The 144,179-nt window shown below is 46.0% G+C and overlaps 2 protein-coding genes across 2 annotated transcripts; both read right to left on the bottom strand.

Annotated features, from left to right (window-relative positions):
- Positions 1–2,242: 2,242 nt before the first annotated feature.
- Positions 2,243–14,197, bottom strand: LOC144167065 (uncharacterized). The gene is made up of 5 exons (XM_077696456.1): positions 14,107–14,197; positions 10,225–10,376; positions 8,581–8,648; positions 5,496–5,582; positions 2,243–2,492 (listed from the first exon to the last, which is right to left on the bottom strand). The coding sequence occupies exons 2-5, from the start codon at positions 10,371–10,373 to the stop codon at positions 2,377–2,379; spliced, it is 420 nt and encodes a 139-aa protein (XP_077552582.1). The 5' UTR covers positions 10,374–10,376; positions 14,107–14,197; the 3' UTR covers positions 2,243–2,376.
- A 56,710-nt stretch (positions 14,198–70,907) lies between these two features.
- Positions 70,908–109,759, bottom strand: LOC144167064 (uncharacterized). Its single transcript, XM_077696455.1, has 5 exons — positions 109,525–109,759; positions 91,065–91,216; positions 83,914–83,981; positions 82,175–82,261; positions 70,908–71,128 (listed from the first exon to the last, which is right to left on the bottom strand). The coding sequence occupies exons 1-5, from the start codon at positions 109,639–109,641 to the stop codon at positions 71,004–71,006; spliced, it is 549 nt and encodes a 182-aa protein (XP_077552581.1). The 5' UTR covers positions 109,642–109,759; the 3' UTR covers positions 70,908–71,003.
- Between the last annotated feature and the right edge of the window lie 34,420 nt (positions 109,760–144,179).

The raw sequence follows: 144,179 nt of genomic DNA, 5'->3' as shown, positions 1-144,179 counted from the left end.
AACTGACGGCTGTACCACGCTGCGAGGGCACTCAAGGGTGAGTGAGTCTCTGTAAAATGCGCATCCAAGTACCGTACTTAACCGATTATAACGCGCAATTTTTTTACGGGAAAAATAGGTCGAAAAATTGCATGCGCGTTAAAATCGGATACGAAACCGAAACCGAAACAGCGGAAATTTCGTCCCACCCATCGCCATCACCATGTCAAGATGGCGCTCAAGCTTTTAGCAACGATTTTTCGGACGCAGGAATCATAGGCGCCTAGGCTTTTCTATCGGCGTTCACGCAAATCGTCAAATCGTTCCACTTGCGCGCTTGATAACAGCAATGGCAGCAGCGGCTCTCAGGCGTTCAAAACGAGCGGTCGGCTGAAGCGTGCGCCTCTGGAGAAGCTCGCGGGATGGGCGTGTGAGGCGTGGGCCACGATCCCATCGACCATGGTTGAACGTTAGTTCAGAAGTGTGGCATCGCGAACGTGCTTGGCGGCACCGAGGGCTAGATGTTCCGGTCAGCGCAGAGCGACGAGGAGAGAGATGAATGAGATTAATTCGGGGTATAAATCACCCGTTTCTCTCGCATTCGTTTTTCTTGCTCACACAGTTGCGAGCGCGTTACAATCGGAGGTGCAAGTTTTTTCGGCTTTTTGTCAGGAAAATCTGGTGCGCGTTAGAATCGGATAATTACGGTATACTCTTTTGTGTCCTCGCACAAAGTCTTTATCAGTTCGGTGGTAAAAAACAAGAAAAAAAATCCAGCGCTCTCGACAAGCGTCGCACCTGAACGCTGCAGCGCTAATCTGACACGAGCGCCAGGTTATCTTGAAGGTGATAGCGCGATATGGCGAGGTGCATTTGGCAAAATATCCTGGCCGTACGTTGTCGAGACCCTAAACACAAAATCAAAACCGCAGTCGTCAGATAAGAAGCACGTTTTATTTATAAATACAGCGCGGAGTTACAACGAAATTACCTGCCAGCGCTTGTTGAAGTGCGAGGCACCTGAACCGGAGCTTCGTCGTCCTAACTAAAATCTGAAGATCCCACATCATTGCTTGACCCCTCACTGCTGCTGGAATCAGAAAAATCGACAGCAGGAGCTCCCGAAGTGCTTGCTACAGCAGTCCGACTGTGCGGAGCGCGGCGCGAATCCGACGCCATTTTTCCTCCTCCTCCCCTCCCCCTTCGGTTCAAATTTCTCTTGCTACGCCACCACCACACGACAAACATAAACAAACGAAACCGAAATTGAAAGAGAAGTTGCCAATGAACACACCAGATGGCGATAGTTGTCTGTGGAGCGCGGGTTTCAGATTTTGCGGGAGATTTAAAATCATCGGACGCCGGCTTCCGATGGCCTATGGCGCCGTCGTGAAAGAGTTAACCCTAAGCTGCTTCGCACTATCGTGCGCGGACCTGCAGGTGTTTCCATTTGTTGTGCAATCCCAGAGAAGAGAGTAGCTTAAGAAAAGAGAGGAGGAATTCCGAAAAGGAGAGGAGCGTCAGAGAGAAGAGGAGGAATGCCTCGCATAACGCTCAGGGTTCCCTTACGGGAAGATGACGACGGTGGTTGAACGCGAAGCTATCTAGTGATGAATTCTGTGGTTGGCCAATTCCTAGGGACACCCTGCCACAATCATCACAATCGGTGCCCGAAAAGGCATGCGCAGTGGGGGTGTGGTATTCAGGGTTCCTCTACGGGAAGATGACGACGGTGGTTGAGCGCGAAGCTATCTCGTAATGGATTCTTTGGTTGGCCAATCACTAGGGGCATCCTTCCACAATCATCATCAGCGGTACCTGGCCAGGCACTCGCAGTGAGGGTGAGGACGCCGCGCAACGGCACCCACACAACGGCGGACGGAACAGCCTCGACCATAAGATGCTTCGCATCTGAAAGTGGTTACTCTGTCGTGGCGGAGTGTCTATGTTAAAAGACCTCGCCCTCAGAATCTTATTTATGAATTAGAAAAGCGGATAATGCAGGAGGTTTCGTAAATCATGCTTTCGCTGCGTAAAATTACATGGATTCTTCTTTTAATGGTATTGTGTTCTCTATTACAAAGCAACTTTTGTGATACCCTTGTACAAGTGTCCTGAAAAGAAAAACAATGATACACACTCCACTAGAATTACGAACGAACACGTACTATATCGTTTGACTACAACCGCCGCATGATCGAAAAGTTCATGTTTATCAAAGGCACTTTTATTTAAAACACTTTCATGCAATAGCAACTGCCGCACAAAAAAAAATTTTCTGAAGTTACATCTGATAAACACAACAATTCAAGGTACTACACCCAAAAGAACTGAAAGCTGCACTGGAGCTATGGTTTGGTGCTGTGTCTCCAGCGGTTAAATTTTGTGCCAGGTCGCCTAGCAGAGCTCCTTGGAGAAGTCGGGATATCCTTCGCCGCATGTTACACGAAAGGCGTCCATGCAGCGCTTAGGAATGTTTTCCACCGCCCACGTCGCCACCCACAGCATACACACTGCAATATAACATAAAGACAGGATTATCGCTCCGCAAGAAATACCATTTATTGAATGATAGTTCATCTTTTTTGTGCTTTTCAGGGTAAGGGCAACAATCACACCCAACTCAATGTTTTATATACATCTGACAGTGGAACAAAAAATTTATTATGAGTCATTTCAATCTGTGAGGTTGGAGGGCAAGCAAATCTGGAATCCCGGTAAAAAACGCGGTTAGCCTGTTATGACGATAAAAGAGAAGTGAAATTCAAAATGGATGACGGCAATTTGCCTTGACTTAGGGGCTGCCTTCCCGAGAGGCCGCAATCATCTAGACATGAAACCACACTGAAGGCCGGCAAGAAAGGGCGGTGCCACCGTACACCACCGCCCCGAATTTTAAAAGGAAACTGGACACGCTTGCGCTCGCGTGCCGACAAAGCGAGGTCAGTGCACCCTGAGGTTGGAGCACGTTCGCACCGAGGGGAATTCATTAGAATCCTCTATTACATAACCGACCATACTCACATTCAATATTGAACCTCAGCTCCTTTTGTTTAATAGCTAATGTATTTGACCCACGTTGTGCGAAGCCACAACACAACAGACACTCCACTTTTCCCCGCCATCTTTTAGATGCGACTGCATCTCATTCACTCGCCTTGTCCCTTCATACAGCGTGGTTGTCGTCCGTCCACACCCCTCCCCCATTCTCCTCGCCGCGCGAGCTGCGCTCTCCGCCACTCAGCCCCTCTCCTCTCCGATACCGAACACTCTCTCGCGAGGGGCATTGGATTGGATTAGATTGGATTGGCTTGGCTTGGCTTGGATTGGATTTGATTGGATTTGGATTGGATTGCATTAAAGTGGATTGTGTTGGGTTGTGTTGCGTCATAGCCGCGCCACGTTGCGTCATAGCCGCGGCATGGGGTTCGCGGCACGTTTCACGCGATGGGAGAATCAACCTAACAGAAACAACAACGGAACCCCCTATGCGTCGCATCTACACAGGGGTTCCCGCGAGGGGAGGTGGCAGTAATTTTTTTCAGGCAATCCGGGAGCTAATGGAGGTAAATTACCATCACTGGTCGTATTTTTCAGATTGCTCACTTTTGTCAGAAAGATTTATCCCGCTTTTATTTCAGGAACAAGGATCTCCGCCGAACTCAATGGTTTCCCCGGCAAAACCTCCTCTTTCAGCGGGGACTGGTGTCGTGGCGCTAGGGCCGAAATGCACTTCACGCGACTTATCTATAGAGCAAGCTACACGCACTGTTGTGCTATTCTAATTTTTATAATTTTGGGCGGGCCAAATTTAACCCCCAAATGTTCTTTTATGTGATCGCAGAATATACCTCCAGCATGCGTTTCATGTATATGCACATGTCAAGGTACTGCCGACAGCAATTTTCTTGCATTTCGTGCATGAACCGAAGTCCTTGAGCACTGATTCTAAAAACTTAAAGAAGACAGTCGAGAGCACGGGGTCTTTCGTAAGCTTCCACTCTTTTTATAATAACAAGATAATCATCGACATATCGAACCATGGTGGCAACTGTTGCTGCCTCCAGGCACGAGGCAATATGTTAACAAAATGCGTTAAAGCCTGTTCAGTTAACTTCGCTGCCATACGCAAACTAATACAAGTTCTATCTCTCTGAACAACGTACTCTTCACTAAAATGCACCACAGAGGAGTAAAGATAAATCCTGAGCAATTGTAAAAAATTCTCAACAGACGCTTTGCAGAATTGCGGGAGGCCAGCGGACTCAACGCGTCTATGGAACTCGTCGCACTTCGCAATTACAATGTGCACCACGGACTTGCAGTTGAGTAAACGTTCCCGTGGAGGACAGAATCCTGACCGAATTACTCCAACAGCTTCCTTCATTAAAATTGCTGTATGAAAATCAGTAAAATTACACCCTATCAGGGAGTTTGACGAGAACCAGCCCAAAGTAGCATAAAAACATTATCTCCAGATCAACTCCCCCAAAACTAAAGCCGTTCCACTTAATGTGAAAGCTCTCTGAAGTGCAGAGCAGTGATTCGCCATAATGAGCCGCCGCGCCGTTGTCCGCTAACTGCTGCCGCTCACAGCATTTCAAATTTTCCGCCTTCGCAGTGCTGCCTCGCCCCTTGTCTGAAGCTGCGCCAGCGGGAGTTGTGTTCTCCTCGTGCTTTTCTCCCCGCTCGTGCGGGAGTTGCACTGCCACATATTACGTTTACTATCGTAAAAACCAACCAAACGGGCGTCCTTACTTAAAGGAACGCGAGCGCTTCCAGTTAATTGCGGATATATTTTTTAAATGTGTCTATGGTTTGTTTTACGCTAAACAACGGGGAGATGTATGACAAGCGCCAGCGTTTCACGAGTTTCGAACGCACATCTCTATATACCGCTTGGCTTTCGAAGCCTCTGGAGTACGCCGCGAACACCAGCTTTACCCCGGGACGCCGCATTTGTGCTCTATATACTTGGGTCGAAGGAGCGAGCTAGGACGGCAAGGCAAGCGCTTTAAGTGCTCTGCACTTACTATTAACGCAACTGGTGCATATGGAACATGGTTATATCCTATTTGGGACACATGTCAGGGAAAATAAATACGTTTCAAAGAAATAGCCTGACATCCCCAAAGGAGGAAAGGTTACGCGTGTCTAGTGATTGTGTAGCCTGAAACACGGTTGTCTATATCTAATTTGCCCTCGAAATCATTCAATGGGGGAAGGGCACAATAAAACTCAGTAAGATTTGTCATAAAAAGATGCGATTTAGAACAAAATTTGCTGCAAAATAGAACAAAGAATTCTTGTGTAAACGAGTTAAAGTTTGATTTTACTACGCACAAACAATGCACAAGTGAGCTACAACATTCCATATCCTGTCCCTATAATCTTTTACCTTCCCCTGAATAACTCGTGTCTACAAGGTGTTCACCGATATAATTACGTCCCACTTTATTGCAATAAGCAGCCGATTGCTGATATGATTGACCACGTTCAAGGAGCACTGCCCTTACTGTTGTCCTGGTAGTACGGAGATATGGTAACCAAGCATGTCTGGTAGTCGCTGTACATCATGTAAGCAGTGTAGTTGCGACAGGAATCTGAAAAAAGACAGTTTTTAACAGGTGTGTTTTCGAGATGTCAGTGTAACGTGTCTTTCATACTGTAAGCCACTGCTTTATTTCCGCAGATTAGTAGAGTGGTAAGGATGCAGGAATTGGATTGTTCATCTGCATGTTCCATAGCTGTGGATATATCTAGTATTTGCATTGTTGAATACACGCATGTTTTAAGCACATTGGTAATGGGTTCCTTACGTACATGAACAAAGCGTTGTAATGTTGTCTGAAAAATATAGGATAAGGCATCCGCGCTGGTAATTGCATGCCTGATCTGCATACCGTTGTAAATGGGGACTTTGCAGTCCATCTGCAATGATTAATGTGCCAAGTAGCCCTATGCTACACAGCCACCGCATCCTTATCGTCTGCCTTGTACAGGGATGCCAGGTGGTAAGGCGTGCATGAGGTGGCATTTAGAACAGCGCCTTAAAAATGGCACTGATGGCCACCTCCCATAAAAAAGCTTTAATTAGGCCTCTCAAGCTGCCTAATACAGGCAATAGAGCCTGTTGATGCAGGATGGTTAGTTAACAACGGTATCCACGTACTTTACAAGGGTATGACTTTTATTTTTATTTTATAATAAACTAACGAATTTAGATTTGCACGTAAATAATCTATTATGGGGGGGGGTGTAAATTTTCCTTTTTTGCGTCCTGATGCAAGCGTACAGTGTGCTATCAACTTCTCATTTTGGCTTCTGTTTGCTCCTGTCGCCTTTTCAAAGGTCTCATTTGGTTTGGTCAAATTATTAGCGTGGTCGACTTTTAGGCACATTTTCAATGTCACTTCGGGTCAGCATTGCGGCCAGTCGGCAGCCTTTCCTTGCCAACGTTGATGGTCACAATATGAGGCCCAAAGCTTATAATCATCATCATCAGGGATATGAACATAATAGTGTGTGTACTGCTTGATTGGTCATTTACTGCTAATCTCCTTCCCTGCTTCATGTATTCTTCAAACATTTTATATCCTGTCCCTTCATAGAGCTGTGTCTTCCTGTAGTCCGAGCGCTTTCTTTCGGTGTCCTTGTGTTACAGCGATGGCCTACTGGTACCATTTTGTTACAGCGATGGCTGACTCCGCATGACATACCTCTCCCCAACCGCCTCCCCAGTGATAGGAGGCTGGTCTTTAATTTTTCTAAAATATCTCAACGTCACGGCTATCATTCTGAATTTTATGACCCTTCGGTGAGTCCTAAGTGCTCTACAGGTGTTTGGTTATTGTTCAAACTGATGTGTTTCAGTAAATACCGGTAGTACAAACGATGATTCATTTGATTCTTTTATTCGATCTTCCGCTGTAGGCATCTCTTAACTATATGAAGGCGATGACCGAATGCGCACCCGCTGAGAAACATTTTGTGCCCTACTTTTTCCTCGCGGTTAAGATCGCCATTCCGAATTGTCAGTGTTAATACCGCAATTTTTTTAGAAAGAAAGAAAGACAGAAATAATTTATTTGTCCTGAGTCTTTAGAGGGACGGGAGCTGTAAAGCTGTAATTCTGACGTCGAACTCCATATACAATTCTAAATTACTGCTCTTGAATTTGATCGTCTGTCACAAGGTCTTAATAAGTAAATAAATCACTAGTATTACCGTCAATGTCCTAAATTTTGGTGTCCTATTTTTTAGCGGGAATGCAAAATCTGTTTAAAGTTTTCTTCATTTTAACAAGTCGGAACGAACCACACTAACCCGTCACCTAAATCCTTTGACATAAGAATACAAAATTTGAAACACCGATGCTATATACTGCCATTTAGGAAAATAATGATGTGGAGCAACTCCATCTTTAGTAATTTCGTCTCGGTGAAAAACTCGTGTAGAGGGGGGAAAGTAAGGAAGGTATGAACTTCCTTAAATATTTTGCTTCTTTTCTGCACTGTAATCATTTTATTAAAACACAACATTACCTCGCCAAACTGTTTCGTTGATGAGTTTGGCCTTGCGTATTGCAGTAAACACATATAAGTAAGGAACCAATCAAAATATTCAAGCAATAATCCCGGCGAAATGTATACATTTCTTAAGGTCACTTCTACAGACGCATCGCAGTACCCTTCTGAACGTCAAGGTGGATTACGAACGCGGGTTTGTTTGGTGGCCTTGTTGTAGTGCACTTCTTGTTGCTCGTACGCCGAAGCTCTTCCGTGGGATGACAAAGATCTCAGCCAAAGCGAGGTTGTTATGGCACTTGAGGTTTTCTGCGGTGTCCACGCAGCTGTACGAAAATATTCGGAGAATCTGCTGCTGAAAAAATATACTTGGCCTGAAGTATTGAACACGTTGCCAACGCTGAGAAGGTTGTTTGTGTCGACAACGTGCATACGCCGACACTAAAAATTTGAAAGAATACAAAACACAACTCCCAATTGAAACAATTCGACCTTAGGCACCGCCAGCCATCCGTGTTTGGAAGTACCAAGTAAATAACTAAAAAAAAAAAGGTTTGGTATGCCTAAGCACTTCTTATGTATAATTTTTAAAACATGAATGTTCATTTACAGAACACCACGTGTTTTCCCTTTATTTTGATCATACTCTAGCTCTCTCTATCTTCTTTTGGTTATGACGACACAGCACACCGATGCATCCGCGTCGCCAAGAAAAGATGGCATATGGGAAGATGGACTTGTCTTGGAAATCCCTGGTTGTTAAGGTGTTTTTATACTATTACAGCTCGAACGTTTATCACTGTGTTATCCCTTCCTGCTAGTATGCTATAATTGTTGTTGTAGTAGTCATTTATTTCTAAAGGGAAGGACATGCGGCAAACTTATGAGAGGGTAAAAGAGAGAATGGAGGTGTAGCACAGTTTCAAAAATAATGTGTTCATGAAGCCCACACATGAGTTCTTTTGAAGCAGTGGAGTCCAGGCTAAGGTAGATCATATCCTATTTATAGAAGCATTTTCTTTTACAATACGCATCAGCAAAAAGAGTTTTGTGGATGTATGGAACTTAAACTTACCACCATCGATGTAAAACCATGTCTGGTCTATCGTCCTTCCGTAATGTATGTCAAACAACGAGCTTCTTCTGCATGAAAGAAAGGAGTATTTGTATTGAGATGGCACAAAAAGGCAGCTTGCACTTGAAAAATGACAGGACGTGGCCCAGCTATAGTTTTCGATCTAAATCTTCCAACATGAGCAAGGCACACAACGCAGCACGTAAATAGAAGTGTTTGAACAGTAAGTTTCAGATATTACCAATTCACAGGCACCTTTTCAAGGGTGTTACAATCAAATGTAAGTAATCTGCGTTTATTTAGGCAAACAGCCACATACGGAGATCGCAAACAAAGGGGGTCATGTGTTTCTCATATTTATGAGTTCAGTCTTTTTATGAGCATGTTTTTATTTTGGGAGTGAAGCAGAAGGGAAGTATTTTTATTTGATGTATGTTATTGCGCTCTCTGAAATAATTTATCGTTATTGTAATATGTATCAACGTGATTTGATTGATTGATTGTAGGGTTTAACGCGCCGACGCAACGCAGGCGATGAGGCGCGCCGTAGTGGAGGGCTCCGGATTAATTTTGACCACCTGGGGATAATATGTCTCACCGTACTGCAGGTGATTTACGTTTGACGCGTGGCCTACTTATCTGTCTGTGAAGCCTCCCCGGGCATTGCATTTACTAAGTTGATCCTGCACCACCAGTGCCGCCACCACCCTACCCGACGTGATCGCTTCAGGTGTACTTCGCGCAATAACTCGCCGTTAGCACCCTGATGCGAAACTTTTTCACTCCCTTCGATGCACCGTTCCCACAGACATCGTCAATGCATACTAGAGTGCAGGTACGCCATCTTAAAAGCCAGAAAAAATCCTCCCGTTTTAACTCCTCTCCAACCTCGTTTTTTTGCGCATGAACTTGCTTTGTGTCGGAGAAGTTTTCCTCGTACACGGAAACGCGGGAATTCCCTTCAGTTAGTCGTACAAAGCTGCGCTTTACTGCATCCATATTTTACCCAGCTGTCAAATGTTTGAAAGTAGATTTTATGAAACTGAATCCAAAAACCAAATGTTTGTACGATGGGTCCCTGACGCATGTGCAATTTACCTCCTTAGCCAGACCCAAAATATGCACCCGAAATATTACAAAGGTAGGCGAAGGTTTCTATTTTGATGTTTTTTGCGTGGAGTTACTCTTCAACACGATAATTTTCGGCGGTACCAAAAGCATTCTTTTTCTTAATCGATAACTATACGATTCTACAAGACAATCGCTACCACAATCGAAATGCCGCAGGAGCTATGAGTGTGTAGGGCAGTCTTAATTAACATCCAGAATAACTAAATAGTCATGGTTTCTTGACCACTGCGCGAACTTTACTGCATTCTTCTAGTGCCTTCCCTCGAGGTACTTAGCAGCCACCAAGAAATAAAATTCTTATATATTGGAGTAGCTGGTGGAGATCAATGAACCCAAAGCTTGTTACCCGCCGTCTATGTACCGGGCCGGTAGTGTCTTTAGCTGCGCCACCATTCGACCCGCTCCTTTTTGTACGTAAGCAGGGTTGTTCCAGGCTCTTAAAAAATATAGTACCTGGGGCCCAACAGCTCCACACACTAAATGCTTTAAACGGCAACGTGTTTATTGACTCACGTCATTGTGCTGTTGGGACCCACGAAGTTCCACATGTAAGACACTTCTCTAGTCTCCTCATCGTACCGAGTTCGCGTAGCATTGAGACACATATATGACGGACAGTCGCTCGACGTGTAGGCCGCTACAGCCTCTGGAAGCCTGCCCATTGCCTGCGTGGAAATAATTAAGTACTTTTTGTGCATAAATTGTATAGACGCAATAACTATGCTTCTTATTTATTTTCAGTAAAAATATGGGACACGAAATTTTAGCGCAGTCAGGTCGTGCAAAATATCTACGAAGACACCGAAGCGGTCCTTATGCACTGATTGCGAAAGCACGAACGTTCAATTGGAGAACTCTAAGTGTCTTCTGGTTAGTTTTCATCACCACTTACATCTCTTTATTCTTTGAATTTGGGCAACACAACACACATATGCATTCGTATCTCAAAGAAAATAGGGCATTCACAAATGTACTTGGCCTTGAAAGCACTGTCTACGGGGGGGGGGGGTCCTATACAATCTAAAACTAATATTTTATCTCTGGCTTATCTCCTTTTCCTTAAGTACTGCAACAAATTATTTTGAAATACGCATTAGTGAAACTTGCTTCGTGCCGGCGTTTTTAAATCATAAAATCTTGATTTGAATTGCACTCGTGAATAACAGAAACGGATATAGAACTTGCAAAAGTAAAAACTGTGCGGTGGCCTAATATTTACGAAATAACAAACGCCAAAATAACTAATGCCACTGTGTACAACAGTGCCAACTAATCGGGCATCTTGCGGGTAAATACCCAGCGATCGAGTGAGCCCTTTTTGATACACAAAACGTTTACCACTCTATTGTACGGGTCAGGTAGAGAAATACGTTTTCTCTCACAGCAGAAAAGTTTAGCACGAGTGGGGGCACACATCCACTCGCTTTGTACAACCAGGAAAATTTGTATACGTACGAGTTTTTGGTCAATCTCTGCTGTGTTAAACGCATACTGAAGCAGCACCCCATCTGCGGCACGTAGATCTTCCCACAACACAGGGAACTTCGGTACACAATATAAATTCTCGCGTGGCAGCACAGTTGCTGAGGGTGGTCGGCCTTTGCCGGCAGTTGTTTTTTGCTGGCGGTTGTCTGTGCCGGCAGTTATCTGTATGTTTAAGAAATTTAAGCTGACTTTCGTATAAGAATTGAAGTCGAAGGGTTCCGGCTTGTTCGTAATTCATAGGGCTATCGCACGGAGAAAAAAAATAGGCCAAACTCTAAAGGGGAACCCTTTTCCCGGTCAAACAGAACACAAGATATGTTGAATGTGCTGAAGGGGTAATATAGAAGATTTTTCTGTCGGGTGTTGAGAACTGCGTAGGGCAAACGGGCCGCTGGTTTAACAGCAGGTTGCGGGAACGCGACACTAATTTGAGAGTGGTCTGGAAAGGCTTCTAAGCTTGCATTGTCGGACATGCGCCTATAAGGGCTGCCACCTTTTATTTAAGAAGTGTGTCATGATTTTCACTCATAATTATGAAATAATACACGATACCATCCAGTCAGCTGAAATAGCAAAGCAAGAGGAAGAATAGACAAAGTCGCCTTTCGTTGTACTAAAACAAGAAAAGACAAGTTATTTAGGATCTCCTATATTCTGAGCTCACTAAATACGTGCCGCGTGTCTGCCATTCCCATAACTGTTTTGTTTGGTTCAAGCAATTTTAACCAAAGGTTTGTGAAATGACGATAGGTGATTTGACATGACTTATCCTTTTTTTATGAATGCATATTAGGGTGCGTCTCGTTCTAATTGCAGGTAGTTGGAGTCAGTGCTTTTGTGGGTCTCTTTTTTTGTCGGTTATCGGTTTATGCGCTTTTTAGCGGTGTGACCTCTGCAGCAAGCTCTCTGGTGATATTTATTCTAGTTTTGGTATTTTAAAACGTCTCCACGGCAGCTTAAACGTTCTATGGCAGTTCATTACGTGGTAGGACAAACAAGTGATCATCCAAGTATCTTCCAACACCGAATACTTCTCCTGCAAGTATTTTTTGTGGTCATATTTTGAAGTTTTCTACCGAAACGCCGCTGAGAACAAGTGCGAATCTGAAGCCACCATAGCAGATAGCCGGGTATTGTCAAAGCACTTTTTGCTTCCAGATGAAACAAGAGCTGAATAGACATAAGATAATAATATATACCTCGCCTGCAAGTAATTTTTGGTGTCTAACTTTGAATTGTTCTACCGAAAGGTCGCTAAGTAAAAGTGGGAATCTAGAGCCTTAGCAGACGGCCGGGTATTGTCACAGCACGTTTTGCTTCCAGATAAAAAAAAGCTGGCGGACATAAAACAATTATTGCCCATGAACAATGCTACTCCCAAACTGTAGTCTTTTAAGAAATTTAACTTGTTTTTGTTGTCTTTAAACCAGTCTATGCACACCCCGTTAACGCCAGATGTGAAACAGAATAAAATATGTCAACAGAAATGACGTGGTCTACATCAGGAAGGCGAAATCGTGCCTTCTGGCGGCTCTGTATTCAGCCACACTTTTGAATTCAGAAAGCTGCTAATACGGTTTCCTTTTGTAGCCTACGAAAAACACAATCCCTAAAATTATATCCTCACACCAGCCATTTATATTCTACAATGTTTTTGTGTTCCGCAATACAACGAAAACTACTTCGCGTCAGTTTGTGTGCGGCTCTGTATCAGGGATCACAATCAGAAATCATATACACAAGCTGTTATTAACGGCTTTTAAAAATGTATTTTCTATGCGGCGCTGTTTAGCGCCCTGTATTTCGAAATGATGTAAAGTGAAGTTTCTCATGAAGTTGCTCGTTGTTTTAGCTATGCTAAGACGAGCACAATTTTTAAAACAGACCCAACGTCCTGAGGAGCTAGAATGAAAAGTTTCTGTAACTGCTCAATCGTTGAAGAATTTCAACTTTCCTGTAGGGTATTTCCCCAGTCACTTTGGCTTTGCAGTACCAATATATAGTTTTCAAATGTACTTCACCTCCTGGGTGGCATAATTTTATGTTGATTCTGGGCTAGAGGAGACACTCTGTTGAGCAAGCGACTTCCAAAAAGATACTTGCAGCAATTCCTAAACATTATTATGTTGATTGTTTTGCTTCCACCCCCAAAAATCTTGGCTTCAGTTACAATTTCACATTAAAGGTTTGTATATTTATGAGTCCCGTCTACTGAGGTACCCGAATTGCTTGGCCCTTAACACGGTCCTTTGTAATTTAAATTCGAAGACAAGCGCCTAATGTTCGCAATTATTTGCGCAATAGAACAAACGATATGTCCGGTGGTACGTTCTTTACTTGCAGTTCGAGTAAGTAGTTTTTTTACTCTATACAATGCAGTCCCATCAACAACCTTGTAGTCGGTAACTCTTCGCACTATGTCAGACTTTTCTGCGGTGTGTAAAAATTGAAGGGGTGGCAGACAGGATATTAAGAGCTCTTTAACATACGAAATATAGTTTACCGTCGAACAAAAGCGGAAACCATGTTGAACAGTGCAGTCTCTTCCAAGAAAAAGCCCTTATGTCTTTCGTCTTCCCTTACGAAGCGCAGGGACAAAGTACACTAAAAATATTCGACCGGGGAGTGTTATCATGGTTTCATGAAACTTTCGCATCTGGGCGAAAGTTTGAATCCGTCAACAGGTACGTGGTAGTAATCAGGAACTGGAATAACAGGAGGGGTTCTCACGCAGAAGGATAGCCATGGTATTACGTAGCAAACTGCGCTAACTACAAATATCATGATTAACGAAGCGCTGATGGCACTCAAACTTTTAAAAGACTGCAGGCTGGGCTCCTCAGAAACAAACAGCAAACACTGGCTGATCACTGTAGGGTATGTACAACCGGCATAAATGAACTTACCAACCTTTTTTCTCACACCAGGCGCGGATATAACCGGAACATTATCGTTGCTTCAAATTCTGGGGAATAACTACGCTCCGGATGTATTTGCGGCCTCTCTACTGACGTACAGAACACAGATATTACCTTCCAATTGGTCTTGCTGGACGTGGAAACGGTAATGGTGATTGCAGTGCACACTTTCGTTGCCATAACAGAAATTGGAGGCCTTTGTAACACATACTCTTTTCAACAACGCGTAGACATAGTCAGAGAGTAGACGAGGATACATGTGCCTCTGAAATCATTTTTATATTTTCCTTGCAAGATGTGGAACACGTATTCAACGATGAGTACTATCTTTAATAGCAAGTACGTGTGGAATAAATCTAAATAATTTACCACTTCAGCTTTCCGACAAGAAAACGACACAACCTGAAGTATACCTAATGCATATATAACTGTATTGATTTTTAAAAAAAAATCACAGCACCGCGTGTGCTTGGCGGTGCTTTGTATTTTTAAAAGTCCCTATTGAATTTTCTGTCACCGTCTGCCCCTAAGGCCAGCGGGAAACATACATTTAATAGCAATAAATAAAGGAAAAGAGGTAAGAAACATTGCGGGAGACAAATTCTAGCTTTTAAAGGATTTCGGGAAATTCAAGAGCTTTGAGATAATATCAATGTACTCAGGGTCGGAGTACGGTAATAAATTGTTATGACCAATATCCGATGCAAACTGAAGGATAGTTACCTTTGAAATAATTAGGATGGAGAATTACGAATAGCAGAGGCGAGCGAACCAGCGAAACGTCCAAACACATACCATAGTCTTGTTCCCTGATATCCCTTGCATGCTTTCAAGCGCCCGTCATAACAACTTAAATGCTAAAACGTGGTACTGTAACCACCCGCAGCCAAATACGCATAGCCACGGAACAGACATATTTCAAGTCTGACACCAAGGCCTGGGAAACACATCTTAGTTATGGCTGGTATTGTGACCTAGTTGCGTAGATGCGAAGAAAGTAGAATGATCAAGGCATCATCTTCTGCACTTTTTATTTGGCATTTCAGTATATTTACCGCGCCGTGTTACAGAACACCCGCGCTGTTGTAAGGGCGCTTCCGAAATTACAGGTCATATACAACACAACGTGCTACGCCTTGATCCAACACTAACTCAATGTTCTCTACCTTGAATTTTTAGGGAAACCGCCCGCCTTCTCCATCACAAGAGTGCGGAAAATTTGTACCTTGAAGCAGACCTACCCTGGGTTCACAGACGAGTTTGCATATCTGAGTTTGCACTGAAGGCGCTCTGGATGGTGGACACCATATAATAAAGAGCCGTCAAATGCCACACCATCCCATAGAGCGACGTCGGTGTGACTCACAACCCATTCCATGTGTCCCCTGTGAAGACGTCTGTGTAACAAAGATGCGCCGGCTATCGCCGCAGATAAATTGTGAATCTTGTCCAACACAGTAGGGACTGATGAGCCAGAGCGCCCGGCTCAAATTCGTTGCATGAGGTGACGCGCCGACAGCGGAGCCAATTCGCGCCTCGACCAAACCAGAACAAACCGCCCGCGGCCGACAGGCCCAAACTTGCATCAACGCAGAGTTACCTATCGTTTTCCGTCGTGGCGGCTCGGCCGAATCATGGACCGGGTGAACGACCGGCAAATAACATGCTGCTACTTGCTTGGAGGCGGCTTCACTGAGACGGCGGCAGCGTGGCCTTTCCATTCCCCATCGGGGCGGCGCGGCTGAAGCAACCGCTTCTTATCCATTCGTCGGACTTCAAACGCGGGACAGCGAGAGTCCTCATTGGCGCGATTCAAACTTCTCGTGGCCGCAACGGACTTCCGGGGGTATCAAAACCAGCCCGGAGGCCCTTATCGGCGGCACTCTTCGGGGGCACCGAGTGCAGAGGTGCTGTTGCCTTTGTGCCAGCCATGTAACGTTGTTGTTATCCTTGGGTATATTGTAAAGAAATCTTTCTTGAACGTTTTGTCGGCTAGAGAACTTCATCTCTCTGATCTGCGCCGCGTCGATAGCGGACGGAGCACGGCAACGGCGCTACACCGGTGACTGCGCTGGGATGGCCAGTGGGAACAGTAGTGGCTGCGGTGAGATTGCCCAGTCCCAACAGTGGTGACAGCGTCGGGATGGCTGTTTCCCAACATCGGTGAAACTGCTGGGATTACTGATTCCCAACAGGGACGGAAGCGCCGGGATAGACCGGCAACGGCTGCTACCAAGTGTGGTAAGCGCTCAACGTTTTTTCTCAGTTCACCAGACTGCACAGGTTATGGTAGTTTAGAGAAGAGCTGTGTGAAGCACTGTGAAAGCTTTGGTTGTTTCAAGCCTAGGGAAAGTGTGTTGACGCAAGAGCTGGTGCCTAGGGTAAAAACAAAGCAGCGTAGGAAATTACATGTGGGTACCTTAATAGTATAGCTAGATAGTATAAGAACCGCAAGAGAATTCTAACGGGGGCTAGCCGCAAGAGGCTAGTGCAAACAATGGAGGACCTTAAAGTAAAGGAACTCACCGAAATTTGCAAGGAGCTAGGCCTTGACTTCGGCGATGCGAAACGGAAGCATGCGATCTTTGAGATCAAGACAAAGGAGAAAGTTACATTTGAGGAAGTCAATGAGGCCATGGATGAAATCAAAGAGTGCCGTCAGCACGATGAGGCCTGGAAAAGAGAACAACGTGACTGCGAAGAGGCCGAAAGGCAGAAACGGAGGAGAAGCCGAAAAGAAAGAGCGCTGTCCGTGCGAAGAAGCGGAAACAAAAGAGCACCGTGAGCGCGAGGAAGCCCAAAGGCAGAAACGGAGAGAGCAAGCCGAAAAGAAGCAACTGAGAGAGCAAGCCGAAAGGGAGCTCGAGTTGATGGGGCTACAGATGAGGCTCCGGCGGTGCTCCGTGGCGTCCAACATGACTTCTCCAACGGTTCAGGCGAGCGGTCAAGAAGCCGGGACCAACGGCTGCCATTCGTTGTTGAGAGGTCAGGGGCGGAAGACGGAGCGTACCAAGGCAAACGCGTAGCGATCGCACTCGTATTCGTGAACAGAGAAACGAGCCAGAAAAAGAAGAAGGGCGCAGGGGCAGACAACCAGCATCGAAATAAAGATTTCGATACGCGCAAACAGTCCGCCAGTAGCGGCCAGTGCATGAGACTCGCGAGTTCACAACCGGGAAAGTTCTCGCAGAAATTTGGCTCTTCCAAAGCGAGACACGAAAGCACGCCGAGCAGCGTAGCCCGAACTACTCTCGTGGTAGCCTAGTCGCGACGCCAGCGGCTGAAGCGGTTTGCGTGCAACGCTTCGGTGGAGAAACGCGGCGGATGCAGCCGGGCGACACAAAGAGTACGTTGGCCCTAGCGTACGATCAGCGGTTCCGCGGAAACGAGTCCAAGGTAGAAACGCTGCCGAGAGAGAAATCCAAGGAGCTCGTAGCTAACGACGTTTACAGGGAGAGTACTGTCGTCTCGGAGACCAAAGGCGTACCTGGACGAGATAAAGCACTTGCCGAGACGTTCGATAGAGGGCCGTACGAGTCCCCTGATAGCGGTAATATGTCAGCCTCGGTTTCAACGACCTCGTCAGAATGCTCAGAATCGGGGGAGACCTTTTGATACTGCTTCAAACCGGGGCGCGCACAGTGCGCGTGATAACGAGATTTCGCGAAGGAGTGTAATCTGTGATGCTAACCAGACGAAGCCGCGCGAGCCCCCGCAAACAGATGCTCCTTCGGGTAGGAGCTTTAACTCAGGCGATGTGGTGGCAAAGCCGGCGAACCGGGCACAAAAGGTGCTTGAGCAACGAAGTGGAGTGGCACGCCATACTACCCATTGAGGGAATTCGGCTTGCTGACGCGAACTATGCCATCGCGGCGAAGACTTTAACTTAGCGGTTCGGCCTACGAGACTTGCTCATCAACGAGCACATTGACCAACTCATGGCATCGAAGCAGATACTAAGCTCAATGGATATCGAGAGGCTCCGCCAATTTTACGACAAGGTGCAATTCCGTGTCAGCGCCCTTGAAGCTCTGTGAGTTCCATGAGATCTATACGCCGTATTCCTGAACCGTGTGCTCCTATGATGCCTGCCGGATGACCTCACTCTAATGTACCGGCAGATGGTTATAGAGACGGACCAAGGGCTAACGTATGAATCCGCGAGGCAGCAGCAAGGAGCTAGCCAGCTGAAAGAACTGATGGAATTCCTCAGGATTCAAATCGAAATTCGCGAGAAAGGAAGACGCGGACAGCCTTCATCGAACGCAGCTCGTCGATCCGTCCAATATTCCGACTTAATCCCCCCAGGACAATCAGAGACACCCGTAACCTCAGCGTTGGCATTTGCCGAGTAGACCGAGTCCCCAGCCACATCGACAGTGTCCCTTGTGTGACTGCCGTGGTCACAAGCTGGCGGACTGTCCCGTCAACCGGTTCGGCGGCCGGGAAGAGGACGCGATTGCGCAATGCTCGCTTCTACTTCGGATGTGGCCGCCGCAACCATGTTTCTCGTCAGTGCAGAGCGTCGCGCAACCTGACCTGCAGTACCTGCAATGGCCGCCACCTCACCGTGCTGTGTGACGTGCTCCGCCACGCCCACATCAAAGCCGCAGCTACAGCCTGCACAAGGTGCACCGGCAACTGTGGTAACGGCTTCGACCATGCACTCCAGACATACCTCAGTACTACTGCAGACGGCCCGAGCCTAAGCAGAGGGTGCTCGGCGACGTTTAGTGCGAGTACTTCAGATACCAGACGCCAGTGAACGTTCATTCGTCAGGCCCTGTCTAAAGCCCTCAAAGGACTGTTCTCGACACAGAAGAGCTAGCGTTGGTAATGTTCGGCAGGACAAAGGCTCACAAGATATTACGCTGCCGGCGAGTCGAGGTAACGCTACGCGGATAAGCTTGCGGACAGCCAATCACGTTGAAAGCCTTGGAGGTCCCTAAGAATTTCTTGGTCACAAGTCCACAACTCGACAGCGCCAAAGTTAATATCCTGAGTGAAAGGCGGTACGACCTCGCCGATGCCTTCCAGCCTAATACGTGGAAGGAGGATGAAATCGGCATACAGTTTGGTTAGGACGCCTACTGGAATGTGGCCATGGGTAAAATAGACATGATCATTAACGATATGACAGCTGTAGAAACTGTTCTAGGTTGGACGGTTCAGAGAATGCTCGAATCTGCGGAGTGCAGGTTAGCTAGCGTCATGTGTCTGTCGGATGGCACACGGAGTCATTTAGACTTGGAAGCATCTACTGTATGGCGGCGGAAGAGCTGCTGTTGCTCATCGCTGGAAATCGAAAAACCTAAGGCCCGTCCGAGCACTCGTAAAAAGACATGCGCCAAGCAAGAAGTTTAAGACGCAATGACCATCGAAGAGACGCAGGTGACTTGTAGTGCTAGCCAGCTGACATCCGAGGGCGCAGATACCCAGAAGACAATCAACTCGAAGGTCTCATCATGGAAACGGGAATTCACCGATATCGCCACTGAAAACGCAGCGTGGGGACGTCAACCCAAGCTGGGAAGTTCAAGAATAGGTGACCCGCCTAAGACAATTCAGACAGGTACCGGCACTAAGGAGCCACTGGAAGAATGGTAGACAGAGACGCCGATCCGTTGAACAAAGTCCAAGAAATTATGAACTTGACGATACTACGCCGAATCGAAGCGCAGCATCAAAAGTGACCACCGCAAACGGGCAATGGAATTCGGTTAGTTCTGGGCGTCCACCCAAGTGGGAGCCGCAGACCCAACATGTGCCCGTTGGTCAACGGTACGAGAAGGAATACAGAGGTTTACACGGAACCACATTCTGGCAGCAAAGAATATGACTGGCTTACCGAGAGGACCGTATTGTCTGCCTCAAGCTCCAAGAGAAGCCAAGAGAGAGCGAGGAATTTGCATCAATAAACAAGTGGAAACGTCTGTCTACAAGTGGTTCAACTGCGAGCCGAATGCCGCTTGCGACAGATAGACAATGCTCCCACCATTGACCACAAGGAAGGAAAAATGAAGATGGACGACATCGCAATCGTGATCCTGAGCGACAATGCACTGCAATCGCAATGGGACTTTGCCAAGTCTCACTGCCGCATACGACAAGTTTCATGTGCAATCGTCCAGTGCAAAAACTGCACCCTTTTGAACTCGCCGCCTCACCATCTCGGGCCCGCAGGAATATGTTGAAAATGAAGAAGATGGGAAAGCGGGCAAGGGCACGCGGCACATTATCATAATTGGGAGAGTGGTTCGAGCACATCTAATAAAGAAGCACTGGTCGCTCTCTCTAGGGCTCAGGGTCCTTGAGTCGCACTAGCGTACGCGATAGCCCATGCGGCGAGCGGACTGAAAGCTCCGGCGGTAGCCTTAGACAAGCCGCCAACGGCCGAAGCGGGTGACGTCATCCCCATAGGCACAGAAACCCAACTGGCCGCACGTTGCGAGGCAAACTCGATGTTGTCCCCTGTTCTCGATGGCTTGCTTGAAATCATGTTGGGGCATTTTCACCCGAAGTGTAGCCCAGTGGAGCGAAGGCACTCAGTGTGAAAGCGAAAGTTGAAAGCTCTCTGCTCTGAGCGACGACCCGATTGGGAGGCATGCGTGCCTGCCGCAATATTGGGCTTGTATAAGACGTGTTGCTGGGCGAGTTGGTTCATATTACAGAAATAAGACTTAGCGCAGCGAAAGACACGGACCGTGAAAAGGACGGGACGGGAGTTTACTCGCAACTGGATGTTTATGCAGTTTTACATATGCAGTATCTATGCAGTTTTGCATGCATATATACATTCGGCGTAATCTCACACGTGTGTTAAAAAAACTAACTGGCTTCCAGTCAAGGCACACATCAACAAACATCGGAACAGAACAGAACAAAGTAGTTTATTTCATCAAAAAACATCAAAAAACCTGTTGATGAGGCACCTGGATTTATAGCCTGTACGGTACTATTGGATCCATTGCAGAAATCTTTTCAAAAATATAATTCTGGCAAAATGATTGATTGTCGCACACAAATAAAAATATTTGGCCGGAAGTTACATTGTTTAGTGTTTGTACAGTAGTGTTCCTTACATTCAAGTTAGCGCTTCTGGTTTATTGTACTTGAATTCTGAAGCCATGTTTTAAAGACGGCAACAATTTTGGTATTGTATTGATGGAGTTTGGTATGTAATTGCATATTTTTGCTCCCATGAAGGACAAGAGGCGCTTAACCTATACATTATATTTTATTGGCATGTTAAGACTTTTGTGATCAGCGTGCCTTGTATCTCGCTTGTGTATAATTTGCGTTAGCGAGTAGTACGCATTGTTTGTGGTAAGTATTTTGTGGATAATTACAGCAGTTGTATATTCCCTGACTCAATAAAACAGCAATTTGCGAAATTCGGCGCAGAACATCGCTGGTGGCTGATTCCTCGGCACTACGGCCAATATTCTAAAGGCTCGTTTTTGGATTACACTGAGTGATTTGTAGTAAGACGCGTACGTGAACCCCCATGACTCAATGCAATAGGTCATTAGGCTGTGAAACACGGCAAATTAAATGAGGCGTAAAACTTGCGGCGAAAATTGTTTGCGTGCGTTCATCAGTGTGAAACAGCCACATGATAATTTTTTTGTTAATTATTCTACATGAGGGGTCCACTGTAACGACAAATCTAATGTTATACCTAAGTATTTATGGGTGGTAACCTGTTCTATTGTTGTTTCTCCGAGGTTCAAGCTGCATAGGCGGGTCTGTTCGTTTCCGTTCGACGCGAATACTACAAACTTGGGTTTTTAAGGGTTGAATTCGAGCTTATTAGCTTTAAACAGCTTAAGGTGTTTCGGAGTTCCTGCTTAGCAAGCGACCCTGCTTCTTGATAGGATTGACAAGAGATCATAAGATCTGTATCGCCCGCTTACAAATCAGCATTGCCGTGTTTTAACAGGCGTGCAAGGTCATTATGTAAAGAGGAAAAAAATGGGGCCTAATACAGAGCCTTGATGCACACCCATTATGACATCTTTGAGTGAAGATTTACTAGATGCTATTTGGACAAATTGTTTCCTGTCGGAGACATAACTTCGGGAAACGTTAATAGCTGAACCTCGAAAACCGTAGCGTTGTAGTTTTTTTAGTAGTATGGTATGGTTCACGGACTCGAACGCTTTTCTGTTATCCAGAAATATACCAAATACCATGTTATTACCGTAAAGGGCCTGGTTTACGTTTTCTGTAACTGCTTTAACAGTGGTACTACCTGAGTATTTATTCCTGAAACCGTGACGGTGTTCCTTTATTATGCTAAAAGTTTCTAGAAAGTTCATTACACGCTACGCTATTAGTTTCTCAAAAAGATTGCTGATGCAGTAAGAAAAAGCTATGCGATGGTAATTTGCCAGGTCATTAGGGTCATCTCCTTTATAAATGGGCACGACCTTTCCAATTTTCAACTGTGATGGGTAAGTTCCAGAAAGAAATGCCTGATTAAACATCGCTGCTAACGCTGGCGCAAGGATTTCAATGTTGTCTTTGATAATTTTAACAGTAATTGCGTCATGTCCAATGGCCTTACTTGGTTTCATCGGTCTTGCCTTGCTTATAATTTGCATTAATAAAAGTCTCACTAAATACAAATGAATTGGGTTACGGTAGAGGTAAGATAGGATCGTTTTCACCACACTTACTGCTAGGGGGGTGCTTTGCTAGGTTAATATAGAAATCGTTAAAAATTTCCGCGGCACCATCCAGACTGCTGTTTAATATCCGGAAATCTGGCAGACTATTGCATTTTTGGGGCGATTATGTTACAGAATTGATTATACGCTAGATGTCTTTGGAATTGCCTTTGCTTTATTGACCAGGTTTTTGTAGTACTCTTTTTTTCTTTTGCGCATGAGGGCAAGTGATAAGTTTCGCGCCGAGCGACATTGTGCTTAATGGTAAGGGTTGTCGTTGTTTTCTTTCATCTTATTCCTCCAGTGCTTTTTGCGCTTGATAGCACTGATAATGCTTTCCGTCATCGAGGGAAAACTTGGAACCTAAAAGTATGTCGCACGGCGGAAATACATGGTAAAATTTAAACAGGCTGATAAAAGCAGTTTTGAGAATCTATTGTAAGCTATGTTTCCACTTGCTTCACAAAGCGACGAGAAGTCTTGATCTTTTACATTATGGCTTGTTTTTTTATAATCCCATCATTCCACCAATTGCGTATCTTGATTTTTTATTTTGCGATTGTCAAGAATTGCCAACAAAAATGTCGGATAGTGATCGGTAATATCTTCTGTTATTACTCCTGCCTGGACACACTTCTCGTCGTAATTTGATAGCATGTGGTCAATTATGGAAGACGTATATGCAGATACTCTCGTTGGGTTTACTATATGCGTTTTGAAGAAACTTGAAGAAACTATATGGTTTTCGAAGAAAGTTTTCGAAGATAACTCAAGAATGTTATCAAGAAAGTTATCAAGAAACGCACATTCTTTTACGTAGATTAGCAGCGATGGCATACTCCCGCAGTTATCATCCTTTCGCTTGATGTAGAACGCTTCCGCTACTTCACGTGCCGTGACGTCCCGACTTCGTCTCAGAATTTTTGTTTTATCGAAGTCTGGTACACCGTAACATTCTTTGCAGTAGGTGGCAAGTGTGATCCGGTCCCGTTTTTCATGAAAAGAGCGTGCTCTCCTACTCGCTCATTCGCGCATCGACCAGTTTGGCCGATGTGTACTTTGCCACAATCCAATAGTATCTCGTACGCATCACCTTCACTGCAGTTTACAAAAGGTTTAGCATGCTTCTTATCGCATGTTTTGGGCTGTTTCTATGTAGGGTCGGTTCACCCGCATAGTGTGCCAAGGTTAGGCGGTGCTCAAAACACAACCGGGACGTTATACCTTGCGCAGGCCTTCTTTATATTATGTGCGACTCGGAGCACGTAAGCTATATCTTCAGGGCGTGTTTTCTCTTTGTGCAAAGGCTCTGTATGAGATTTTTTCAAACCGGTTTTTCTTTTGCGAAGCAAAGCCTTGGCCACGAAAGTAAGCATTGAGCGTGTGAAACCTGTGGTTTCTAGTCTGGTCATCTGATGCCCAAAACGATTTTCTATAGCATACGCGCATACGCGCAATTATAAGGAAGCAGTTCCTTGGCAGTCGTGGTGAATATTCCCAACTAACGCGGTCGTCTAAAAAGTTAAAGTGAAAATCTAAAAACTGGAGACTCCTGTAAAGGGTTACCTCGTAAGTAAAAGTTAAACCCTTCCCATCCAGAATAAAAAGGTCTAAAATTTTAGTCACAGTGTTCGGGTAGGTGGCTTTGCTTGTTTCTTCATGAGGACCAGAAAATCGTAAACGTACCTAAAAACCTTGTCAGAGCTAAATGAGCAACTTAGGTCACGGTCGAAACTCACTAGGAAATTGTTGAACAGAACTGGCGCTACACACGAACCGGCGCTACACACCGGCGCTATTGGCGCTACTGGCGCTACTGGCGCTACACACTGGCGCTACAACCGGCGTTACTGGCGCTACAAACGAACACACAGTTTCTTTTGAATGAAAAGCTTCTCGTCAAAGGAGATGCACGTTTTACTTAGGTAGAATTCAAGTAGAACTATGAAGTCAGTGATAGAAATACCTGTTGCATTTGGAAGGCTATGTCACCATTTGCCTTAATGCATTCTACAACCGCGCGAAAACGTTCACTGTACGGTACGGAATAAAACAAATCTTCTACATCAATCGAAAAGGCGTAGCCGATCTCCGTGTTGCCCCGCATTCCACTGATTACCATCGTAGAGTACCTGGTATCAAATGGGTCGTTTATTAACAAACCGCTAAGCTGCTTCAGACGGTAGCGACTAATAATTGCTTTCCAAGAATCTTTCTGGATCCCAATGGTCCTGAAGGACATCGCAACTTTATGTGTTTTGGAAGCGAAGAAAACCGACAGGCAGGTTTTATTACTAAAAAAAGTTTCTGTGTTTTTGCAGCCGCCTCTTTCCATAGGGGCGATTTCCCGTGCAAGCCGGGTGAACTTCCCAAGCGTTGTAGTCCCACACAAGGGCCGAGCTCCAGGCCGGGGAGTCGCTTGTACCTATTTTACCAGTAGGTGCCCGGCGCCACCAAGGAACACGAATTCACTTGGTGCCTTCCACAGGCACGATGGACGCCCAACTCGCAACCGACAGTGGCAGGACATGCCGCCAGACTCTTTCACCCCCGGCAATGGCGCAACGCGGCATGATGGTCAGGGGCCCCGCCAGATGGACAAGGGTCAGGGGCCCCTCGATAGGGTAAAGGCAGCTTTCCAGGCGTGGATCCCCCTTTCAAGGGTCCGCACTCGACGAGGGACCCATTAAAGAAACCGGTGGCTGCCCGGCGGTACCAGGATTCGTACCCAGTACCTCCCGCATACGAGGCGAGTGCCTCTGAGCCATCGCTGCGGTTCAAAAAGTTACGACCCCTTCCACCGGGGCATTTCCCGACAAAGTTGGGTAACTTCCCAAGCACTAGATGCCCTGGGCAGGGTGTGCTTGTACCAATTTTTACTGGTTGGTGCCCAGCGGTACCGAAGTACCTCCCACATTCTCGTACCCCATGGTACAAACCGATGTGGTGGAACGGTTTACAGTACACTGGATAACCCGTACAGGGGGCGCCTGTCCCCATTTTTATTCTAGTGGGTCACCAGCGGCTCCAGAGGAACCTACCACGTCAGCCGCAGTGGTAGTGCGTGTCGAAGCCCTTCATCACCCGCCGAGACCGGGGGCGCTTGTACCCTTTTAACTGGTGGGTGCCCAGAGATCCCAGACCCCGCCCGAAGGGGTTAGAGGGATCTTCTACATGGCCTACCATGGCTGCTTGTGGTCAAGCTCCAAGCGTTTGTTCCACCGTCGAGACCAGCTACGGTACGGGGACGCTTGTACCCTTTAAAGAAACCGGTGGTTATCCGGCGGCCCAGGATGTTAGATGCCCTTAGAAAGTTTAGTAAAATCACGATTCTTACAAAAGGCTACAGCGTTTTTCTTCCCCTTGGCGGCACTCACGTTCGTCGGAATACAGTTCCTGTGGACGGCCAGGCTGCCTTTCTCATTGGACACTCCGGAGGTCACCACCAGAAATCCTCCTTCCTTGTCTCCTCTGCAGAAGCCTCAGGTCATTGCCATTGAGATGGGTGGCTGCGTCGTCCAACTAGTGGTGATGGGGTGTTGCTGAAGAGACGCTACTAAGTAGACTGTCCACGCCATCCAGAAGGCACCTCTCCCTGTCGTCTTCTTGGGCTTTCTTGGCTACCCGCTTATTCAAGGTAAGCAGCCCGTGGGCTGGCATCCTCTTTTCCACACTGTATTTGGGTCCCTTCTGGAGAAGGCCGGCTATTTCCCCTAAAACATGGCCATCCCCGATGACCTTCAGAGTTCCGGCGGAACTCACTTTGCCACCAGTGGCCTTGGTTACATGAACCACAATGGTTCTCCACCAAAATTCTGTCGCTTCACCAAGAAGTTGTCTGTAGAAGTGGAGGTTCCTTTGGCCGATCTATTAGGGTGCCGTGCACTAGCGCCCTTCCCGTCCTTTCCACCATCCGTGTCTTTCGCTTCGGTATATCTTATTTCTGTTTTTGGCCTTCAAGTTAGCTCCGCACGATATTACGGGCGTCAGCCCTGCGAAGCTTGTATATGACCGGGAAAAGAGAACGCGTTTCAAATGACGATTGGTTTTAACGCGCCAACGAATGACGAAGACATGCCAACAAATGGCGAACAAATGACAAATGACGTTTCAAATGACGAAGGGTTTAACGCGCCAACGCAACGCAGGCGATGAGGCACGCCGTAGTGGAAGGCTCCGAATCAATTTTGACCACCTGGGAATCTTTACGTGCAGCAAAATCTCGTACACACGGGTGTTTTCGCTTTTCGCCTCCGTCAGAAAAGCAGCTGCCGTTGCCGGTAATCGAACCCGCGACCTCGTGCTCAGTTTCAAATGACGGAAGGAGCCCGGGGAAAAGAGCTAGTTCTAACGTTTCCCAGTGCGGAACAGTACGTCCCGTAATGTTGAGCTTCAGTCTCAAAAACGCGCCGTATTTCCTCTCAAAACTTACGGATTGTGTGTTTCGTAGCCTGTCTGAGAATGCGCTCCTTTGCTTCAAAGATGCCGCCAGCTTTTCTAGCACATGGGAGGAGCACGTGAGCACTTACGAGTCGGGCTGAGCAGGCTCAAATAAGCAGGCCTCTCAGTCCAACCGTTGAACGGCTACATAGGATAGACCGAAGTGACGCATCTAATGCAGGTGGTGGCAGCGCGGCCGACGCCGACCGTCGGAAAACAAATTACCCCAGGCAGCACAGAAAGCATGGCCAGCCTTTGGCTTATTTTTGGCCGATGCTTGGCCTGTTTGGCCATTGGCAAAGTTTGGACTGCCAGAGAACATATGTTCTTTGGCATGCATTTGGTCACGGAATACTTGTTGTCTGTTCGGCCAGCCGAGGTCTTTACACCAAAGGCAAGCATCTGGCCACAGAGAACATGTTTTTTCATTGGTCACCATACGTCCGACGACGAGCAGCACGCGCCCGGCCACAGATTACTTGTTTCCTTTTTGGCCAGGTGAGGTCCGAAGACGAACTGCAAGCGTCTGGCCACGGGGGCCGCGTTGTCTGTTTGGCCAGTCAAGGTCCCCAGATGAACGGCAAGCATCTGCCCATGGAGTACACGCTTTCTCCATGGCCACCATACGTCTGATGACGAAAAAAGAGCGTCTGGTCACGCAGTAATCGTTTCCCATTTGGCCAGCGGAAGGCGGAACACGAACGGCAACAGTCTGGCCACGAATTACTTCTTTCCTGTTTGGCCAACAAAGGTCCGAAGACGAACGACAAGCATCTGGCCGCGGAATATTCGTTTTCTCTGCGGCCACCCATGTAGAAAAGATCTCCGGACAGAGAATTGCGCGTGTGTGCGTGGCGACCTCTGAAAGGAGGGGTCGCGGTGGGCAGGAAATACAATGGTGCTGGGGACGAGCCGCTTGTCCGCGGGGACTCTATGGCATGCAGTACCATGATATGTAGCTTCGCGAGCGCCTGGCGGTGGCAGTGACCTCTACCGCGATTCTCCCTTTCTGTGAGTCAGCTAATGATGGCCATTATAGGCAGAAAGATCTCTCCTTCAGTTTATAAGCTCTGATAAAGCAGGTACGGCTGCTGACATGAGACTTGCTTTAACTGAAATATTAGTGTGTGGGATGCTAAATCCTACTTCAAACATTTTTTTCGCGCCGAAGCTGGCTCAAACAAAAAGGCACACCTAAATGCTACATTTACATCCCACGAGGATATTACGTTAGCGCCGCAAAGGCGACGTAAGGGCATTCTTAGAAAAAAACAAAAAAAACGGCAGCTGTTGCAATGGATCTAACTAGCATTCGTGTCGTGTTTGGAAGCACCGCGCCACTCTGGTTACTTTACGCGTGATACCCATGAATAAAAGCAAAAACAGGCAATGAACATGTAGATAAGTCATTTAATTTTCTTTTTACCAGCCTACCAAGCACATGCATATGCTCCTAGCATACAGCTAAGTCCCCGTGATACACGTGGCGCTACTGAGCCTTTCATTTGAGACATGTGTTGTGTTAATAAATATTATTAAATTTGCGTTGTAATAACAACATACCCCTTAGACCTGCATTGCATTACTGCATACTTCCCTGTGCCACAATGTCTCGTGACCCAGCTGCTTCGCCGAAAACACGATGTTTCGTCTTTTGTGAGTGGAACATCCTTGACACTTCATTTCGGTTATATTTCCTATAGAATTTAGTACCTGGATAAAAAGAAGAACCCTTCGAGGATTCGAAATATGGAATTTACGATAGCTACAGGCCATGTAAGGTTTTACGCTCTAATGTATACTTATATGAAACGCGAATGCTCTGAAACGACGTGAGTTATTCATCAAAAGGGGTGGGAATCACGCAAGTTGCGAAGCCCTATATTTCTGGCAGCCAGGCCATAAGAACTCTCCTGACATGCACAGAGGATAATATAAGGGTTACGAGGTTGCACGCAGGTTGTTGAATCCAAGCTATACATACGACAATTGTGAATACCTTAATAGTACGAAATCACGTGCTGGGCGCGTCCTGAATTTGAAAATAATGTATTCCGTGGGTGTGATGAAACGCGTAGGCGTGTTGTAACATCATACCCAGCTTTCTCGCTCAAAATTACAACCTCTCGGCAACCTAGAAAAACCACTTTAGGAAAATAAAATTTGGCATAATGCTAGAAGTCAACGTAAAGATTAAAACGCTAAAAGAACATTTCAGGTTTCTGAATATGTTTTTGTATATTTCGCTGTCAAATCTAACTCCTCATGCATTTCTATGGGATAGTTCCCATGGCTCAGGAACCCAGTCGCGCAACGTGCGCGACTTGAAACTGTGCACAAAGCAAGTATTCACCCTCAAATATTAGTTGTGCAAACGAACATTTTAATTTCGCTAAAAAATTGCAGAGTAATCACTGTTGAAAGCACTGCCATGAGCGGGAAAGCTGCACATGGGAGATTTAAAGGAACGTTACGCGGTGTTTCCCTGCAACGGAATATCATGCTTTCAATTATCGCTTTAATAATCTTCTCCGTGTCGTTACCACAAACATATTCTCACCCAGGCAACGCATGTATCACAGCTTTTTTTCTTTCAAAGTAGCGAATCTAGTGCATTTGAACGCTTTCTTCACGATTTTGACTGCCGCCATTTTTACGCAGCCGAGGTGATCAATCTGTCTACAAAATGAATTATTACGAGAGCATTACGAATAGTTACTTCCGTACAATGTCCTTGTGAGGCTATCAGTTGGCCAAGTACTTCAATAGAATATTCGATATCGTCAGTAAAAAGCCATCTATAAAGTTAACGAAAAACCAATGGAGGTTACTGGTGACACTGCTGAAGGAAGATCCGGCATGAGGTCGCGTCTTGCCTGAACACAAAAATGTTTGCCCCTACGCCTCCGTCATCCGGTTTCTCCCACATGCGCGCTACTCTTGCACCGGTCGCTTCCTATTTTTTCACGAACATTTCCGGCCAAGCGGAGCTTTGTGGTTACTAAAACGCTTTTGAGCTACTTCTGTGGATTTTTCCTCACTCGAAAGATAGAAACAAGAAGCATCGGTTCTGTGCGGGACTATATGCTTGTTTAAAACTTAGGGCAGGAAGTGAAAGTGTACTGTCACCCGCCGCGATGGCTCGGTGGCTAAGGCGTTGCGCTGCTGAGCACGCGGTCGCGGGTTCGATTCCCGGGCACGGCGGTCGCTTTTCTGATGGGGGCGAAAAGCAAAAATGCCCGTGTGTACGTGATTTCGGCGCACGTTAAAGATCCCCAGGTGGTCTAAATTAATCCGGAGCCCTCCACTACGGCGTGCCTCATCGCGTGCGTTGCGTCGGGACGTTAAACCCTGCAATCAATCAAATGAAAGTCTACTGTCGGCTCAAACGTCGGGCTGAGTGTTACTGAGGGAACAGGAGGGGTAGGAGAGGGAGAATAAGGGCTCTTAGCGAAAAGTAATACGTTTGAAATACCTACGAGTATGCTTGAAGTGCACTTCAAATATGCTTTGTATATGTACATGTATTTCAAGTGCATTAAAAATTGTACTTTCTCAATTTTTAGTAAATATTGAAAATACATTATAAAAATGCGGAAAAAATACAGTGCTTTTAAGTACCCTACAAATAGATTAAGAGTGTACTGAACCTCACGAATGCGCGCTTAAGCATTCAGAATATATTGAAAATGAATTTCTTCCCGCCAAACGATCACGGTGTAAATCCACTCTATATATTATAAAAATACGCTTACATAACTACATTTAGAGCCGCACTCTGAGTATACTTAAAAAGTGTGCTGAAGCATTGAAATATACTCCGAATATATTCGAAATATAATTCAAATGCATTTTACGTTTGTGGAACGAACATGGTAGAGATACACTCTCAATGCAGAAAAAATATTTATTGAAAATACATTCTGAATGTATTAAAAAAGCTTTGCCGAAATACACTTCGAGTACACTACAGGCGCTACTTCAGTTGCTGAATCGTAAGATTCACGTAAAGCATATCTTAAGTGCCGGATAAAATACATCTGAAATGAATAAACGTACTGAGCATTTCTCCTCGATGTTTGCTTATAATAAAAGAAACTGAGGGAGATACTTTCACTTACTGCACTGCCTAAGGCAGGCATACATATAAGGTCTCCGTATTAGGGAGAAACTCTGCGTACAAATATGTAAGCGGCGGTGTTCCAACGCAATCGGCAAAGCAAAAACATCTAATTCAACAAGTATATATATGTATGAAAACACTAGCACTTTGCCAGCGTTGTGACGACAGTATCACTGTGGAGGCTTTTAAAATTTTCTTTTTCTGAAAAAGGCTGGTCTTAGATGGACAACGCTGGCTATGCTTGCGAGGGCGAGCAGCTTGGCGCCTCTCAGTGCCGCTCACTACCTCCTCCTCTGTGCCCCGTACCTGTGGTGAGTGGCGCACCCCTCCTGCACGTTTTGTCTGCCCTCGCTGCGTTTCTTTTGGCTGTCTTGTGGTGTTACAAGTTTTCGGACTCCTCAACGCGTGGTCGTCGTGCGGACGGATTCTCTGCTTGGACGGCGCGTTGCAGCGGCGTTTTTATCAGGATTGCCGTCTGGCCAAGGTAAGCACGATTTACCGGCTATTTGCGCGTACGGTGTCGCACAACAATTAATCGATGTATGTTTGCCTTGCAATAAAAGTGTGTTAACGCCTTTTATGAAATCCGCACGTGGTTGTTAAGCTAACCTCCACCTGCGAGCAAGATTTCTGACCGTCACTACTCCTTGCAAGGGAATATACCCATAAATCAACAACCACAAGAAGATGTTAAAAAACGGGTTTTAGTGCTTTCCTTATTGCGCGTAATTTTTAGCTGGGGTCCTGCTGAGTGGCCGGGGGACTGTTGCTACGAGTTTTCTTGAAGATCGAGTTATTCCGTTCTGAGTTTATTGATGACTAACACTTGCAGTAAACACATAACAGCCAGGAACGTTGTTAGCACGGCCTGATCACAGAAAGTCCGCCGTCCATGTTTACACGCTTGAGAAATTTGCGAAGTGTATTCATGCTGAGCACGAGGTCGCGGGTTCGATTCAGAAGCGCCCGTGTGTATGAGATTTCGACGCACGTTACAGTCCCTTAGGTGGTCGAAATTAATCCGGAGCCTTCCACTACGGCGCGCCTCATCGCCTGTGTAGCTTCGGCGCGTTAAACCCTACAGAGTGTGAGAGGGAAAAAGGTTCCCCGCCTGCACTACATAAGTATCGCACCCTACAAACAATCAAATCAGTGTATTCTGGGACGCAGCTTTTTTTTTTCTGTTCCCAGCAGCCGCTCACAGCTGCGCATGTTCACAGCAGCCGCCGTACGGGTCAGGAACGAAGTTTGTGGCATACATGCATCCCACTAATGCGCATGCCCGCGCCATACGGCGAGAAGCTGAGTAGCCTTAGCGATTTTTGTCTGTCGCATGTCACCATTCTGTCAACTAAAGCATTGAAAGAGTTTTCGCCGTCTGTTTGGAAGTGACCAAGTGTTTCAAGCCACCCACGTAACTTCGGTGCAAGTGGCTTAGCAACACTAAGTGTTTCATGCCTAGGGACTTAAAATGATTTGTCCATCTAAGACAAACTGTATGAGAGTCGCCGCTAAGTTACAATCAGTTTCCGTTCCCAGAACCAAGAACCAGCAAAAGAAGGACCGTGAAGGAAGGAGGGCTGCGAGGGGGGAAACCAGTTCCCCCGCACGACACCCCTCGGTTCGCGGAACGGGTCCCCCAGCCGGGTTTGTCTCTTTTTGTTCCTTGGATCGCTCCCCCTAACAATTCGTAAAACTTCAGGATGTTCCACCCTTCCTCTTTTGTGTTTCCTAGCAACTTTTCCCCTCCTTGCTGTATTAATTTTGTAGCGCATTCACGAACACGTGTGCGCGTTCTGAGGGACCCTTAGGCCGCTCATGGTCGAGTGGGAATTTCAAAAATGTGCGTGTGGGCTGCTTGGCGGTTGTGTGTGTTTAGCAGCCGTAACTGCTCATTTGCGTCTAAAGGGTGTACTTAAACGAGTTTCTTTTAGGTGTCTCGAGTATTTATGAAGCCACTACTTTTTACTTGATGGTCCCTGACTCTAACAGGCGTGTATCTGTTTTTTGTATGTTAACGACGCGAACATTTACAAATATTTTCCGCGTTGCTCCCCAAATAAATTATTACGTTGTCTGTGTACAGCAAAAAGTATAAAATTACCGGTGACGTGCGTTGGCGAGCAAAAAAATTACATATGTGTGTCAGCAAAATTACACTTTTTCTTGCTTAGCTTGTTTTAATCGCCTCGGTTAGGTGCCTACAATATCAGAGCTCGTAATTTTAAGAACGGCTTGAAAGTTTATTTTTTTCGAAATAAACTTACTTTGCCCTTCCTTTGAAGGCATTGTTGAGTGGTTACGCCAATCTAATGACTTTTATGTAAGCTTTCTACTACAATCCTGCCCATGCATTTTTAAACTGTTTCGCTGCGCAGTATTTTTTTAGCAGGCAATCTCCGATGAAGTTGACGCCGAAATACGGAACACATAACAATAATTATAGTTAATAAGTTTACTACTTATTTTATTAGCGTCCTGTGAGGTCACATAACAGTTTTTTCCTAGTTAGTTGAAAAACTAGAATGGCGACCATTTGAAGTTAGCTCAAGCCCCTAAGAAAGAGAAGTAGCGTAACGCTAAGAACTCTGTTGCATGTTTGCTAACGTTGTTATCTTAGCTGTGTCTGTTTTTTTCTCGTAATTTTCGCTAATTTTTATTCCAGACAATGTCCAAACATAAGCGTACCCCCCAACCACCATCCTTTCTTTATAATGGTCTTGAAGATCCAATGTCGCTGCTGCATGACAATATAAACTATACTTAACATTGCATACATTTTCTGACGTCCTTCAAAGGGGCATTGTTTTCATGAGTTTTTTTTTTCTTTGAAAGGGAAGCTAAAAAATCCTTGCTCTCGAGGAACGTTGGCCCGGCTATAGAAACGGCCTGATTGATTTGACATTGATTTGCTTGCAAAAAAGAAGTGTTTCCCTAGTGTTTTCCCCGTTTTCTTTTCTTTTCACTGCAGGTGCTGGTGAAATTTCCCGCGTGGAGAATCCGAAGTACGAGGACTCTGAGGCGCAACGCTTCATCTGCGCTGGCTACATAGGTGACTGCAAGGCATTCATTCCTGCAGCTTAGTAATGGTGAAATTGACCACTTTGCTGAGGTGTACAATAAACAACTTTCAAACAGCCAATCTGTGCGCATACATGCAGTTCTTTTCAGTCATTTGCTGGCCCGCAATCAGAGCATGACCGGTTTACATTTTCACAATGGATCATATTTTTAGGATAGAGCCTATTAAACTTTTCGAAACCACAAAATGAAATTTTCTAGTTGAACGTGAATAATTCCCCCTAAGACACATTGCAAGGCATCTCTCAATGTATTTAGGGTTTTATTTAGTATACACTAGTAACACATATTGAGTATATTTGAAGCAGTATTTTCTGTGCATTTAAAATGCATTACGATTGCATTTTGTACCTATTTAAAATTACATTGTCTGAGCCTTTTTAATGCAATTGAAATGCATTAAAAATATATTTTCAAAGTTATTCCAAGATTAAAGGCCTGCTGTAGGGCATGCATGGCAGCAACCTTGGGCGGGCTTCCTCTGGCCTGCATAGAATAATCTGAATCAGGCCAATGGTAGGCCATACATAATTGGCCAATGGTAGGCCATACATACTTGGCCAATGGTAGGCCTACATGCTTGGCCAATGGTAGGCCATATATGCTGGGCCAATAGTAGGCCATACTTCTTTGGCCAATCGTAGGCCATGCGTATTAGGCCAATGGTCGGTAATGGTATTACCGGCCATAGCAGATTGGCCAATGAATGACAGCCAAGCTCCAGCCTTACACGGCCAAGGACCATTTTGGACTAAGGCCCGAACACTTTGGCCGAAGATTGGCGGGGAGGAAAGGGGCTGGCCAATCTTCTTTGGGCAAAGATTGGCCGCACATGCTCGTGCTGCCTGGGACCCGCATTCGTGAACTATCGCCTACCAACCACTAAGTCAGAGATAAGGGCTTTTTTTGGGGTTGCTGGGTATTACCGGCACAACGTGATAGACTACTCTACACTGGCTAGTCCTTTAGCTGACGCTCTCTGAAAGACGGAGACAGTAAAGGTGGAATGGGACACAAAGAAAGAGGACGCGTTTCGAACTCTGCAAAGAGCCTTGAGCGAGGAGCCAGTTTTAATGGCCCCAGACTTTGCAAAGGGCTTTGTGATTCAGTGCGATGCCAGCGATTGTGGCATGGGAGCTGTAGTATGCCAGTAGGGTGGCAACTGCTAGGAACGACTACTTTTGTGCTTAGGCCGTAAGCTAACTTGCACTGAAGAGGCATACAGTACGTCCTAAAAGGAATGTGGCTGCGTCGTGTGGGCAGTACAGAAGTTTGCGTGCTATTTAGCCTGTTCCAAGTTTGTTGCAGAAACTGATCATTTCCCGCTATCCCGGTTAAATAACATGTCATCCAAAAGTGGTCGTTTGCTTAGGTAGAGTACGTTACTGAACCAGCACAATGTATTCGTTCGCTTTAGGAAAGTAAAGTTGAACGCTAACGCAGACGCACTAAGCCGCGCGTTCTACGTAATGCTGCCTTCGTCTTCCGCGTGTCTTTCGTTTCGCCTTTTGGAGAACAGCTTTTGACTGACAGGTATATGGCAGAAAAATTATTGCCCTTATTTGCTGTCTCAGTTGATTATTTCGCACCGCGTGACTTCAAGTAATCAATCTTAGTTATGATCATTTCATGACGTGTGTTATCTTCGACACATAGTTTGAGTTCTCATTTAGGAGTCTTGCATCCCGCATTGGTCGCTTGTTGTAGAGGGTACAAATTTGGGATAGACACTTAGCTAGGAGAGTTTATTATGTTTTGGAGTCATGTGATCTGACGGAGGACACAGGGTTATTGCTTGCGCTGGGTGTTGCCTGTTGGAAGTTCGTTTTTTGAAAGCTACAGAACGATGGGCAGCCGGTGCTTAGAAACAATACTGGGACAGCCGGGCAAAGCTGGTTAAGACACCTGGGCAGCACGGCGATGTACCTTCGATCACGACCTAGCAGGTGGTACCTGTTCGTTGAAAGGAGCGTTGTGGAGCCGCTGTTTCCGGGAGCACTTAGGTGAACCTGAAAGAGCCTGGCCAACGAGCACGCCCGGAATCCGAGCCACGTGAAGGCAGCTCGTTTTCCTGACGCATTTTCTGGTGGAGGGGGTGCTATTGTATCAGAGCGCCCAGCCCAAATTCGTTATAGGGGGCGACACGCCGCCAGCGGGGCTGATTCACGCCTCGACCAAACCAGACCTAACCGTCCGCGGCCGACAGACCCTAACTTGCAACGCCGCAGAGTTGCCTCTCCTTTTCCAGTCATGGCGGCTCGGCCGAATCACGGATCCGGCGAACGACCGGCAAACAACATGCTGCTACTTGCTTAGAATTGGTTTCGCTGAGATGGCGACGGCGTCGTTTTCCCTTCCTTCGTCGGTGCGGCTCGGCTGACGCAACCGCTTCGCATCCATTCGTCGAAATTCACACTTTGGCCAGCGAGAGTCCTGACTGGAGCGATTAAAACTTCTCGTGGCTGCTACAGAGCTCCGGGGGCATAAAAACCAGCCCGGAGGCACTTATCGGCGGCACTCTTCGGGTGGAGAGGCGCTATCACGTTTGTGCGAGCCATGCAACGCTGTTGTTACCCTTGTAAATACTGTATATAAATGTTGCCTGAACTTTTCGCCTGCTCAAGAACTTCATCTGTCTTCTCTGCGCCATGTCGATAGCGGACGGAGCGAGGCAACGTCGCTACACCGGTGACTGCGCCCGGATGGCCAGTAGCAACAGGGGCGGCTGCGGTGAGATTGCCCAGTCTCAATAGTGGTGACAGAACGGGATGGCTGATTCCCAACATCGGTGACAGCGCTGGGATCGCTGATTCCCAACAGGACGCATGCTCATGTGGCCCTCTATGATTCACAGATGTTCACTGTTTGCATTCAAGCCTCGTGGGACGTCAATACTGCAGAGGTTGTATTGGGAACTGAAGCCAACCACCTCAGTAAACAAACAGATTGCTTTTTACTCCAAAGCAGTATGCGTCTAACCCCAGTTTTTATTCTGGGGAAGCCTATATCCTCGGCGTCGCGGCGGCGCTCCTTTTAACCACCGCCGACACCACTTTCACAACTGTTATCCTCCTTGCCCCCGCTCTCGCCCCCGCCCCCCCCCTTCCGATGCCTGTTTCACAAGCTGCGAAATCTACTGAGTACTTCGGAGGCTCACTTATCAGGTGCAAACAGAGCAACTTGCCCGCTTTAAATACCGGCGTCAGCCCATAATTCTTTTTCAGCTATAAAGGCTCTAGGCAATATTTTCGCCACTGTAGTTAACCCTAAGCAGTGCCCAGCTTTGGTTGCCAGTTTATGAGTTTATGCGTGCACTGTTTGGAGGTGAGACTAGGAGGTGTGCATGCACAGGTAGACTTCATGCTATTTCCGAAGACGTGCGCGTTGTGCTAGCGGAAAATTTAACAGTGGAAGACTCGCAATTCATTGCGACTTCCGAGCTCTCCTCAGTGGTCGAGTGGTTTGGGTTCAGGATGGTGTGCTACGCTGAGAAGATGCCTACGACGCGGGACGGAAGGGGACAGCCACATGTGTCTCCACTACAATAAATTTCCTGTCTTTCTCACCTTTAACTCCCTTTGGACAGACACATAGCGTTCGCTCGGGAGAAGAACAGCTGGTATCGAAGGAGCGTCTTCCGGAACTGAAACGTGAACGGGTGCGAAAACTCCACAAAGCCATAGCCACCGTCGTTTCGACCACACGTTCCTGCTCGCCGAGTAGCTGAGAATTTCTCCGGGATCAATCGCAATGTCGACGTGGGAATGTATTTTTTGTTGGGCTTGAAGGGCTTTCAGAGCGAAACTTTTGGTGGTGCCTTTCACTTCTAAGCTCGCGCACTTGAGCCACGAGTTTCGAGTGGAGGAAACGGGGGCGGCGTGAACATATGTATGTAGGTTTTTTTCTCTCAATGACGACATGTCTATGGTGCTGGCGGCAGGAATAAACGTGTAAGTCCACCGCCCCAATCAGAACTTTCCGGTGGCCTCAGTGGTCGGGTGGATTAGGCTGATATGTTACGCAGACAGTGAGATGACTACGAAGCGCGATGAAAACCGAAAGCTTCATGTTTGTCAGTACCATAAATATGTCGTCCGTAAAAGTTTGATTGGGCTAAGTGATAATTGGTGGATAGTAAATTAGAAACAACCGTGTTTTGTTTCGTGCATTTCGTGTATTGCGCGCAGCTCCACAGGTCGTCCATCTTCACAGAGTGGAACAGCAATAATTGTTTCTATCTTAAGCTGACCCTCGGTAAAACGGGCGTCTAGTAGTGGAAAGTTGGGAGGACACATAATGTTCGGGTGTACAAATTAGATGTTCGGGTGTAGAAATGTTCGGGCGTAGAAATTTTCGGGTGTACAACTGCCCTCCTGATCTGACGAGAGATAGGGGCGAATTCAGCCTTTTTTTTCTGCAGCAACCGTGTTTGTCCACCAATTTTTAAGAGCCCCAAACTCGACGTCACCGGTTCGATATTTTCGCGTGGTAGGCATTCTGGTTGCATGCAGTCACAAAAGTAGCTGGCTAGGCTTCCTCATCCTATAAGCCCGAGGCACGGGGCCGCGCAAGCAAGGGTCCCTATTCTGATCCAGACGAGCAGTGCAGTCACTGAAGACAGTCCTCCCTAGATTTCCAGCCTGTGCGGTATAAAATTTTTTACATGATAACATATGGAAATCTTTCACCTACAAATTATTGTTTTCTTACTAAAAGTTGGGGCTAGAAAATTAGACTCAGAAGCAATATCGCCTCGAAAGATCCAAGAAAACGCAGCGACCTTAGTAGGGTATGGCGCAGTTATATGCGATTTTAGTAATACCGGACGAGTTTTAATGTCTGTTGATTGATTAAGGAGTGACACCGGTGGGAAATATACGTTGCCGTTCCATGGAAGAATACTATTGGAAGACATGCACTCATTCAGCAACAATCCTGTATCAAGTAATTTAACAAAACTTGCAGGGGGGGCTACTTGGTTCATGATTGTTAAATATGTTTTGTGCAAAAACAATATTTACCTACAAATTATTGTTTCTGTAATTACTGGCTCCGGCGGTGATTATACATCAGTTGAAAGTTAGTGCTTGTCCTGTCTCCTTTCTTGCGTACCGTCTTTGTCTTTGCGCAAAACAGTTATGTATCCTGTATCCCTCCTCCTTTGCTGGGGCAGTATTTTTTGGGGAGATATGTTACTTCTTGATAAAAGAACAATGTTCTACAATTTGCACTCGACCGGTTGCCAACCTTTCTCTACAACTTGTTCGTGCAGTGTTTGCCTTGGAAATCATGAACCAACTAGCCACCAGCCAAGTGGTACTGAAATGGGTTGCGTGCCCCCTCTGGAGGGCTTTTTAGGCATGCTTACTCGGATCTTGAGGCTAGTCCCATGCCGGCAATTATGTTTTATTTGGCAGCAGTTCGCTCACTTCATCTGAGCGAATTTATTCTCTCACTGAAAAGGATTGCTTTGCAATTACGTTCGCCGCTTCAAGATTGGACATGTTTATCAGGGGAGCTGTCACACAATAGTTTCCATGCATTCGATGCACGCATGAAGCAAGCGGGCATGATAAAAACTCTCGTAGCACAGATTCAGATTAAATGAACCACGGTGTGCCTTCTCCACTCACCACCTGTAAAGCCTCGGCCCTGGCATCAAGATACGACTGCACAATTTTGTGCCGCCTAGGGGCGGACTTCACAGCTGCGCTCATTTTCTTCGCTTACCACCAGTTTGCAGTCCGTAGTAAGCAGTACATTCAAGTTTACGTAGCTAGACTGGTCATGCACCTTTACAGAGTAGAACGGTGCTGATTTTTTACTTCGAAGCTGTATATGTCTAACCCTGTGCACATTGTATTCTGGTGGAGCCAATTTACTCGGGGTGCCGTTGCCCCGCTCATCCTCACCAACGCCCCGAGCCGTCCTGCACAACTGTTAATCCGCTAGCCACCACCTATGCCTCTTTCATATTTTGCGAAGTCCGCTGACAACGACGCTAGCGCCGTTTTCAGATAATTGCAGATAATCAACAGAACTGCGAATGGGTGTAAAAACCACCAAAAGCCCCCGCGATCGCCGCCGCCGTTGCCCCCATCGCCCCTTCAAATTCAAGCTCGCCGAGTAGCTGTGCATCCCTTCGGGTTAAAGAGCTACTTTCCCGGTAGGAATGCCGGCGTGAGGCCGTAACTCTTCAGGTTGAAAGGTTTTCCTAGAGACATTTGGGCTGGTGCGCTTTACGCCTAAGCACGCACCCACCTTAGTTGCCGGCTTATGCGTGCACGGGTTGGGGGTGGAAGGATGGGGCGTGCACACACAGCTGGGCTTGATGCCACTAACGATGACTTGCCCGTTGTACTAGTTGGAGATTTAAACATATAAGTTTCATGGCTCAATGCGCCCTGTCAGCTGTTCTCCGCAATCAAGCACGTTGGCGTGGCTTTGTGTGTTACATAAACAGTAAGTTTCCTACGAAGGGCAAGGGAAATGACAGCTGCATGTTTTTTCGCTAGAATAAAGGTCGAGGCCTTCGAAATCTCAGCTATCTATTGGACGGACACATGTTTTTCCCTTGAAGGAAGGAATGCGGGAGGGGAAGAAGCATCGGCACGAGTAGAAGCGCTACTGGGCGATTAAACAACGGCGCCGCTGCCGCTGCCACTGCCATTACTCCCTCAAGTTCCAGGTCGTCAGGTAGCGGCGAATCCTTCCCGAATGAAAAGCGCCTTGCCGGCTTGGAACGCGACGTGAGCCGATAGTACATTTTTTGCCTAAAGAACTTTCATAGCGACATTTTCGAGGGTGTCTTTCACTTCTAAGCACGCGCACATAATCGGTTGTTGGTTTATGCGTCCCCGGGTTGTGTGTGGGGGCATTGGGGGAAGGGGGGCTTGCATGCGTAGCTGTAGGGGTCACGTTCTTACTGATGACATATCCGTTGTGCTGGCAGGAGGTTTGAACGTGGACATCATACAGCCCAGTGCACGTATCCGGTGTACTCAGTGGTCGAGCGGATTAGGTCGGCGTGTTACACATAGAGTAAGATGCCCACAACGCCGGAGTGACACAGACAGGTCTATGATTTTGCACTAGAATAAAGCACGGGTCCTTCAAAGTATCATTCAGCTAAGTAGCTAGAAGTATGCTCAATCGCAAGTTAGAAACAAACGTGGTTTGTTTAGTGCTCTGCGTAGACGGCGTCTAGACTCGCAGATCCGCCTTCTTCACAGAGCGCAACGGCACTGGTTTTTTGAATTGAGAAAATTTCAGTATTAATTTGACACATCACAAAATGCTTAAGAGCTGCAGGGCTTTCATAATCCGGGAGATAGACAAACCACATAAGCGTTACACTGCAGTGTTGCAACTATTCCTCAGAGCATAAAAACGGCTCCACAAAAGCAGTCGCCGATGCGATTTCACGTGTTCTTAGTGGCACGCAGTCGCAGGTAAAAACGCTAGTAGGATCCCTAGCTACAATAGTGCAATGGCGCAGCAAACCACAGAAAAATGCTGGGGCACCTGGTGATGAAAGCAGAACACCGGAACTGCTCTCAGAATGATGGATTCTCTCGATGGGTAAGCCACAAGACCACGGCGGAGGCACCGGCCGACACCGCAAGTGCAACCAATATTTTCACTCCTACGTTTCATGAAAAGGCGTTTTTCTGTGCCGACACATCCCCATGTGAGCGAAAACACGGACACCATTACCATGAGTTCTTCCTCGCAAGGGAGGTAGGTCTTACCTGGGCTGCAACCACGATTCCGCCTTTTTCGCTAGTCATTCTGCCAAATGGGCTTTCGAAATTTTGTCATACCGTAAAATTACCATTAATGTGCCAAGATATTTTGTGGTAAGCCAATTCCTCATAGTTGCCTGAAAGGATAAGCCGTCTATTGGGTACTCCCTAGAAATAATGGTTAAGGTACAAAGTATGACACCAACACAGCTGGTTGCCTATAGACATAAGATTTTCCTTTTCGTTACTGAGGAAGCTACAAGTGGGCCGAACTCTTTCCGTTGCCAAATCAACGTCTAAAAAAGTCTGGGATTGTTTGCTGGAAGTTTTTATGAGGTTCGGGTTCCCCTTACGACTCATCGCGGACAATGCAATAAACTTCACCAGGAAAGTATTTACTGACACCTTTCAAGGCGACATACATTTGTTCCACCCGACCTTCACTTTGTATCCCGCAAGCGGTTACAATAGAGGGGGTAAACAAAAATTTCAAAGTATACGATTGTCGCCCACACTACTCGTTACAAGTTTTAGCCTTTAAAGCTTCCACAAATGGCTTTTGTCGCACACCGGCTCAGCAGAGTCACATGTTTCATTCCTGCACAAAATTACCCGCGGAAACAGCTGCAATTGCTGCTGGATGACGCTTGGAAGTACGCCTCAATAAGTGTTCGATCCTCCCGAGCAATGTTAAGAAGTAACCAATCAAAGCGGCTGATGGGCGACGTTCGGTGAGTTACCGAAAGGCTTCATGATTTACAACAAAATGACGAGAACAAGAATCGTCCGTGAGATTAAGAATCCAAGAATTGTATAACAGTCCCCACACATCCTCTAAGCGCGCCAAGTCACAGATTCGAAGCTTCGCTTGCCCGCAGTTTGGATAGCCCCTACGTGCCAGTAATCGATCACCACGACATTATATTGTAACATCACAAAACGGAAAGAATGTGGTCGTATACATGTTCCTGATCTCATGGTTTTTACAGCGAAGCTGTTAGCCTCTCTGCGGTCGAATAATATCGTGTCGTAAAAAAACCCGGGCTCACCTAACAGTTCTCGCCTAAGACGCCAAGCGCGTGCGTCAGATGTATCAGGCATACAGCATAGAGCTCAGTATTCGTGTAAAAATACGCAAAACAAACATCGAATCCACCCTATGGTTGATACGGCGCCTTTAAATAATGGGACCCCCCGTCATGTGTCTTGGTCGTGCTTGCAGATTATGTTTGAAGACTCGCGGGGACTAGTGTGACTAATTGGAGCAGATCTTTCCCAACACGCAGAGCACACGTGTCAGGTTAGGGGGGTACCAGCATTTGCTACCATAGAAGCCGAGCGCAAGCGACAATCCGGCCGAATTGTCTCCGATAGCATTTGTAATGGTTTACAACAGGTTCACTGGAAGGGGGGGAGAGCAGGCGGGGGGTTGAATAGCGACCATTTTTTCGCAAGGGGGAAGAGCAGCTTTTGAAGCCAAACGACGATGGTTCGTATCGAACACCCTTTCTGTAACAAGCACCCAACTGCTCTTCTCGACAGAAACTATTTCGAAGGGGACAAGTGTCACAGGAATATTCTTAGCCACCTGGCTGGCGTTCCATGTCAAACGCGCTTTACAGCGGTATCACTACGCACGCGATCACGCACCCGCGCGCCATCTTGCGAAAGCCGGAGACGGCGCCTAAAGTGAATGCGTCGCTTTCGCCATGGTCAGGCAATGCCATATATAACACCACGCCAACTGATAACACGCCAGCGCTTCAGTGCAAGTCCGCACGCGTTCTGCGAACTCGCTCGTGGAGCAATGAACATTACGCAAAAAGGGTGAATTCAGTAGAAAAACTATTGGCCCAAAACTAATAACCCAAAATAAAAAACACGCGATCCTGGATTTGAACGTGCGAATTTCAAAACAATAAACCGAGTGCTCCAGACCACTCGGCCATAAGCCAGAGCTGTCAGCCCCTGAAACATCAGGTATGTATTCTATAGCGAGTTTACGATTTTATTTAAATTTAGCATTTCAAGCAGTTTAGATAACTATTTTCTGGAATAGCCCTCGTGCAGTGAGTGTGCCTCAATATTCTACAAATATCTCATCTCTAGCTGCATTCCTTAGGCGGATAAGCATTAGGGAATGTGTGGTCGTGCTGGTGACTGCTGTGCTTGTTCACGCAGCGCAAAAAAGTGCTTCCCGCACCTTCGTTTTACGTTGTACGATAACCGTTTCAGTTGATTTTGATTCTTTAATACAATTTTAGACAAAAAGGACTAAAAGTTCTTCCTTTGGGGGACTAACGACCTTTGGCCCAATCATCACCCCCTTTTGGGACTAAACGTGAGGGGACGAACGGTTATTCCGCCACCCGGTTGGTCCGTTCCGATACTCCGCAAAGGCGAAGTGATGAGAGTAGGAAACAAAAGTTCGGCACCAGTAGGGACCGAACCACCGACGACTGCAATCATACACAAGGAACCCGACGCGCAACCACTACAACATGCCACCGGACGGACGCGGCTGTAGTGCTGTGCCGGGTGGATTCATTGCAATTGTTGCCGGAATTTCTATCCGTGCATGCGACCGTGACCGCGAGTTGAGCTTTGCGCTTAGCGCTTTGCTAACTTTAGGGAATATTGCTCGCTTCGATTCTAGGTACAGCTTCAGAATCAAGTTTTTTCTCGTAAAAAGCAATCAACTCGTCTCCTACATGAGATAGATGGCTGGGTGATCGGACGACTCAATCGTTTCCGCACAAATTAGCACTAAGTGTATTCATAGTGTTCGATACAGGTGTTAAGTGCTCCACGTATCATTCGTGAAAGCGATCGTCTGTGTGAGTGTCAGAATAGGGAAAGAGACCACATTTTCCTGCATCGGCGAATTCAAATTCGGTGTTGCTTAGCCTGAATTCTTCAAGTTAAAGTCGCTAGACGATCGGGGCTGGGAAATGCACCTGGGGTTTACAGCAGTTGCAGCATTGTCATAGCTTTAGTGCGCAAGGCAGTTATTTACCGAGTGTAAAAGATAACTTCAAGACGCTTACCTGTAGCGAGCATTTTGATTTTGCAGTTGTTGTCACCAGTAACTAATGCGTTTCTTCTCGTCTGTTAAACATATACATATTCATTACGGTTGGGGATCAACGTTTGCTATTGTCACTAATATTTGTGTTACTGTTGACGGGTTTAAAATCATTCATTGGCCGTTATTACCTCTCCCGAATCGTATGCAACACAGCGTATCAACATAACATCACAGAGAAGCGTCTGTCGATCGCGCTTCGCCGCTGCTTGCCATTACCCGCCGCCCCAATGACGCTAGGCGATTTTCTTATAATTAACTTATATATTTTCCCTCGTGGCATCATGTAAAGGACCCACTGACTGCAATTACTTGTGTATGAGAAATCTGAAACTGTCCATAGACATATGCTCGAAATGGCAACGACAACGCCATTACAGGGAATAAACGGCGCAGCAACGAGACTAAATGCGTGCGTTTCATCTTCCCGTTACTCGTTATAGATCGGCGGGGACGAACAGTTAGTCCGCATTTGTGCACAACGCACACACTCTGCTACGGATACTACACTCGAAGACGAACTGTTTCCCGCGAAGACTAACAGCTGTATTTTAGTCCCTATTTTAGTCCTTTTTGCCTAAGAGTGTACACATATCAAATTCGCTAACTCTTCTTTCGCCTTCAATCGACCTTAGATTTTCTACTAGCGCACCAGTCACCGAAGCGGCGCATGTGCGCTTGTGTGGAGTGGCTGAGAGGTTAATAAAGTCTACAAAGCAACAAATTAAAGGCACATTCTTCCAGGCACAAATGTGCCGTGGCTTAGTTTCAACTGAGCTAACGAATTACGACGACCCGCCGGCGGCCGGCCGAATAAACGCTTGGCCGTCTGGTTCTCTCGGAACGTCGGCGAACCGTGCTACAGCGCAGTCAACCAAGCCATCTCATTTTTACGTCTTACCAAAGTCATAGAAATTCGGCAAAGCGGATGCAGAGAGGAAGACAGCATTTGCGAATTGCTTTTTTTACTGAATTACGTCGCGTAAACGCATCGAGAGTGATCGAAACATGGCCTACAGACTCCATGCTACAATTTGCGCTAGTAATATCACAGTGTTTACAAATCACTTCAGCGTCCCTTTAGGACGACGGCAGACCCGCAACTCTTTCATTTTTGGCACGCATGTATTCGTTGAAGTATCTAACTTTTCGCTCACAATAACAGAATAGAATAAGTTGCAGGCTCATATTGTTCCCATATCATACATCTGACTTGCAAAATGCTTGTCTAAATTTAGGGTGTTTTTTGCGTTCATCTTTTGCTGCTTTTCCCCTTATATCATTTTGTATGGTTTCCTGGATTGGGTTTGGGGTCTACCTTTTTTCATAAGTGAACCTGGGTGCTTATTGACTTCTCCTTTGTTGCCTTTTTGCATTCTGTATCTGTGTGCGCGATGTTTTGCTACTTCTGAAAGTTGCTCTTCTGGACTTACGTACGCTCGAGCAGGCTGAGAAGAAATCACATCAGAAATTTTCTCTCACTTTCACTGTAGCGTTTTCGCATCTTCTCCCTCTCCATTGGTCTTTCCACGGCTTTGTGTATGCTTTCCACAACGAAGTTCTATATAGCTACGCTCTAGTGGCAGTCGATGTCCGCCCGACTACGCGTCGCGTCAAAATAAAGGCATTTTTGTCGCCAGTTTGTCGGAAACACTGTGAACCTCTCATCTTAGTACAAATATCTTGTAAATGATTATACTGAAATTGGCTCATAAGTTGAGTCGCCCACTACGCAGAGTTTAATTTGATTGTCATAATCCGTTCACATTGCAGTAAAAACGTCGGAAACTACCCGTCTGGTGTCAATGCGTGGCCGTTTGCAGAGGGAGGATGGGTCGAGAAAGCGACTGTAAGACTTTTTTATGAAAACTATTCCTGTAGAAATCGCATGGCAGTTGGCCGCAAAGACGACTCTAACATGACGTTTAGGCTAAAGGGGCCCTGAAAGAGGTTTTGCCGATGAATGGGCGCTCAAATCTTCAGGTAAATCAATGTCCTTGTAATAACCTTCTTCAAGACTTTTATTAAATCAATGGGTACTAGTCGCGTTATTGCAACATCGCAATTTTGGCAGTTCTGCGACTTTGCCTCGTTTCGTTGACCTCCTTGCCCCGCGCGAGCGTGACTGCCAATGAAGCCTCGCTTCTTGGTGACGTCTGCAACATCAACATCCGGTTGCCGAAATCGTCTGTTACTGCGATATCCTGCGCGCAACATCGCTCTGCGACGCTTTCGCCTGACTCTTTGTTTTCTGTTTGGGCTGTTTTTTATCATTTTGCTGATGAATCCTGCACTCCGCTCACGGAAGGAAAAACTGATAGAAAAAATGTGGCCGGACTTTAACGCTTCAATACCACGTCGACAGATCATGCGAAAAGAGAACGATCCTGGCACCGTGAGGTCCCGGCAACGACATCTCGTGGTACGTATTGGAGTATAAAATATCCGACCGAATGAATAAAGAATCGTCTCAAAATTTTTTAGAGTCACGTACACGCGCTCCGAACCAACGTCGGATTGTATATTGCTTAATTGGCCGCGCGTTCGCGCCAATGTCGAGTTTGTCGTGCTGTGGTAAAGCCATGCACGCGAGTATACAGGCAGTTGTAGTTTCCATTCCGTTATTCCGATCAATTCTAAATATTTATAGCCACAACAAAAAACAGCCTAAGGGATGCCCGGTACAGCACACAGACCTTTTTAGTGCGTCGTGCATTCTGTTTCCTCCACCCCTTACTTTCCGGGAAACGTCTACGCGACCCTGTGTTGATCGACCACTGGACAAGTACACGTCAACAGATATTGCCGTTGGGATTCCCTCTTTTGAACTATGGCACACGGCTATTTTTCCTACCGGGGTATGCACAATTTTACAAAGATGGGGGTTGAATCTTACGAAAAGGTTTACGACTTAGTTCTTCAGCTTTTTGGTGCTCAGGTTCTACTGTCAGCTGATGTGTCGTTGAAAAGTCTTCCATATTTCTGCCTCTGTTCGTGACATTTGTGGTATAGGGGAGGGTAACCCCACGCACCTCGAACTAGGTAAACGTCTAGACCCATACGGGTGTTATCAGGAGAGAACACCAGTGCACAACTAAAGTCACCGCCTTCGACGTCTGCAACCAGAATTTGGCCTGCTGGTGGCGCCTCCACGCGTCATGACAACTACTACCGCTTGCCAAACAAACCAGTACTATTGAGCCTTCTTTCAGCTGGTCGCCCATCCCCACCGTACGCCACGGTCCTTCCGAGTGATACTTTTGACGACGTTGACGACTGGCTCGATTTCGATCGTGTAGCTGTGTTCAACAACTGGGATGATGGACGACGTAAGCTACGGAATCTTTACTTCTCACTCGGTGTATTTCGCAATAACGTGGTTCGAAAACCACGACACATTACTGACAAGCTCGCTTTCGGCGGCGAGTTCTCGACGTCATCAAAACAAGCGAGGGGGTTGAAAACGGTGAACTTGCCCTACAATACGGTGCTCAAAAACCGAATTTGAGCGGCCCTATGTTCGCCGAAGACATGTCGCGCATGTTAGGCGAGCTAATCCGTGTATGAGTGACGACAAAAAAAATTCACGCCTCTCCACGAAGTGGGCAGAACAGCAGCAGCTTCGGCATGTTGGCTTGTTCTATCTGCAGATTTTCTTCGCTTTCACCGGGCCTGCGCTCTCGGGTACTGCTCCATCACGGTCAACTACTTCGGTGTCCAGTCCTCGACACGTGGGTGCCAAGCGGGTGCCTGCCGACTGCCCTATCACCCTTGGAGGTGATAGCCTTGGTGCGTCCGTTGGCGCAGCTGATGGCGCGCCGCGTGCTCTGTTCTGGGCCAACGTCACCGCTGATCATCCAATGATGGACTGCCCCAAGATTACGTCATCTTCGTGTCCCAGTATAAAGGACCGGAAACCTTCAACACTCTTCAGTGGGCAGAACAGCAGCAGCTTCGGCATGTTGCTCAAACGGCGCTTGTTCTATCTGCAGGTATGTTACCTTAAGAACGCCTACGGTATTCGCTGTGATGATCGCTTTATGCTGCTGCTCTACTGCCCCAAACGTTTTTCTTGTTTGAATGTTCTGTACAGTTTTATCTGCATTCTCTTGAGCGGGGACGTTGAGTTGAACCCTGGACCCCCTAAACCTGCCCCTTCCTCAAACCAATCAAAGCATGGATCACCCGCAGTAACTGGCCCCTCAACTCGTTCCAAAACTGATACTTCCCCCGCTCCGGAGACGACAGTCATGCTTGAAAGGCTGCTGGCTGGCCAGAACCAGATTGCGAAGGATATTGCCGACATCAAGCAGTCTTTTAATTCTCGTTTTGAAGAACTTGAAACCCGCGTAACATCCTTGGAATTATCCATCAGTACCAACGGCTCCAAACCTTTGTGCGGAAAACTGAGTTCCGAGGTAGCTTCACTGAAGCAGTCCTTAGCAAGGCTTGAAACAAAGAACGAAGACTTAGAAAGCCATTCTCGTAGGAATAACATTTTAATACACGGTTTACCAGAAGATCCCAATGAGAAGAGCAACACACTTCTGTCAGAAGTTTCCAAGCTGCTAACGGAATCACTTGAAATTCCCTGTCCGCACATCGAGCGCTGCCATCGTATTGGTAAGCCACGCGATGGACGTCCTCGTCCAGTCATAATGAAGATTCTGGATTTTACTGAAAAAGTTCTTGTCATGAAAAATGCATCAAAACTTAAAGGATCGGATTATCACATAACTGAAGATTTTTCGCTTAGGGTACGTAATATACGAAAGAATCTGTTCAGCGCTACGTTGTCTTTCCGCAAAAATGGTTCGACAGTCAAAATACGATATGACCATGTCTATATCGATGGCAAACGCTACGTGTGGGATGAGCATTTGAAGTCGATTAGGGAAGACAGAAGCAGTTCTGTCAATATGACTGGAGCATCTGCAGTTGCTTCTTCCTCTTCCCGGTGACGGACAAACAATGACTGTGATAGTAAGCTAGTGGTTTTAAATCTTAACGCTAGAAGTATTGTCAATAAATTTCCAGACTTGCTTGCTCTTCTGTCCGTATATTCACCTGACATTGTTGGGATTACTGAAACTTGGTTGCATGACGGCATCTACGATTCCGAATTCACCCCTCCCGGATATATCGCAGTTAGAACTGATCGTCAAATAGGGAAAGGAGGGGGTGTTGCTTTACTCCTTCGTCAAAGCCTTAAATTCTCAATCCTGCCCTCTCCCTCTGACATAGAATCCGCCTGGTGTAAACTTCATCTCCACAAGCAATCTGTAGTAATAGGTCTTTTCTATCGCCCACCCGGCTCTCCAATTGATACATTGCACAACTTAAGCCATTTTATGCTGAGTCATAACCTTCAACACGGTAACTTATTGTTAATGGGGGATTTTAATGTCCCAGGCATTGATTGGTCCTCGTTAAATTACTCTGGTAGCGACACTGCAATTGGGCGCGAGTTGATCACCCAATCTTTGAGTCTTGACCTTACCCAGATAGTACACTCCCCTACAAGACTGACTGCTATCCTTGACCTAGTTTTTGTGAACTCTAGATTGATGCAAAATGTCACCTATGATATAATTGATGGTATCTCGGACCACAAAGGTGTTCTTGTTTCAATTCCCTGTTCATTACCTAAACCTCGTACCGTCTATACAACGTTTCATGATTTCAACCGGGCTGACGATACCTCTATTATCGATACTTTAGCTGGCAATTTTAATACATTTTCTAATCTTAATCTCGATGGTGATGTAAACATTCTTGTAAAAAACTTTGAAAGTGTCATTCAAGATTGCATTAATCGCTTCGTTCCTCTTAAAACAAAGAAAATAAACCCGAACATTCCTTGGATGAATCGCGACATTTTACATGCATCGCGTAAAGTCAACCGCCTACGGCGTAAGAAATCATCCACCAATGGTCAGAGCATTGACCGCTTTCTCAAGGCCAAAGAGCTTCTTCATGCCAAAATTAATAGCGCTAAAGACTTTTATTTTCGTTTCCAGCTGCAGGGTTTATTGAAAACTAATCCACGTAAGTTTTGGCAAACAGTTTCACCTACTAACACCACACCGACCTCATTTGTTTCCGGAGGCCTAATAATCTCAGATACTAAAGAGATATCACACGCTTTTAACACGTATTTTAACTCAGTCTTTACGGACGATAACAGTGTAATTCCTCCGTTTTCGAATGCTCCTTGCTATTCTCCCATTACCGATGTTTCAGTGAGTGAGCAAGGGATTCTGAACCTAATTTTGAACTTAGATACTAAAAAAGGCGCGGGACCGGATAATATCCCGAATGCATTTCTCGTTCGCTACTCACTTTGGACATCCCGTTACCTCACCATCATTTTTCAGAAATCGCTGTCCACCGCCACTGTCCCTTTAGCATGGAAACATGCGAAGGTACTTCCGTTCTTTAAAGCGGGCGATCGACAACTGTTCTCGAACTACAGGCCCATCTCTATAACCTCACACTCATGTAAGCTTATCGAACATATAATTTTTAAACATATAATGGAGTACCTTGAGTCAAATTCCATACTTTCAAAACTTCAGCACGGTTTTCGTCGTGGTTTCAGTACTGTAACGCAACTGGTAGAATTTACACACGACATATCTCGCAGCATGGACTCCGGAAGCCAAATAGATGCCATATTCATAGACCTTTCAAAAGCTTTTGACACCGTCATTCATTCTAAATTACTGTGTAAATTAAACGCAATAAAAAAAAATCCTTCTCTTGTTCAATGGATTTCTAACTTTCTTTCCGAGCGCACACAATCTGTTTGTTTTAATTCTGCTGAATCTTCTACTATGGATGTCTCTTCAGGAGTTCCACAAGGCTCAGTCCTTGGACCACTGTTATTTCTCTTGTATATTAATGATCTTCCGAGTAACATAAATTCCAGTATACGACTTTATGCAGATGATTGCGTGTTATATCAAGTAATCAACTCGCAAAACGATCACCAAGTTCTCAACGAATCATTTGCTAACTTCTGTTCCTGGTGCAGTAAATGGCAGATGAAAATTAATTTTAATAAGACTGTTATACTAACCTTCACTACCAGCATATCCTCTTCCCAGTTCTGCTACTCGTTTAACAACTGCACGCTGTCTAGGGTAAATAATTACAAGTATCTTGGCGTTATCTTCGACAATAAATTATCATGGGCGAAACACATAGACTACATAACTGCTAAAGCCTTAAAAAAACTTGGATATTTACGTCGTGTTTTAGCTAAAGCTCCTAAAGATACTAAACTCATTATGTACAAGTCATTAATCCGCCCAATAATCGAATACGCCTCACCCGTGTGGAACCCGCACAAGCAGCTCGAAATTAATAAAATCGAATCAGTTCAACGAAAAGCCATTCGATTTATATGCCGCTGTTACGACAGACATTTTTCGCCCACCTCTGCTTTGCTGTCTCTTAATCTAACCCTACTTGCCGAACGCAGGCGCATCGAGTCGTTAAAATTGTTACATTCTGCCGTGCACGCCCCTTATAACGATACTCACTTCACATTTTCGAGACCATTATCAACGCGAAGCCATCACTATCTTAACCTGACATCAATATTTGCCCGAACCGATATTTTCAAATACAGTTTCTTTCCCCGCACCATAGAGTGGTGGAATGCCCTGCCTGGCTCTGTTCGTGCACAGCCGCAGCAGCAATTTTTGACAGTGGTCTAATCGCAATAATCGCAATAGTGTTCACGTCATCACTGTCTTCCCATTGTATTATAGTGTATGGCGCCTCTGTAAAATATAACTGTTTAAATTTTGCTACTGTATGTGTGTTGCTTTCGATGTAATTAATATGTAGTATTTGGTTTTCTTGTTTTATTTTTCCTAACCCGGTGTAGATACATTACACTGATCCCACATCTGCATTGTACAAAAACCTTTGTACCCACTCCTGCTATAACCCTCCCTGGGTTGCAGTATTTTGAAATAAATAAATAAATAAATAAATAAACCATGACGAGTGGGCGAAGCACTGGGGATCTTTCTTAGCATAAATCACCCAAAGCATTGCCCTCTCGCGTATGCAAATGAGTGACAACGCGTGTGTACAGTATGTACTTCGGTGTAGCTTGTTGTTGGCATTGCCGTTGAGCCGCTGCTTCCCGAGCACTCAACTCTGGGTCCGCTTGGCGTTTTTGTCGTTTTGCTGCCGCTTCTCGAGCTATCGCCTCCGGGGTAGCTTTTTGTCTGCGTAGATGTTGAGGCGCTGCATGCCACGCCTTACGTTCGTTTTCATCCTTGGCAGAAAGAGAATGTGTGGTCTGTAACGCGCTTATGTACCCATTTGAACCACAGCGCTCTTTCTCTCTCTCTCTCTTTCTCTCTCTCTCACTCTCTCTCTCTCTCCCTCAATCTCTCCCCATCTCTCTCTAACCTTTTGTGAACCTTTTATTTTGTTCTTGTAAACCTTTTGTGAACCTTTTGCTCACAGATGTTTCGATTTATACAGTGCTGTGCCGGGAGCACGGACGCCGGACGAACGCCGGACGGACAAGCCTCGGCCCTAAGGTATTTCGCCCCTAAAAGTGCGCCACCAATGCGAGGTGTGAAGTAGCCGCTCTTTGATGTTCTTGTACGTAGCCGACCGACCACTGTTTCGGGAAGCGACAGCTGTGGAGCGGCAACTGCAGCAGGGCACCTTGCAGCACGGACACCAGTCGAATTTGGCTAATTGCGCTGTCGTAATAACGACGAAAGCGACAGTCGGGAGCTGGTGCGCACCATCGTGCTCGAAGAACTGCGGATGCTCCAGCAAGGTGACAACCCAGCAACATGCGCTACCGTTACCGGCGTCCTCCGTGACGAAGTTCGGCGAGTAATAACTCCCCTGGTACCAACCCGGTTTGAGCGCCCTGTAGCAACGTACGTGGATGTGCTTGCATTCCAGCTTCTACATACGAACGCCCCAATTACACCGGTGTGCTCCGCACACCAGTTTCGGTCCCGTTACACATTCCACCTACTACGAAGCAGCCGCTCAGACGCCCCTTGAACCCGGCCACGTGGTGTGAGGCAAGTCGTCTAGAGCGCAAAGCGACTGCTTGGCGCACACCCGACAATCGGCCTCTCTGCTGCCATTGCGGGCAAGCCGGTCACATGGCCCGTCACTACCCTACCGCTCTATGGGACGGCGTGGGTTCCCGCCCGAAGCACCTGGACCACGCTACAGGGAACAGCCCCAAGAAATCGAGGAGTATCTTTCCACCTACGAGCCATCGCCCAATTTTTCGTAACTCATCAACCCAGATCATCTTCACCCCTCAGGTGCTCACCGCCTAAACGCAACGTTTCTCCTCGGCCAGCCGGGAGCAGGTCCTCGAGCCCGAGCCGGGGAAACTCAGACCAGCGATCCCCGTGAGTGGGGCCGCTGTGGAGCATGCTCTAGGGCCTGCACCGACACAACACCTGCGCGACTATCCGATTCGAACGTATTTTGAAGAAAATGAACTGATTTTGGCCGATATTCCCGCTCTCGTCGACAATGACCCGGTGACGACCCTCGTAGAAACAGGCGCTGATTATTCGATAATAGGCTGGTCACTCGCAAGCAAGCAACGTAAAGTCTCGACGCACTGATTTGGGCCCAAAATACACACAGCTGATGGCCACCTTGTGCAACTGGCGTCTGTACTGCCCGAATCAGAGTGCGAGACGCGACCTTCCGCGGGTTTTTTGTTGTGCTTAGGGAACGGCCAAAGCCTCTACTACTTGGTTGAGACCTCCTTCCTGAATACGGAGCTGATATCAACTTACGGGAGCTGATTGTTACATTTTTGACCCCGCGCCTTGGCAACGATGAGATGGACTTTGTGTCTAGACCTGCGTTACGTATTTGAGGCGGCAGCGTTACCCTACCTCCTCGAGCTAGTACGTTCGTTACTGTCGAGTGTTGCTGTCATCTTTTAGTTCCCGTATAGCCGAACAAAACGTTTAACGCCTGCTCACCCGCCAAATCTGTGTAGCGGGTGGCGTTGTTGACGTCAGCAACGGGACAACGAAAATAATATAATTAACTTCAGCACAGAACACCAGAATTTATCGGACAGGACAGCAGTCGCCTTATGTAAGAAATAAATGACCAGAACGCGCAACAAAACTTCACATCATTGCCTGCATAAAATCAACGAGGCATAGCTATGTAAGTTGACGTAAACCCCAACCAGACGCCATCACAGCAGCAACAACTTCTCGGCGTTATCCGCACTTTTAGTGACTGTTTCGCGACGCCATCGAAAGTGCGGAAAACAACAATACCTAAACATCATATCACCACTGGCGAAGGCGAACGACATATTCGGCAGCGCTCTTATCGAGTTTCGACTAAAGAACGGGAGCCCATTCGCTGTCTAATGAAGGAAATGCTCCAGGACGAGTCATACAACAGTCGACAAGTCCTTGGGTATCAGCGTTCGTCCTCGTTGAGAAGAACAACGCTACTGTTCGTTTTTGTGTGGACTACAACAAACTCAATAAAGTAACATGAAGTAACCCTTTTCCACGCATGGACTGCTCGTTAAACCGCTTGCGCCATGCTCGATTCTTTTCTTCTATTGATTTACGGAGCCGTTACTGGCAAATAGAGGTAGATGAACGAGATCACGGAAAAACAGCTTTTATTCCCCCTGAAGGGCAGTTCAAATTTAAGGCCTCTTTTAGGATGTGCTCGGCCCCAGCCATGTTCCAACGAATGATGGGCACTGTTCTGTCTGGACTAAAGCGGAAGACGTGTGACGTGTGTGGTGTATCTAGACGACATTATGGTGTTTTTATCAAAAACTTCGAAGAACACCTAAACTGGCTAGGTACCGTTCTTGTAGCCGTAAGCTACGCCCAGCTATCACAAATCCCACAGAAGTGCCACTTTGGGTGCGATTAGAAGAAATTTGTGGCTCGATTAGTCAGCTCTCAAGGCGTCCGTCCACATTTCAAAAGCACGGCGGCGGTTGCTGTTTTTCTAACGCCAGCCGACAAAAATGCCGTACGTCGTTTTCTAGGCGTTTGTACCAACTATCGATGGTTTGGGGAAAACTTTTCCAATGTAGCGGAACCGTTTACGGGCTTAACAAAGACACACGTACAGTTTATGTGGGGCCAGGAAGAGTACGCAGCATGTGATCAGCTCGAACATCGCTTGCAGAGCCCACCTCTCTAAGCCACTTCGACGAGGGCGCTGCCACTGAGCTGCACACAGATGCGAGAAACATTGGTTTGGTGGCGGTGCTAGTTCAGTGGCAAGGCGGTGTGGATCGGTTCGTACCTTACGTGAGCCGTCACGCACCGAAGCAAAATATTCCACTACAGGGAAGGAACTAACTATTCCATGACTGAGAATGCTTAACCATAATATGGGCCATTCGTAAATTTAAATTTAAACCATATCTGTAAGGGAGACTTTATCAAGGTGGCTAAGGATCATTACTCTTAATGTTGGTTGGCAAATCTAAAAGATCCTTCGGGGAGTCTCGCTCGCTGGATTCTCAAGTTGCAGGAGTTTGATGTGAGTATCACCTACAACTCGGATCGTAGGCATAGCGACACGGACTGCCTCTCCCGTGCCCCGATCAACAGAACCTCGAGTGACGAAGACGGTGACGAAGGATTTTTTGGAGCCATCACGCCCTCTGGCCTTGCCGAGTAACAAAGGGGTAATCCGTAGCTTAGCCCTGTCATTGGTTACCTTGAAGAGAACTCAAGCCCATTGCCAAGCTCTTTCGCACGTGGTCTTACGTCGTTTGGTTAGCGCACCAACATCCTGTATAAGCAACATTTCGGTGCCACAGTATTGATATGCTTGCTTATTCAACGGAAAGACATGCGTGACGACGTTTTACAGGCATGTTACGATGAACCATCTTTCGGAGATCTAGGCGTTGCACGTACCCCATCCGGCATACGCCTCCTTTATTACTGACCGAAGCTTGCCAAAGATGGGAAAAGGTACGTGCAGACTTTCAGGGACTGCCACATGCGAAAAAGGCCCCCAGCAAAACGTTTTACAACCCATTTATCCTCCAACGTACCATTTCAGCAAGTCGGCATGAATCTGCTGGGCCCTTTTCCTTTGTCGTACTCGGCAACAGATGGATTGTGGTTGCGACAGATTACTTGACATGCTACTGCGAAACAAACACTTATGCCCGGAGCACAGTTGATGAAGTTGCTAATTTCCACATTGAGGACATCGTAGTTCACCATGGCGCCCCAGCACTAGTGATAACTGAGAGAGGAGCGGCGTTCACGGTGCAACTTATTCAATAAGTCCTAGCGCTCAGCCGTAAGAGTCACCGCCGTACAACCATTTATCAACTCCAAGCAAATGAACTTACTGAACGGCTGCAAAGGACAATTGCCTATACGCAGTCTATGTACGTTGATGTGAACCACTGAAACTAAGATCATCCTTCTGTACGTACCTTTGCGTATAATACTGAGAGGCAAGCAACAACACAGTTCAGCCCTTTTCGTTCGGTTCATGGTAGAGACATCCGGACAATGTGGGACTCGGTGCTCTTACCTATCGACAATGGCAGCTTCCCTACAGATGCTCAAGAAAGTGTTCAGCACGCAGACGCCACACGCCAGCTATCACGCCAGGGCATTGTATGTCAGCAGGCAGTCGATTATCTTTGGTGTAACCCGCGACACCGACAAGCTGAATGCCAGCCAGGCCAACTGGTCTGGGTTGTGGAGCCTTGTTTGCCTAGGAGATCACTCCCAAAAGTTTAAGAGGCGTTACATCGGCCCCTCTAAAATAGTTAGTCGAACAGGTGCCGTCAATTACAAAGTGTTTCCCCAAGGAGCTGGGCGTTATCTCGCACCGCTACACAGTCTTACGTCGTTCACGTTGCAAGATTGAAATCGTGGTTCACCCGCCCGACTTCGCATTGAACTGCTCTATTTCCCGTCCCGTGTATTTTCCGTCTATTTATGAGATAGCATTTCACTCGGTGGAAACGTTAGCGGTCATTCAGGCATTACAGATCCAGGGTGTAGACGACCATTATGTACGAATACTAGAGGATATCTACAATGGGTCCACAGCTACCTTCATCCTCCATAAGGAGAGCAGTAAAATACCTATAAGGAAGGGCGTCAGACAAGAATACACAATCTCTCCAATGTTCTTCAAATATTGTTTACAAGAAGTACTCAGAACATTGGATTGGGAACATGTGGGAGTAAGCGTTAATGGAGAATATCTCGGTAACCTGAAATTTGCTGATGATGTTGCTTTGCTAAGTAGCTGGGGGGCCAAATTGCAAAGCATGCTTACCGCACTGGACAAACCGAATACAAACGTGGGCCTGAAAATTACTATGCAGAAAACTACAGTATTGATCAATAACCAAGGTAAAGCACAGCCGTTTGAGATAGGTGGCGAGGCAGTGGAAGTGGTAATCAAATATATCTACTTAGACCGAGTTGTGACCCCCGCTTCCAACCATGAGGCAGAGATAATCAGAAGGATAAGAATTGGGTGGAGTTTATTCGGCAGGCATTCTCAGATAATGAATGGCAGCCTACCATTGTCCCTGAAGAAGAAAATGTTTTACAGCTGCATCTTACCGGTACTCACCTACGGGGCAGAAACTTGGAGGCTAACTAAGAGGGTTCAACTTAAATTGAGGACGATTCAGCGAGCAATGGAACGGAAGATGATAGATGTAACATTAAGAGACAAGAAAAGAGCTGAGTGGATCAGGCAACAAACGCGTGTTAAGGACATTAGTAGAAATTAAGAACACGAAATGGACGTGGGCAGGGCATGTAATACGAAGGCAAGATAAACGTTGGCCATTAATGGTAACGGAGGGGATCCCTAAAGAAGGCAAGCGTGGCAGGGGGTGGCAGAATTTTAGATGGGCAGATAAGATGAAGACGTTCTCGGAGATAAATTGGTCGTAGTTCGGTGCAATTGGTCGATGCATTTACAGTGGACGAAATAATGCAGCAGATATTCCCTTTTCTGAACTGTGGCACACGGCCGTTTTTCCAAACGGAGTATGTACGATCGTACAAGGATTGGGGGTGAGAGCAGAACAGATGGTTGACGAGCTAGCGCTTCAATTTTGTTGCTTAGGTTCCTCTGTGAGCTTGTGTGTCGTCTACAAGTCCTGCTGGAGCAGCAAATATTGTGTTCCTGCATTTATTCGCTACAATATTACAGACGTTCTCGGAAGAGTAGTGCGAGTTTTGGGGGCTGTGCGGGCCTGCCTCTTTGTTCGACTTTTCGTATGATAGCACAAAACAATTATTACACCCATGCTATTTACTCTATTTATCTCTATAAAGGCTGTTAGTTACCTTTTTACGCTCTCAGTGCTGCCATTGGCGATACGTAGAGGGTTTGATTGCCGCCTGCGGCCCTACTTTCTGTCCCCCCCCCCCCCCCAGCCTACCTTTTGTCGTGTTTAACTTGACGGGAGAAAACTATGTCTATTCTATATAAAGACATAACACTTTTCCTAATTACATACATCAGTATTTCGTCCTTTGAAAATATAAGATGCATATAAGATGCACGAGTTTAACACTGACCAAATTGCACCCGTGACTCAAAACGATGCATTCACGCGTTGATGGGGTAGTTCCACTGCTCAATCAGAAAGGTTTGGTTTCAATCTGCGAATACGATACGCAAACTACGTCACTTAGAATGCAGGGAAAAAAAGAGAAAAAAGTGCCATCCTGCCAGAATTTAAACCCAGGACTTCGATCGATCGTGTGCGAGGCTTCAGAACACTGCGCCAGAAAAAAAATGTAATTTGAGCAGAAATACCCTGTAATCTACTATGAAACCCACCCTGTGTGTCACATAAATGTTTCTTATCGTATTTCAAGAATTTGTGGCTGGATGACTGAACATTTCTATTTCTTGAGTAAGAGTTCGGCAATAAGGTTTCCTAAATACCCAAACATAGCTCATCTGCAGCAACAGCTCTATTTGGGATGTAAATGGGATTTCGCAATGCGGGAATACTGCTCGCCGGGCTTTTCTTTTGCGCTTTACGTCACATCTTCCATCGATATTGATGCCTTTTTACCTAATAAACCTTCCGCAACTCCTGTTATGCTCTAGCTTATGTTTTCTAGAAGCGCTGCCAGTCGTACACGTAAAAGTCTGCAGTTGTAAAACGACTTGTCGCCAATGCTAACGGCCAAAGCGTCGTAAGCCGAAATACTCCTACTGCTGACCACGATGACGCGGGTTCGACTCAAGCCGCGGCGACAGCTTTTCTGGTGGAGGTGAAAAGCAAAATACCCGGTGTGTTGAGATTTTGGTGGACGGTCAAGATGCCCAGGTGGTAAAATATAATCCGGAGCCCTCCACTACGGCGCGCGTCATCGCCTTCATTGCGTCGGTGCGTTAAACCCTACAAGCAATCAACCAAGCGGAAATACGGATCAGATTATCAGTGGTGTTAAGCTGCATGTGCTTCATGGATTCAAATATGTTTATTACACACTAGGAACTAACAGAACAGACATTTATTACCGCACGAATGTGTTCGCAGTGCTGGTTTCGCTTTTCAATCGATTCCCCACGGCCGCTCGTCCCATCAGTACTGTCGGATAATTCGGTCAGCGAGTCAGTCGCGTACTTCCGGTCGGCCGACGGGTTCGTATCGCCGTCGATGTCGTGTGACCTGGCGGACTGCCAACTCGGATGTCGGCGTCGCCTTTGTGTCTTCGTCGTGTAGTTCTAGTTAACACGCTTTAACGGAAATCGTGGTAATAGAGTAAAGAAGATAAATGTGGACAAACAAGATAGCGTTAAGTGTGCTGCAGGAAGCGCTAATAAAGCTAAAAGGCCGCCGCGCCCTGTCGACGCTGGGCAGACGACGATTCTCCTTGGCGGAAGTGAGAGAAAAAGCCGTCCAATTGCAAGATTTCTGCTTTCTGACGCACATCGCAGAATCGATTATGTAGGTGCTGAAAGATGGCGGAGCCCAAAAACACGCATAAAAGGGCGGGACCGCAGCAAAAAACTTTGAGAAGAAATTATGAGCTTTCCGCTGCACGTAAAAATGTCATTATAGGCACAGATGAAGTTGACCACTCAATCTAACGATTGCGCTATTTCTTTGAGTCTACTCAAACCCCTTTCTGGACCCCTTTAGCGTACTTGTCCTAATTACGTATTTCACGGGAAAGTTTTAAATTTTGTAGAATTGCTTTCTGCTCTCAATACATCCGCTTCTGCAGGAAGGAAACGAACAGCCTCATGATTCTCCCGTTGAAAAAATTGACCGCGGATCAGCTCACGTTACTCCAAATGCCGTCGAAATGCGGCAGTCTTGACATATGACATAACTAGGGACCGGAACTTTAGGCAAAATGCCTATTTTTTACTTGAGTCCGTATCTAGCCTATTTAACGTATAAGCATGAACTAAGGGAAGGGGAGTATTTTAAGCAATAGTTAATTGTGCCTATACGTGCCTAATTTGAGGTCCGTGCCTATACAAGCTTTTAAGCTCCTATAAATGCCTTTTTTGTGCTGTCGAGTACAGATTTTGCCTAAATCAGTCGTATATCTCGATGCAAAAATGGGAGATCTATTGTTGGACCGATGGGAATGCATGAGCATCTTGTCCCTCTCCATTGCTAACTTGAGGCTTGCTAACATTGCTAACATTGCTAATTCAGCGCAGACCTATCCGAAGTCGCTGCTAACATCCCTTGGGCGAAGATCGAAAACAACACTTTCAAGAATTTCTTGCAAAAGTACTGCAAACAAAATGTACCATCAGAGTCGACTCTTCGCAAGGAGTACCTGCGACCACTGTACGAGAAGGCGCTACAAGAAATTAGAAGAGAAATCGGTGAATTCCACATATGGATTTATGTGGACTAGACGATAGATGCGACCGGACGAGTACTTGGTCACTGTAGTTGAGAGGCTACAGGCAGAAGAGAAAAGAACACGTTTACTAATCTGCGCAAAAGAGCTGGAAAAAACTAGCGGCGAGACCATCGCCCGCTTCTGTACCCCTCCGGAGCCCACGAAGACCGAGTAGTGATGCTCTACACAGATGCAGCAGCTTATATGCATAAGGCTGGTGCACTTCTCAAGGTTTTTTATCCAGACACATTGCACGTCACTTGTCTTGCTCACGGGATTCATCGGGTTTGTGAAGAGCTATGAAAGTCGTTCAGCTCGGTCAACGAACTGATAGCTGCAGGGAAGGCGGTGTTCCTCAAGGCTCCTTCTCGCGTTCGTGCTTTCAGGGAGCAGTTGCCGGGTGTACCTCTTCCACCGGAGCCTCTTGTTACCCGCTGGGGAACTTGGCTGAAGGCAGTGGAACACTACAACCAACACTTAAACGGTGTTAAGGCTGTTGTTAGCAGCTTTGCAGAAGAGAGAGTGTCGCCGTGAGAAGGGCCCAGAATGTTCTACATGATGGTACACTTCCATGTGACTTGGCCTATTTGTGTGCCCATTTCACGTTCTTGGCAACAACAATACAGAAACTTGAGAAAGTTCGGGCACCACGCTTACTCAAAATATTCAGCTGATTTTGGACGCCCAGGAAAGGTTCGCTAGTGCTCCCAGGGGACCTGCTGCTGACAGAGCTATAAAGAAGCTTAAGTCTGTCTTGGACAGAAATCCTTGATTTTCTACGCTGAAGGAACTGTCTGAGGTTTTGAGCGGCGGACATACCGCGATTCCAGATGGAATCAAAACATCCAACGTGACGAAGTACAAGTACGCTCCGCTAACTTCAGTGGATGTGGAGCGTTCTTTTTCTGCCTACAAGCAGATATTGACTGACAAAAGGCACAACTTCAAGCCCGAAAACCTGGAGATGGTGCTTGTTGGCCACTGCTTCCACAGCCTTTCGCACAGTGTTGCGTCAGCCTATATATATTTTAAAAGCGCGACCCTTACGTGTTTCATCAAGAAAATAAAATTGCATTTTCGAAATCCCGATGTTTGTATCCTGTGTTTACTCAAAGCCAAAAAATTGCCCTGAAATACACCGCCTGAGTAAATGTTATTCGAGCCTATATATGCCTATAAGGTAGTACTTAGCGCCTATATATGCCTAAATTACGATTTTGAGCGCCTACAATAGGCGCCTAAAACCCGATTTTTTACTGCCTAAACTTCCGGTCTCTAGACATAACAATGACATAACGGCTGCTCCTGTGTTATCCGCTCACCGGTCTATCGGTTGCCCTCTCTCCCCTCGGTTTCCACCTGGCGGATAAAGCTATCCCCCAAAGCTGTATCAACGTGAGTGCCACCATGATGTCCCGGTGTTGTTGCCAGATCAGTAATTATTTATACAGTGAACAATTTTTCTAAAGTGAGGCACAAATTCAGATCCCGAAAGTAATACTAGGCACCTTTTATGGCAATAACTGAGCATACTTACGAAGTATCGTATGCTTTTATAAGCTTCAAAAACGCATTTATGTTTGATACAAAATGCATCAAATATAAATCAAAAACAAATGCGGGATGAGGCTTCAAATTTTAATCCGATATTTTATGAGGAGCGTCTGTCATATGGGAGTAATTTAAAAAGCTTCACTGGGTCACACCTTGGTGGCGTATGTTGTGTCACTTCGTTTCTTGCGGAAACCAGCTTATCTACCCACGTGCTGCAGCGGCTGACCAGCCAACGATACGAATAAGGCCGGCGCTACCGCCGTTCATTCATTCATCAACTGTTCACTACGTGCCCGGAGTGGCTGCTGGCGATTTTAACTCACCGCCAGCCAGTTATGCATTATTACGTGAGACATTGCTTGGAGATAGGCTTACTTTGAGTTTATATTATTCGTATATTAAAAAGAAAAAAAATGTCCGAAAAATTTTTTCATTGCAAGTGTATAACTACGACCTTGCTTAAGTGTGGTGTTATGCTCTAACTGAACGCTGTTTTGATTTCTGGAGAGATAAAACAACCGCCAGCTAATAACAATAATGATAATTTTATTTGCACAATAACAGGCATTCTAGAAGAAGAAAAGGCGAAGCAGAAAGGAAATCCCACACGTAGAGGCATAAATTCTGAGTGCGAATGTGTGCGAGACTGATTGATACATGTTCCTTCGATCGCTGAAACCCGCAATTCGGAATTTTTGAAGATATAGTTGATGCTTTGAATGAGACGTTTCCGTACGTGCCCGGTTATCAGGACCACACCGCCTCAAGGTAGTTTTGACTGAAATGCCTGCGGTTTTGGCGGGAAATCAAGGTCTGTCTATAGAAACCCTCTTGGAAGCATCTTAACCTAAGGCACATACGCGCGTTCTGGGGTCGCGATGGCCCCATAGTGTATTTTGTTCAAGGCAAAGCCGACCATGAATGTATGTCTCCCTTCAGAAGTAAATGAATAATAGTGTGCATATAAATTAATTTTGGCACCTTATTAGCTAAATCATAGTGATTAATTTCGAAATAGCTGCCAAACAGATAACCATAACAGGTGAAGTAAAATACTTAGCATGAGACTATCATTCTTCTCTACTGTAGAGTATTGATAGATTTAATGTGTATTGCGATATCAGTCGCTAGGATGGCCGAAAATAAATCAAACTCAAAACATTTCTTTTCCGGCAGTTGCAGCTGACCGTATCTGTTCAGCTAGGACTATCTAGCGACGTTCTTCAGCTATACACAAAGGATAGAAGGAAGGTATATTATACCATCCACCACACAGTTAGAAATGCGTAGCACAGCCTTCTTATTTCTGCTAACGTCATACCGGTGCGAAAAAGATGCCATGCCCGACCTCGAATTTCCACGCTTCCATTCCAGCGTGCTCGCAGCAACAAGGATGACGAAGTTGCAGTACCAGAGCAGGATGCCAGTAATGCTGTACCTGATTATGAAAGGTTCGGGTAATGCTCATTCAGGTTTTGGTCATCACTATTGTTATCTTCATCAGACATAAGGGAGGCATAATGCCATGACACCGTGTGTTTCGTGTACTTCACACCATAGAGAACATTATGTGTTGCGATCCCGGCAACAAAATAAACACAAATATGATATCGACAGCCTTGCCGATCCATGCTTTCATCAGTTTTATTTGCAACATCAGAAATTATTTGTGCAAGCTGAACCGAATTAATTCCTGTACACGTACATCCCTATATTTCTCTTCATATGTGTAGCACATTACGCTCGCTCCGAGAACAAGCAAATGACACACAGAAGAGGCAAAAGGGTCAGATGTACATGCAGTTATCATCAAACAAGATTTATTTCACCACCAGTAATCCCACCAGGCGTATAGGAAAATTTGTGGTGGTAAAAGCGAGGCTAAGGTGACCGAATGTGCAAGTTTAAAGAAAGAAAGAAACAATAGACGAAAGGTAGGGAAGTTAACCAAGGAAAGAAGGCGAAGAACAGTGTGACTCATTGCGTTAGACATGAAATAGAAATAAGAGAGTTGAGAGGGAAAGAAAGGACTGGTAAAAAATAAACGATAGAAAATTGGGTATAATGTAAAACAACAGGGCGTGGAAACGGCTAGTAGAAAGACAACACCGCGGCCCAAAAAAAGTTTAATATACGCAGGCAACAGAACAAATTTGGCAAACGATGGTTGATGCAAGCTGGTACTGTGTGTTTTTTTTCTCTATTATGCAATTAAACTTGCTTCTTCAAGACAAGAATTGATTTCACTGCTTTGGCTGCACCTGTCTAAAGCAGCAGAAATACGACTGATTTGCGGTGCACATAATATAAATATTGTTCAAACGTTTTTTTATTAGTTTTTATTTTTCCCGAAGTGGAGCTTCTCTTTTGATGCAAGCTTTTGTGCCTAACTGAATCGTAGAATTGCACTTGTTCTGTTCATTTTACACTAGTCTATGCTGCATCTATTTACATCGGTTTATCTCGTTCTTCTTCTCTTTTCAAGCGCATAAGGTTTTTACATTCAAATTGGTATTTTCTTCAAAGAGGTATTGTGGCTGTTAGCGCTATCTGCTTATTGGCTTTAAACATGCTTTAGCTCTGCTGGAGAAACTGAGCTGCCAACATTGTTTTCCTCTATTTATTCTGAGAGAAGAGGAACATGGAATTTTAAGCGGTAACAGCACTACAGCGATTGTATTTAACACTTCCACTCCTTTTATTGTATTTCGGAGTACTGAAAGGCACAGTTACAGCAGACCCAGAATTGCACTGCGTGTTTTGCATAATACCTGTGATGAGATGACTGACAGTTGTGCTGCGCGCATCGGAAATGGCCTCGACGACGACGAAGTTCAACTGTTTAATGTGGACGATCACCCTGTGGGGGTATGTGCCGCCTTGGTGTCGTCAGCAGGGAACCGGCGGAATAGCCGGTAGAAAAACGTTATGTCAGAGAAGCAGGAAGGGGTGATCGTGGCTGGGGAAAACGGACAGTGGAGTCGGTGGAGCCGCGCTCTGAGGGCTGGCTACAAAATGCTGTAGCCGTGACCGCCCGAGGCTGTCGTTAAGGACGCCCAGAGACCCAGTTAGGCTGCAAGGTAGCCGTCGACGACCGGGCATTAAGTCGCCAGCATCGACTGGACGACGTGTCGGTACCCGTGTCAACCACCAAGAGATCGCCGACAACCGGGACAGTAGCAGAATCGACTGCATCGACAGTGCCAGCGCACGTGAAACATTTTATTCCTTACCGGTTCCTGTTGAAAGTGAACTTGAACACCCACCGCGGTGGCTCAGTGGCTAAGGCGTTGCGCTGCTGAGCACAAATTCACTGGTTAGATTCCCGGCCGCTGCGGCCGCTTTTCTGATGGAGGCGAAAAGCAAAAATGCCCGTGTGTACGAGATTTCGGCGCACGTTAAAGATCCCAAGGTGGTCAAAATTCTTCCGGAGCCCTCCACTATGGCGCGCCTCATCGCCTGCGTTGCGTCGGCGCGTTAAACCCTACAATCAATCAATTAATCGATCAAAGTAAACTGGAACGTTTGAATTTTATGCCCTAGTAGAACTCTGTCTTTAGGATTGATATCCGTGTCGCATTCTTCTTCTCCCTATGAAGTCCCACTTGTTTAGTCGTCCAGATAAATGTTTGTGTCCGTGGTCATAAAGCTTCCCAGGGGCCTCTCTCGTGTGTGCAACGCAAATCTCAATTTCTAGCCACTAAATACATCACAATACTCTTGTAGTCTCTGGTGGGCTTTGATGGAGATTTTTGTGCAGCTATGAAATAATTTATTCGCTTCTTAAAGCAACCTGCAAAGAGTGTTAATGTGGCTTCTGTGACGTCCCCCAAGCACACACCTCTGCGCGATCTTCGAAGCTTACCTAGAAAGAGGAAACATCTCTGGAGTGAGTTTCTTGAGGCACATAACATAGTAATACGTTCCTTGGGTTATTGAATCTAAGGTAATCCAAGCACCACTAATTAAAGGCATCAGAATTGAGGATAAGCAGTTGACACGCGTGCTGCAGGCGCCTCAAAGACAGTCATTTCCATTATTCGAAAAGTCGTGTTTCCTTAGAATAAAGTGCAATAACATTTAAGGGGTACATTTGCACGGATTTTAGGGTAGGATTGTCCAGATCAAACTTCTATTCGCTAGAAAAATAAGCGGTTTGAAACGGCAGCTCAACGAAGCTTGAAGACATTATCTAGGGGAGGGGGGGGGGGCTGAAAAATGTTAACAAGGCGCGGCCGAGACCGAACAACAAAGAAGAAATTACCCGGAACTAGCGCTGGACATCAAACTTATTTCTGTTACGGCACACAAAAGAAGGTATGCATAATCAGCGCATACGTACACAAGGGCGACCAATCAGGGAAGATATCGGGGGAAAAAAGCAATTAGGAGACCTTATTCATTTTTAAAAGAAGAAGGAAAAGAAATGGCCGGTGGTATTATTGAGCTCTCGTGGGAGCGCACCTCCATTCGAATCAGTGCAGGGGTGGGAATGAGAGGGAAAGAGGTTAGGAGAAAAAAAATTAGAAAAATTAGAAAAACTAGAAAAGAACAGTTTTACTGCTGTCGATCGCATCACACACAACACACCTCGAATTCTGCTGGCTGCCGTGATGCTGTGTCCGGGTTACGAGAAGCCTCGACAGGAACGGTGAAGCGCACAGGCGAGCTTGCTGTGACAAGGAACGAAGTCTGCGGCGGTTCCGACCAGGCCGTCTGACGGGCACTGAGAGCGGCAGCTGACACTCGAGGGCCCACAGCGGCAGAGCGAAAGCCGGTCGACATACACTCAGCAGCCCACCCGGACGACGGGCAGCCGAAACGAAGTCCGTCCTGTTGTCGAGTAGCGTGAAAAAATTGAAGGGGCGTAGCTCAGCTAACCTTGGATATGCAAAGCAAAAGCTTGGCGTAGTCTGGCTGAGTCTTGGTTTCGCTCGGTTAACATTTGGTGTAGCTGTATTGCCGACCACGGCTCAGAGCTGTTCGGTACCGTGCAACGCTAACAGAAGGAGGACCGGCCTCGCTTTCATTCTCGGCGAGAGCGGCTTTCTCTCACGGCGATCGTGGTGCAAGATGGGTCACATTGCCTTTTAGATGCCACGCATCTCATTCACCCGCCTTGTCCCTCCATCCGGCGTCGGCGTCGTTGTTGTCAGCGTCCGCCCCTCCCCCATTCTCCTCGCCGCGCCAGCTTCGCTCTCCGCCGCTCACCCCCTCTCCTCTCCGATAGCGAACACTCTCTCGCGAGGGGCATTGTATTGGATTCGATTGGGTTGGCTTGGATTGGCTGGGCTTGGATTGGATTGGATTGGGATTGGATTATATTAAAGTGGATTGTGTTGGATTGTGTTACGTCATATCCGCGAGAGACGCACTGGCGCCGGCGCGTCCCCTCACCGTTATGCGCGCTATAAAACGCGGTGCCTGCGCCGCTCCGTTCCATCGTTCCAGCGCCGTTCCTCCGCGGTCCAACGCTGCAACGTGAACACCCTATGCGTCGCATCTACACAGGGGTTCCCGCCAGGTGAGGTGGTAGTTTTTTTCTAGTTCACTATAACCCAGCCGCGCATGGGTGGGAGGCTGTGGATTTGGTCGGCTGTAGATGAGCCGAGCGGCCGCTCCGTCGCCGCGGCGACGGGACTGGCCGCAATGTTAGCAGAACGACTTAAAATGAGGCCTTGTGGGCAGCGCCGGCAGCGGACTCAGGGAATCGAGCGACGCGCTTGGAGGGGTGTGTTGCCGTGTTGGCTGTTGGGTGTGTTGGGTGTTTTGCCTTTGGTCGAAATGATAACTTGCGCCTCCTCTGCGACACCACTGGACGAAAGTAGTTAAGCTTCGCTTTAAAAACGCGTCCGCTTAACCTACCTCCGAACGTGCGAAGCACGCGCTACTCTACGCGCTACCTTTCTATGTTGCGGGGACTTTGTCACTGCATCTAGCGCGTTAACATGGCGCAAAAGTTGGCTACGTACTATACAAACAACTTCATGCAACGTTTTGACACACGAAAGTTATCCGAGCACCTCTCTGCGCATATGCGCGTTTACTGCAGCGGAGGCTGTCATGATGGAATGCGTATGTTGTCAGGTGAATACTCATTACTGCCATCAACTTTGGCAAGTAAAAATACAGTGGGCCTGGCATTAAGGGTGGCATCATGGCTGCGCTCGGGTTTTGCAAGTCAGTAGTATTAACTGCAAGGGTTTAGCACGGTTCAATATACGGGCTGGCCTGGCAGCTTTTCCTCTAGAGTCATTAGTATACCTCTAAGGTTCCCATCCATTAGAGGTTTTCTGTGTTCAGTTTAGCCGCGTTCGTCCTGCTGCATGCCATCTGGTGCGACTCTTGAGACTTAGCAGTGGAGCCACCAGTGGGAGGTCTGGGCGGCAGCCGTGTCTGCATCTCGCCGTTAAAACATTTCTTTCAAGCAACACGTTTTATGATTCCCGGAAAACTCGTGTATCAAGCTGATTTTATTTAAATAAACACTGCAAACGCCAGTTATGTATTCACATTGTTCCTCAACTAACCCTAAGTTTACCTTTTTGCTGGAGACTTTTGACACATATAGAGCATATTTAATGATTTAATGGATTGCTGATGTTTTCCTAAATAAACGTGACCCTCAATAATTGATTTCAACATTTGGCTGGGTGGCTGTGTGTGACGGACCGACAGGCAGACAGACAGATTGACAGATAAGCAGACAGGCACACAGACAGAGAGAAATAATTTTTTTTTGCGTTTGAGTAACCCTGGAAAGACTATTGTCTATAAGAACTCTTATTTCTTTCATGTTTTGTTCAAGTAATTAACTTGGAAGTATGCTCCACCGTAAATACCAAGAAAGGCGTTTTGGATAGGTGCGTCGATTGAGGTGACACAAACCCCATTTTCGCTGCTCGTTCTTCAGAAAGTTGAGGGGCCGATGATTTTTTATGCGAAATTAAGTTCGCCCTTTTGCTTTCATTGTAAAAATTGTTTTCTGAATTTTTTCTGTGCGTGCGTATTGTTTTTCCTTGGCGTATGCTGACACAATGTTTCATTACGAATCCCAGCTTCTTTGCCCCCCGAAGAGACCTTAGTATACATAAAAATAAATAAATAATAAAATAAATAAATACAAAAAACGACTCGTCAATTCATAAAGAAGTTAAAGAAAGTATTTTTATTTTCTTTTATAGGCCCGAACCAAATAAACATAAAAACAACCGCTGCCATCGGGCATCAAATTCAATCTTTTGCACAGGCGTCCTCTTTTGTTCGCCATCTCCAGTTGCATTTTTTAGCCAGTCTGGCACATCTCGTCGCTGTAGTCACGGTATCCTTCACCGCAGGCAACACGAAATGCATCCATGCAGGGCTTAGGAATTTGGTTCACCAGCGGCTTGATGACCCACAGTATACACACTGCAAAAGACACCAAATAGGTGATGATCTACCAGAATGGGAGATTAGCTATAACAAATATGTCGGCAACATTTTTCTCTAGATCATGCGGAAAGGAATGCGCAGTAGTAATACCTTCAGAAGTTGTTATGTTTATGATTGAAAATGACGAATAAGGGCATTTAAATCACAACACCAAAGTTTTTGAAATTGCTTGAAACATTGCCTGCTCTAAACCACACGCTAATGCGACCCCTTTCACTAAGCAGACTGCTGCGCTGGTTGAAACGTCATCCACAGGCCCAGTGAAGTCATTGGAAGGGTTGCACAGAGTGATTGAAAATCAGCCATTAGGCAACGGGTCAAGGAACAATGCCCTGCCTTTCTGCAAATGCTATTTTGCCAAACGCCGGCATTTCCACAGAAAATGAAATTACTGAAGAAGCTGTAGCACGTAGATTTACGCCCTGCTGTGTGTTTCCACAATCTAACGTTCACCCTATGTAACACGCTTCCCGAATGGCCTTTAGGGTGACTGTGAAGCAAAAATAAATAAATAAATTAGTGGTCGCACTACACACATAAATATCAGGCAAGGCAAAGCGGACATAGGTGGAGGGGGGGGGGGGTTATCGGAGGAGCAGCTCGGTTACACTCGCCAGCTGTCTTGCGTCAGATGAAGGACGAGTAGTGAAACCAGCCTACGCTAGAACCTATGAAAAAACTGCGGACCCACGGTAGTTTGTTTTTATTCATCTCCGCGTATCTCTAAACGCTCAGTGCGGCTCTAAAAAAGTCAAAGTAGATAGACAACCGGCCATGCAGGCAAGTGTGCCAGCATTATGTCGATGCCATTTCCGCATTGGTAACAAAGGAAGCCGACGTACTCGCCAAAACACGTGCACCTAAACACGCATTCAGCAGTGCCCACACATTCACATACACTGAAAGGAGACAACTATGCCTTTTTTGTACACGCTTCTCCGAACAGTTATTCCTTTGAATATACGTCATATTTGCTTGTTTTAGAGCGAAATAGGTAGCGAATACACTGCATCGTAAAAGGCGAAACGCACTGAAGAAAACGTGTACCTTTGATGGGGGCCTCCGCCGGAGTTACAATTACGTAGTGGCCACACAACGTGCGTCCGAAATCCTTGCCCACGCAAAGTGAATTTGGCCGAAGAACTACGCCTAGCATAAAAACCGCCTGATCGCACAGAGCACCCTTCGCCCCCTTTACCACACTTAGTCTAGTTCAGCCTTCCACGCAGCAAGGAATGCTTTCCTCTGGTTCTTGTTGGTCGTGAATGAACGTTTACGACACTGCGTATCGAACACACGGTTATTTGAGGGATCCCAGAAGAAACTCAGCCGCCGCTGGAGCAGATACACAGGCGGTAGTAAAGGTAATAGCACGCCCCTCGACATAAAACTGATACCCCGACACTTACAGAAAACGTACCTTTACCTGTTTCTTTTTTTCCTGCAGAAGTCTGGAGATTCAAGGTAGCACATCGACCTCGATGAAGGTAACGACTTTTGGATTTGTTTCAGGCGGACAGCCGCTTAGATGTCTAGGCTGAGTGGGACTTCGTCGGAGCCACCTAAATTAATCCTCCGAAGGACCCAAAACACCGAAGCAACAACCCACATTTTATAATATTTTCTTTATCGGCGACGGTGTTATTCCTTCTAGGCTGCACATGACACAATATTCGCAGTGTGTATGCGATGGTGTTTCTCAATAATCGTCCACCAAAAAATAAACTTAAAGTACCGGGGAAAAACTGTTCCTTTGAACCCTATTTGGCCCTAACCCATTCTATTTTTGTTGCCACCTATGACGAAACAATATACACGTGAAATAAGAACTCTTGAACCGAGATTTTTTTTATTCGGTCAAATGTGGGGAGTTGGAGGGGATAAGGAATTGTGGCTTCTCCGTTGAGCTTCTCACCGCACAGGCTTCGCAGCTACCGACTCATGCTTACTATAAATTATCTGTAAAGTATAGGTTTGGTCCAATTTAAACTTAGTTATGATTGCGGTAATAGGTCCTTGATGTCATGCCAAATTACGGGGAAGCCGCCACATGGGCAGACTACCGACGCCCGTAAGAAATGAAGCACAGGTTTAATCTCCTACCATCTCGTTCGGCTCGCGACAAAATCAAATATGATCTACCGGGAGTGCTGCCAATTTCGGGGGGCCGGGGAAAATGGTTAAGTGACTTTATTTAAGAAATTATGTCGGGATTCTCTGTGAATGCGAGTTGACAGCCTATAACGTCGCTGTAAATACGTTTGTTTTTTATTCAGCTACAACAAACGGATTGGTTTAAGATACGCTTAAGTTAATGTGCCTGGTACTCTTTTTCCTCGCAACACGCTTCGTGAGTGAGAATAAAACATATAGAAATTGTAGAATCACAATGCAAATGCTTCTGGCAGGTAACATCAGTGGAGCATCAAAACAGAAACACTACGTTGCCTTTTCCTCTGCAAAGTTGTGAAGCTCATTAAGAAATACAAGGACTGTGTTGGGTAACGAAGGCAGAAAAAAAGCAAGAAACGCAAATGCTTGCGGAGTTCCTAACTAACTAACTAGCTAACTAACTGACTGACTGACTGACTGACTGACTGATTGACTGACTGACTGACTGACTGCAACGGCTGACTTGCACGAATGCTTTGCTCTGTGGGCAGCCAATGCACTCGCCATTTGTACAAGTGCGGCACGCACACACACAGCTGGCTGGCGCCGCATCTTTTCAAAGTGCTACGAGTTGTGCCGCGCCTCCGCCAGATGGCGCCACGGGTCCCGCGACCGAGAGAAGACGCAGTGAAACATCCCCCTCGCGAGGGGCACGATCAAATGCAGAGTATTTCCGGGGGCGCACGACGTTAAGTAGTTTGCGTTACGTTAATGTTGTTGCACTTGTGGCAACTGCTGACGAGAGAGCGCTCGTCAGCAGTAATTTGAATGAGTCAACGATATAAGGCGCGTTCGTAGCGTCCCATTCTGTGTCGGCTTTGTGGCGCAGTGGGTCGAGCACCATGTACATTGCGTTCCGCCCGCAGGGTCGAGGGATCGAAACCGGGTGCCGGATAGTCTTTTTTTATATAGTAGGGACAACGACGGTGCGGACTACGGACGTCAACCGAGTGACATCGTGAGTTACTGAAATCCTCTGCATTTAAAATCAAGCCGCTCCACTCAACGTGAAAACTGTCGGAAACAGAGAGCAGTGATTTGCCATAATGGCCTGTGACGCCGTTATCAGCTCATTCTTACCACCCATCACGCTCTTCGCCGCCCTGTCCCATTCCTCTCCTGGTGAATTCAGCAGAGGTTTGTCCAACGCATTTCGTAGGCCGCCAGGTGGCAAAAGCGAGTGGACGTCTCTTCACATCGCTCCCGCTTCGACATCGCCCATGCCCTCAACGAATCAATTTAGCCCCCGAAAACGAGCGACAACATGACCAGCTAGACGCCCGCTATCACCGCATACCAACCAAGGTGAGCTTAGATCATCGAAACTTGCACAACAAGCGGTTTTCACTCTGCCACCTCGGAGCTTCAAAGTAGGCCTAGCGTTCCTTTCCCCCCTTCCCCCCCCCCCCCCCTTCCTGACGACGCGGCCGCCACGCGGTAGCTGCGTTCGCCGCAGCCGCTCACTTCGGCAGCGGCGCCTGCCGGTTTTGCCAACAACGCGGACGCTCGCTCGGCCCGACGCACATCGCCTGCACCCACTACCCTCCATGATTTCACACCACGCCATGGAATACACGTATAATGACAACCAATAGACCCAGCAACCCTAGATAAACCTGGATGGGTTCGCATCTGCTGTCAAGCCAAAACACTGAACCTCCAAAACGCCCGCAGTCAGCTATTCTCAACCAAGAACTCATGCACAGCACCATGACCGTTGAGCACGTCCGCAAGCCCAGACAACAGCCTAAACAGAAACTACCTCGGCCTGCAGAACCTCTGCGAGAAGGCGACATCAAAATCGTGCTACGACCCCAAGGTGGCCTGGACCTCCAAACCGTTCCTGCAGCATCCCTTGCAGACCTCGTCCGAAGGGAAGCAAACATCATTCAACAATGAGGATAAACTCCCAATCAATTAGAAATCTAACTTCATCGTGATCACTACCCCGTCACAAGTGCGAGCCAAGCTATACCTCCAACTAACGACCCTTCAATAACAAGTAGCAACCTACCTCCTCTCCAACAACATCCCCCCACCGTCCAACACATGTGTTGTCGTCATATTCAATGCCCCAACAGAGGACGATGGAAGCACAATACTCAGAAGCCTAACTGACTACAACCCAGCGCTTCACATAATGGATGCCAAAAGACTTCAAAACTCTTCATTGGTGTAATACTCTTCAACGGAACAACAATACCATTCTGGGTACGCTACAGGGCAGCGATCGTACGCTGCTACCCTTTCAAGAGGAAATCCGAAGCCTGCCCTAACTGCTGGCGACCTGGGTACAGACAGGATGTCTACCCCCCCCGCCCCCTACACCTTGATGCACCAAGTGCGGCTCCACCCCACCAACAAAAAACCACCCGTGCAACCCTAACTGCATACTCTGCGCAGACTCCCACCTCACCGGAGCATCGTGTTGTCCCCGCCGCTTCTAACCACGACGTCCCCACCAACCACCCATCGTCGCCCTAGACTTCAAGGCTGAGCACCAACCCCAAGCAAGAGAAAACTCCACAAAGAAGCAAGACCCCAACCATAAATATTTGACGTACAGAGATGCCCTTCAACATTCGCCCAGCCAATCATCTCAAGGCAGTAACATGCAGATGAGCACCAAGGCCTTCCGAAACCCGTACTCAACACGCCTCCGAAAACACAACCCCAAACAACTCAAACCAATGCACACCAGGCACTTATCAAAGAAATATAGGCCCTACGAGCTGAAATTCTCAAACTGCGGCAAGAAAACGCCCAGCTGAAAGAACAGAATCTCTTACTGAGACATCAACTACACTCATCTTCTGAAGAAGAGACATGCAACCAACAATCATCTCACCAACCCTCCCACACAAAATCACCACCACTCAAACGAAGGGCAACAACAGAGAGTGCAAATTCTGCAGTGTCAATCGATATCGCCGAAGAACTACGAACACAACGACAAGAATAGTTACAACTTCACGGATCAGTCAAGGCGGCACAAGCCACCATGCAGGAATCTGTAACGGCTCTACACAATGAACTACTTACATGCATGAAAGAACTTCGGCCACAACGACTAGCGATGCAAACACCCGACCCATCTGCCAGTAGCCCTCTACCAATCGAAATGGAAGCAGATGCCGACCTTTAAAACACGCTGCCTGTAAATGGAATTGTAGAGGCTATCGCGACAAACGCCCCGCCCTCCAAACACACCTGTCAATCATTCATAATCCCCCAGGGTTATAGCACTGCAAGAAACAGGTATTATAGTGAAACTAACAATACGAGACCTTTCAAAACGCCCAAATAGCAACACTTGACACTTGTACAACGCAACATAAGCGCCGAACATGGGGTGTTTTAAAATATTATTATTCCACATAACTGCGTCACGCTATGTCCTCTCCAACCCGACCGCAGCAAATTACACTTGCTCAATCTATACAGCTCTCCAAAAAAACACCCAACACAACTTCAAACACGTCCTCATGGAAGCACTACGAGAAGCAGGCAGTCAACCCCTCCTGGTGATGGGGAATTTCAATGCCCCACACGTGGCATGGGGCTACACGCGAACAACAAAAAAAGGCCGACTTTTTTGAAACAATACAAAAACTACAGCTGACTCCATACAACGAAACGTACATACCCACGCGCATAGGCAATAGCGCACAAAGGAACACAACACCTGATCTCGTATTTGTACAGGCAGATTTATACAAATCTGTCCTAATAAAAAACCGCAACAAAAACACATCAGTGATTGGGACGGTTTCCGCACCTCAACCCTAAACGTTTCACCGCCATCCAACCAAACGGACGAAGAGCTAGAACTGTGGCTCAACCAAATAATGCAGGCAAAGGAAGATAACGAAAAACTTGTTGATACCGAAATACCAGTTTCCTACGCCGATTTACGCATACAGCATTTGTGGGAGGCGTACCGCAGCATAAAACGCCGTTGGAGAACCCGCAAACACAGATAGGTCTTCAAAAAACGCCTTGCCCAATTACATAGGGAGATCATAGAACATGCCGCGCGACTAACCCGAGCACAGTGGCACCAAGTATGCGACGAAATGAGGGGAGGACTGTCTATGGTGCGCACCTGGGCCCTCCTCCGGCAACTCATGGACCCCGCCCCTTCTAAATCACGCACTACGCAGCGCATAACCCAACTACTGCATAAGCAGGCCCCCCCTACGCAGCATGTACATCCCCTCAGCAGCGGATACCTCCCCACCCGACCCAATATATCTAGGCGACCCAAACCCCACACTAGACACAGAAATCACCGAGGCAGAGGTACACAGTGCCCTTTTTAGGCTCTGACGCTTAACAGCTCCCGGCTCCGACAAAATCACCAACAAGATACTAAGACGCCTTGAAGATCAAGCCCTCGACGCAATCACGACACTCTTCAACCACCACTGGACTGCACGGACCCTTGCAAACACATGGAAAGACTCTAACATCTCTCTAATCCCTACACCTTCAATACCGATCAAATTAGAAAAACCTCCGTCAAATTTACCTTACGTCCTGCTAAGGAAAACTTCTCGAGCACATAATGCATACCAAAATAACGAGACACCTTGAACAAGACCTTCTCTCACCCAACCTCATAGGGTTTCGCGCAGGGCTATCAACTCAACACGCGCACAATCGAATTTACCACATAATCCACGCTCCTTCCAAAAAAGACAATGCCGAGATCCTCACCTTACACCTACACAAGGCCTTTGATCACATCTCCCATGCAGCAGTACTACAAGTGATCACATCTCTCAACCTAGGGCAACGCACACACATGTAGGTGCTGACTTTTCTCACTGAAAGAACTGCACGCTCAGATTAGGCCCACTCTTTTTTGTAACCTTTCGAAAGCCAGCGAGAGGCACTCCTCAAGGCGCTGTCCTTTAAGCCCTGCTTTTCAATCTGGCAATGATGCCCACTGCACGCAGCCTGGAAAACATACCGGAACTCAGATCCACAATATACGCAGACGACATTACACTGTGGGTACCCCGCGGTGCGACGCACATATCGAGCAAGTCCTCCAACTTGGAACAACGACAGTCGCACACACAACACAACAAGCCGGTCTCACATGCCCTGTGCACAAATCCAAACTCTTAATCCTAAGCCCTCCAACAACAAAATCCCCCGCCAAGCACACCATCCATATAGCAATTATTAACCACCCCATTTCACATGTAACTTACGCATCTTAGGCCTTACGATTCAAGCAAATAGAAGCAGAATCCTCACACAACGCTCTCCTTCGAAATCACACTCTAAAGACCATCGGACTCATAAAACGAATAACAAACAGACACCATGGAATATCAGAAATGGAACGCCTCCGACTGGTGCAAAGCTTCATAATAAGCCGTTTCTGCTACCATCTATCATACGGAATCTACCGCAAGCCAAAAAAAACTACTTAGACGCGCTACTCCACAAAACCTACAGAGCCGCGCTGATACTGCCCCCCCCCCCCCCCCCCCCCGCTCAGACTGCACTGCGAGACTTCTCGCCCTGGGTGTCCATAACACCGTTGACGAACTTGTTGAGGCCCACAGAACAGCTCAGATGAACAGATTGTCTCAATCCATCCCTGGGCGAAGGATCCTCCAGTGGATTAACCTCAACCCACCAATGCCCCTCGACCCTCCTCAGGTCATACCAAACGACCTACGTTAACTTATCACGATCAGTCCAATTCCTCAAAACGTGCACCAAACCTTCCATTTGGCCAGGCGACAGTCTAGAGCACAACACCACAACACAAACTACCCACCCTCGGAGCACACGCTGTACGTGGACGCAGCACCGTACCACCCCAAGGAAGTCTTCGTTGCAGTAGTGCTTACCTCACTCGCGGATGCACCAACCAATTGCTTAACCATCCTCACTAAATCCCCGGTGACAGCGGAGGAATCGGCAGTGGACCTCGCCCTCACACAAACCCCCACGCCCATGAAAATTCTCACCGATTCCCAACAAGCACTTCGCAACTTTGCCAAGGGCACCATCTCTAAAGTGGCACTGCAAATCTTGCAGAAAAAGCCCCCCACCCAACCGGTATTGTTGCTGTGGACCCCGGCCCACACCGGCATAGGCGGTAATGAGGCGGCCCACCATCAAGCTCGAGCACTGACCACCAGAGCAGACCCTCTTTTCCGCCTAACAACGGTGTGTGTGAAAAGACTTTGCCCCGACGGCTTCTCGGTATGCACTTCCAACATATCGACAAGTCGTCCAGGACTACCGACTCCTCCGCAGGCACTATCCCCCACCGCACCCGTTGCTAAGTCAAGGTGCCTCCACTATGTTGCGCATCCTACAAAGTCACGGCGTCCTCCACACAACCACGCTCACACACACGCACCCACACAAATTTTCAACACTACACTGTCCTCTATGCCACCAACGTGATACCCACTTTCATTCGCCCTGTGAGTGTTCACAAGACCCATTTCCCTCCTACCCCACGCCCCACCACTGGGAACAGGCCTTGGGGAACTCGGACCTGGCGGTTCAGGATACTCTAACCGCACGGGCCTTTGCGGTCGCCGAAGCCGTATGGGCTTCGGCCATCCCTTCCCTCTAAATCCCAGTTGTAAAATAAAGTGGTTCTCTCTCTCGCTCTCTCTTTCTGTCTATCTCTATCCAAGGCATTTCAAATTTCCCGCCTTCGCAGTGGTCGCGCACCCTCTGGCTGCAGCTGCGCCAGAAGTAGTTCTGTTCTTTTTGTGCTTGCTTTTCCTCCGCCACGTGCCGGCTTTGCACTCCCACTTGGTCTTGCTTACTATCGTATCGTAAAAAACCAACCCAAACAGCCTTCATAACTAAATGAACGCGGGCGCTGCGAGTTAATTAGGTATAGTTTGCCTCAAATGTAGCGGCAATTTTCTTTGCGCTAAACAACGGGGAGATGTATAACAAGCGCCAGGGCCAACGAATTTTGAACGCTTGTGACTATATAAACGACTGAGATTTCGAAGCCTCTATGGGACGCCGCGCACACAGTCGCTACGGGGGAGCGCCGTGTGGCTCTACTTGGGTCCAGCGAGCGAGCAACCACGAGAAGGTGAGACCCTAAAGTGCTCTGCACTTAAAATACACTTTTTTTAAAAGCTTGCATAGCTCCTCGTGCACATCTGCTTTCTTACTAAATACTGTCTCTGGAGCTGCAGATCTGAGTTTCAAGAGACGGCAAGCCGGAGTCACAAGTGTTAAGTTGCTTTTAACTGTCCCTTGGAGGTACGAGAGTATTTCGGACACTGCGCACTCCGGTTCCTCCTTTAACCCGCCCCAGTGGCTCAGTGGCTATGGCGTTGTGCTGCTGAGCCCAAGGACGAAGGGTTCGATCATCGGTCGCGGCGGGCCCTTTTCCTATGGAGGCGACAAGCTAAAACTCCTGTGTGTTCAAGACTTCGGCGCATGTGAAAAATCTCCAGGTGGTCAAACGTAATCCGGAGCACTCCACTACGGCGCGCCTCCTCGCCTCTGTATAGTCGGCGCGGTAAACGTCATAATCAATATTCCGCCTTTGTCCGTAGAGGGCAATGTTATACGACTTAATAACGTGAGCGAAGAAAAATATTCCCAACTATTTACGTAGACAAATATCGTGTGTGGATACGAGACTATTGTGCATTGAGCAAACTCTGATGACCTTTATTTCTATCAGTTACCATTACGATGACGCAACTTTCGGAGAAGTAAATCGGCCTTTTTTTCTTAGTTTATATGGTGTCTTGCCTTTCATTTGTCCTTCAGTGTTCGCAGCGGGTTGTATGTTCCTTCTGCCGTTCGCTCTTTCCAGTGATATACTGACCTAATTTCGCTCGCAAGAATTCTTCGTATTGCGTCCTGTGTCATTCGACGCGAGCGCACGTTCCTGTGCACAATGACCAATGTGCACGACATTTGCATCTGTAGGAAGCTTTTAAAACAGGAAAATAATTCCTATGGCATAAATTCACCACTATCTCATTCAGCCCATATTATTTGACAGGCCATGCAGCCTATCCCGTGAAAAAAGCGACAGGAACACAAAAGAAGATCCGCGCACCATCCGTAAAAAGTGATGCCTCCCGCGCACAATAAAACAGCACCAATAAATGGGTCATGTCAGAAGGCCTTTTAGCCGTGAAGTACAAAGGCGGCAACGAGAACACAGCACAGGGTGACAACAGAATAGGGAAGGCAAATGTCCAGTGTCAGTGCAACCAAAATATTATACTGACAATCCATCTAGCCCCATTGACGCAAATGTTGCGAACATTGCTTGCTAAATGGGACGCAAAAATTTTCGACCAAGCGCGCCATTAAAAAAATAATCTGAAATGTTCTGTCCGCTGTTCATAACTTTTTTTGCAGCCAGATATGAACAAATGGCTGTGTGTCATTTGGGAATTTTTCAGTTTTCTGCTGTGCATATATTCCGCCTAAAACGAGTGATTTCGACCTATATCTTACGTATATGCAGTGTGATGGACTCTTCTGCTTTCAATTTGTTGTATGCAATGGCATATGCGCTGGTACATTCCGCCGCTGATTCTTTAATGCACAGGGGAACTATTTTCAGTGAGGCTTGTCAGTTGTAAGACTGCTTTATAAACCTTTCCATTCACACTGCTATTTATTGGTTATCAGAATCGCTGGTTGCACGCGGTCTGCTGTTAGGACAGAGTGTCTCATTACAAGAGCGATTAAAATTCAACGTCCCCGTGAAACGGCCCATTTCCACCTAAATTAAATAATGTTTTTTAGTCTAGGCTAGTGGCAATGAGGGGTTGGTAATGAGAATGATTAACTGCAAGTAGAGGAAAATTAGCTCACTGTTGTCCTGATAGTAGGGAGCAACGGTCACCAAGCACGTTTGGTAGTCGCTGAAGCTAGCGTACCCAGTGAAGTTGTGGCATTCATCTGAAAAACAATGTGACGGAAAATTATCACAACAAACCAAAAGAGCACACAAAATCGACGCTCTAATTTGGAAGTCACAAAAGACCGCGCTAGGCTTCTCGGCGCTAACTTCGAAAGGGCGACTACTGCAACTCGGCCTCCAAACACGTTTACCGAGTCTAGGGAGGCCCGCATTAATAACATGCTGCGTCGACTACACCATAGCAGTCCCGCCAACACCTGTTACGTAGGCTTGGCTGACACGTCGCGCAGACTCCCAATATCCCCAAGAAATATCCACAGCTCTACACGCAACAACCGCGCCTATTTGCTTCCTATCCATACAGACCGCACGTACAGTATCGGATACCGAGGGCATCGGACGCTCCCCTTGCTTCAAAAATGCGCAAACGACTCAGCTACCATCTGAACCGACGCCGTCCGCTGTGACCGACAACGGCCATACGTAGCTGACATAGTGCGCATAAAGGCCACTGTCCTCCTGACTTCAAGGCAACTGGCATCATCAACCAACACGGAACAATACGCCGCTATAGCCCCTCACAGTTTACGCTGAGACTAACTACCAAGCAGGCTGACGTCGCCACGCCCAAGTCAGAGTTTCCAATCTGGCACTTCACGTCCTGCCAAAAGGCTGTAACGTCAAGAACAAATGAAATGAGAACACGAAATTATGAACACGCACAGGTCACATTGAAACGTAATATTCGTGGAGGCCGAATAATGACGCTCTATTGGTCTCTTTCGAATGCCACATTTCCCTCCTCCATTACTGTTATTAAGACACGTGGCACTGTGCCGAACATCGAAAGGAATCGCGCCATTTGTGTCTTCTGGTTCATATATTGGTGGTTCTATTTCAGTTGTTCACGACTGTACACTATCCCTTACAGGCAACGAGTAGACACCCACCCACGTCTTTTCACCTGGGAACGACGTGGCTAATGCCACGGCCTGCGCTTTCACACCTGGTGCTCACAGACCTAATGGGCAGCTCTAACGTGGACCACAATCCTCCTGTTCCTTCCCCGTTCCCCCAAACATACACGGTGTAACATCAGAAAGCCTCCCACTCGCTTACCGTCCTCTCCACTCTTCGCATTCCTCTTCCAGTGCGCGCATCTACTGAAGACATCAAACTCACGCCTACCACAGGCAGGTCGCGCACCACCACATCTCCCTAGCATTTCAACGCCCCATAATCTCCTCGTCGTTGTGCCTGACCACCTTCTTCCCCTATAGTTGGTGGTGAATTGCTATCTCTAAGACCAGGAATCACTTTTCTACTTTGTGAAAACGGGGGCAACGGCCCCCTTCTGCCGAGCTGGCATGGCCAGCAACATCCTCTGACTCTTTCTCTGTGTCTTTCGTCTCCCTTTTTTTCTAAATAAAGGTTTTGTAACAACATCAACAACTGTTGCAGGTTTATTCAGATCCAGTTACTCCAGTTCGAGTTATTCCAATTCCAGTTGCAGGTTTACTGTGCGGAAATTAATAGTGACTCTTAACGAAATGTTAATGTTTTAATTAAAAACACCTTCGGAAAATAAACTAAATGCTAAAACTATAACACTGGCATACATGAAATCACAAAATCTCGCGAAAACTCACCCTCCATTTAATTTATATCTCACATAAAAAGTGCTACTTACCACCGTCTATGTAGAACCCTGCTTCGTCCAAACTGCTACCGAACTGTATTTCCATCTCCGAGTTTCTTCTGCGTTAAACATAGACATAAGGATCAAACTTTTGCACAGCTGCACCACGCCGTCTGTCTCTAGAATGCATGCTCTAATATATGCCCATCCGTTTCCTGGTATTTGTGAGAACCGATATCAAATAAGCGACACTAGCTGGACAAATAAACTGAGCTGTTTCGAGTAGAAAGTCTTGATCACATGACACAGAGTAGAAGAAATTAAACTAAGATATGTTTTCAAGCAGTATATGCACACTTAGGGAACTTAGGAGTGCGAGTTTAAGGAGGAGCTATATGTTCCTGCTAAGCCAGAGTTCAAGGCATTAGGCCGAAGAATTTATACACCCGTCAGTGAACACAGGAGTGCGAGTTTGAGAAGGGGCTTAGTGCTCCTACTAAGCCGGAGTTCAACGTATTTAGGCAGATAGAACGTATACACACGTGAGGAAACACAGGGGGGAGAGTTTAAAGCGTAGCTATGCGCTCCTGCTAAGTCAGAGTTCAAGGCTTTAGGCCGATAGAGTTTGACATCTCGAATTTTCGCTAAGTTAATCTATTGCTGCTCTCTTTTTTTTGCAGAACTCTTTCGATGAAGCTGAAGGGGAATTCTTGCGTCGGTCGTCGCTGTGACCAAGCTTTGGTTGAGAATGTTCGCCCGAGTAATGAATATCAAGGCAAAGAAAGCAAATTTGGTGACAGGAGTCTGGTAATCAAACTTGGATCATAGTGTGGTATGCAAAGGCCTCAGCGAGCGGATTCACCATATCTTGTTACTTTTGTCACTTCAGACTGTATCAGCGACCGACGCAGGTGCACTATCGGTGCTAGTTTGTGAGCCGTACTCTGCCTGTAATCTCTTGCTTATGGCACCCTTTCACATCAACGCTGTACCAACTCCCGCTCAATTCTCGACTTCTCCTCACTACAGGGAGTGGACGTTCCGGACAAGCCATCATCACAGACATTGTGCTGCAAGCACCGATTTAAACAAGAGCTGTCGTCGCGGCTTGTTGCTTGGCACGAAAAACAGCATTGATGAAGTTTCACCAAACCCTGATACGCTTTTCCTGACAAATTCGTTCAGCGACCGACGTATGTGCACTTTCGACGCTGTACAACGCGTCACGGGAGCCGGATTTTTGACACGATGGCTGCAAGTTATCAAAGACCCCGTATTGGCGTAAATGCATGCATTTCTGGTTTCTGGTGCATCCCCGGGACACCTTAGAAATCTCACAGCACGTTGGTTATTTCGGGGACGGAGACAGAGCGCCAAACCTCGCGCAATGTGTGAGTCATTTTGAAATGACGGTCGTCGTTGAATCATCTGATTCATTGAACTGCGTATAATCATGAGAACATAGCCCATTTTTAGCTGATTGTGGATGAAATTTTGCAATGACAGCTTGTTGCCCCAACTTCTTTGGCCACGTGGATTCGACCGTACGGAGCACCCGTCTTCACAGACATCATGTTTGCAGCCCACTTTTAATCAAGACGTGTGGACGCGGTTACCCTGCAATTTTAAAATAGCGACCGCAATGTGCATAAAAATGTTATGCTTTTCCTTGCTGGTCAACTGAGGCGTTTGTTTGCTCTCTAAAATGTGAAACATGATTTGACTGGTCCTATTTAATTGCTAAAATGTAGCGGCTATTAGTAGTTGTCACTAAATTTTTGTTGTGACAATGTATTTGCTGGTGGTATGTGTCCAGCTAAATCTGAGGTCGTTTTGACTAGACCACAGGCGGGATCTAGTAAAAACGCCGTAGAGAATTCAGTTTTACCGAGGTGTATTTTCTGCTGCAAACGCTGAGCATTAACACAAACAAACATATGTTGATCTACATCGAACTTGCCAATCGTGAAAGCGGTGCATCGATCTCAATTTTGAGAAACAAATTGTGGACGTCCATATTAGGCCGTTAGCCGTACATGAAAAGGTATCTGCAACAGAATACGAAAATAACCACGATACAACCCGAAAGGTATCTGCGCTGCACGCTGCGAGACAGCTTCACTATCCATTGTTGTGGATGTTATTAGTTACATCCATGCGCAACAAGTTCTTATTTCATAGACAAACTGTACACCTTAATGAAACATGCGCACAAACTGAAAAAAAAAAACACCTACGTGAGCTGCTTTACTTACACGCAGGGTGCGGCCTTTCATTGACGTTTCTTGAAGAGAATATGGACTGTGTAAATATTCCCGAATAAAGTGCCGGCCGGTGAGAGTAAATGTTTCTAGCTTCAAAAGAAATGACCCTGCACCGCTAACGCTATCACTTCCACAATTGAAACACGTAGAAAGCCAATCGAAATGGGAACTGGAAGTGGCACGCCACGCCAAATTAAGGGTGACACTATGCTTAAAAATTCCACATGTTACGTGAAAATTCCATCTGCTGGCTCCGTCTCCGACATTGATACCGAGAGAGAGAGAATAAATTTTAATGGAAAATCAGAACATCATCCTTGCACAGCTTAGTGAACCAAATTGTTCAGGGTCAACAGACGTCCCTCCTGAACTGCTGTATTCAAGGCAATGCATTTATTCTGCAATTGATATTTCTTCCTTCTTAGTAATATCAGCAGCCATATTCAAAAGCGTAGAGGAGCTTAACCGTTATGACGGAAAGTAACTTGCTATCTTGGTATGGCAGTCTTCCTCCTATACTTTGAAATCGGCTTAATGCTTAACAACGAAGTACTTGTCGTAGTAAAACATTTCAATCTTTAGCCTGGTGATAGCATCCGAATATCAGGAGGAAGCGATTTGGTCGTATTTGCTTACTAGTTGTCCTTTGGTGTCACTCTAAAAGCATGACTAGAACTTTTCTGCGCATGTGTACGTTCCCCACGCCGACCTTGCTTTATATGAAATTATATAAAACGTCATGTTATCCACCTCTTAATTCTCTTCAATCATAACAGGACCCCATGCATTACGAACAAAACATTATGACTCTGACTCCCCCAAACGCAGCTAATATCTCTATAAGTCATTTCTATTTTGCTGCGAAGAGTTTGTTTCTGCTGTTGCCGATCACGTTTATCATGTAAAGACAAAGATGTATTACCTTCCTGCTCAAATAACATTTTCCCCGAAATTTCAATTGAACACACGAGACACAACTACGAGTTTTAACACAATGGACCTTTTTTGAACTACTATTGTTGATTTTATTCGTTCGGTATTAATGTAGTTTTCATTGACGCATTATACCTTGATAAAGTCTTCTTGATAGGCACAATTATTCATCCGCCGAATAAATCTAATTATTATCGATATTAAAGAAAGGCCAACATTATTTATCACTTAAAACTTGGGAATGTGTTTGAATAACCACACGCCTAATTCGATAAGTTGCGAGCAACTGGTCCCTTTCAACGGTAGCATACCTTATCTCTGGACGCAATATATACTCCTACTCGTAATTCCTCGTAGGCATCGATCACCTTGGTGAATAGCCAGCTAAAATGGTTAAAAACAAATCCCGCTCTTTATTCAAGCAGAAAAAGCACACTAGTTGATTGTTGGTAAGCTTACCCAAAATATTCTGAATTGCCTAACATGGGAGAAAGAATGCCGGAAAATGTGTTTTTTATGAATACACTTCACGTGACATTTGTTGAAAAGGCAAAAATTTTGAAATCATGTTGGCAGCAAAAAAGGATCCCGAGTCGCTAATTACGGTAGTGCTGGTGGCCAACGTCAGGTGCTGTGTTGCCCGGAAATCTATGTTTTCGAATGGTTATATGTAGACTGCTTATTTATAACCACATTCAAGTCGCACAAAACCGACTACGAATGACACTGAGAATCGCCAACAGTTCAAAGACCAGTTGCACTAATATATTTCTTTGCCCAAATTTGATCCGAATGAGTTGTTTATTCTGTAAATGTTATCATGACAAAGTTCTAAGCCAGATACCCACATAAACAATAACTACAAATTTTCAAAGAAGCTCCGCGAAACGACGTTTGCACCTGGCGTAAATTCGCCGAAACAAGTTCCGAATGGCCTGTGAAAGAGAAGGGGAACCTGTACAGTGGAGCTCCCGCTTGTCCGGCGACTGGCACGGCGCGCCGCAGTGCGCACAGTTGGGTTCGGTTGGGATTTTTGTGCTACACCGCCGTGCTGTATCGTTATCAGCACCACATGTTTTAGAAAAAACCACATTTGTAACAATAGCCGCAATTTTCAGAAGCTAACAAACTAATCCCGCGCTTGCAATGTTTGCGGAGTTATCAAAAGCTTCTGGTTTAAAAATAATATTTTTACTCATACTCAATAATATTTTTACCCATTCCTGCTGCATCTGGAACAAAAATATTCTATAAATTCTTGACCGCCCGCACACCTACAGACCAATATTGTTGTATCTAGGCTGGCGACGACGACTCAAAGGGTGACGACTCAACTTAAGTTGTTCTACGTGCTACCTTGTCCTCCCTCGCTAAGTGAACTAAAACCGGCCTTGCCCATGTAAATAAATATATCTGCAAAAAGATAGCCCGTCGTTTTTGCGAAGTGCGAAATCTAACAACAGGGCTTCTCTGCTATATGACAAATTAGACTTTCTTTATTAGAGAAATAACGTACTTAATTTTGTAGAATGTTACATTTAGTCTACCTAAAGTAAACATCTTATCAACTGCACATGCCCCTGGTGAAAGCACGAAATGGCGGTACATAGGTAACTTTTGCGCGTTTGAGTGTTTCGTCTAGCTTGGAAGCTATCGTAGGCTTGCCAAGCGATCTTACAAGTCTCTGCTCGATGTGGAACTAGGTGAAAGTCTCTGAAATATTCAGAAAGCTGTATGCACGTAAAAACGCTGAAAACGGTTTGGCATTCGTCGCCGCCCGTCCTATATTCGTTCCCGCTAAAAAAAAGACCGGTTTCTAAGGCACAGGCTAATCAAAGATGCTTTTGGATATCATACAAGCAAATGGCCTGCTTTTCTGCTCGCAACGGGAAGGACTGCTACTCGAGCAGGAATTCTAAGGTAAACATAAGTGCACAGAGTCTATTTCATCTCGGGTGATTGCACAGCGAATTGCGCGTAGCTTCCTTATCCCCGGGGAAAAGTCAGTCGACGTTCTTCTGTGGAAATATCAGCGGGAAACGGGATGCTACCACGACAATTTTGAGGCTGCTGCGAGCGGCCGCCGGCGCGGGCACGCCCGCTTCGGCTCCTTCACCTACGTCACTTCCGGCGACGGGTAATGGCCACCTTTTCTTCCAGTTCGTTACCGAAAATTCCACTCTTCACGAGCTGTTTACGTCGCCCACGTACCTGTTTGGGACGCAGTGTTTTGCAGTTAGCCCTCTTTTTATTTCTACCATTAGATGAAAATTTTTACATTTCGAAACTTGGGTGCAGTTGCTCTTTAAAAGATAAGAAACCTGTACATTAGTGCTCGAAATGACTTCCCGTTGCTCAAAGGAGCTCACGTGAGCAAAGTGAAGGTTGTGTTGAAAATGCAGGGTAAATATTGTACCCGGTTGGGTTCTATTAGGCGTAATCCCAAATGCGGAACAAATCTTGAACCACTGAACCACTACGGCTTGATCATACCTGACTATAGAAAAACCCAGTGAGTTGGTAGTTGCATTCAACGTTGATACACGTGTTACAAAGACATGCCCAAAATTTCACGGGAAAACTGATCATTCGAATTGAACAAGTACCAAATACCAGAGTTACAAAGTTCGTTCCTGCTAACGGGGTATATGAAGTCCTACATAGGGAATTTTTCAAGCCTTTCAGTCACTGAAGCCGAAGGTGACAGCAAATGTCGCAAAGGGAAGGGTTGATGATTGTTTTAGCCGACACAGGCTACCACTGGACATGTACCGCCATAGGAGCCCTGCATAGGATCAACGTGCGGACTTCTACACGACATTTGTTCCATGAATTTGATCTGTGCGCTTCATGAGTGGATGGACACTGAGCCATCTACATGAACAGCACCCATAAAACATGCCAGGCCGGAAAACCGGCACATAAGTTGTACCGTTCTACAACATTGGTTTCGCATTGACTACATAATAAAGAATACTCAGTTGTTCTAGAATATCTTGAGGCCGAAAAATATTGTGAGCCAAGCTTCGCATTTCCGCCTACATGAAGAGGTCGCAAACATTGCGATGGCAGCACTCTCCAGCTTTGAAAGCCACCATCTCCACGCAATCTCTACTGTGTCATGTTTTGATCATCTATCGCCCGCTCTGTTGCCAGAGGAAAGCAAAATTTTGCCGACACGACTCATGCATGGCTGAGCAAGCAAAAAACGTTCGGTACCACAACACGAGCCCGTTCCTCGGGTCTCGAGCTTACGATTCGCACTTGGTCGCGTAGACTCTAGCGGATTCATGGCAAGATGTTACGGTCATCGCGGCTTCTTATGCGAACACTGTTATCGTGAAAAAGCTGGCCAATTATCTCCTTGATTCCCTGCGAATGTCGTCTAAAAAATATTCGCCGGCCGCTCTTTGAACGCAACTCCTTCCACCCTCTTCGCTTCCCATCTCACGTTCTTCCGGTCCCCTCTTGCTCCTCCTGTGATTTATTCAAGGCAGGTTTGTCCAATCCAATTATATTTTCTGGCCTTTGCACTGATTGCGCCCCCTGGTGAGAGAGTGAGAATCCTTTTCTTTTTTTTCTTTATTGTTCTGCCTGGAACAGCACAAGGGAGAACTTCGTTTTTGTGTGCTTTCTTTTATCTCGCATGAGCTGGAGTCTTTCTTTGCAAGTTTCATCCCGCCGCTCTATACCCTTGCTATCGTAAATATCAACTTAACATGTATTACTAACTCAAAAATCACCGTGTTATGTACTTCAATTTTGGATCAAATTGACCTAAGCTACCCTCTGCGTTAAATATTGGCGACATGTATGACCCAACGCATCAGTTTTGTGTTTTTCTTACTTTGTTGACAAACTGTTTTAACTTGTGACTTCAAGGGTAATTTTTTAGTTTAGCAGACTGAGAGACAGACAGACAGACAGACAGACAGACAGAGAAAAGTTTATGGAAGACTATCGACCCTAAACCTGTGGAAATTACTCTATTTTTCATTTACTCACGTCATTGTGTTATTTAGGCCAGCAAACTTCCACATGTATGACACCTGTCTGGTATTCACATCATACTGGGTTCGCGATGAGCTGAGACACAAGTACGAGGGGCAGTCGCTTGACGTGTAGGCCGCTACAACCTCCGGTAGTCTGCCCATCGCCTGCGTGAAGATTTGTGCCAGTGCATTGCCATATATAATCATTGAAGGTGCAAACTGTACGTGTAATACACACCTCAAAGTATATATATTAAACAAAAATTATTACAATACTTTTCGTCGTATACACCTTAAAGTGCACGATGTAATATGGAACACAAAACTAGACAAGCATTTTTACAAAGCATAAACACCTTCAACGGTGAAGTGGCTGACTGTTCGTAGCCAATTTTTAAACATGCGTTGAAGCTCGAAATGCAGACACTTGGCCGTCGAAAATGCATGAAACTGGTACGTATATTTTGATATAGGCCAATTTTTCCGCTCCAACATTTAAGGTAATATGCGAGAGAGATGATTTCATTGGATGGCTGGTGTGTAATTTGGAGGAAAATAATTTATTTTTTGAAGGGGATAATTTCCGCGTGCGCACATAAATAAATACCTTCACAAATCATATAAAGTCGTTCTTTTTTGAGTTTGATAAAAAGAAAAATGCCATAATTTTCATAGGTTTCAGAAATACAAAAGTATAGGGCGATGTTTTTTTTTTTTTACTTTTTAACTCAACCTAATTACTATCTCTTCAGGCTTCAAGTAAGGCTTCGATAGTGTATACGCATCAATGTTTAGGCCATTGGTTTAGTGTTCTTGGCATTACTTCATTGAAAAGCGCTACAAAATGTTTCTGCTGCCGACAGCCAAACTAATAGCATAGACAAGCAGATTGGACTTCCTGTATGTAAATATGAAGCCTTCGGTAGCAACTTTGATTTTACGGCGAAAACAAAAAACTGCAGCATTACGCGAAGATCCGAAGTTTGGATGAGCAAGGGATAGGTCCTACAATGGCTGACAGCACTAAGAGATAAAAGTATACAAAACAAAATTAATACCGCGACGGGTATCGGCGCTTTTAACCTGCGCTTTGAGTAGGCAAGGCCTAAACGGATCTCGCGGCTTCTTATGACCATGAGCAGGAACCATGTACTTCAGATCATGCGCTGGAGCTCACGATGTCAGATTCTCAGATGTAGCTCATAAAAATGCAATTAGAGATTGCGTTTTATTGTTTGAGCTAATAACGTCTGTTAGAGACACGTGGTAAAGGCTAATACCGTATATCCCGAGTTGTAAAGCACTTGTACTCAATTATCGCATATGTATGGCTGCCCCGGCACTGGTTCCCTAGAAAGCGACTCCTCCCAAGGTACCCCGTACAAAGAACTCATTCGTTTCAAAAAGCCAAAAGCCAACGCTACCAAGACGTCTCTGCTTCATTGGTATTATAGGCAATAATTCTCTCGCGCACTCTGGAGACATCGCCGTTAATAAGAACGCTGCAAATGCAGCCTACACGTCCGAGTCTTTTAAAAAGTGCTTCAACCCTTACCTTATACAGACGCTCCACAAAACCTAATCTCTACCATTTCGGAAAAGAATTATCAAGATTCACCCATTATCGAACTTCCATTTTAGCCAACGCACCACCACCACACATACACAAAAGTAATTACACTTCAAGTCACTGTACGTTCCGAAGGGTTTATATTCTAAACACTGACATTCCTCTAGCTGCATAATTGACATCTATAGTGCCCGCCCAGTTCAGATGAGGACTCAACAGTCAGAAAGTGATGGTCCACTGCCCTGCCTATCACCTCAGCCCAATAGGCCTCCGGCTTTTTTCCGCCAACACATATAGAACAGTGCACATTCATCCCGCAATTCACCCCGCAGTGCAATCATCCCGCAAAGGTAAAAGGAAGATGATTATGGCAAATTCAGAGCATCCGAATTAAAAACATAACGCGATGCTTTCCCTCCTATCCTGCTCCCTTGAAACATGATTCAAAGTCAACATCCAAAGAGTAACCTCTTTCGAGCGTGTCCCCATGCCGCAATCGGATAGATGTCGGCTTCATAATGCGAGGAACCCACGTTCGATTGCGACCACAGCAAGGATTTTTATAGAGGCGCTTTCTGCAGCTTTGCTTATCATCATCATCGTAGCATTTTGAAACCACGATGGTTTTTTTACTTGGTATTTATTGCACTACATGTCAATGTAGGGAATGATATTTACACCACATATTTACAATTAGGTACACATACAGAGGAGCTGATTACAAGATGAAATGCAAAAGTAAACACAATAAAGAATTATCTACATTTGGTTTAAAGCGGGGGAAACAGTGAACAACTAATAAGGGGGAGATAACAGTCACGGTCATAGACGTCATTTTGGTCATAGACGTCTTTAAGATGAATTATCATTTGGCAGAAGTGTGATCTGGAAGCTCAGCGTGCCTATCCAGCATTCGCGTTTTCCATAAAGTACGCACAGCGATTAGAAAAAAAAACAATTATATGGAACATTACCCTCTGCGGTTCGTACGAGATACCCTATAGAATGTGGAGTCAATTCAAAGTCTTTCTTAAGAGTTCTTTGGAGGACACCCCAAATAGTATGGCGTCCTGTCAATTTATGAAGCAACGCTCAATAATTTCGAGTACATCGCACAGGCGACAGTTTACAGAAGACACAAAAATGTTAAGGGTGTGCAGCCACGTCTCAACAGGCAAAGTTTCACTGAGCAGTTTGAAGAAGAACGTATGTGGAGGAAGAAAGTGGCATTTTGCGGACAGGTAAGAGCACATCTTGTCAAGACAACTTAGAGTACACAGTTATATATCGTCGTGCTCAGAAAGGCATGGAAATTAGGTCCCTGTAGAGATTAACACGAGACACAGTGAACATATAATCAGGGGAAAACCGAACCAACGAAACAGCATTGAAGTGTACACTTCATACATTAAACACCACAAAAAAGGTCTGGTCGAGAATAATGATTACACAAGCTGAGGCAAAACCTCTGGGAGATTAACATGCAAAAAAGCGCGAATAACAGGGTGGGTGAACTCCCGAAAACAAAACTGTGCAATCATTTGCTGTACAAAGAGAAGGGTTAAGCCCAGCCCTCCACCACAGACCGATCTGAAAAGGTTGTCACGCATCAGTAGATTCCTGGTAAACGACCACACAAATGTTGCGAAAACCCGATGGAACCGCTGTATGTGACACAGAGCACAATGAAGAAATTACATTGCATTGACCAAGGTTGACGCCACGAACTTGTTACATGCCTGGGCTCTTCCGAAAATTGACAATTTATGCGGAACAAAAGCCAGCGAATGACTACGAAGGGCCTCAGTGCGCGCCCGCCAAAAACGGGCGTTTTGTCAATAGAAGTCCAGGGGAACACCGAGATATTTAGGTGGATTTAGTTGGTACACAGGACCATTGAACGCTGGCATACTCGGTTGGTGTTGTTGCCCATGAACCGAACCAAAGTCTATATCTCTTGGAAAGGTTGACTTTAGCACCATAAACTAACCCGAATTCGTTTTTCATGGAAATAACTTTATCAATACATGGTCTCTCACTACAGAAAGAGGCCCAATCGTCAGCATACGCCAGTAGTTTGAGTTCGGTTCTGAGCATATGAGAACCCCGAATGCTACTGTATTCGAGCATACTGTGACATAAAGGCTCTAAGTAGAGTAAAAAACGTAAAGGCGACAGCGGGCAACCTTGCTTTACTGATGAATATACAGGCACGGACTTAGAAAGGTAACCATTACCAATTAAGTGGGTAGATTAGTTACTATGACAGAGACGTACTCCTTTGAAAACGACCGACCCAGCGTTGGCCCGCTCTAACAAAGAAAACCGACGTTAGTGGGAAGCACGATGAAACGCCTTTGAAACATCTCTCCGCTAGAATGCGAGCTGCTAATAGGAATCTTTAAAGGAAGGAAGGGCTGTTCGAGCAATGAGTAAATTTGTCTGCATTGATCGGTCGCTCAGTCCATGTTGAAGTTGACCAATAAGTATGGACGTGGCGAACTGCAGATGACTAGATAATATCTCCGCAAAAATTTTGTAGTCACCATTTGTAAGAATGATTTGTGTGTAGGTATCCCTAGATTGCAATTTTTCACGGTCTTTACTTTTGGGAATGAGTATAGTGTATGACATTTCGTGAGTGAAGGCGGAAGAGAATTAGCGTCCACGTAGCATTCCAAAACACCAAAAAGAACTGGACGTAAAATATACTTAAAAGCGTTACAAAACTCTCCGGGCAGCCCATCGGGGCCAGGGGTTTTGGAGACCTCAAGCAGACTTACTGCGACTTCTATCTCTTCTAAGGTAATAGGGGCACTTTTAATGGAACTGTATTCATCTGTCAATTGGTATACTAGGGCGACTAAATGTCCCAAAAGGTCGCTATCAATGAGATCAGAGTCACCACTGAATAGTTTCTTATAATAATTTTTAAATTCAGATGTAATCACTTTCGCGCTAGTGAAAAGGTCACCATTTGAATTTGTATCCGGAATGAACTTAGTGACAGCGTGGTGGCGCTCCCAACTTCTAGCACCTAAAAATAGGAGCGCTGAGGTTTAGTCATCCGTCATTGCGGTTTTTTGGCTAGTGGACCAGGGGTTACAGGTGAGAGCGGCTTGTTCATACACACATTTTCAATGGCTCTCCCATGCTCGGCATGACAAGATTTAGATTTCTTATGAGCTCCTTTCGGAAAATTATGCACGTGACATCCAGCTCATTTCTTTCTCGGATCACTGTCTTGTTGTTGTGAGGCTGGGCGGAGGTGGTCGTAGTACTTTCAGACCCCGATGGGCTCTATGGAAACCTAATTCGTCTCTTTTACGGAATAAGGGCTTTTGTGGCCATGTGCGGGAAACATTGCAGGCATGCCTTTCTATGCACTTGCCTTTGCTTGCAGCATGTGAGCTGTTCAAGCAAGGAGTTCGGGCCATAGCGATTGAGTGTCGGTCAAATATTACTTTCTACAAGCACTACCACGAAAAGTCATTGCTTAAAAGCCTGGATAACCTCCCTAAAATTGAAAGCGAAATGTCTGCACGTGTGCAGAAGAAATTGCTACCGCGAAACGTCAGCTTCAGGAGGTTGATGCGCACTGATATTGTGGAGCACGTGTTCGGTACTGCAACAATCGTCTAATCACTGTGAAAATCCGAGACGCCAGGCTTTACTTGACGAGTGCCTCTGCGCAACGACACAACTGGAGATGCCACGGAAATATTAATAATAATAATATTAATATAGTTTATTGATTCCATAAAACAGGATGCATATGCGGGTCTGCCAAAGCCACAAGGGCTTGAAGGGCTGTTACCGGCAGAGAGCAACACGTCGTAAACCATACACCAACAGATAATATTCGCTCTCAAGAGGTAAAACTATTCAGATATCCGGCAAAAAGACAAAAGTTATAAAAAAATAATTTAGACAAAAAAAGCACTGTTAAAGGCGTAAGTGAAGTTTTAGCGGAATGTATTTCATTTTCCTTTGACTATTCATCGAAAAGAAGACGTCTGGCAAAGAGTTCAGGACCATCGGACATAGTACTGTCGAACACGTTCATCAAATCAAGTTGTAGTTCGTGGTAAAGAAAACGATTGCGAGGGCGTAAATCCCGCACAGGATTGCATGGCTGGCAAAATCGCAGAGACCAAATATACTCAAGTACAATCGTTTGTTTGAACAGCAAGGTAAAATCGGGCATACGCAAAATGCGAAATACATCATTATTATCAAGATCTGGTGTACCATACAAAACGTGTTTGAGTGTCGAACGTAAAATAGCATCCACCTTATTTTTCCAGAAATAAGAGCATCAGTAAAAACAACAAATTTCGTACCCTAATGTGGAATAGGCCAAGGCAAAAGCAATTTGCTTACGTACTGTTAAGGTACAAAGTGATTTGAGCCCGTACATCAAACAGGCAGTTTTCCTCAGTTGAGAACATATAAAGGCCAGATGCGTGTTTCAAGACTTGTTAGAATCAAAAAATATACCCAAATATAGCGCTGTCCTGTCTACTTCTCCTTCCTTTTTTGTGCTGTGTTTTTTTCCGCGCTGATTTCCAATCATGAACGTTCACCAACTCACCCAAATTACAGTATCCTTGAAATATACCCAAGCATTTAACGGAGTCCACAGGCAAAATAGGTGTACATTTACAGTTCGAACAATCAGGAAAATGCAAAACACTTGATGTAACATTCGGTATTGGCTTTAGACTATTATAAAAGCAAACAACTTGAGTCTTTTTAGTGTTGATTCGAATTTAGTTGCTGCAAAACGACTTTATTGTCTGTTGACAATCATGTTGCAGATTCCCAATGGCAAGATCGAAGGCACTATGCCAAAAAACAAGCAGAGTGTCATCCGCGTACTGAAATACCCGGGAATGAAGTACAAAGTTTGCAATGTCATTAACATATAAGTTAAAAAGCAATCTTTTTGAATGATCTGTATACTAGATTTAGACCCGCCCTTTGTGTCACATCTATGTTTCTACGTCGTTTCAAGAACTCTTGCTAGGTTAACTAATCATTTCTTGAGTAACAGTTGCGCAGTAAGTTTCCATGAAGCCCCCACCACTACTCATCTTCAGCAGCAGCACTGTTCTGGGAAGAAAAGCGATTGCGAATGCGTGCCCGGCTGCGGCTGTGATTTTGTCCAGTGCGCATAGTGCTTGCCGCACTTTCGTTTTACGCTTTACGCTAAAAACGTTGGCGGTTTGGGAATCTTTATTACCTAGCCTCCCGTAACTCATCTCTTGCTCTTAACTGAGCTTACAATTTCTACAAGCGTTTGAAGGTCGCATACTACTATGGAGTTTGCAACTAGGGCAAACGAATTGTCGCCAAAGCGAACCGACGAAGCGTCGTAAGTTGAAATACGAATCGCAAGAACGCTAGTGTTGAGTTGCATTACCATGATGGATTTCACTGTGTTTATTGCACCTTATGAACTAACTGAACAGAGCCGCATTCATTACGGCCAGAATGTTGTCGGGGCGCAGTTTTCGCTTCTCGTTCGCTTTACGACAAACGTTCGGCCGATTAGCATTGTCAGCGTCTTCGTTCAGCCAGCCAGCCACACCACTTGGACTTTCGATCGGCCAACGTGTTCGTGTTGCTGTCCTGTGACATGGCCGTCGGTGAACTCGGTAGTCGGCGTCACCGTCATGATGTTATTGTGTCGGCCTAGCCAACGCACCTTAACAAGAAGCGTGTTAATTATTGTAGTAAAAAAGATAAATATGGAGTAACACGATTGCAGTACACGTGCTCCGCGAAGGGCTAGTTAACCAAAGTTGCCGTTGCGACCCGTCGAAGATGAGCAGACGACGCCTGTCTTCACCGGAAGTGCGAAAAAAAGCCGTCAAAAAGCAAGATTTCTGCTTCGTAATGCACATTGGAGAATCGATGACGTACATGGGGGAAGGTGGGGGAGCACGCGCTGGGAAGAGTGGGACGCGGCAACAAACTTTCCAATAAAAAAATGAGCTTTCCGCTGCACATACAAAAAGTGAAACTTGACACAGATGACGTTGACCAACGAGCCTCACAATTGCGCTTGTTTATTTAGTGTGCTGACAACGCCTTTCACGGCCCCTTTAATTCCTTGAACAATATATCATTGTTACTTCTCATCGTTGTCGTTGTTGTTACCAAAAATGTCTGATTAACGGTGAAATTTGCCCATCCTGCGTGAATATTATCATTTTACCGCAGCTCTCGGATCGCCATTTCTCGTTTCATGTGTGTGGTGCTAAAAGTGTCACTGCCGAGGCGCAGGGCAACACATACCCCCTGATGTGTTTGACGACGCTTAGGCAAGGCTGTTTTGTTTTTTATGCCGACCACAGGGGAAACGCCGATAGCGTTATGCGGAACGTTCCGCTTGAAGTTGTGAGAACGTAAACATTGCTTGGAATATTGTCTACTTTAAAGTTAGGCCTTTTGCTCCGTTAGGCATAACAGCGGCAGCAAGAAACGCTTTTTGCTGGTCTCCGTGCGAAGAAAAGGGATTAGAGCAAAAAGAGTGGGAAGAAAAAGAATTGGAAAAACACCGCTGCTCATGTGCTTCCTGAGACCAAGAAAACAAACAAGGGGATGAAGCAAGGAAAGTAAACGCAATACCAGCGCTCACGTTTCCGGGGAGCGTAAAAATTAAACGAAGTCAAAAAATAAAGTCCGGACATGGTTATTTCAGCGGCGCATTCCTACTATTGGAAAAACACTCCGGTAGGTTTACTCTAATAAACGTAATTGGGATTCCCCTCATCTTGCTCTACAATAGGAGCAAAGTTTCTACTTTAGCGGTGAAGCGTTGCTCCTTTAGTGGGTCCTTTACCGGCAAATTGATCCCCTCAGTGAGGGGTTTCCTTGTACTTCAGATTGTGTGTATGCAATCGTCGGCTGCCTCTGCGAGTAGCAAGTACCCTTCAAAGTGCTCCAACATACTGCTACAAGAATGTCTGAATACTTGCATGGACAGTTTTTAGCACTCAGAACATGGCCGCTGACACCCTTCATTAGCGGCGAAATCATTTTCAGACTGCCCGTAGACCGTGCTGTCAATGCTTTCTTCAACACCGGCTGTTTATTTAAGGTCTAATATACCGGCTCTAAGAAACCGTGTAGGGGTGGTTAATGTAACAAAAAACAATTCGGCCTTAATTCGTTTGAATAAGTTTTGACTATGTTTCACAGAACTCCACACGGTTCCATTACACAGAAAGAGGAAATCAAGCAGTACATCATCTGCACGACTTCCATGGATTAAACCAACAAAAACCACCACTCTACGGTTGTGCTCCAAGAAGCAAATGCCTTCTTCAGCGCCGAATATTGGTTTAGTCGTTAGCCATGCAACAGCCTGCGACATGTGGTTACTACGATTGAAGCACCTGGGTTCATCGAGAGCACAGTCGGCAGCTCCTCGATTAGGCAAAAAGATCTTCAGAGCTCTATCAAGCAAACACCTAAAGGGTTTCAACCTAGCGGTAACACACGTCGCTGTGCATCTTCGCACAGAAACTGTCCCGCCACGCGGCATTTTCAGTGTTATTGTGCTTGACGTGGCTCCTGATTTTGCTGAACGGTGAACCTTGGAGCAATTTGATGGATAAGGAACAAAGTTTTCGCTCTCCCTGTAGAAGACGCCACCCCGTGAAATGCACAGGACGCGACACACGCTCAAAATGTGACTTCCTTGGACGCCCACTGCCGCATCCCCGCATAGTCGCTTCCCCGGCGGTCCGCCTAGCCGTACACAATAAAAATGCCACCAGCAGCCGCACGCCCAAGCTTTCCCGATGAGGACAACTGAACCTGTTATTCTGTTATTCCAGGCTTTGCTGTGCATTCTTCCAACGGCAGTGCAAGCTTCAAACACGGGCCTTGTTATCGTATGCTACCGTGATCCCATTTGGATCGAATCTACAAGGGACACCGCCTCCTACGAAGGACTGGCGCATGCGCACGGGACGTTGACCGCATCGACAACACGCTGCACGGACTATATAAGACCAGTGATCGGCGACAACATCCTGTGGGCACGGCGAAGCTTTCCCGATAAAGACAACTGAACCTGTTATTCTGTTATTCCAGGTCAGTAAATTTGTGAAATGTTACACATGCGACAACAGATTTATTATTGTTGTGCCGTGCCCCAAAGTGCCTGCCGCAAATGCTATGCAGCGTCTTCAATGTTACTATTAGCTGGTGATGTAGAGCTCAATCCTGGGCCTGATACTGTGCATGATATGCTTGATGAACTCTTGAAAAGACAGAAAACCATAGCTGGAGACATACGAGTTATTAAAACAACGCAAACGGCATTCTCAGGGAAACTCGACGCCATGAGCCACGAAATTTCGGAGATTGAAATTGCACACAAAAGAGTCGAGATACATCAGGCGAAAACTCCACAGCTGAAAGACGACATAGACAACATGCGAACTCTTATCGAGTGTCAGCAGGACAAGCTAGTCGATTTTGAATACAGGAGTTGTCCAAACAATCTTTTAGTTTTTAAAATTCCGGAGAGCGCGGACGAAGTTGACGACGAGCTAAGAGAAAAAGTCCTGACCGGTGTAATCGAAAAGCGCCTCGGTGTCTCAGTTACAACAATTGAGAAAATACACACGCTGAAAAAAAAAGGTAATGGTAAGACGCGCCCAATAATTATGAGATTCTTTGACTACAATGAAAAGGCTATGGTTTTTAAGAACTGTGCTAAACTAAAGGGCAGTGATATTTCCATCGCAAACGATCTGTCACAGACAACGCTGCAAAAACAACGCAAATTGTGGGAAAGTGCTAAAAGGAAAGGGCAAGGGTCCTGAAAGTAAAGCTAGTGCGTGACAAAATTACGATTGAAAAAGAAACATTCGTGTGGGATGATGCAAAGGATTGTAGGGTAACGTTAGACAAAAAAAAATTCGCAAAAAGATGATTCAGATTGGCACTTGGTATTCGTCAACATCAATGCGCGTGGCCTAGCAAACAAAACAGAGGATCTCGAGTGCCTTTTTTTTAATACAACCCTGATATAGTTATCGTAACGGAAACCTGGCTGCGACAAGAAATTAACGACTGCGAAATCATTGCCCCCGCATGTAACATGGTACGTAAAGACCGCCATTCACGGGGCGGTGGCGTCGCAATCATTTTTAAGGAAAAACTAAGGCTTGTACTAATGCCTATTAGTCCTGATTGTGAAAGTGTCTGGTCTAAAACAGAACTCAACGGCATGTCTTGTGTTATCGGGGCAGTCTACCGCCAACCGAAGGCTCTTCTTTCCTTTTTAATTCGATCCAAGATTTTTTGTTCGTAAATACTTCTGATAAACCTCTGTTAATCATCGCAGGTGGTTTCAATCTTCCCGGGATACAATGGGGTATACTTGAAATAAACTCGGCACATTTCAAACACTGCTAAATTTTGTTTGACATAGCATTTACTTATTGCCCTACGCAGTGTGTTGAAGGTCTAACTAGGGTAGGGCCTGCTTTAGAGTCCACCCTTGATCTTATATTTTTATATAGCTGGCTATCCGAATACGATGTCTCAACTAAAGAAGGCATTTCCGATCATAACCTGGTTTTGGTTTCTAGAAAACAATTGCTGTCAACCAAACATGGTAAGAGACCCACTTTACCTTGCAAAAAATTTTTCCAGTGCTGACGATGTTAGTATTCTTGATTATTTAAAATTGTCACTGTACCGCTTCCTAGAGGCGTCTGATGTTAATGTGTTATGGAACCAATTGAAAGATATATAACCATTGTTTGCATCACTTTGTTCCTGAACGAGTGAAACCGATTAGGAAATACAATCCCTGGACTAATAGAGACATTATTCATTTAAAACATAAAATAAAACGCATGAGGAAAAACAAGGCGAGCAATAGGTCTGATCTTAGGGATCTTTAACGTACGCTCAAGCATAAATTGTCAGCAGCTAAGGAAAAATATTACTCAGAAACTCTGAACCAGTTTGTTTAACTGCCCACAGCGATTTTGGCGTCACCTTTCCCCGTCGCAAGGACAGGTCCAATCTATTTCAGTCGATGGACATATTGCAACTGACGAATCGGAAATAACTCGAAGATTTAACGAATACTTTCACTCTGTGTTTGCTCGTTCCGAAAAATCCTCCGTACACGCGGTATGCAGAGTGGGTGGCTAAGTACTTAGTGATAATTTTCACCGCGTCATTAAATCAAAGCCAACTGCCTGATGACTGGCTAACTGCAAGAGTTACACCTGTATACAAAAGTGGGAACAAATATGATATCGAAAACTAGAGACCTATTTCAAATACCCACACCGGTTGTAAAATATTGGAACATATACTGTCTAGAAGTCTTTTTACCTACCTCGAAAGTTCTAAGGTAATTTTTCCGAACCAGCGCGGCTTCAGACGAAAACTGTCAACAGTAACACAGCTATTCCAGACAATTCATGATTTCGCTAGCGCAATAAACGACTCAGGTCAAATAGACGCAGTGTGTTTGTATTTATCGAAGGCATTTGATCTCTTACTGCACGCTAAACTTGTAATTAAACTTACTCACTTTGGAGTTAGTAAGAACCTTGTTAACTGGATTAAACCATATCTCCCGAACAGATCGCAATACGTCGAGATTAGGGGAGTGAAATCAACTCATTTAGAGGTCAAGTTCGGGGTACCACAGGGCAGTGTCCTTGCCCTGTTTTATTTTTGTGCTATATCAATAATCTTGCAGATAGTAATGACAAAAAGCTCACAGTTCGTCTATTTGCGGACGATTGCTTAATTTATTCTAAAATATCCAGTCACAGTGATTAAGTTACTTTGAATTCAGCATTGCAAACAATCTATGCATGGTGCACGAAATGGGATGTGAAAATTAAGTATGTCAAAACAGTATTCACCAGAATAACAAACAAAACTAAAAATGAGCTCGCAGGTAAGGATTTAAAACGTGTCACTCACTTCAAGTATCTGGTGGTCACAATCTCTGAAGATTTAAATTGGAAAACGCATATAAATAAATTATGTTGCGCAGGTGAACAGAAATTATGGTCCTTGAGAAGGAACCTAAACTAGCGACTACGACACCCAAGTTGACTGCCTACACAATCACTGTCCGTCCACTATTAGAATACGCCTGCATCCTGTGGGACCGTTCGAAGAAATAACAAAAGGAAAAAAATGAAAAAATTCAAAGGAGGGCCACAAGGTTTATTCTATCCAACTACAGGTCATCAGATTCGGTTACTGCCATACTAAATAAAATAAACGTGCCACCTCTCGCAAAACGGCGCCGAGTAGCGAGAATAAAGTTTCTGTACTTAATGTACCGTGACTACTTTAACTTTAACACAGAGCAATATTTGAAACCTCGACTTTCTCGTACACTTAGAAGTAGTCACCCTAACCAATTAATGTATATCATGACTCGTTTAAATACATTTACACTCTTTCCTTCACAATAAAATTAAAGACTGGAACAATTTGCTGCCAGAAATTACTAAATCAGACTCCTTAGCGCAGTTTGAAAAATCCTTGTTGCACTGCATAGAAGCCGATAGTGGTGTCTCTTCTCGATGACTTGGCCCTATACTGGGGTCCGCGCCCATACGGAAGCTATGTGTCGTATCCAGTTTGGCTGAATTGCGCTTGTGCAAGAGTTGCTTATTGTTTTGTACCCTTGCACTTTGCACCTTTGCATTTTCAACCTGTGCATAATGTAGCTGAATACTATACTTGTGCCGCATACTGTACCGCATACTGTATCGCACACATCCTGCGTACCACTCCTGTCTCAGGCGGCAGTTACTACCTCCATGTTCTCTATTGTACGTCCACCCTGTACCGGCTCCTGGGCTAACAGTATGAATAACTAAATAAATCAGTAAATAAATAAATAAATAGGAACAAGAGCTAAATTAAGTTGCGCCTTAAATGCCGCTTGGTAAAAGAGCATGAATACAGTTTGGCAGCCCCCCCCCCCTTACCCTTTCAAAAAAAAAAAAGCTTTGATGCGCCGAAAACTATATTTGTTATTTAGGGTGGTCAAAAGGCATTTTTCAGACCGGTTCGAATATCTGAGAAGCTTGGTGTGCACTCGTAACACAATAAGTAAAGAATCAAAAGCGGCAGCCGGTACGCCTTGGGTATAATCGGTACCACCAAGGACAAAAATACACATCTAGTAGAGCCGCACATTTTTTTCCTCGCGTTATTGGCAAACTCAAAGCAGGGTTAGGAAATTCCGCGGATACCATGGACATGGAGTTTGAACTTCGTTGCAGCGCTTCCTTCCCATGGAGAAAACTGGATAACAGAGATTGCCCGACTGCGGGGAACAACAAGGGAAAGCGCATAGGAGGCGCCCATTTGTCAGTAACAAGACACCGCCACGGGTAGAATGGGGTTGCACGGAGAATTTCGAGAAGTATAGGAGTGACCGCAGTGTCGGGCGAAAGAAACCAGGGCAGAATGAGTCGGATAAGCGCACGGACGAGCTTTGCATTGAAACCTCTCGAACTAGCTCCGACTAATTGCGCCCATAAAACGTACAGCAAAGTTTTTTTTAGTTCCATTCCGCCCATGCGGGCCGCAGAGGAAGTATGCCTCGTACTTGTTGGTGCGGAAAATTAAAATATTTTATCATGACATCGACCGCCACCCTTGGGCTCCACCTCAGCCATTCGATACGGACCTACAGCGAAGGAAAGTCGGGCCATACTTCTACAGGTAACATGCAACATGAACGAAAAATACAAATGCCTTTCTGCCAGCATGGACCCCACCGTTGGATCATTATAGGTGATGTAGCAGCGCCTCTAGACAAACACCACCAAACTAACAGAAATTGGCGCCACACTCGAGCAGCACTGAATGAAACTTCTCCAATAAGAACTTTCTCAGTTTCACAGCAAGAGAAAACCGTGGCAACCGCTTTGTGAACAAATTGAAGGAAGCGTGCACAGGAACTCTTATTTGACGATAATCGGCAGGTTTAGCTACGTCAACTCGGTGTGAGTAATAATACACGGGCTGTAATTTCTAGAACAATCCTCTGGCGCCTGAGTCTTAGGTCCGTGTCACCTGAGTAACATTTCAGACGTCAGAGTCGGCTAGAGAGAGTTTACAAATAAAAACCACTTCTATGGTAGACAAATGTGGGTGCCTTCAAACAGACATATTTTCAAGGTTGTGCTTTCTTTCAGACACATATTTTCAGTGCTTATAGAATGCCTATACGATTTTTACGAAAAACGACGTCTTCAAAATATTTTCCAACACAAGCCAACCACAAGGGCGCTGTATTATTGTCGCTCATATTTAGCTCCTCGTTGACACTATCTGTTCTTCACTCAGCCTGCAGCAATGTGTGCTTTGCTACATGACCGCGTGCGTTTTGTGTCTATTCTAAACAATGGCTCGACTGGTTCCCACGACAAAACACTCGTAACCCTATTGCGGTAAGATACTATCATTATTTAGGCTCCTATCTAGTTACTGATCCCTGCAACAAGATGTTCCATTTAACGTTTCATACAGTACATTGCTCCAGTTCACAAACTAGGGAAATGGCACGTCATAAGCCGGCGAGAGGTCTTTTAAAAATAATGACCGCATAGACATATGGAAAAGGACGTTTATGTAATTTTCCTCTCAATCACTATGTCTGCGTATTGTGGACGTTTTTCGCAGGCATTGGCGAGTAAACATGCTTTCACATTCGTTGAAGAACCAAAAGACGCATTGGTTTGAAGTGGCAACATTTGTTTCATTCAACAAAAACGAATAGCCCTTTCAGCGATAGTGTTGGCCTTGTCTATGCGCGGTTATGCTTGGTAACTCGGACAAGCCTTCTCCGGGGTTATGCTTCGAGACTCGGGAAATGCTTCGGCATGGTGTCGTCGTTAACCCCAAATAGCAATAAACACTCCGTCATTAAAGTATTTACAATTTACGAGTTCCAAGCTTTGCCGTGAAGCTCGAATTGTAGCGAAGGGTGCAGCGGGATGCGCAGTTGCTCAAATGTTTGAACTCGTTCGGTGGCCACGCTTCGGCTTGTGTGGTCTGGCGTGTGGGAAGATAATTAGGAAGATGATTACCGTTGCCGCTCCACGACCTTTTGGATTCTTTTATATTGGCATTAAGTCTTCTATTTACATCCTAAAAACTGCACCACTTGTCGCAACAAGCCATCCCGCGACGCGTTTCCAACGCCGTGTTGTACCAGTTGTATCGTGCCTCCCCGCGAAGCTTTCCTACAGTCGTTCTTGTGCCACTTGTATTGTTCTTGCAAGAAGAGTCGACGCGAGTGCCGTCCATGCACTGGTGAGGCAAAGATACGGTGAAGTGGTGCCGGGGTGCGCGATGATGCCATCGCTTGGCGAGGTTTTGCTGAGCACGATCAACGGCCCATCCGCCACGTCGAACAGCATCGTTGTAAAAACGGTAACATAGCTACAGTCAACTTGACGCTTCCCAAAATCAATTCACCGGCATGCAGAAGCACAGACGTGTCGCTGACGCATTGGTCACCTTTTTTCTGAGTATCAAAAGCTTCTAAGAGCTCCTTGGTCACTGTATTCTCGCTCCTGCCCAGAATTTCTACCTGCTCAAAAAAAGGCTTGCATTTGGCCTGAAAACATCCGAAAGGCCAGCACTGTTGACAACCCGGAGGCAAATTGCAGGTGCGTAATATCGTTTAGTGACGAATTGGGCTCGCGTCCCCTGATATTCACGCATCTGCCCGTCTGGCCTATATAGGCGTCCCCGCTTGAAAGGGCCATTTCATTTACTACTCCGACGTCACAGGGCGACAACGCTCGGTGTGCTTCTTTTCGCACAAGTTTCTTTTTGGCTTTCCAGAAATTTTCCGGCACAGGCGACCTAGGTATTGTGGAACGAGAAACAGGACTGGAACTTGGTACCTTTCTTCCACCTTTTTCACCTTTCACGTAACCAAATGTACATAAGGCAAAACAACTGGCTTCACCTTAAGCTGTTCCAGCTGGTTTTGATGAACTTGGCCTTCGGGTTTTCGCAGCAGGGTGTCATCAACACCCATGAAGGCAGAGGTCGGGTAACCAATAGACAGAAGTATATTAATCTGTGGGTCAGAGCTCTACGGAACAGAAAGTACGCACGACTTCTTCAGTACGGATTCGAAAACCGCAGACGCCATGGCCCTTTTGTACCATTTTTTAGCGTGCAGATGCAATTTGCGGGAGCTGTTTGGGGGCATTCGGGCAATAAATCAAATATTATCTTCAGATAAAAACCCAAAAATATTGTCTGAAAACTCCATGGTGCCATGGCTAGGAGACTCGTGCGTAAATGCGAGACCCTTGTAGTGCCGACCAACATTCTCCGAGATTACTTTGGCGGTTTCACGCTTGTGACCGGAACAATGCTTCTTCCTCTTGTCGTTGTCTCAGTCGCGCTGTAATTTTATAACAATTAGGCACGAAACTTAACAACAGTGTGTTTTGATGCAGTAAAAATGTTCCTCGAATGCTTTTACTTAAAGCGCTCTACACGCCACGTTTCGGAACAAGCTCCTCAATATCGCACTATTCAAATGTGCCGTCGATGCCACTACACCCCATATAAAGGTAGCTCAATAACGCATATCACGTCACGTCATGTTTCCACCATCATTCCCGACACTCGCAATACATGGTTGCAGCCACACGCAGTGGCGCAATATGTAGGTAACACATCGAAGACAATCGAAATTGTAAGACCGTAGCAGATCGTGAATAATATCGTCTCAAGGAGAAAAAGGAAGAATCACTGTAGAACTCGGAGCATCCCTGCAGAGCGCGGGAGCAAAGCACCCCTTAAGTTAGATTGGAAGTTATTGCTTTTATTTTAAGGGCCCTTAGGAAACGCAAAGTGGTCCTTGGGCTTTTTAGGATAGTGACTTTCCTAGTACCACAGCTCTGCTGTAAATTGAAGTGATGAAATACTACCGCATTTACCTTTGAATACGGCTAGGCAAGACTGGAACGAGACTTACTGGGGGTATTTCGAGATTGGGCGCCACATATATCATGGTGACCCAGTGTCTTTACTCATCTATACACTCACGATAGGCGTATCCTGCCAAATGCACAGCTTGTTTGCGGCCTTAAAGGTTTACCCGCAAGTGGAAGATAGTTTACCCGCAAGTATATTTACCCTCAAGAGCGGGTAAATATACATGATGATACGCAAACATTGCTTTCATTTCTAAAGTGGAAAATGGGGATCGTCACGGTGGCTATGTGACCACGGCAAAGTTGGGTGTGGCCGATTCGTGTTGGTGAACTTTTCTTGCCGAAATATCAGGTTACATACACCACGCATCAAATTCAATTAAAAGAAATTCCTATGAAAGCTTAGTAACCGTACTTTTTCTTCCGATAAGCACTGTATCGTAACGTAGCCGTTTACTTAAGAGACAATTTGCATGGTGGTAGAACTGTTTTTTGTGCACTTCCCTCATTTATTGTAGCTTACGCGTGTGTGCTACCTTCTCCGGTTTTTTGCTCCTGAAAAGGATGGGTTCTCGGATAAGGTTTGTAATCTTCAATGCGGGATTGAAGGTTTTGGTTTGATGAGCCTAGAGTCCTGCGGTAGTTAAAGCTTTCCTCCGTGCAGCGGCATGATGGCCCACCACTATACTTTTACATTTTACGATAACGCTTGCGTTAAAATCGCAATGCACAAACGAAAATAATAACGTAGAACGCGTATCACCGGGGCGCGAGATTTATGCTTTCAATGCCATCATGTTCTATGGAATCCGCGCTCCATATATATCACCAGAGGCTAGGTGTACAACAAGCGCATACTGTTACGGGCATGGACATTTCATATGTCATGAAGCATTCCCGCTTAGCCTTACCTTGAATCCATCAACGGGTATGTGGTAGTAATCAGGAACTGGAATAACCCGAGGCGTTTTCACGCAGAAAGAGAGCCACGGTATTACGTAGCAAATCGCGTGAACAGAGAAGATCATGCTTCAGCAGATACCTCGGTTGCCGCTTAAAACCTAAACACAGTGCACACTGAGCTGTTTCGATGTGAAGTGTAAGGGGCTCTCCAAATCCTGTAAGCTACGTACTCCAGATGTGAAATCCTTGTTGCCAATTCTAAAAAAAGAGCCGGCAACTTTCAGCGGTGTTTTACACTCTTTTCCCAACCCATGACTTAAATAAATTGCCCACGTACTTATTTTAACAGCCTTTTTCCTCGCATAGAGCACGAAGACATTACCGCCAATTTTCTCTTTGAGAGCGCGGATATGTCAGTTTTGCTACTCTGCACATGTGAGCTTGATAAATTGAGGATGAAAAAACATTTTTATGGAATCGATATTTTAGGAATGTGGGCACACGTTTCAGAAAACGCAAACCTGCCCGTATATATTCTGAGATATTTTGGGACTAAGTTTGTGTTTCAGCTTTACGTTGTCTATGAGCAGTCACTGGAATGTCGAACAATGGTTACTTGCGCTGGAAAAATAAATAATTGCGCAGGTACATTCACTAATACCTGAGACTGTCAAGTTTACACATATACCATAATATTTTCTTGCTGCTATAAAAAGAACAGCAGCTGGTATCTTTCGGGCTCCTTTGCTAAGGCTCCTTCATATATACGACTTTGTATGTATACTTCGCTGTTCGGGCGTAAATTTTATTTTGTAGGATGCCTCTCAGTGGCAGTAATCAAGAAAAAGTTGAAGTAGCTATAAGAGGACAGGTACGGAGAATGCTAATGATGGTTTATTGAACCTCAGTGTCAGAAAATATGTCATTCTAGTGCCTATACGATAATTCGTTTTGTGATACTTTATTAGCAGCTTCCCTGAGAGATACCTCACAGCATTTTAATACGTGTGAAGAATGTTTTCAGAGAAACAGACTAGTGCCAAGCCTGGAAACGTTCTCAACGGATGAATAGTGTTCTTTTTGTTGGATTCCCAGTGAAATTATTGTTCCTTATACCACTGACATTTTTTGATGCAGGCAGAAATTCTGTACGCATTCATTATTACAACCTGCTACGACTGCGGAAGTCACCATAAATCAGAACTCTGCGTTAAGTATTGAGTGCTGCCCGTTTGATTAAAGTTTCACACAGTTTGGCTTGCTGCTACCAGCAAGGAGCTTACGCTGAAGCAGTTTAAAAATGCCGCGGTTTATTCGCCGCTCACAACAATTGATACTTGATGGTTGAAGACCGGCGCCAGGGACGACCTTCAAAGACCGGGTGGTCCTTGCTGAGTATTAGCGGCGCGCGTTTACGATCGGCCCTGGCTGCCCTCGGAGGTGGTCAATGCTGCTCTCGTCAGCAACCACGCGTGACAACAGGCACCATCCACAGGGGTTCCCACTAAAACCCATCGCTACACTGCTCTCGCCCGCCGCCTATATTAGGTAGCGCCAGGCAGCCCTCCCTCTTTCATTTTCTCCGAGCTATGGAAGCGGATCTGCCGCCATGTTTTGTTTCCAGCGTTTCCACGCCGACTCCGTGACCACCCAATCGTGGCCAGTTGGTACATGCATTGAATGGAGCTGCGCTGCTATTTTGCTTCCCAGGCAATGTCTAAGTTCTGGTCCCATAGTGCTTTCGTCCGCCGCATAATGAACGTCGTCGGCGGGCGTCATTCCTTTTTGTCGCCGTCAACAGCCAAATAGCGTTTTGACAGCGCGCATAAGCATAAGCGTGGACGTATTTGCCGCCCGTGACTGTTATCACCAGGTGTTTGTCTAGGAATAAAATCAAGGGCGGGGGTGTCTCAAAAGCTTTGGGGGGAGGGGGTGGGCAGGAGAGGCGGGAGGGTAGATAAACAACCTAAAATGCTTCTTTTGTGTCCGCTAGTTAAATATTGGACGTCTCTCTTCGGCAAAACAAGTTACGTAAGTTTTCATTCTACATTTCCACATCTGCTTGATGCAAGTCAATTTGCATAACTTAACAGGTCCATCACCAGTATTTCAGCTTTGTAAGATATATCCAATCAACTAAAAATTAATTTTAAAATTGCCCACTTTGCCCATTGTTGGGACTTCCTTTTCCTCACCGGCAGCAGACGACGTCGATCATCATCATTTTCATTACGCTCCTCAAGAGCTGTCGCATGCTCTCGTGGCTGAGCCGGCTCACGCCCGCTTTTTATAGCCGTTTCCATTAAAGCATCATCCTATCAAGACGTGTCGCTCGGCGTGCTCACCGTGGTGACGTATACTTTTTTTTTAAATTTAATTTCTCTATAAAATATGCTTGAGGTTGTATCACTTGTTTTCAATAATTATTAGCGTTGTGTGCATTTATAAACGTTCTCCATTTATAGTTTAGGGCCTCGAACAACATCCCTTCCTTTTTCTTTCCACCTGAGGTCAACTGCAGCTAAAGCTTCAGATGAGGCATCATATCTTCAGAGAAATTTGGTCCCTGGTTGGAAGTAGAGCCCCTTAAAAATAAGCAGACCGGCACGTATTTTCTTTTTCTGTCTCGCTTTAGGTGGTAACGTGTTGCTTCACTCCCTTTATTGAGGCTTTACCAAACTGCCCAGACGTTTAATACAACATTTGACATGAGCAAAACTTAGAGATTCAAGTGGGGGGGGGGGGGTTGTCAAGAAAAAACAAGGGGGGTCTACACACCCCCTATGTTGTGTGTAGGACAATCTCTGGTTTTCCCTCAACGCTGAACGACGGAAATTGCTAGGAAACAGGCTTTTCGAACCCCGCGCAAGCGGAACTAGGCGGGGGCACTCTTCAAAGGATGGCGCTACTTATAAAAGCGGACGAGGCTGTGATGTAAGCGCTTCAGCTCCCAAGGCTCAGGCTGTGCGGTGGCAGACCGGTGCAATGAACTCCCAAGACCCAGAGGTCCTTGCAGAAGGACCAAGCGTGTGAGGTTCTCGTCCGTGGCTCGTGCTGCGTGGGGTTGGGGTCTGGTGCAGCCAGTCGTCAGCAGCTGTCTCTGCATAATAAAAAGAATCTGCTGTGCAGGCATGCACGCCTATTGTAACGAATTTTATATACCACCGTGCATATTTGTGCGCAGGGATAATCGCGCGAAGCCTTCCTGGCGTGCGCGATCCACAAGGTACGCCGCTGGCCTGATTCGACACTTGCACGTAAAGGCACCCACTTGTCCAAGCGTAGATTAGCAGCGTAGGCTCCTACAAGTTACAAACAGGGAATGAAAATTACATTTGTTTTCGGCTGTTTACACCGCCACAATGAATCATCTGCTCAGATGCAGCATTTTGCGTGTTCACAAATGCAGGGACAGGGTCGAAATATATGGTCCACGATTTACAATTTCAAATGCCCGTTCATTTGACTTTGCCCATTGTTGGGGCTTCCTTTTCCTCACCGGCAGCAGACGAAGTCGATCATCATCATTTTCATTATACTTCTCATGAGCTGTCCCATGCTCTCGTGGCTGAGCCTGCTCGCGCCCGCTTTTTATAGCTGTTTCCATAAAGCCTCCACCTGACAAGACGTGTCGCTCCGCGTTCTGAGCATCGCGCCACAGCTGTAGAACGCACATATATTGGGTCCTATTTGGTCCTATCGGGTTTTATTGGGTCTTGGGTCTTACACATATAATATAGAATGTGACTATCATTATTTTAACCCCCGATAGTAAAAATTCAACGATGATCTTTGTTATAGAGCTAACGACCAGCAATACAATTTCCACAATGTGAAACGTTCATTGATTTGTATAACGTAGCCCGTCGAAAATGATAAAAAATCCGCACGAATTATTGGTGTTTCGCACATTCATTGTGGTTTCGCTTGAGATGTGCTGTTTTTCTGTTTGGGTTTCCAAGGACCATGTATAAGCTCAATATTTAACAAAAGCCTCTCTTTGGCAAAACTAAGTGGCGCAAGTTTCCATAATAAATTTTCACATGTGCTTGATGCCAGTCAATCTGCATAACTTAACAGGTCCATCACCAGTACTGCGGTATTGTAAGACACATTCAATCAGCTAAAAAATAATTTTTGTTGTATTGTTTGTATCGGATGAGGGGGATGTTTCTTAAACGAATCGTTCAACCCCTTCCCAATGCTGAAATTGGCGTAATATTCTTGATTATACTCCGTAATGTGCGGGAGTGGTTCAGATCGTCGAGATACCGGAATCTGAGATACCGGATATCGGTATCTCAGATCGTCGAGATACCGTCGAGACACCATTGATACCGGAAAAATTCCCCCATTTCGCAGACAGTGTTCTGAGATCTTGTAACACTGAGAAGGCTTTCATAGAAGGGCCCACCACTGGAAATGTTTTGTTCGCTATGGCTTGTAGTTTATCTCACAGGATCTGGGCGAAAAAGACGGGCGCACCAAACAGTTTTGTTTCTGGAAATTCAGGGTTTTTTTTGCGCGCTCTAACTTTCTGTTGGTGTACTACAGTTTGCGAAAAATGCGAAATGTATCATTACCGCAACAGGAAGGAGGGGTATACACTTCAAACGCTGATGAATGCTATTCAGCAATTAAAAAGTTATGACTCCTTTTCCTGATCCCCTCATGAAATGCAGTAATACGTTAGTACGGTGATTTGGAGCGTATAATTCGGTGCAGCCTGTTACAAATTGTGAAAAGTCACGCTAGAAAACAAACGGGAACGCGCGGTAGTAAAAGAAATAGGTAAATACATAAATATGTATAATATAAAAATCTTATTTCACTGGGTGCTTCGGTTTTCGATTAGACTTTTTCTATCCGGTGCGTAATGTATTCTGTAACATGTAAGCAAGTTTTGATTACGCGAATTAAGAAACTCTTTTCATAATATTGGCCCACTGGGAGATTCCCCATGTACAAATTTCAACTAAACGTATTGTGCGATCACCTATCGTCTTGAGTCCCTTTAGCTACATATAACAGGCTGACGCCAAGGTGCAATTTGGTCGAAATTCTTATACAGTCCTGCTACGACTAGCCCTCGTAATGAACGTTCAGCCTTATAGAAGCCGGCGCCCATTCCATCACATCGCAAAGTTTCCCCAACATTCAGTCACGAAGATTGCCAGGGTAGTACGTTGCGACGATTGTTGCTTCAGTTTTCGCACATTACGGCACCGGTGTATACTGTGCTTGCATGGTTTCGGTAATGTAATCGAAGGAATTTGATCCGGGCTTCTCAATAGTCCTTCGTAGGTTGGTATCCAATGATGTACGTTGGGAAGGGTGTGTATGCGTAGTAGTGTTTGGATCCATATTATGTTATTATGGAGTCCAGTATCTCTCAACGATAGTGGGGTGTTGCCTATCTTGGATAGGATTCCTGTCCCCATTTTTGTTACTTTGCGCTAGGATAGTGGCTTTCTTGTTGTATTCAAACGTGTTATCAGACCAAATTTGACTACCCTTTCGTCAGCCATAATAATAGGTAGTATGGGGGTGGCCTCACTAACTGTTCCCGTGAACGCGTTTATTTGGTTTTATTCGGTAAGGGGAAGTTTTTTGTTACGGAGGGCTCTTCAATATCTGGCTCATAACCAGTACCTGCATCAGTCTTAAACCATCATATTCAGCTTGTGCTGTTCCTTGAGTAAGGCGTTTTACAATGGGAGCCAATGCGTCAAATATCTACTTTGGCGTCTGTGAGAACAATTCTAGCATCTCTCCGCAGAATCACTCCGAGGAGTCTTGCAAGAGGGTTCCCGATAATGACGTCCTGAAATATTTTGGGGTGTTTTTTTAATCTTGGCCGCATGATGCCATCACTCATTTGCTCCACACACAATGCGGTTGTGACTAAACCGCGAAAAATCTGAGAAGTAAATTACAACTTAGTGTAATTAGGCGCTTTACACTTAGTTTTATTTTTACTACGAGACACTTTGATTCGTTTCTGTTTAAAATATAGACATTCCTTGGTTATTTCGACATTGGTAAAACATTCTTCTGCCTCCCTCTTTAGTTGCGTAAAAGAATGCTAATGCCGCCATTGGTTGCGATATGACAGCCGCGGTAGTGTAATGCCGTCAGTGGGTTCTTGGCCACCTACTTGCTTTGTCAGTCCAGGGGCAGTTGTGAGAGTAGGCATGAGGGATTCAGAGTGCGGGCCCCATTTTTTTATAAAACGTTGGCCACTCGTGAGTAGTGGTATGTCTATTCTATATGGTTGTGTATCGCTTTTCTAGGAAAACGGCAGCAACTGTTCAATGTGCCCCGCTCATGTTTAACATTTGTCTTTTATCTATCTTCAGACGGCAACCGCAGCTCCACGTTAAATGAATGTAGTAGTATGAAGGTTTACTTATTGATCTTTTTGAAATACTGCTAGTCCCTTTTGACACCAGAACAGATGGGCATATATGAGTATACATATACGATAACAGTAAGAATATTTTGTTAGATAACATTATAGTCGTAAATAAACATTATAAGACCCATAAAAAGAAAGGTGCTGGTTTGGTGACACATCTAGGTGTTTAGTGTCGACAAGAAAAGGAAAGTTCTCGACTGATATTTTAACAAAATTTTGACGGAACGGAACTGGGAAGTGTACTTGTGTGAATGTAGCGTTTTGTTTACATCGAAGCAGCAAAGATCAATCACGCGTGTACAGCACGGTATGCAAAATCAAAATTACAACAGAAACACATTTTTACAGGAATCAGGAATAAAGCAAGAAATAACAGTCAAGAGTCGCCGCAAAAAGCATACTTTGCAACACGCAATGCAGGCATACAAAGGCCTAAGGTGCTCATCCCTGTGCAGCGTACTGCAGCGTAACTTCAATGCGGACTGGCTGAAAAGCTTTCCAACTTTGTGTTGTTTTCCTGTTAGGAAACAATATTAAGGATTCTTAAAAAAAAGATAATCAACCCGTGTTAATAATAGGTGGGCTTAAAGCGGTTCGACTACCGAATGGCACGCTAAAACAATGACCACAAAAAGGCGTTGTTATGACAGGAATATCAGAATAAAGTGCGCGGGTGCTTTTGTTTTGTTTGCTGGGGTTTCACGAAGGCGGATGTAGTTGTATGTGCCGGTTTTTTAATGAATAAGCAAGAGTTCAATAAGGCATTTTATTCCCGCTTGTTTGGTTATTATTTCAAGTGTACAAAGACCACAATCCCATCACATATTAGTTATTGAGTCGGTACGCACATACTTATTCGAGATGAACCTGACAGCTTGCCTCTGCACCCTTTCCAGCTTTTTTAATATTAGGGGCAGTACACAGCATAGGTCGGAAAAAACACAAAAAACTCACTGAAACCCAATCACAATTTTTTTCATTAAACCTGTATTCAATCACTCATACTCAAAAAGTTCGTCTATTCTCAAAATGACTCATACTCACTCATCACATACTACTTTGAAAGCGTACTCACTTGTGCTCAAACTCATTTGTCCTTACGAGTATTCGTACTCAATCTGTACTCATGAGTACTCAATCTGTACTCATGAGTACTCATGAGTGCTAAATCTGTATTCATGAGTACGGAATTTGTATTACTCACGAATACTCAAACCAATACTCAATGCCCCCAGGCACAATTAAGTGTCCGCGTATATTGACGTCCATTCATTTAGAGATCACTATCTGCTTTCTCTCAGTTGTTTGATGCTGGCGCTGGTTTTTCGTGGTTCCGGATACCAGAAACTTCGTTACAGGGCATTTGTCTCGATGGTGTTCGGTGAATATCAGATGAGCTTGGTTTTTAATGTGCGGGCCGTGGTATTCACCTCGTCGGACCTGAACTTGACAGCGTTTACGTCGTTGCGTTAGCCGCGTTGCTTCCGTCGGCGACCGTGTTCCTGTAGCTCGTTCTGTGCTTGACGCATGTGGGAGCGTCGAAACCATGTCTGCTGGTGAGCTGCGGTGGGCGCGGATTGCATATTTCGGCACGTTGAGGACGTTGATTCAATTGAGGTATGCATTGCGTATGGTGCGGGAGCCGGTTGTCTTTTCGTTTGCTGCCGTGCGGTGGCGTGGTGTTGTCGTAGGGTGGCGTGGCGGATCGGTCAATTCGTTGCGGTTCCGTGCGCGCTTTCACCGTGGTTGCTTCCAAAGTGTAACCGTTGTAATGGGGAAGCGGGCGTAGTTCGTCTCGTTCGTTCGGCCCACATTCCTTGGCGTCGTAAGCGTCATTTGATCGGTAGGGAGTTCTGTGCTTTCGTCTGACTCGGGCTCATTTGTTGACGTTCTTCATGTGTCCGTGTCGTCGCTCTAGCTCTCCTCTTTTGCCCGTTGTTTCGAGAACGCTAAAATCGGTATCTCTAACGTACAAGCAGGCTCGAAAGAGTTACGTTCGTCCCGAGTCTGCTTGCTCGCGGTTGCGTCTTCTTGTATAAAATGGGGTTTGTCGTGCGAGTCTCGAACAGAGCAGCGGGTGCCGGTAATCTTGCAAGTTCCGGCTAGGACGTTCCGCCAGCGCTGGCCGTGTCGTTGCTCGTTCACGGACCTACGTGCACGAGTGTAATGTCGTTCGTTCGCTGGACTCGGGTTGGAGCAACAGGTGCCGGAGAGCTCGTACGTTCCGGTAGGGTTATATGGCGTGCAGTGGGGTGTTTGTTGCTGGTGGAAAAGCTGCTTTCGGCGTTTGTGACATTCGCTGGCCAAGTCCGGATAGCTGCACCGGGAGCGAGTATGTCGTAAATAGCGGTTTCCTGCGTGTGTGCTGGCTGGGTCGCGTTCCGTGCGCTTTGCATGTCGTCCGCCGTGGTCGACTCCACCGGTACAAGTTGGAAGTTGTTCGTCACCTTTGGTGCGTTTCGTGCGCTGTGCGTCTAGTTTTTCCTAGGAAACTCCACTAACATTGGTGTCGGGTCATTCACCAGGTATGGTGCGTTCCGTGCGCCGTGCGTCTTGCTCGTCGTGGCGTATCCACCAATCCGGAAGCGATGTCGTTGCTTGAGCGGAGCGGGGCCGGGACAGGACGTGCGGGCAATGCACGTTCTGGCCCCGTTGAGTTCCGCGCTTTCAGCGTTTCCTTCGTGTACGTCTGGACCGGAAGAGCGGGTGCCAGGCACCTAGTGCTTTCTGCTTCGTGCCAGCTGCGTACGTTGCGCGCCTCGTTGCTCGTTGCTGGAGTGACCTGCGCACGGGTGATGTAGCTGGTCGATTGGTCCGGTATCAGGGCAGCGTATGTTCGTGATCTCGCCATTACCTGGGAGAGGTCCGGTGAGTAGGCAATCAGAGTTTTGCATACGTAATCTCGTTCGTGTGCGTGCCGTCGTGCATGCTGCCTGAGTCCGGATCTTGCGCAGTTCAGGCACTGTGGCAAAAGTGTGGCGAACTCTCGCCAGTTGTATAAGAAAACTTTCTCGTTCTTCACGCAGCACCCCCCTCACAAACGGCGCCGCTTGCCAGTTCCTCTTCCAATTGTCATCGTAAGCAGCCTGAAGTGTAATTGACCCATTGTTTTGTTTGGAGAGCTAGCGACCTTGCTCGTTGTCCACTAGAGGATGCGATACCATGTCATCCTTACGGCAAGAGCAGTGCAGCCCTCGTAATCGTTGTGCGCTCACGAACTGCTGTTTCCTCGTTGAACATAGGACCTAGCGTTCCGTTGAAGTAAGCAGCGTGTCGGCCACCTTTTACGTGGGGTCCGTCGGTGCCCACGTCTGCGTGACGCACTGTCGTAGTCGTGGTGCGGTTCGTCCGCGTCGTTCGTCTGCTCTTCCGTTCGTCCTCCCGTGGACTGAAATCACGATGCTGTCGACTGCGCCATGTTGGCTAGGTCGTGGCTCGAACGAAAGGCTAAACAGGAAAAAAAATTAGGTGTTTAACTAATCAGAAATAGTGAAGTTATATATACATCAGGGCAAAGGAGCACGGAAACAAAACGTCTTGCACTGTGTACTGTCGTAGGGCGACGCAGGACGCGAAGGCGCGTACATGGGAGAGAGCAGAACGGAACGTAAGCACTCGCGTTGCGTCTGGTGTCTCGTCGTGTTCTCAGTAACGAAGCAAAGGAGTCTGGGGCGCGTCGTGCACTTGTGGGAATCGGGACTTCGCGGTGCTGCCGTGGCCGTATACTGCGGTTTTCTGGGTATTTTTCGGCGGCAGCTTTTCTCGTGGCTTATCGTTTCTTGGTGCACAGAAATTTTCCGAATCCTCGGAGCTTACTGACAGTATACTCACTTCTACTCAATCTGTAATCACCTGTATTTCCTTGTACATAATCTGCACTAACATTTGATCGTATTCAACAATGGTTCTACTAATATGGGCAATTGTGCAAGGTGGTAAATATCATCGTTACACAGATATCATCGTTATCATCTTTAAATATCATTGTTACGAATATCACCCTTACCCTTTGGGGCAGTGTAAATAAACAACACCAATGCTTATTTAGACAACGGTAGCCTTGAACAGGGTACCAAAGTTGCCATTAATTTTAGTGCTTTCGATGCAAATCGTGTCGCTCAACTTTCGTCAGACTGTGGTCTTTCTGCGATGGTCATTGTTTTTATTTGATTTCAATATCGTGTAGAAAATTTCTTTATTAGTGAAAATAGGTTTTCATCGGTCTTGTGAGTTCAAAGCAAGCCTGATGCACGCCGTAGGGAATATATAATGGTAGGACACGATGTTTCGTCGCCCGTATCGGCTACATCCGACCAATAGCCCCAGTTACGAATAACGCAATGTTGCATCTTGCGAAGTCGTACAGCTCACGCAATGTTGCATCAGGCAATGTTGCATCATCCTCGGTAGCTCTTAGCAACACCTGCAAGGCAAGTATTCCTTCCGAGTGACACATTGGAGAGCACTCTTTCTGCGACTTCAAAATTACTCCTCTGACACCCTGTTGAACATGACCACCGCCATTAAATGAAATCATTGAAGCCAAAAATATATGAGTGATCGTACGATTAACGCGGTCTTGAGTTCTATTTCGTGTTGTTCTTTTGTGCACGAGGAGGAGACGGAACAATTTTTCCGAGGAGGAGTTGTAACAAAAACCAGCAAAGAGCCGTCAGCACGCTATAAAAGGCCCAAAATTCGAGGTATGCGCAGTATGCGGATACGGGCTGTTCAGGTCAGAAAAAAGTGTTGCTCTGACGATTGTTTGTAAGCCCTGCTATGGCTGCCTGCAGCACGCACTCAGCGGACGAACTAGTGATAGTGCATTGTTTTAGTATGCCATATAGCGTGAAGGACCACTATGATTACATCGGCACTAGAAGGATTTTTGCAACGTGACCTGTCGCTGCAAGTACTGCAAGAAAAACGTACGGGGCAGGAAGCTGCCATGTATACAGCGGGGCGGGATATACGTTCCAATAACAAATTATCTTTATGACAGACACAGACCGACAAACAGACAGACAGACCGATAGGCAGACAAACAGGCGAAAATTGTGGTGGTCGAGTAGCGAAATAAAGACTATCTACTTCAAAATTAGCTGCAAAGAGACGCTGCCGCAACTGTTCCGCATGCTGCGAACATGGCGCAACCGTACCTCTCGCCGCCGCTGTCAGACCGCAAAATAAGAGAAAAACACAAAAACAAAAACCGGCTAGCGCGAAAAGCCCAAGAGGGACGTCCCACCACGGGAACGGGGCGTTACGCGTCGTGATGTTTATTTCCGTTAAGAGCCAGGGCAGAACCTACACGGGTGTGACTTTTACCATTCATTTTTGTATGCGTGTGTGTGTTGTGCCAGCACGCCCGACACAAATTCGCTGCACCTGGTGACGTACCGGCGGCGGAGTTGATTCGCGCCTGGGTCAAAGCGCCAGCGGCGGGAAAGGCGCCGCTGACTCTGCTCTCACTTTCCCATCGCGACGGCTGGACCAAATCATGCCTGGGAAAAACGACCTCCAGCAGACACGCAGCAAGTAGCGCCTAGAGACGCCGCCGCTGATTCGCCTTCGCTTTCCCTGTCTGGGCGGCTCGGCTGATGCAACCGCTTCGCCTCCATTCGCCAGATTCAAACTTTGGCCAGTGATAGTTCCGATTGGAGGGATTGAACTACAGGAGGCTGCAACGGAACCCCGAGCGTATAACACCAGCCCGGAAGTAGTGGTGGTGCAGCGGCATCTCATACGAGGCACTCAGTTAAGAAGTGTTTTCGCTTTTGTCCGAGCCATGTAACGCTCTTGCGACCTTTGTATATGTTGTATATAAATACAGCTTCAAATCACCAGCGACTCGACTATTTCGTAGCTCTACTCTGCGCCGTTTCGATAGCCGACTGAGCAGGGCAACGTCGCAACAGTGGTGACTGAGCTGGCATGGCCCAGTCCCAAAAATGTATGTGTGTGTTGGGGCAATGGGTCGTGGGGCGCATACCGCTCGAAGTCGCAGTGCACCCAGTTGCTGCTGTGCTTTGTAGCCGTTAATACACTGTCAAACTGCTCTCCCGTGCTTTGTGAACTCGAAAACAAAGTTTGCAGACGCGTTTTTCGGAGATGTGATTGGTTGCACTGACGTCGCTTTATTGCCGTGTTGGTGCGTTGGTTGCACACTGGAAATCTGTAGCTCTTGTCTCGAGTAGCGCTGACGAAGCTGACAGATATCGTTCAAAAAGGGCTGTGGCGTCGTTATGGGGAAGCAACATGTTTTACGAGACGTTCCAATGCGGGTGATTAACATAAAACCCCAACGTCTGGCGTTGCCTTTCATTACATAAAAACGGCCCTTTCGCGAGGCATTCCACAGTGCGAGCTTAAACTCGGCCGTAGTTGCTAGCGAGGGGTGGTCGCACCGACAGTGAAGAGCAGATGAAGGTAGGGGACGAACAACCACCGAAATTCACCATCGTCATCAACTTCCTTAATACACGGTGGCAAAGACGAGAAGCAACGCATTGGGTTCCCATTAGAAAGCAAAGCCATTCGAAAACAAAAGGCTCCTCCAGCCGCAAGATGCCAGAGCTCTTCAACAAAATATGCGAGGTGAAACAAGGCGTCGCACGCGTTCAACTGGGCATTATGATGTTCGAATAACATCCCACAAACGCGCTTCGGTGTACTCGGATATTTTATTTCCAATGCAGGGGAAAATTACCCCGCCGCGCCTGCACGGTGGGGTTATATGCTCACTTGTAAATGGCACTGCACGAAACCTTAGTCCCACCGAACCTCAGCAAGAAGTTTCAAAATGGGAGCCTAATAAAACTTCATGGGCGCACGTACATCGGCCAAATTATCGCTTGAATGCGCACCGCGGTATGGTGCAGACAATTTCGGCGACACAAACCATGCAGTCGATTTGCCGCGAATCACGTAAATTAACTGCGACTGTTGAAATGAACGGTTCGGCTCACAAAACGGGTTCAGAAAGTGACATGCCTCCACGAAAACTGCGGACGACCAGAAAAGAGCGACTTCGGTGCGCGTAGTGCCTGCATTTCTAGCAGCCACCACCGCCTCCCGTCAAGCAACTTGAACGGAGTAAGCGTAGCGGCACAGCTACGTGTTCCCAGGCCGCGTATTTGTAAACAGTATTAACTGCGCCAATCAACACGTGCCGTAGAAACAGAGTTACTTCTGCTGCACTTCCCCCAGGGACCCCACCTCCTCGTTTTTCTCTTTTCACCACGACCCATGAGCAAGCGACCGCCGAAAAACACTAACAGCGCCAAATAGGGCAGGGAAAGGAGGGAGGAGCAGTTTTCGTTGTCTGATTTTACCATCCTTCAGAGGTAAGCTGCACAGCGGCACCGCCAATTGTTTGCGACTCGTAGACGCGCGTCCAGACTCAAGTTCGTGAAAGAACTTGTTTACAGTACTGAACTCACGAGTGCAAGCACTCGAAAATACATTATTCATGAGTATTGTACTCATGAGTACTGTATACTCACGAGTAGTACTCGTGAGTACTGGGTACTCATGAGTAATCATACTCGTGAGTACTCATACTAATGAGTAGTGTCACATGAGTACTAAACTCACGAGTAGTGGACTTACCACTGTACTGACTCGTCATCGTACTCACTCTTTCAGTCTGGGTGTGCACTCTCTCATCATCATATTCACTCGTCAGTTTGAGTACAAATGAGTATACTCACGAGTGAGTACGCCGACCTATTGTATACAGGAACCATACGGTGTTGGCGTATTCTAGTACTGGCTTCATGTATGTGCTGTAAGCTATGACTTTATTTGATTGAAACGCAAGCCGCAGACATCTTGTAATCTAAAACAAGTTGTTCAAGGCAGCAGATGTAATGCTTCCGATACGCGGGTCTCATTCGACATCAGATGTTAGAATTACCACATATTTGTGTTCATTTACATCGGCCAGTTGCGTGCCACTGATGTGGAAGGAGACGTCTGTGTGTTCGTTTTTCCTTGTTTCTGTCATATCCATTCTTTTCTTCAGATTAATAGTCATTTAAAATTTGTTGCACCAGATGGCAAGCTAATTTTAAGAATGAGCAAGTGCGAGATGGTCTCTAGGACTGCTTATTTCCTGGTAGGTAATACAATCCGCAGCGAAAAATTTGATGTTACATAAAGAATTTGCCGTGATGTCAATAATAAACATAAGGAAATGAAGTGGACAAAGAACGGAGCCTTGGGGGACCCCTGGCGTGACACGTTTGCTCTCTGATGGCACGTGTTTAGAGATTACAGATGGCGAATGGTCATATAGGAAGTCTTCAATCCAAGTAGTTTAATTTCCGTTTCCGAATGTGCTTTCTAGTTTTGTGATTCGTTTGCTATAGGCGTAAGGAGTTGAACTATTTAAAAAGTTGCATATTAGGTCAGTTTGTGTGTGGATATCGACAGAAACAGCGAGGTCGTGTAAAGCGTCTGTGAGCAGCATAGTTGACACTACTTCCAAAGCCGCAATGGATATGGGAGAAGGCGCCTTTGGCCTCTTGGGGTATGTCATGCCCTTTAAAAGGATCACTCTAATAAATGTATGGCGTGATTCAAGAGTTAAAAAGCTTCTCTACTCCTACCGGCGTTGTTTGATTCCGCCCGCAACCGTAGCTGTATCAGATGCCCTGTTCACTCCAAGAGGACAGCAAAATAAAACTGCTCGCGAACTCTCTCCGCTCTGGATGGGGTAAGGGTGGTTGCATCCTTTCTGCAGGAAGGAATAAAATCGCAAAAAAACACTCAGTCGGGTTAGAAACAAGACATGCACAAAGGACAAAGTTGGAAGGAGGTCGGGGATGTCGCCGTCCACAGAAAGCTGTCGCGCGAGAGCTGGTGACACCGCAATACGGAGAAACGGGGCAAGAAAAAGCGGACGCAGAGAACGTGTTCCTGTTAGGCCTGGGAACCCTTCGTTTCCACAGGCTTTCAGTCAAAATTTGTCAGTGGCAGCGTGGATCAGTGGCTCGACGACATATTTGCGCTTTGCGCACTTTATAGCCTCCGTGCGCTGGTATTGTGGCGACACCGGCGACTAACCGCTAACACCCCCTCCGAGCACTCCGGCCATTTTCGGATGTTATTCGCGCCTGCCATCACTCTTTGCCAAAATAGGCGAAATTAAGACGAACTACAGCCCTTACGCCTCGCGAAGAACATTTAATTACCTAAAGACGCACCAAAGGGTGCGGGAGCACCCTTTGCTCTCGCAACGTTGCTGTTGCTCCCCCTGGCGGGGTCCCTCCGACTTGTTTCTACTTGTTCGGCAGCCAGCGGGGACGGGCGTGTTAAAGGTGAACTGCGGAGGCGGCGGCTTTTCCCCATTCGCCCTTTTTTTTGAAGTTCGTGAGCTTCTACCTTAGCGTCAGAGTGTCCGTTTTTTTTTTAAACCAACGCCAGTCGATTCGCTGTGCGCTACTGTTGACGGCGACCTAATTTTTATTTGTTTACGTCAATATTTACCTAATTTTTTTACTTAACCCTAAAACAGTAAAAACGCAATTTTCTTCAAACGAGCGCCCTAACCGCATAAATAACCGCCCCAGTAGGAGCAGCGTACAAAAAGGAACCTTACCGCTAACTTTTGCTTCTTTTGAAATCGCAGTTTAAATAAATCTATAGCCAGAAATGTCGTGAAGCGTGGTTAACACATGGTAGAGATTCTTGAAGGGCTCTAACTTTTCAGGAAAACATATGAACACTAAAATACAACATGGTGCTGTTAGGATACGAGAATTACGCGCAGAAATATTAAAGTTTAAATGAAAACGGGATATTTTAAGCAGAAAAATGAGAAAAAAAAATTACGCCGCCGTCCCCTTGTGGGAACCCTGGTGTGATGCGACGCTGAGGGGGGTTCAAGCGCAAGCTGAGAGCAACCGTCGGCCGAAAGGCCGGCGGAGAGCGGCACACTGGTTATATGCGCAGCGCGCCCGAAGGAGAGGAGACCGCCGAGAGACAGAGTACTGCACATGCGCAGCAGCACGCGCAGCGCCGCCGAGCGGCGGAGTGAGAGCGCGCTGGGCCGCACACGCTCTCACCTGGGCACGCGCCGGCGCCCGTGCGTCTACCCCGGCTATGACGCAACACAATCCTACACAATCCACTTTAATCCAATCCAAATCCAATCCAAGTCAATCCAAGCCAAGCCAAGCCAAGCCAAACCAATCCAATCGAATCCAATACAATGCCCCTCGCGAGAGAGTGTTCACTATCGGAGAGTAGCTGCGGACAACAACGGACGCACGCGGACAACAACGGACGCACGCGGGCAACAACGGACGCACGCAGGAAGGACAGGGCCGCCGACAAGAGATGCTCTGAGCGTCGCATCTAAAAGTATGGGAAAACGCCGGATCTGCAAGGGATGCTACACTCTGAGGCTGAGTAGGACAAAAATAGTTGCACCCTTGTAACCGCCACTACGTCTAGAATAAAACTAGACAATAGCGGTTAAAATCTGACGTAAATTTACTGAATAGGGCATTTCTCTCCATATTTTGCGGAACCCAAACTTGTAATCTGCCGGCGAACAGCAGAACGGCAAACTGAAGTTCTCCTGGAAGGCGCGGTCTGATCGCCGTAATAAAAGCCCGTAACAGAACCGTAGTATCTTTCTGTACCTCACGGCGAGTTTTTTTTTCCAGAATACAGTGTGATCTAATGGCTCCTTTTCCAGTACAGTTCCTCCTAGTGGCCGCCACGGCGAGACTAAACTGGCAGTAGAGTGCTTCCCCCCACACCTCCCCCGCCAAAATAGTTTCGCTTTCGGGAAACTCGTGCACGAAACATTCTCGTCCTGCCTCCCTCACCACCCGTCACCCGTGCCTTTCACAAAAATTTCACAGCAGCAGGGGCACGCTCGCGTGACTAATCTTCAGTGGCCGAAAGCTTCCTTCACTTTCATTTATTTTTGTTTCTCCCTCGTGGTAGCCAAGTGCTCGCAGCGTGGTCAGCCTCAAACATTTTTGCCCCTTTCCTTTGAAAGCATTTTTGTGTGCACGTACGAACGTGGACGTCAGTGGTACGAACTTACTGTGAACTGTCCGCAAGGAGGAAATAAAAACGTGCAGCCATAGCCACTCCCCATGCAGCATGCTGAGGGGACGAGGCTGTTTGTTAAACATTTTAAATTTGTTAAACATTGAGAAAATTTGGCTCTTATTACATTTTTGAACGCATTATTAGGCACCGACACCACAGCCAGAAATAAATAATCAATTTGTTCTACAAACCCGCACCATAAGAGCAGAAAGTGAGGTTTTCTTCCAATAATAAATATTTCTTGTTTTTTTTATTTTTGAAGTCAAACATGTTGATTTAGAGCTGGTGCTGACAGCAAGTGTCTCTTTCCTTACATGCCTCATGAAAGGGAGATAAGAGGCCCTTGTTTCGTGCTACGTAAGCCTCTAAGCATGATAGCGATTCGGCATGCGAATAATGAGCAATCTTTATATTTTCTGTTGCTCTGATACAGTGGTTCAATGCGTTCAGTTTGGGAGCATGAGTCCCCAGGTACTGTTCTTGGTTTGAGTGCCGTCATTTCTGCTGGAGTAGGAAAAACACCAATGCCTAAGTTTTGCATGTTAACGACCATGACCAGGGTCTTAATTAATCCGTAGCGTTGCACTCAGTGCACTTCACAGGCCACGTTTGGCTGGACTACATAAAGCGTTGATTTTGCTTTTCGGGTATATTTACGTATGCTTGTTGCGGCTGCAAGAAACTGCGTTTTTCTCATTTTTGCGTCCTACAACGAAAGTTATCCTAAATAACACTCGTTTTGTTGACGTATTTATTTCTTGTAGGAGTGTGACGACATGCGCCCCTTGACAACAGCGGCACGGAGGATAAATGTCTCCTCTCAACGGACAAGTACCTCTTGCAAGTGGAGCACGCTTGCGCCAAGGACAGCAGCCATGTATACCCGGAGTAGCCCAATGCTGGGCGCATCGCCTTGACAAGGTCTGCCAAACAGGCCTTCGAAATAGAGACTCCGACATTCACAGTGGAGTACGGTTTACTTGTGTTGTGTATGTTGCTTACACAGCATTGGAATAAAAGCTTGAAAGGGACATTTCCTTTGTCGTGAATGTTTTAAGTGGTCAAGAAATACTGTTTCTTGTCTCTTGTGTTTACTCCTGCTTTCTGAATTGTCGGTCTACTGGAACGACAGTCACTCCACGTGGAGTATTTGCACGGGCCAACACATCGTCTTTTAGAATCCACGGTTAATCCAGAGGAGAGAATTTGCAGGGATGAACATTCAGTCTTGAAAGCATCAATTGGTCTAGGGGGAGTAATGGGAAAGATTAACGACTGATACTCAGAGGACGAACGGCTGGTCTCGAGTAGACTAACAGGGGAGACTAACAGTTTAACTGCAAGGGACCAATAGTTAGTCTTTATGGTGGACCAACAGTTGAACCGTCAAGGAACTACGTGTAGGGAGACTAACAGCTGGTACCCTTGCCGTTAGTCCCAAAAAGAACTAATGCTAGTGGCTACACATTTAGTCCCCCAAAAGAACTAACCCCGATGCCCCATTAATCCTTTTTGGCTAAGAGTGATGCTGCTCCGGTTACGGTGCAATGGCCAGCAGATCCTGGCAACACGTGCTGTAATGTGGCTGCACAGGCACTGGCAATATTGACTCGTTTTTCAAAAAGAAAAGCGTCAAACGTGGTTGCCAGCTGTTCACCGCACACCATGTTTACGGTGTTCGGGAAGAGTTGGCAAGCGCGAGCGGACCTGACGTTCTTCGCAAGTACGTCGCGCAAATGAAAGGTGTAGACTACGACGTTTGGCTGGAGGTGAGTACAATAAATGGAAATAAGTTTGGTTCAGTGCAATCTAACGCATTGATGCATTTTATCAAAATTTCAGTGAACCCAAGGCAGAATGTCGGAGCAAGCTGCACTTGTAAAGCCGGCTGCCGCGGCTGGTGTAAGAATGCTGCTGCGGTGGCCATTTACATCAATGAGCACGAGTTTGTTTCGTGTGCTGACGTGCCTTGTGAATGGAGGAAGCTGTCATCTCGACCTACGCTCGACACGAAGAAGTCTATCGAAAAGCTTTTTCAAATTAAGGCTGTTTATCAGAACTCCCACGTTTGTATCGTAGGCTGGCGCCTCGCAGGCGTCGTCCGTATTGCGGCCTCACCGCTCCTTCTTGCTGCGGCCCGAAGACGGGCATCGTTATGTGCGTGCCGTACTCGCGAAGCTCGGCTACAGTCAGGCATCGGGCAGGCCGTACACGCCCGCCAATGCGCCCCGACAGCGGGATCCTCAACCGGGTGCTGGCGGAGGGCTTAATTAACGCGAGTTGTGCTGTATGGGAAAAATTCACGCATCTCCACGAAGTGAATCATGGCGAGTGGGTGAAGCACTGGGAATCGTTCTTACTGTAAATCGTAAATGAGTGACATTGCGTGTGTACAGTTTATACAATTTCAATCCAATCCAATCCCATGCAACTCAATTTAATCCATTCTAATTCAATGCTCCTCGCGCACGCGCAACACTGTGTACACGGACGCCAAGGGACTAGCCACGGACAAAGCTAGGCCCTCAGGTGATTCGCCCCTAAAGTGGGAAAGAAATGAGGGCGCAGGGGGAGAAGCTAAAAGCGCAGGGGGAACATAATATAATGCAAATGCAGGAAACGGTGTCAGGGTGTAGCTTGAGACCACGGGGAAGGGAGTGAGAGTTCGGGCCGCGAGACGAGGTGCGCGCCGGCGAGCAAGTGCGGCAATTTCCTGCCGTCTGATTTTGTTGTTGATCTTCCAGAGTACGGCACGCATATCACTACGGTAGCTGTTTCGCGCACTGGAGGGTTGTTTGCTAACGCAGTGTTGATTAGTGGATGGTCACCCACGATGCCTCCGAGGCACCAGCCGTATCGTACGCCCGCTACTGCGAACCTCAGCGTCTAAACATTGGTGCAGGCCGGCCACTACCAGCACCGACCCTTCATTGTGCGGATCTAGCCGCGGCTCTGCAGGCGTTCCGATGTGTGACCTGTTCCTTATCCCGTGTGCTGCAACCTTAAGACAGCTGCTCAGTCGAGGAAGAGCGCCACATTTTGCCCTCCAGTGAAATCAGCTCCTTTGAAAATTTTATAACAACTCTGATTTGCGGTGAGCGACGCCTCTGCGTCATGATGGAGGTGACTGCAACCTCCCCACTCAGAGTGAGGCAGCTGCACATGGAGGTAACATTGAGAAAAAAGAAACAAAATTACGACAGGTTCATAAAAAATGTTGATGAGATTGTCGAAATAGCCCTGATTACGAAGGGTCAGGCAGCAGTCAACACGTTTATTATTTGTGTTTTTTTCTATTAAAATTGCTCGTCTACCACCATGTTAAGAACACTTGTTTACGCAGATGGCACATGGAACGGCAGGTGCATATAAGCAGTTCAAAGGCTCAGAGAATAAAAACACGCAGCCATCTCCATGGCATCAAGCAAGCTGTTTTGGTCCCAAGAGACCTCGCATGGTAAATTTAAAACCATTTTTTTATTTAAAGTGAACTTTCTTCCGTTTCTTAGCAGCACTCTGTTGATTACTTCTGATGGTTACGAAATATTTTTTGCTGCATGTGCTGCTGCAGGGACGCATACGGAAGACGTTGCATGGCAGGGGCGGGAGGTGGCACTCGTTATACCAGTGAAAAAGGTAAATATAGATCAAATGGTAGTTTTAAGTACACGGGCCACACATAAGGCCCGTGCTGATTTATATGTGTAATGCGTGATGTTTAGAACGGCACACTGTTTAATATTATACTCTTTGCCTTATGCGCGCAAAGGTTTAAAAACTCACGCTGTCAAGTCCTCACTTTTTTAACAGGTTTGCCTGATCATCGGCACTGACCAACCATGGCGTTGCTGCAGCTCAGGCGGCATCATTTGAACAGGCTGCGCTGCTCAACTTATAGAAATCAAGTGCCCTTGCCTCCTCAACTGCAGCCTACTGCTAAACCTGGAGGAGGAAGAAAGCTTTGTGCCGCTCATAGGCTATGTGTATGGGACGCTCACGTTGAAAGTTGAAAAAAAAAACGCATGCGTATTGCACTCAGATTATGGTAATGCTGTATGTACTTAGTCTAGGCAGTCCGCTAAGAATCGTGTACTCGTCACACCAGAGCACTTCAGTTGTGGTTGAGAAAGATGATACCTTCATGGTCGAGTACATTCCCAAACTTGAATGGTTTTATTCATTCATAGATTTTTATTAAAAGAAGGCAATGTATGTCAAAAAAATTCTTCACGAAAATTTGCTTTAACCTATTTTGAGTATTACGGATGTTGTACCTGGGTAGGCTGATTATGATGATGATGATGATAATGATGAGGTGCATTCAACTTGTAAACGCGGCCAAGACGACATCGGAGCAGAGCGGCTTATAATTTTCGAGAAGGTACGATTGGATGTCGAGCACGAGGTCGCGGGTTCGATTCCCGGCCGCGGCGGCCGCTTTTCTGATGGAGGCGAAAAGCAAAAACGCCCGTGTGTACGAGATTTCGGCGCACGTTAAAGATCCCCAGGTGGTCAAAATTAATCCGAAGCCCTCCACTACGGCGCGCCTCATCGCCTGCGTTGCGTCGGCGCGTTAAACCCTACAATCAATCAATCAATCAATCAATCAAATCAACGATTGGATGTCACCGATAGTGATGTTCCTACATATATGGCTTTAGAGAAATAATTTGCCACAGTTTGTACTTACTGAACAAATTTCCTCAATCGTGCAACGTACTGGCGTCGTGAAGGGGCATTACACAGACTAAGCTCTAACATCTGCTTTTCTCATAGACCTCAAGTACCAATTAAAAAAAATGTTTCAAGGGATGAAAAGTAGAAAACGTTTTGCAAGTTTGCATTTCCGCGCTTTCTATACGTTTGGTACTGTTCTCGTCATACGCGGCTTCAGTGTAATAGATTACGTCCTCCTGGGCTAAATTCTATCTATCTTGAGATCATTTATGGAAACAAACAAATTTTGCTTGAATATTTTTTGAGGTGCTATTCTGAGCCAAATAACCCATGTATCCTGTTTCTTCACTTATGCCCAATTTTTGGGTGTTTATCCAGACATTCAGGCGCATCCTGTCCCTTGCCTGAACCCTGTGGACGTAATTGTCATAATCCGGGATACAGAAAATGTATAGGTATGACAATTCTGGCACAAAAATAAGCGTATTTTCTAAAACACCACCTTCTAATTTAACGCTTATATTTTTATTTCCGGCCATTCGTCTTCCGTACACCTGTGCCAGTAAGTTTTTCTTGCCCTTGGAATATCGTAGCATAAAACATCTACGTTCAATCGTTTCAACACTATCAAAACATGCTTAAAGCACTGCTTTAGGCATTGATATGTGGATAAAATATTTTGATAATTTGTTTGCAAGCTAAAGTACCATTTATGGCGTGTAGCAGAAACGATAAGTCAATCCTTGAAGGTACTATTTAAATAAAGTCGAGCAGTGACGTAGAAATGCTCCCGGTTATGGTGAGACATCGTGATAAATGCATAAAGTTTAACTGAGCCTATTGTTCCTTGCCACAAAGACGTTTTTTTTTTTTCAGCTTACACAACATCGTCGGTAAGCACATTGTTACATTTATTAGCACATTTCTTTCAAAATGTTATTTAATATTGGTGCCGTTTGTTTTTCAGTTACTCTTCGAAAAGCCTTCGCCTGAATTCTTCATTCTTGATGCTAACTCTAACAGCATACTGTACCTTAAGTACAGGTTCCCGCAAAAGTAAACGGAGCACAGGACAGGCCGCCGAATTGCACTGCTGCGCCGTTTAGGAGCTGCGACAAGAGCCAAGGAGCCGCGTTCTCGGAGAGCGTTCCCACTGTCCCCGCCGTCCTATCTAATATGTGTATTTATCGCTCAGCTCACTTGTCACACTGGAAATTTGAATTTAATTTGTTTTCCTGTTACAACAAGAATGTGTAAAATACAAGGTTTCAGAAGGAGGTCCCACAGTCAGAGACTGAGGGGGTATCTCCTGTTATTCATTAAACAGACAGAAACACACGTTATAAGCACAAATATATCAATCAACGAAACGCAAAATATTCTCAGCAAGATAAATTACGGTATAGATGCAAGTACACAATATGCAAGAAACACATACAAAACAGAATGCCAGATTATGACAAAATCCGAATTAGAGATCTTGTTTTGCATTTAGAAAAGCTGAAACCATTGCTTGTGTACATTTTTTCAAAAATACTAGAAACAGAAAAAATTCCCAGAAAAATGAAAATTTTATTCATTATACCTGCCTTCAAACAGGGCGAAAAAGACCAATGCGAAAATTATAGTCCCATTGATATATTGTCCTGCGTGGCCTGTATACTGGAGAAAGCTATTTATAGGCGCATGATGTCCTTTTGAGAGGAATTTCAGCTTCTGTCCAAAGCACAACCTGGCTTTCGTACAGGAAGAAGTACCATTACATTATTAGAGGACATTGCAGATTGTGTAAACGAAGTAATTGATCGTAATAATATAGCCCTTGGATTATTTATAGACCTTAAGAAAGCATTCGATGTCATTGACCACAGTATTATGGTTACCAAATTGTCATAGTTCGGATTTAGCGGCATATATACAAATTTGTTTAAAGATTACTTTCAAGACTCTTACCAACTTGTTCGAATCAACAATACTGATAGTAACCGTTAACATCTCCGATATGGCGTGCCTCTTGCACTGCAAGACTGCAATACCTTATAGCCAATCTCACCGTTTTAGGCGAATCTGCACGAGTCAGGCGGATTTTGATTCTAACTGCAAAGAACTTAAAACCGCGCTCTTGAAACAAAAATACCCAGAGCAGGTGATCGATGACGCGGTTACACGAGCTAACCAGATGAACCGCCCCGACATTCTCCGCAAAACAGCTCCAAAACCCAATCAACAAATAATCCTCGTTTTCACCCATTCGGCCTCTTCTCCGAAAGTTGCATCCATACTAAGGAAACATCAGACTAGTTTGCTCAAAGTGAACGCCTAAAGAGAATATTTCCCGAGCCGCCACGCATTGTTTATAGACGCAGCAAAAATTTCGGCGACGTTCTCACTAAATCCAGCATCAGCCGACCACAGACTACTGGTTGCATGCCCTGAAATAAACCACGGTGTAAGGTATGCCCACAAATGACCACTACACAGCTCGCCGCCAGCACAGCTTCAAACTATTATGTTAATGTAAAAGGGAACTTTAACTGTGATTCCGCCAACGTCGTATATCTGCTAGAATGCACCCGCTGCGGCAAACAACACATATGCCAGACTGAAACACCCTTTCGTTTGAGGTTTAACAATCACCGCTCTCATGCAAAAACCTTCCCTTCATTGCCTCTATCAAAGCATCTTAACACTCCTGGTCATTTCTTTGAACAACTGAAGGCCACAATTCTTGAATCTAGTTTTAAAACGCATCAAGATCGCGAGGTTCGTGAGTCCTACCTCATCTACATGTTTAAGTTAGCGTCATTTGGCATCAATGAAAGTTATGGGAAATTAACGTGTCTTTTCTCCGATTAAAATTTCGGTTGCATTTCTCGGGCTATTGTTATGCCTGTTCATTTCTTTCCCTCGATAATATTCGCCCATCACTTGGCAAGCTCCCGTAGATGGGTATAGTTTCGTGATAGCACCGCGTTTTTTAGCACAATGGCTTCACTGAACCAAATTTTACAAACAAGTCTGGACATTATGTTATGGGTAGAAGGCTGCAGTACCTTTGTTAGCTTTGATACTCTCACCTGGTAATCAATTTGTGTAGGCCAGCTTGTGTGAATTCTTTCCTGTCCTCTTTCCTTTTTTGTATTCCTCTTTTCTAATTATTCGTTGCTGACCGCCTCGGCGTTCCCTGAACGGGTACCATGCGCCGGCCAGATGCATATCACCCGATGCCGCGTCATACGCGTGCACCTGCCTTCTCTGTTCTATCTTTTCATGACTTGTTTGACCTTGTCTTTTTTTTTCTTCCCGTTCTTTGTATACCAATGTACAGTGCTCACGGATTGAAACACGACACTGCGAGCGCGTGGCCTGCGGTATATGCAGCGCCTCCCGTGGACGCCCATGGAAGCTAGGTGTTGCATTGTGGTATACCACGGGGATGAGAGCGTTTTACCCGAAGGGTTCCTGCTTCCGGTTGCCAATCAACGGGGTTGTGGTTCCCCGTAGCGACAGCGGTGCGCGGCGAGCCTGGAGCGCGTAGCCACCCTGCAGTCCGCGCACCCAATTTCGCGACATCGTCTCCTCGCGCGCTCTTCTTACGCGAGCCCTTCCGATGCGACGCAGATAATGTGCATGTAAGGCACGGTCACGCTTAAATGAATAAAAGGAGCGTCTGCAGGAAGGAAACGCCAACTTTCTTTCATAATATACACTAAAAACAGAGGAGAGCAGAAGTACTAATGCACCGCAACACACGCGAACGTGCCTGCAAAGCCATCTTTCCATTTTTTGTAGTTTACATCGTGGAATAAAGTTTGCTGTGCCTTCGTACAGAAGTTTCTTTTATTCAGAAGGGCGTGACTGTGCATTACACGAACATTACTGTGCGCATTGTGAGGGCATGAGTAACAACAACACACGCACACGATGTGGCGAAATCGGCTGCCCGCACAGCGGGGCTAGGACCGTCGGCGCACAAACGCGTTCCAGCGCTCCAGGCTCGCAGCGCCCCGCTGTCGCGGCGGGGCAACACCTATTTTCAACAGGCGTCCACGGGCGGCACTGCATGTACTGGCGGCCACGTACTCGCAGTGTCGCGTTTCAATCCGTGAGCACTGTACACTGATTTCCCGTCGAAACTGCCTGTCCTACTGCTTTTGGGAGCGACCACCCTATCATCAGAAACCAAGTGTCTCATGTTTCAATGACCTTACCCTGATTCCTAGAACGGGTGTGGGCAGATGTTCGCCCTTTGTGTGCAGGGGCATATCTTCTTTGAACCTTCTTCGTTCCGCGTGACTGATTTTTTCGCAGATTTCAAACACGTGCATGGGCATATCTTGCTTTGAACCCTCTTTCACCCCTGCTGCAACGGGGTAGGGGGGAATTACCTGGTTAATTTGTTTTTCTCCGTTTTTTTTCTTTCTTCGTGCTTGGCTCTTCTCTTTCTTTCCCATGTTCGTACCGGGTGACTGTGGGTTCTTATTATCCTTTTTATAATTTTTATTTTTTTCCCGCTCTCTCTTCCACATCTTTCATTCTTTTGCTGCCCACCAACCATGATCCATTTGTACAAACTCTCCCTTCTGTTACCCTGCCCTCACCCTTGATACATTTTCTGTATACATATAACTCTGAAACCAACGTATTCTGCACTCTGAAGAAAGGAAGACCTCTTCCTGAAACGTCAGTAAACTTTTATTTTTATTTTTAATGTCTTTTGCGTGTGTCTCTATATTTACATACCTTGCATATATATATATAAATATATATATATATATATATATATATATATATATATGTATTGTAGTAAGCATGTTGCACCCATGACAACTGTGGTGAGCATCAGCCACGAGGGGCAAATCCCCCTACGTGGATATGCTGCGCCGGATGCCGCTTGGGGAAGAGGACGCCCTCGTTCAGTGTCAGTCTCGCGAAAAGCTGGTCGTTTCGGCTCACCCCGTCTGCATCAACGTTTTGTTCGTGAATAAACAAGTCCAGCCTTCTACCGGAACGCCGAATATCTCCTTTACAATTTTTGGTGGAGGTGGCGGTGCTGCTGGGGACCCCATTTATCTACCCTGGAGCTGCGCAGCCGGCCACTTCCCTCGAGGATGTCTCAAGGTAACCACCACGAGTCCCTACCTCCTGTGGAGACTACCATCTGCCCTGGCACGGTCCGTTCACGGGATCTCCCCTTCTTCAACGGCACTGATGACCAGAATGCTGAGGAGTGGCTCACAACCTTCGAACGGGTGAGCACCCATAACAACTGGGACGATAAACTCAAACAGAACAACGTCAGTCTTTCCTTAACCGGTGTCGCAGAGACCTGGTATAAGAACCACGTGTCTGATCTACGCACGTGGTCGGACTTCAAGACCGAATTTGCCAAAGTGTTCGGGCACCCCGATGTTCGGAAACTGCGCGCTGAACAGTGTTTGAGCGAACGCGCTCAGCGTAAGAATGAAACCTTTGCCTCTTACATCGAGCACATCCTTGACTTGTATAAACGGGCAAACAACGCTATGACCAAAGAGGGCCAAATCATGCACATTCTTAAAGGCATAGACGACGATGCCTTCCAGATGTTGCTCGCTAAAAACTATCGGACGGTTTCTGAAATCATAAACGCTTGCCAAGAGTTCAATGAACTTCGTAGAGAGGGGGCTCCACTCGTAAGCCCGTGGAACACGACCATTCCCTTTGCAGCTTGGCATCTGAGGATAGGGGTGTTCTCTTGACCCAGATTTAACAGTTTGTTCGCGAAGAGGTGGCTCGTAGGCTTTCTATCGTTAGCGACGTAGCGAAGCCGCCTCAGTTGGATTTAGCCCCAACCCTCAGGAGCGTTATACGACAAGTGTCTGATGCATTTCCAAGCACTCGACCGCCCAATTCCGCGGTAGCTCCAGTGGTATACGCCGACGTAACGCCGCAAACTACGGTGGCAGCTCCATTGACCTTCGTCGACCCAGTGCCACATAGGCCTTTCACCTATGCCGAGAGCGTTGCACAACCTTTCCCTGCAACCATGCCGGGACCCTTCTTTGCACCTGCTGCAAGCCCTGTGAGTCATGCCACGGCCGGACTTCAACGTGTCCGGTCCATGCGTGTCGCTCCACATCCAGCGTCTACATACGCGAATCCTTTGCGCACGGTGGATAATCACCCTATCTGCTATTCGTGTGGGATTGCCGGACATGTGGCCCGCTACTGCCGTCGTGGCATGATGGGTGCACGCAGTGCGTCGTGGCCCGTATCCTATTCGCCAACACCGCCAATGGAGCACGCTCCGACCCGGTTGCCGACGACGCCTGGTTTCTCTGATAACTGCGACTTCACCAGCCATCGTTCGCTGTCTCCGCGACGGCGCTCACTCTCTCCAATGTGCCGTCGTCCTACCAATGATGACTCGGAATATTAGACGCCGCAGTTTCGGAGGCACAAATGGCGTCAACGTCGAAATGCCTAAGTCCTCATTGTTTGCCGTCCAATGTAATCGAACTGTGTGTTGATGGTGTTGCTACCCTGGCGCTTATTGACACTGGAGGTGCGGTGTCTGTTATTGACGCGAACCTTTGCCGAATGCTACAAAAAGTGACGACACCTATAGGTGGCTTTACTCTCCGAACCGCTAGTGCGCAACCGTTAAAGCCGCTGGCCGCATGCACTGCTCGGGTCACAATTCAAGGGGTTGTATCGAGTCGAGCTCATCGTTTTGTCGAGCTCATCATAGTCGAGCTCATCGTTTTGTCGGCGTGCTCTCACAACGTGATTCTCGGATGGGACTTTTTGTCGCGCCACCACGCCATCATTGTCTGTAATCGCGCTGAAGTTGAGCTGTTTCCGGAGGTAGAAAACCCGCAGGACGAGAAAACCGGCAAGTTGCCTGTCAACGACGATACGGACGTTCCTCCTGGCTCATCTGTGCTGTGCCGTTTCTGACAGCATTTCTGACACCACAGTCGTCTTGGCGCCATCCGGTCTTATTTGTGCTCGCAAATGGTTGTGACTGCCGTTCGCCGTTCTTGATATGGCCACTGGTGCCTTCACAATGGTTATTTCGAACCCGACGTCGTTCCCCGTTACACTTTTCCGCGGCTAATGCCTTGGCATTGTAGAAGAAGTGCATGCCTGTCTAGTTTTCAGTGTATTCGAGGAATCGACACCCGTAGACATCACCGCTCTTGGTCTTCAGTCTACACCTGATGACAGTCTTTTGAGAAGCGCCATTGACGACGACCTTTCTTCGGCCGAACGTGACGAGCTACTTACTCTTTTACACCGCTTCACTTCACCCTTCCACTGCTACGACACCGCTTTGGGCTGCACGTCGACTCTGTGTCATGAGATCGACACTGGCACGCACACGCCGTAGCGACAGCGACCCTATCGCGTGTCCTCCACCGAACGGCGTGTCATTGATGAACAAGTCGCGGACATATAAGAAACACAACGTCATTCGACCATGTGTGAGTCCTTGGTCTTCTCCTGTGGTTCTCGTTAAAAAAAGGACAGCTCTGTTTGATTCTGTGTGGATTATCGCCACCTGAACAAAATCTCGCGCGAGGACGTTTACCCGTTGCCTCCCAGAGACGACGCGCTCGACTGCCTGCAGGGAGGACAGTTTTTCTCATCATTACACTTGAAATCCGGCTACTGGCAAGTGCCCATGCCCGACGCTGATCGTTCAAACACGGCATTTACGACACCCGATGGCCTTTACGTGTTCAACGTCATGCCGTTCAGACTCTGTAATGCGCCGGCCACATTCGACACCTCCAGACCTCCAGACCGCTGGTCGTGGGTTCGGATCCTACCTGGCGGGCATTTTTTCTCCAGTTTCTTTCCAAATTCTTTACCTGTTTCAATGCGTCCCGTTGAAGGGTCCAGTCGGTCATAGGTGGGCGGTCAGGGCCAGCCATGGCGACCTCCGGCTAACGGCAGTCAAATCACGGCGTTCTACGAATCTCAAGCCTAAGAGGACGTCAGTATTCTCCTTCGCCGCACGTGTTCATTCTCCCGGGCCTAACGGCTCCAAAAAATATAGCGGAAGAACGACGCAAGGCCAACCTGGGCCATGGCTGCCCTTTGCGGGGATGACAACTTTACACGCACGGTCTATCTCTATGACGATGACGATGATGAACGGCGCGTACCCAGCGGGAGATTTAACAGCATATATGCAAGAACATGGTAATCAAGAAATACATTAGTAATCAAGGAATAATAAAACACCATTCAGCGTAATACAACAAACTCTAATAATTCTGGTTGGGATAATAACGAGCCCCAACTATTTTTAAGGTAAAGACGGTATCGGATATTTTAATAGAGAGCGGTACTATAGTCCAAACGTGCATAGCTGAAAAGTTAGTTCAAAACTTTTTGTAGTTGGTTGTTACTTCCGGCAATAAATTGTCCATGTTTAAAGAACATCGAGTGTAGTTACCACGAGGAGATTGATCGATACTAATAAAGTGAAATGGAATTTTACCATTAATAAAATTATCAACTAATAGGCTGTGGAAATGCTTAACAAATTCAGAAACCGACAAGATATTTTGAGTACGAAGCAACGAAACTGCTTTGGATTGGATGTGGCTATTGCTTATAGTTCGAACAGCTTGATTCTGAGTGTGTTGCGTTGGAGATAACTCAGCTTTGTATGTATTTCCCGAAAATGATATGCCGTATACTATGTTACTGTCTAAGAATGCGTACTAAAGTGAGACAAGAAGGCGTTCACTAAAAGAGGAACCAACTTTATAGAGCACTCTTATACCGTGAGCAGTTTTTTTTTGCTATTTATGCAATGTGGTTATTGAATTTCAGGATATTGGAAATTTCTACGGCACGAAATGTCAACTGTCGCACGGAAAGAGTACACTACAATCAAGGGTAATGCAAGGACGTCCAGGGACAGTTCTTTGATGTGGCGTGAAGATCAGAACGTTTGATTTGGCAGCGTTAATTCTGCCAGATCAGTTTCTGAAGGCCAGAGCTAGCTCCTTGCATTGTCGCTAACCGCCGCAGAGAAAAGAGAAGTGGAAAGCATGATGTCATTGGCTAGCATTCGCAAGCCAACCTCGTCTGATGCCACTTACTCTCTCCTGAGGTTCCTCCGCTGCACTACATTCCAGGAGCTTGCCCACCAACCCCAGGTTCGCGGCCGAATTAGGAGGGCCCACCTGGGCCGGTCAACGTATAGGAGCAACATTACTGAAAGCACCGTACAAGAAATTTTGCCTGCGTGGAGACATTTCCGCTGCCTGGGATGGCAGAAGTATCGCCGCTCACCCAAATTGAGGCGAGAGGCAGGGTTAATGGGCAACATCAAGCACTTCCTTAAGAGTTGCGAACCGAATTGTACCTCTGACGTTCTATTACTTATAGGTTCCGGAAACCCTAGTTTGATGATGATGATGGTGGTGATGATGATTAGTAGTGGTATTCCCTTTGTAGCGGGGTGATGGCGTGTCACTTTACCAGAAAGCTAAAAAAACGAGTATAGCTTTGTTTTACATTCTTTGTTTAATGCTGGCGGTGCTCTCAGTGCAGGTAGAAAAAAAGTTTTATGAGGCACAAAATACTTATTTTTTCTGTTACAGGTGGTAGCTGTCTCAAACAATATTCCCCTCTCCGCTTTTCATCCACGAGTATTCTAATCTTGTTTTCGTCACATCTACAGCCTTAAAGTGGACTCCCTCTGTGCACCCTTGAATCGTAGGGCTTCTGGAAGCCGAACATTTTCCTTAAGTTGATTTGGATGGACACCCTCACAGTCTAACACTATGTGCCGCATAGTTTGTGTTTCTTTTCCGCAGACCACGAATAGCCCGTTCTTTTGAGTATCATCATCATCATCATCATCACCAGCCTATCTACGCCCACTGCAGGGCAAAGGCCTCTCTTATTATTCTCCAATTACCCCAGTCCTGTGCCAACTGTGACCAATTTATCCCTGCAAACTTCTTGATCTCATCTGCCCATTTAACTTTCTGCCGCCCCCTGCTACGCTTGCCTTCTCTAGGCACCCACTGTGTTACCCTTAATGGGCAGCCTTCGCATTACATGACCTGCCCGCGTCCATTTCTTCTTCTTAATTCAGAATCAGAATCAGAATTAGAAAAGGATTTTATTAGGCAATTGATAGAATACAAACTTTTTGTATACAGAATGAGGTCCCGTAGTCAGGGACTGAAACGGGACCTCCTATATTAGTGAACATAAGAAATATATTTGAAGCAGCAAACAGTAGTAGCGAAAAATATAAAATACATCGCAGGCAACACAAGATATTCCACAACAGAACAGCAAAAAAAAACAAGAATTATGTTGAAAAAAAACAAAGGTAATTCAATATTTCAAATTGTGAGATTGAAAGACACAACAGAACAGCAACAAAAAAGAAAAGAAATGAAGCAAAAATTATTCAGCAGAAAGTGTAATTCAACATTCCAATTGTGAGAGCGACACAAGTTGGAAAACAGCAAAAATAAGAGCGCAAAAAGAAACCACAAATATTCGCAGTAATATACAACAACCACAATGAGATGATTAATCGGCAGAAGGTTGTGGAAAGGTTGCCATGAAAAAGAGAGGGACAGAAAGTGGAAAGGTAAAGAACAAGAAGAAAAGTAAAAACTATTTAAAATTATGGTGATTGTGTCATGGACGTGAGGAACGTTTTAAGATCTTTTTTGAATTTTCCAATTTATTTGGAAATTTTTATTTCCGGTGGTATGGTGTTTCATAGCCGGATAGCGGTGAAAAGAGCTGTTTGTTTGCCGTAGTTGGAATGAACTGGAGGTAAAAAGAAATTGTGATTGCGTGCAAACATTGTGAAGTTAGTATTTATAGCTTGCATTCGGGGATTATGAACACAGGAAGCTGATTGTTGATTTTTTAAACAATAAGATACCTAGCTTGTATTTGAAACTGTTTTCAAGACTCAGAATGTTGTTCTAAAGAAGGAGTGTTTTGGCGTCACTGCGGTAAGGACTGCGGGTAAGTATTCTAATACATTGGTTGTGCATAGTTGGAAGGGGGGAAAGGTGGGTGCTGTAGGTATTGGCCCAAGATGAAATAGAGTAATTAATATGGGAATGAACAAAAGCGTAGTAAAACGAAAGTAATGTAGGCCGAGAGAATACATCCCGGGCCTTAATCAAAACACGTATGCCGTGCACTATCTTCCTTCTCAGATAACAAACGTGAGAGTGAAATTTCAAGTGACGGTCCAACGGAACCCCTAAAAAACAGCCTCTTCTTCTGCTTTAATAGCACATTGATTCAGAAATACTCGTGGGACATAATTTATAACACGTTGGTGAGAGGGAAAAACAACGAACCGGGTTTAAGTAGGATTATTCTGTAGTTTATTATGAGAGCACCAAGCTACCAATCTTGCCAGGTCATTGTTCAGTTTTTCTGTAAGGGATTGGAGGCATTTATCAGTGTTAACAATTGCTGTGTCATCTGCATAAAGTAAGCAACCTGAAGTATTAAGACAGTTCGGTAGATCATTTATGTAAATTATGAAAAGAAGAGGGCCGAGAATAGAACCCTGAGGTACGCATATATTGGTTATTTTGGGCCTATAGTTAATTCCTGACACACTAACAACCTGACTTCTGTAGAGTAAGTAATTTTTTATTATTAATAGTGGGGGACCAGTTACTCCTATTGCTTCAAGCTTCATAAAAAGAATGTGGTGGTTGATAGTGTCGAACGCTTTGGGGAAGTCTACAAATAAAGAGCCTGTGTAGTACCCTCCATCAATTGCTTTCTTCAGGTTATAGGTTAGAGATAACAAAGCGAGGTCAGTGGAATATGGCGGGCGAAAACCAAATTGAGAAGGTGTTAGAATCTTAAATTTATTGATGAAATTCGCGATGCGAATTTCAAGTAATTTTTCAAACACTTTATTCAGAAATGGTAGTATGCATATCGGGCGATAGATATTATTGCACAGTCCCCTTTTTAAAGACGGGAACGATTTTACCCCTTTTCAGTTCATCAGGAAAGATGCCAGTTTTAAAAGTTAGGTTGATAATGGCTGCCAAAATTTCTGAAATAGCGTGCGCAATCATTTTTATGTGGGTTGGGTTAATACCATCGAGACCAGGACTTGTTGTTTTCCGGCTACGGTTGACATCATGGACTTCGTGAGATGGGGTCGGAAATAAAAACAAGGATTGGGGCAGCCGTGGTAGGGTACATTGTAATCAGCACAGTGGATGTTATCAGTATGAAAAAAATAATTGCTGAAGGCCTCAGCAATTTCCAGTGGGCTGTCATACGTGTCGTTATTATACTGAACAGTAGTTATTCCATGGTGCCTTTCGTTCCTGTTCAAGAAAGAGTTACTATCTCCCATTTCTTCTTTACATTAGATCCAGCATCTTCAATTTTGCGTTCATAATACAGCCTTTTTACATTTTTCAGCCGCATTCTAAGAGCATTACAGAATCTTCTGTATCGGTCAGGTAACTT

Source organism: Haemaphysalis longicornis, unplaced genomic scaffold, assembly GCF_048455015.1.
Source record: "Haemaphysalis longicornis isolate Haplotype H1 unplaced genomic scaffold, Haemaphysalis longicornis Haplotype H1 scaffold_2, whole genome shotgun sequence".
Classification (NCBI taxonomy): Eukaryota; Metazoa; Arthropoda; class Arachnida; order Ixodida; family Ixodidae; genus Haemaphysalis; species Haemaphysalis longicornis.
This window is presented reverse-complemented; position numbering and strand designations above follow the sequence as displayed.

What these genes read in the sequence shown, in the direction of transcription:
- LOC144167064 (XM_077696455.1), bottom strand. Translation starts at nt 109,641, where the DNA reads ATGATCTTCTCTGTTCACGCGATTTGCTACGTAATACCGTGGCTCTCT. An exon ending in TACCCGTTGATGGATTCAAG is followed by an intron (nt 91,217 to 109,524) that starts GTAAGGCTAAGC and finishes ATCTTCACGCAG; the next exon opens with GCGATGGGCAGACTACCGGA. An exon ending in TCCCTACTATCAGGACAACA is followed by an intron (nt 71,129 to 82,174) that starts GTGAGCTAATTT and finishes TGTCTTTTGCAG; the next exon opens with TGTGTATACTGTGGGTCATC.
- LOC144167065 (XM_077696456.1), bottom strand. Translation starts at nt 10,373, where the DNA reads ATGGGCAGGCTTCCAGAGGCTGTAGCGGCCTACACGTCGAGCGACTGT. An exon ending in GGTCCCAACAGCACAATGAC is followed by an intron (nt 8,649 to 10,224) that starts GTGAGTCAATAA and finishes TCTTTCATGCAG; the next exon opens with AAGAAGCTCGTTGTTTGACA. An exon ending in ATGGTTTTACATCGATGGTG is followed by an intron (nt 5,583 to 8,580) that starts GTAAGTTTAAGT and finishes GTCTTTTTTCAG; the next exon opens with ATTCCTGTCGCAACTACACT.